Raw genomic sequence first — 141,025 nt, 5'->3', positions numbered from 1 at the left:
TGGCAATGAACAAACTGTAGCCACGTGTAACACTTGGATGAGTCTCATAAACAATACTAAGCAAAAAATACAGGACACAAAAAAATACAAACAATAAGATTACATTCAAACAAGTTAAAAACAATCAAAAGGAAAGTCCTAGCTACAGCAATCAGATAAGAGAAAGAAATAAAGAGCATACAAATTGGATTGGAAAAAGTCAAATTATCCTTGTTTGCAGATGATATGATCTCATATTTGGAAAAACCTAAAGACTCCACCAAAAAACTGTTACAACTGATAAATTCAGTAAAGTTGCAGAATACAAAATCAACATACAAAAATTAGTAATATTTCTATATGCCAACAGTGAACAATCCGCAAAAGAAATCAAAAAATTAATCTCATTTACAATAGCTACAAATAAAATTAAATACCTAGGAATTAACTTCACCAAAGAACTGAAAGATCTCCACAATGAAAACTATAAAACATTGATGAAAAAAATGAAGAGGACATGAAAAAATGGAAAGATATTCCATGTTCATGGATTAGAAGAATCAATATTGTTAAAATGTCCATACTACCCAAAGCTATCTACAGATTCAAGGCAATCTATATCAAAATACCAAGACATTCTTCACAGAAATAGAAAAAAACTATTCTAAAATTTATATGGAAACATAAAAGACCTGGAATAGGCAAAACTATCCTGAGCAAAAAGAATAAAACTGGAGGAATCACATTACCTCTCTTCAAATTATACTACAGAGCTATAGAAACCAAAACAGCATAGTACTGGCATAAACATAGACACATAGGCCAAGGGAACAGAATAGAGAACCCAGAAACAAATCCATGCATCTACAGTGAACTCATTTTCAACAAAGGTGCCAAGAACATACATTGAGGAAAGGACAGTCTCTCCAATAAATGGTGCTGGGGAAACTGGATATCCATATGGAGAAGAATGACACTATTCTCACCATGTACAAAAATGAAATCAAAATGGATTAAAGGCTTAAATCTAGGCCGGGTGCGGTGGCTCATACCTGTAATCCCAGCACTTTGGGAGACCAAGGCAGGCAGATCACCTGAGGTCAGGAGTTCAAGACCATCCTGGCCAACACGGTGAAATCCTGTTTCTACTAAAATTACAAAAATTAGCTGGGCGTGGTGGTGAGTGCCTGTAATCCCAGCTACTCAGGAGGCTGAAGCAAGAGAATCGCTTGAACCCAGGAGGCAGAAGTTACAGTGAGCTGAGATCAGGCCACTGTACTCCAGCCTGGGCAACAGACTGAGACTCCGTCTCAAAAAAAAAGACAGACTTAAATCTAAGACTTCCAACTATGAAACCATTACAAGAAAACATCAGGGAAAATATTCAAGACATTGAAATGGGCAAAAATTTCTTGACCAATACCCCATAAGCATAGGCAACCAAAACAAAAATGGACAAATGGGATCACATCAAGTTAAAACCTTCTGCACAGCAAAGGAAACAATCCACAACGTGAAGAGACAAACCACAGAATGGGAGAAAATATTTGCAAACATCTTACAAAGGATGAATAACCAGACTGTATAAGAGTTCAAGGCCAGGCACGGTAGCTCGTGCCTATAATCTCAGCACTTTGGGAAGCCAAGGCAGGTGGATAACGAGGTCAGGAGTTCAAGTCCAGCCTGGCCAAGATGGTGAAACCCCGTCTCTACTAAAAACTACAAAAAAAATTAGCCAGGCGTGGTGGCAGGTGCCTGTAATCCCAGGTACTCGGGAGGTTGAGGCAGGAGAATCGCTTGAACCCGGGCGGCAGAGGTTGCAGTGAGCCGAGATCACATGGCTGCACTCCACCCTGAGTGACAGAGTGAGACTTCGTTGCAAAAAAAAAGAGTTGAAACAACGATATGGGAAAAAATTTTTTAAAAATGGGCAAAAGAGGTGAATAGACATTCCTCAAAAGAAGACATACAAGTGACAAACAGGTATATGAAAAGATGGTCAAGATCATTGATCATCAGAGAAAAGCAAATCAAAACTACAATAAGAGATCATCTCACCCCAGTTAAAATGGCCGATATCCAAAAGACACACAATAACACATGCTGGTGAGGATGTGGAGAAAAGGGAAGCCTCGTACACTATTGGTGGGAATGTAAATTAGTACAACCACTATGGAGAACAGTTTGGAGGTTCCTCAAGAAATTAAAAATTAAAAATAAAGCTACCATATAATCCAACAGTCCCACTGCTGGGTATATACCCAAAAGAAAGGAACTCAGTACATTGAAGAGATATCTGCACTTCTATGTTTATTATAGCCAAGATTTGGAAGCTACTTAAGTGCCCATCAGCAGATGAATGAATAAAGAAAATGTAGTACATACACACAAGGGAGTACTATTCAGCCATAAAAAAGAAGGAGATCCTGTCATTTGCCACAACACGAATGGAGCTGGAGGCCATTGTTTCATTAAGTGATATAAGCCAGGCACAGAAAGACAAACTTTGTATGTTCTCACCTTTTTTTTTTTGTTTTTGAGACAGGGTCGCACTTTGTCACCCAGGTGGAGTGCGGTGACGCAATCACGGCTCACTGCAGCCTCGGCCTCCTGTATTCAGGTGATCCTCCTGCCTCAGCCCCTGAAGTAGCTGGAACTACAGGTGTTTCCCACCACACCTGGCTTTTTTGTATTTTTTGTAGAGATGGGGTTTCACCATGTTGCCTAGGCTGGTCTCCAACTCCTGGGCTCAAGTGATCCGCTGGCTTCAGCCGCCTGAAGGATTACAACGAGCCACCGCCCCCTGGCCATGTTCTCACTTATTTGTAGGAGCTAACAATTAAAACAAACTCATGGCCAGAGGCTGGAAAGAGTAGTGGGGGATGGAAGGGAAATGGTTAATGGCCACAAAAATATAGTTAGATAGAATGAATAAGATCTAGTATTTGATAGCACAACAGGGTAGCTACAGTCAATAATAATTTATTGTACATTTAATAACAACTAAAATTGGTTTGTAACACAAGGAAAGCATAAATGCTTGAGGTGATGGATACCCATTTACCTTGATGTGATTATTATGCATTGTATGCCTGTATCAAAATATATTCTTTTTTTTTTTTTTGAGACAGAGTCTCGCTGTCGCCCAGGCTGGAGTGCAGTGGCGCGATCTCAGCTCACTGCAGGCTCCGCCTCCCGGGTTCACGCCATTCTCCTGCCTCAGCCTCCCGAGTAGCTGGGACTACAGGTGCCTGCCACCACGCCCGGCTAATTTTTTGTATTTTTAGTAGAGACGGGGTTTCACTGTGTTAGCCAGGATGGTCTCGATCTCCTGACCTAGTGATCCGCCCGCCTCGGCCTCCCAAAGTGTTGCGATTACAGGCGTGAGCCACCGCGCCCAGCCTTGTATCAAAATATATTCTGTACCCCATAAATATATACACTTACTATGTACCCACAAAAAGTAAAAATTAAAATTAAACAATGAAAAGCAAACTATCAAATTTAGAGATGCATATATGTACAATATGCTATAAAGAAAAGTAAAAAATTAGGCCAGGTGCAGGTGGCTGATGCCTGTAATCCCAGCACTTTGGGAGGCCGAGGCAGGTGGATCACCTGAGGCCAGGAGTTCTAGAGCAGCCTGGTCAACATGGTGAAAACCCATCTCTACAAAAAAGAAAAAAAAATTAGCCGGGCATGGTTGTGTGCACACCTGTGGTCCCAGCTACTTGGGAGGCTGAGGTAGGAGAATTGTTTGAACCAGGGAGGCAGAGATTGCAGTGAGCCAAGATTGTGCCACAGGGCTCCAGCCTGGATGACACAGCAAGACTCTGTTGAAAGAAAGAAAAGAAGGAAGGAAGGGAGGAAGGGAAGAAGGAGGGAAGGAGGTAGGGAGGGAAGGAACGAAAAGAAAGAAAGAAAGAGAGAGAGAAAGAGAGACAGAGAAAGAAAGAGAAAGAAAGAAAGCAAGAAAGCAAGAAAGAAAGAAAAGAAGAAGAAAGGAAGGAGAAAGAAAAAGAGAGAGGAAGGAAGGAAAAAGAAGGAGAGAGAAAGGAAGCAAGCAAGGAAAGAAGGAAGGAAGGAAGGAAGGAAATTTTGATTACCTCTGTGGGTGAAGGAGGAGGTGGTGATCAGGAGGGGCACATGGAGGCTCCTGGGGCATTGAGCAATGATTAATTTCCTGACCTTGGTGGTGATGTGCACAACTAATCTTAATTTGTATATTGAGGATTTATGCATTCAACTCTATGCAAGATTGTACTGTTTAGTTTTTGCTATAATAATGCTGTGTAACAAACCACCCAACATCCAGTGGCTTAAAACCACAATTCTTTATTCTCACAGATCAGGGGGGCCAGTGGCTCTGTTCAGTCTGCAGGAGTGGAGGCTGCTCTGTTTCTTTTTTTTTTCCCTTTCTTTCCTTTTTTTTTTTTTTTTTTTTTGTGGTATTTTTTTTTTTTTATTATTATACTTTAGGGTTTTAGGGTACATGTGCACAATGTGCAGGTTTGTTACGTATGTATCCATGTGCCATGTTGATTTCCTGCACCCATTAACTTGTCATTTAGCATTAGGTGTATCTCCTAATGCTGTCCCTCCCCCCTCTCCCCACCCCACAACAGTCCCCGGAGCGTGATGTTCCCCTTCCTGTGTCCATGAGTTCTCATTGTTCAATTCCCACCTATGAGTGAGAACATGCGGTGTTTGGTTTTTTGTCCTTGCGATAGTTTACTGAGAATGATGTCTTTCCTTTTTTTTTTTTCTTGTGAGACAAATTCTCGCTCTGTCACTGCACAGAACATCGTGCAGTAGCACGATCATGGCTCTGCATGGATCTGCAGCTTTGACTCAGCCCAGGCTCAGGCAATCCTCCTACCTCAGTCTCCCAGGTAGCTGGGGCTGCAGGTGTGGACCATCATGCTTGGCAAATATATTTTATTTTTTGTAGCAATGAAGCCTCACTGTGTTGCCCACGCTGATCTCAAACTCCTGGGGTCAAGAAATCCATCCACCTTAGTCCTCTAAAGCGCTGGGATTACAGGCATGTGCCACCACACTGAGCTTGCCCTGCCTCTTGCTTTACGTCTGTGGGTTGGTGAGGGCAGCTTGGCTTGGCTCCATGTGTGCTCATTCTGGGCCCAGATACAGGAGGCAGCAGCTTGCCAGGGGAAGCTCTTCTCACGGCCATGCCAGAGGTTCAGCTGTGGCACACTGCTACTTCCAGCCCCCACCCTCGTTACTGGCCAAAGGAAGTCACATGGCTAAGCCCCAAATCAAGAGGCGAGGTCTATACTCTGCTCACAGTAAAGCACTAGGATGAAGAGTTGGAGTCAATATTTCTCCTCACCAAAGTCTCAGTTAGGGGAGAAATTGAAGTGTTTGGGGCATCCAGCTAGGCAGGCAGCCCAGAAAGATCTGGAGCACAGAAAGATCTAGCATGTAGATCAAGTTCTTCCGCATTTAGGCAGCAACCAAAGCCCCACAAGTGACTGAGTTGTCTGGGGACAGTGTACCAGGATGAAGCAAAGAGTGTCGCCAATGTGAGTTGGGCTCAGGGAGATGCTCCGGTGCAGGAGATTTAGACAGGGACAGCCAGAGGGGCAAGAGGAGAGTGCTAGAGAAGGACAGAATTTGAAAACTGACAAAGCAAACACTGCTGGTGGTGTCAAGTGCTCAGCCATGTGCTAGGCCTTTGCTCTTGGGGGATCGCCTTGGAGGAAGGAATTTGGACAGCTCAGTAGGGACCAAATCCCATTTTCAGTGGGTTGAGGCAATGGCAGGTGAAATGGGGCTCCTTGTTCAAGAAGTGTGGCTGCCAAGCAGTAGTTCTTGATCTTTTCTTTCACCTCATCCTGTGTAGATTGAGACCTCACACTGCCATCAGAAACAGGAGTGACTTTAACAGTTCCTCCAATCCTGTTTTAGGAAACACTGTTATAAAAAGGATAGAGAAGCAGAAGCGCCGGGCGCAGTGGCTCATGCCTGTAATCCCAGCACTTTGGGAGGCCGAGGCAGGCGGATCACGAGGTCAGGAGATCGAGACCATCCTGGCTAAAACGGTGAAACCCCGTCTCTACTAAAAATACAAAAAATTAGCCGGGCGTGATGGCAGATACCTGTAGTCCCAGCTACTCAGGAGGCTGAGGCAGGAGAATGGCATGAACCCGGGAGGTGGAGCTTACAGTGAGCCGAGATCACGCCACTGCACTCCAGCCTGGGTGACAGAGTGAGACTCCGTCTCAAAAAAAAAAAAAAGAGAAGCAGAGGCTCAGGAAGAATGCAGCACACAGAGAGGGTATATTTCCTGTAAACGGAAGTCTGGATTTCTGCCCTACACAAAAGTGAGTTCATGGCCAATGCCCTTGCGGTATTTGTTGTCTGTGGTGGAAATGACTCGTAAACACCTCACAGTAATCCAAGGCAGGGCAACACAAGGGCTGAGAAGGCTTACCTGCTATTTGCTGTGACAGCGTTGAGGAAGAAGAGATTAATTCTGACCAAAAGGATCAGGGTGGGGGCAGGGTTACAAAACAGGAAGCATTTAGGGAGTGACTGGGGCTAAAGAATAGATAGAGAAGACCTAAGTTGCAGTGGCACACAGCGTGTCCAGGAGTGCAAGAGAGTTGGGGAAAGAGGAGGCAGATGAGGCTGGAAAGGAAGTTAGGGGCTCTGGAATGGAGGACATCTCATGCCAAATAGATTCATGTTTGTACTCTGTCGGCAATAGGGAACTACTGTGGGTTTTTGAGAAGGAAAGAGGCATGATCAAACTCACATTTTAGGATATATTTGGTAGCAATGTGAAAAATGATTTGGTTGTCAGACACTGGAGGGATTACTAAAGGAACAAACACCTATCCTATCTTCCTTATGTGACCCACTTTTGCCATGAGGAGTCACTCTGAAGCCTCTCTCAGCCAAGTTTGGTCAATTTCTTTTCTTTTTTTTTTGAGACGGAGTCTCACTCTGTCACCCAGGCTGGATGCAATGGCACAATCTCGGCTCACTGCAACCTCCACCTCCCGGGTTCAAGCAATTCTCCTGCCTCAGCCTCCGGAGTAGCTGGGATTACAGGTGCCCACCACCAGGCCTGGCTAATTTTTTTGTATTTTTAGTAGAGACGGGGGTTTCACCATGTTGGCTAGGCTGTTCTTGAACTCCTGACCTCATGATCAACCTGCCTCGGCTTCTCAAAGTGCTGGGATTACAGGAGTGAGCCACCACGCCCGGCCCAGTTTGGTAAATTTCTAAATGAAGACTCACAGGCCTGCCAGTGGGATAAGCCAAAGTTCTCAAAATTGGTGCTGATTTCAAATGCTCTGTAGTATTACTGAAGCTGTCCTCACAGGATTAACAAGAATCCTGGACAGAAATATGGTTATAATGAAGCATTAATCAGGCTGTACTTTTACTGACTTCCTTGCAACCATAAGTCACTAGATAATGATTACTGGCATCCCCATTGTTCTATCGATAGGATTTCTGATGTTAGAATCATATGGCCTTTTTTTTTTTTTTTTTTTTGAGACAGAGTTTCGCTCTTATTGCCCAGGCAGTCTCAGCTCACTGCAACCTCTGCCTCCTGGGTTCAAGCAATTCTTATGCCTCAGCCTCCCAAGTAGCTGGGATTACAGGTGCCCACCACCACGCCCGGCTGGTTTTTGTATTTTTAGTAGAGACAGTGTTTCACCATGTTGGCCAGGATGGTCTTGAACTCCTGACCTCAGGTGATCTGCCCGCCTTGACCTCCCAAAGTGCTGGGATTACAGACATGCCGGCCAACCACAGAGAAGGAAGGAAGACCCCCACAGAAGAAAGGAATCAGCATGAGAATGCAGTTTGCTTATCTTCCTGTCCCATGACTTCACCCTGCACCCTTCAACCAACCAACAATCTCCATACTTCAGCCCGCTCCAAAGCTCTTAAAACACACTAGCCCGAAATTTCTTGGGAAGATACATTTGAGGTTTCCTCCCATCTCCTGGTTCAGTGGCCTTACAATTAAACCTCTTTCTCTGCTGTAACCTGGTGTCTCTGCATACTGACTCGCCAGGCACACTGGGCAACGGACCTATCAATATAGGAGTTAAGAAGAAATTACTTAGGCAGATAGCAAGGGCATGGGAGACGTCAGTAAGGCTTTTCTTTTTTCCTTTCTTTTTTTCTTTTTTTTTTTTTTGAGACAGAGTCTCACTCTGTCTCCAGGCTGGAGTGCAGTGGCGTAATCTCGGCTCACTGCAACCTCTGCCTCCCGGGTTCAAGTGATTCTCCTGCTTCAGCCTCCCGAGTAGCTGGGACTACGGGTATCTGCCACCACGCCCGGCTAATTTTTTGTATTTTTAGTAGAGACGGGGTTTCGCCATTTTGGACAGGATGGTCTCAATCTCCTGACCTCGTGATCCACCCACCTCAGCCTCCCAAAGTGCTGGGATTACAGGTGTGAGTCAGCATGCCTGGCCAAGGCTTTTCTTTTTAACGAAAAGCAGCCCCAAATCATTTTCTAACAAAGAGCAGCCTGCAAGCTGGAAGCTTGCACAGATGAATGCTAGCAGGAATGAAACCCCCTTTGCAAGATTATGACTGAGACAGTGAAAGAGATCCAACTTAAGTGATTCCATCTTGCTTCTAACCTCCAAGCTGTCTTTGTTCATTCCTGGAGGTAGGCTGAACTAACTTTGGGAGAAACCTAGTTTGTAGTTTATAATTTAAACAAAGATGGTAGCAGCCCTTTCCCGAAGCAGACTTCCTTCTTGCCTGGGAACTAGACTAACATTAGCCACAGGATTAGAAATTATGGTTTAGGAGTCACGCAGCTGGAGGCTACAAGATTCTGACCCTCCCTAAACTGCTCCTAAGATCAGTGCTTGAGATATTTTGCAGACCCGGCATTTGATGGGTCGGCTGGTGCCATCCAAATGGATAAACTGGCTTGTCTGATCTTGTGGCCCCAACCCAGCAACTGACTCAGTGCAAGAAGACTGTTTTCACTCCCTGTGATTTCCTCCGTCACCAATCAGCAGTCCTGGCTCACTGGCTCCCCACAACCCACCAAGTTATCCTTAAAAAGTCTGCTCCCCAGCCGGGCACGGTGGCTCACGCCTGCAATCCCAGCACTTTGGGAGGCCGAGGCGGGCAGATCACCTGAGGTTGGGAGTTCAAGACCAGCCTGACCAACCAGAAGAAACACCCATCTCTACTAAAAATACAAAATTAGCTGGGCATGGTGGTGCATGCCTGTAATCCTAGCTGCTCGGGAAGCTGAGGCAGGAGAATCGCTTGAACCTGGGAGGCGGAGGTTATGGTGAGCCGAGATCATGCCTTTGCACTCCAGCCTGCGCAACAAGAGCAAAACTCCATCTCAAAAAAAAAAAAAAAAGTCTGCTCCCCAAGGCCGCATGTGGTGGTGAACTCCTGACCTCAAGTGATCTGCCCACCTCAGCCTCCCAGAGTGCTGGAATAACAGGCATGACCCACTGCACCCAACAGTTGGCTGTATTGTTTGTTTGTTGAGACAGGGTCTTGCTCTGTCACCCAGTATGGAGTGCAGTGCTGTGATCACTGCTCACTGCAGCCTCAACCTCCTGGGGCTCAAGCTATCCTCCCACCTTGGCCTCCCAAGTAGCTGGGACTACAGGTACACGCCACCATGTCCTGCTAACTTTTTGTATTTTTTCTAGGAACAGGGTTTTACTATGTTGCCCAGGCTGGTCTCGAGCTCCAGAGCTCAAGTGATCCGCCTGCCTCAGCCTCTAAAAATGCTGCTGGGACTACTACATACATGAGCCATCGTGCTGGCCACTTGACTGGTTCTTCTGGTTACCAGTCCCATTCTCCAAGAGTCACCTCATTAGCATGAACTCAAGTATGGTGAAAAGGGGCTCATTATGCATAACAAAAGCTACCCCTCTCCCCTCATCACTCAGGAAATTCTAAAGGTTTTAGAAGCTCTGTGCCAGGAACTGGAAGGAACACCAAATATATATTTCTTGTTATATGACAATAGCACAGTTTGTCTCGGTGACCCCATTATATAACCATTATTAACCTCATTATATAACCATTATGGAACCCCATTATATAACCATCAAGATGATACAGCATCACTGTTACTTGGGGGACCATTCAAACTACATCTCCCAATTTGACTCTTTTTTTTTTTTTATAACCGAAAAGTTTTTTTTGTTTTGTTTTGTTTGTTTGTTTTTGAGACGAAGTTTCACTCTTGTTGCCCAGGCTGGAGTGCAATGGCGCGATCTAGGCTCACCACAACCTCTGCCTCCCGGGTTCAAGTGATTCTCGTGCCTCAGCCTCCCAAGTAGCTGGGACCACAGCATGTACCACCAGGCCTGGCTAATTTTGTATTTTTAGTAGAGATACAGTTTCGCCATGTTGGTCAGTCTGGTCTCCAACTCCTGACCTCAGGTGATCCACCCGCCTTGGCCTCCCAAAGTGCTGGGATTACAGGAGTGAGCCACCACACCCAGCCCCAAGAAGTCTTTTTTTTCTAAATCAAACCATGCATCTTGATTTTGGGGTTCGGATAATATGGTCACCATAGCTGTGGGACAAGTCATGTAACATCTGAAGTCCTCAGTTTCCCTATCTGTAAAATGAACAAATTGGACACATGGTGGCCCTGGTCCCTTCCTGCACTAATAGTCCTGGGCTCTGAGCCCACACACTAGAAAGGTTGGAGTCCTGGCTCTATCTCTTGCTAGCTGGGTACCCAAACAAGCTAAATAACACTTTTGTGCCTCAGTTTTCTCATCTAAAAAATGATAGTGATTACAGAGTGTGGTAGCTCATGCCTGTACTCCCAGCACTTTGGGAGGCCGAGGTGGGCAGATCACCTGAGGTTGGGAGATTGAGATCAGCCTGACCAACATGGAGAAACCCCGTGTCTACTCAAAATACAAAATTACCTGGGCGTGGTGGCACATGCCTGTAATCCTAGCTACTTGGGAGGCTGAGGGGGGAGAATCACTTGAACCCAGGAGGTGGAGGTTGCAGTGAGCCGAGATCACACCATTGCACTCCAGCCTGGGCAACAAGAGCAAAATGCCGTCTCAGAAAAAAAAAAAAAGTTAAATGGTAAACTTTATGTTATGTATATTTTAGCACGACTCGAAAAAAAGTATTATCTATGTGGGCGAGGTGTGGTGGCTCATGCCTGTGTTCCCAGCACTTTGGGAGGCCGTGGTGGGTGGATCACTTGAGGTCAGGAGGTCGAGACCTGCCTGGCCAACATGGTGAAACCCCGTCTCTACTAAAAACACAAAAATTAGCTGGGCGTGGTGGCGGGCGCCTGTAGTCCCAGCTACTCAGGAGGCTGAGGCAAGAGAATCGCTTGAACCCGGGAGGTGGAGGTTGCAGTGAGCCAAGATGGCATCACTGCATTCCAGCCTGGGCAACAGAGCAAGACTCCGTCTCAAAAAAAAAAAAAAAAAAAGTATTAACTATTAGCTGTTGTGATCTCTTGTCTCAGGTATTGTTATCAAGCTGCCAGATGTATACTGTAAACCAAAAATAAAATTCTAAGGCCCCCAGCCATCTGAATGGACTTCCTTCTCAGCCAGGGTGCTCTTAAAATGTAACCTGAGAGACTGGTTCAGGCCATGATGGGAAGTGGGGGTCCGACATGCCTCATATACATCTCCGGCATTAAAATCAACACAGGCCTGATAAGAAGCATTTATAATCTATTCTCTCTGAAACCTGCTACCTGAAGACTTCCTCTGCACAATTAAGAACTTTGGTCTCCACAACCTTTTACTCCACAAACGAAACCCAGACATTTCCTTTCTATTGATCCTAGGTTTTTTTTGTTTGTTTGTTTGTTTTTGTTTTTGTTTTTGAGATGGAGTCTCGCCCTGTCGCCCAGGCTGGAGCAGAGTGGCACGATCTCGGCTCACTGCAAGCTCCGCTTCTTGGGTTCATGCCATTCTCCTGCCTCAGCCTCTCTGAGTAGCTGGGACTACAAGTGCCCGCCACCGCCCCTGGCTATTTTTTTTTTTTTTTTTTTTGTATTTTTAGTGGAGATGGGGTTTCACCATGTTTGCCAGGATGGTCTCGATCTCCTGACCTTGTGATCTGCCCACCTCGGCCTCCCAAAGTGCTGGGGTTACAGGCATGAGCCACCGTGCCCGGCCGATCCTAGGTTGTTTTTTGTTTGTTTGTTTGTTGTTTTTCTTGAGATGGAGTCTAGCTCTGTTGCCCAGGCTAGAGTGCAGTGGGGTTGATCTCAGCTCTGCCTCCCAGGTTCAAGTGGTTCTCCCACCTCAGCCTCCCGAGTAGCTGGGACTACAGGCATGCACCACTACACCTGGCTAATTTTGTATTTTTAGTAGAGATGGGTTTCACCATGTTGGCCAGGATGGTCTCGAACTCCTGACCTTGGGTGACCCACCCTCCTCAGCCTCCCAAAGTGCTGGGATTACAGGTGTGAGCCACCACGCCCTGCCTGGACCCCTTGCTTCTGAAAGTGTTCCTGCCTCATTCAGATTCCAGTCATGTCTGATCTTGTTCTGGTCTTCTTGGTTCAGAGGGGAGGAATGGTTGATTTGGGTATTGGTGTTGTTAGAGGTTAAGTTTTCTATTGTGCATGCCCAGGCTCCATGACTTGCAGTTTTGGGCTGTGTTATACCTAAAAAGTAACTCAACATTTTGCTATCAACAGAGTAGACCCAGTTTGAGCTGCTCCTGTCATTACAATATCTGAAGGGTTTCTCTAGAGAACAAAGCCCAAACAATGCGACAATTGCTACTTACCCTGTAACTGGCATTTGTTTGCAGCTCCAATTGTGCTACCGCTTGCACCTTCTCGGTTACCTGAAAAGCAAGTTATGTTTTCTCCTTTAAATCCAATCCTATCTTTGTCATACGGAACAGTCAGCCTTGATGGTGTTTTGGAGTCAAGGAAAGCTGGAGAACGAGGAATGAGAGCTCCAAGGAAAGGGACTCTCCCGGTTCTGCTGGAATTCCAGCTGCAGCTCCCAGCCCTTGCCATCCTAACCCCGGAGCTACTGCACTGGAAAACAGTGTCCCCAGAAGCTGGACACCTAATGGGGAACTACAGAAGTGGGTTCTCTTGGGGTCCTCTCAGATTAGCACCAGGTGAATGGCAAATCCAGGAGGAGCAATGCCAAGGCCCCATACTGTTGAGTCTGAAGGCCCTTGGGCCCCGATTGTGCCCTCAGCAAAGCCATATTGAGGCAGAAGAACAGGGAGGGTAAACCAAGGGTTAAGATAGAAGCAAAAGAACAGCAGGTGCAGCCAGTTCTAGGCAAGATTAGGCAGCACACAGGCCACACCTTGCCCCTGTGATGGCAAGACAGAAGTTTTTACTTCAGCCTCTGATTGGTCACAGGCCAATCCTTCATAGGGTGTAACAAATTGGAGGCCTCTAAAGGGCATCTAGCGGTGTTTCCAAATTCCTTTAGCCTAATAAAAATCCTTAAATGAGAGAGGTGGGGTGGCTCTTGAGCCACTTGCTCAAGCCCGCTCCTACTCTGTGGAAAGCACTTTTGCTTCGATAAATCTGTGTTTTCATTACTCCGTTCTCCTGTGGCTTTGTCTTTCGTTGTTTCATTCTTTTGTTGCTTTGTGCATTTTGTTCAATTCTTTGTTCAACATGCTGAGAACTTGGACAACTCACAGTCAAGACCTTCCATCCAGTAACAGTTTTGCTTCAGGAACCACACAGGAGGTGAGGGCCAATAGGCCTGTGCCTTGGCAGATGATTCTTACTTATAACTTGGCCCAGTAAAATGCCCAGAACAAGGGCTCTGTCACTGGCCTTCACTGAAGGAATAAGGTTTTGTTTAATAAACCTACTGAATGCACCCTATCAGCAAGACACAAAAGCAAGGCTACTCAACCTTGGCCTGGTCAGGACCACCTTGGGGAGCTTAAAAAATACTGTTGCCTGAGCCCAACCCTCAGAGGTTCTTTTTATAATTATTATTATTATTATTATTATTATTGAGATGGAGTCTGGCTCTGTCTTCCAGGCTGGAGTGCAGTGGTGCTATCTCGGCTCACTGCAACCTCTGCCTCCCGGGCTCAAGAGATTCTCCCGCCTCAGCCTCCTGAGTAGCTGGGATTACAGGCATGCACCACCATACCCGGCTAATTTTTATACTTTTAGTAGAGACAAGTTTTTGCCATGCTGCCCAGGCTGGTCTCGAACTCCTGACCTCAAATGATCCACCTGCCTTGGCCTCCCAAAGTGCTGGGATTACAGGCGTGAGCCATCGTGTCTAGCAATTTTTTTTTTTGTTTCCCCAGAGATTCTAAATTAATCAGTGTGAGTGCAGCCAAGTACTGGGATTTTTTAAAAGCTCTCCAGGTGAGTCTAACATGCTAGCCACTGCTGGCTCTAAAGACTCAAAGAAGAAGACTAAGTCCTCCGTGAGCAAGGTGGGGGCTGTCACAGAGGGAGATCTTTAAAAAGAGGTAAGGAAGTCCCAGGCACCGTGGAAGTGATGATCTCACTGGGGAAGGTCATGGACATTCTGCTGCTTCCTGTAGGCAAGGGCCGTCGTCATTGCTTGATCTGTGCACACACAATGAGGTGGAGACCCTGCCTTACGGATTGAAAACGTGGTTTTGTGTTACATAAAATAGTTCCGCAAACGGCCGCTTTTCTGCCAGGCATGGTGTCTGTGCTTCTTGCTTTGGCTTATCTTGTAGCTATTGACAGGGGTGTGGTCAAAACAAACCTCCCACATCCCGTACGTGTCTGCTGACTGCAGCTTTCCTGATGTAGTAACAAAGCTGTCAGATGTGTTTCTTCACACCATGAAGTCTGCAGTCCCTACTGTTTTGAAATCCATGTGCATTAAGACACTGACTCACTTCCCTTAGCCTACTGAGTTCTGCTGCTTTCTGGACCAACAAACCCTGTGGGCACCTCCCACTCCAGAGCTCACTGAAACTGTCAGGCTTACCTGCAAGGGCCTGGGATTCTAAATTTCACTCTTTCACTCTTGGAGGTGAGGGGAAAGCTGTGTGGGCATTGAGGTGACATTTCTGGGCTTTGATGTCTCCATAGGAAAGGACATATAAATACAAAATGTGGTTAACCCTAACTAACCTCTAATTCAGACCTTTGGGGACAGAACCAAGGTCTATTCATTTTTTCTAAAAAAGGAAAGAAATTAGAAAAGAATATTTCTCTCAATTGTGTAGAAGAGTTGGACGAGGTGAATATTCTGCTGGGTGGCTCTGTCACAAACTAGCTTTTGTTCAATCATTCAAGACAAATCAACTGCCAAACACTGCTCTAAGCTCCTGAAAAAATGATCATGGCAAGACAAGTACAGACCATGCCTCTTCATGGAACTTACCAAGATGTGTGCTTGGGGAAACACACTGACTGTCTTTGGACTATTTGTTTCTTAATTAATTAGTAATAGCTGACACTTAGGGAGCACCTACCATATGCCAGTTTCTGTGCTAAACCCTTGCTTTGCACTCCTTTTAAAAATAGCTATTTTCCTCCCATTCACAATTGCTTCAAAGAGAATAAAATACCTAGGAATCCAACTTACAAGGGATGTGAAGGACCTCTTCAAGGAGAACTACAAACCACTGCTCAATGCAATAAAAGAGGATACAAACAAATGGAAGAACATTCCATGCTCATGGGTTGGAAGAATCAATATTGTGAAAATGGCCAAACTGCCCAAGGTAATTTATAGATTCAATACCATCCCCATCAAGCTACCAATGACTTTCTTCACAGAATTGGAAAAAACTACTTTAAAGTTCATATGGAACCAAAAAAGAGCCCACATCACCAAGTCAATCCTAAGCCAAAAGAACAAAGCTGGAGGCATCACGCTACCTGACTTCAAACTATACTACAAGGCTACAGTAACCAAAACAGCATGGTACTGGTACCACAACAGAGACATAGATCAATGGAACAGAACAGAGCCCTCAGAAATGATGCCGCGTATCTACAACTATCTGATCTTTGACAAACCTGACAAAAACAAGAAATGGGGAAAGGATTCCCTATTTAATAAATGGTGCTGGGAAAACTGGCTAGCCATATGTAGAAAGCTGAAACTGGATCCCTTCCTTACACCTTATACAAAAATTAATTCAAGATGGATTAAAGACTTAAATGTTAGACCTAAAACCATTAAAATCCTACAAGAAAACCTAGGCAATACCATTCAGGACATAGGCATGGGCAAGGACTTCATGTCTAAAACACCAAAAGCAATGGCAACAAAAGCCAAAATTGACAAATGGGATCTAATTAAACTAAAGAGCTTCTGCACAGCAAAAGAAACTACCATCAGAGTGAACAGGCAACCTACAGAATGGGAGAAAATTTTTGCAACCTACTCACCTGACAAAGGGCTAATATCCAGAATCTACAATGAACTCAAACAAATTTACAAGAAAAAACAACCCCATCAAAAAGTGGGCAAAGGACATGAACAGACACTTCTCAAAAGAAGACATTTATGCAGCCAAAAAACACATGAAGAAATGCTCATCATCACTGGCCATCAGAGAAATGCAAATCAAAACCACAGTGAGATACCATCTCACACCAGTTAGAATGGCCATCATTAAAAAATCAGGAAACAACAGGTGCTGGAGAGGATGTGGAGAAATAGGAACACTTTTACACTGTTGGTGGGACTGTAAACTAGTTCAACCATTGTGGAAGTCTGTGTGGCGATTCCTCAGGGATCTAGAACTAGAAATACCATTTGACCCAGCCATCCCATTACTGGGTATATACCCAAAGGACTATAAATCATGCTGCTATAAAGACACATGCACACGTATGTTTATTGCGGCACTATTCACAATAGCAAAGAGTTGGAACCAACCCAAATGTCCAACAACGATAGACTGGATTAAGAAAATGTGGCACATATACACCATGGAATACTAGGCAGCCATAAAAAATGATGAGTTCATGTCCTTTGTAGGGACATGGATGAAACTGGAAAACATCATTCTCAGTAAACTATCGCAAGGACAAAAAACCAAACACCGCATGTTCTCACTCATAGGTGGGAATTGAACAATGAGAACTCATGGACACAGGAAGGGGAACATCACACTCCGGGGACTGTTGTGGGGTTGGGGGAGGGGGGAGGGACAGCATTAGGAGATATACCTAATGCTAAATGACGAGTTAATGGGTGCAGGAAATCAACATGGCACATGGATACATATGTAACAAACCTGCACGTTGTGCACATGTACCCTAAAACCTAAAGTATAATAATAAAATAAAATAAAATAAAATAATAAAATAAAATAAAAATAAAAATAGCTATTTTCTGGCCAGACATGGTGGCTCACGCACTTTGGTGGGTGGATCACCTGAGGTCAGGAGTTCGAGACCAGCCTGGCCAACATGGCAAAACACTGTCTCTACTAAAAATACAAAAACTATGGCCAGGTGCGGTGGCTCATGCCTGTAATCCCAGCACTTTGGGAGGCCAAGGTGGGTGGATCACCTGAGGTCAGGAGTTCAAGACCAGCCTGGCCAATATGGTGATACCCCGTCTCTATTAAAAATACAAAAAATTAGCTGGGTGTGATGGTGGGCGCCTGTAATCCCAGCTACTGGGAAGGCTGAGGCAGGAGAATCGCTCGAACCTGAAAGGCAGTTGTTGCGTGAGCCGAGAGTGCGCCACTGCACTCCAGCCTGGGTGACGAGTGAAACTCCATCTCAAAAAAAAATAAAAATAATAAAAATACAGAAATTAGCCGGGCGTGGTGACACATGCCGATAATCCCAGCTACTCAGGAGGCTGAGACAAGAGAATCACTTGAACCCAGGAGGCAGAGGTTGCAGTGAACCGAGATCACACCACTGCACTCCAGCCTTCGTGACAGAGTGAGACTCTGTCTGAAAAAAAAGCTATTTAAGCTATTTTCTTTTATCACAATTCCTATTCCCTTCTCCCCTACAAACAACCATCCTAATGCTTTTAATGTTCATCTTTGTCTGTTTTCTTGGAATTTCAGGTTATTTTCTTTTTCATATGATTCTAAAAGCCATTTTTATTTGATTTTTTAATATATCATATACATTTTCACCGCAAGAATTAGAGGTTGAGTCAGACATGATTGGAAGATCTCATTCCAGTCTTTTGCACTTACTAAGATCACTTTTTTTTTTCTCAACCTTTAAGTTCCGGGATACATGTGCAGGATGTGCAGGTTTGTTCCATAGGTAAACGTGTGCCATGGTGGTTTGCTGCACAGATGAACCCATCCCCTAGGTATTAAGCCCAGCATCTATTAGCTATTCTTCCTGATGTTCTCCTTCTCCCTCTAACCCTCCCATAGACCCCAGTGTGTGTTGTTCCCCTCATGTGTCCGTGGGTTCTCATCACTCAGCTCCCACTTATAAGTGAGAACAGTCAGTGTTTGGTTTTCTGTTCCTGCATTAGTTTGCTGAGGATAATGGCTTCCAGCTCCATTCATGTCCCTGCAAACGACATGATCTCATTCCTTTCTATGGCTGCATAGTATTCCATGGTGTATATATACCACATTTTCTTTATCTAGTCTATCATGGATGAGCATTTAGGTTGATTCCATGTCTTTGCTATTATGAATAGTGCTGCAATGAACATATGTGAGGATGTACCTTTAGAACAGGATGATCACTATTCCTTTGGGTATATACTCAGTAATGGGATTGCTGGGTCAAATGGTATTTCTGCTTCTAGATCTCTGAGGAATCACCACACTGTCTTCCACAATGGTTGAACTAATTTACATTCCCACCAACAGCGTAAAAGCGTTCCTGTTTCTCTGCATCCTTGCCAGCATCTGTTGTTCGGGTTATTGTGTATACATGTATTCGAATATATATTTATGTCAGGTATGTTTATGCAAATTAGAATAGATAGACTTTCTTCTTCTGCACTAGGTTTGTAAGGTCCACCTGTGTTGCTGTGTGTGCATCTACAACCCCTTCTCACAGCTGTGTGGTGCTCCACACAGTACAGCCACCGCCTTTTACCTGTCCATTTCCCCCAGTGAAGAACTCGCTGGATTGCCCTTAGTTCCCTGCGGTGGAACAGGAAAATCAAAGTGTCTTCTCCTGGTATACTCTCAACACTCATCACACTTCCCCTCACCAAAATCAGTGGGCTTTTCCCACCCAAACAATTTCTGACACCAGCTGCGTAACCTATCGTTCAGTTCAATTCTGACACTAGTTACGTGGAGTTAGCATCAGATTCCACAGGTTAGCTCAGTCTCACAAGACCGCCCCCACTTCAAAGTCCAGTTGCAACTGTGGACCATTCCTACTTCTGACCAACCGCCTATAAATCCAGGCTTCCCACAACCCCCTCCTTCAGTTCGACCATTTGCTAGAATGGCTCACAGAACTCAGGGAAACACTTTCCTGGCTTATTATAAAGTATATTGCAAAGGATACAGATGAACAGCCAGATGAAGAGGTACGCAGGATGACGTATAGAGGAAGGGACATGGAACTTCATGCCCTTTTTGGGCATATCACCCTCCAGCACCTCCACACGTTCAGAAACTCTGAGGGTCTCCAAACCCAGTCCTTTTGGATTTTTACAGAGGCCTCATTGCTTAGGCATGATTGATTAAATCATGGGCCACTGGTGATTATCTCAACTCTCAGCTCCTCTCCCCACCCCAGAGTTTGGTGGGGTGGGGGACAGTGCAGCTGAAAGTTCCAAGCTTCTAACCATGGCTTGGTCTTTCTGGTGACCAGGAAGCCCAGCAAGAGTCACTTCATTAGAACAATAGAAACTTCTATCACCCAGGAAATTTTAAGGGTTTGGGATGTTCTGTTCCAGGAACTGGGGGCAGAGACCAAATTTTTATTATGTCACAATATCACACCTGCCTTCACAAGCTAGTCTCTGTGATAAAGAGCATCTTTATCATGTGTCTTTAGGCCCCTATGTGACGTGTGTGTGTGCGTGTGTGTGTATGCATATGTATATACATATATATATATATATATATGTATATTCCCAGAAGTGGATTCTTGGTTGTGTGGTAGACATATAGACAGTCTGGCAAGTAGGGCAGCTCACTCTGCAGAATGTCCACACCACCTACCCATGACCATCAATACAGTAGGGCACTTATACCCACCACCCCTACCCTACTTGGCATTCTCTAGCTTTATCATTTTTGCCAAATAGGTGGAAAACAATATCTCATTGTTGGTTTAATTTGCAATTACTTTATGACCAGGGAACATCTTTCACATATTTATGTAGCCCTTTAGGTTTCTTTTTTTTTTTTTTTTGAGACAGAGTCTTGCTCTGTCACCCAGACTGGAGTGCGGTGGCACGATCTCAGCTCACTGCAAGCTCCATCTCCTGGGTTCACGCCTATTCTCCTGCCTCAGCCTCCCAAGTAGCTGGGACTACAGGTGCCCACCACCATGCCTGGCTAATTTCTTTATATTTTTAGTAGAGATGGGGTTTCACCATTTTGGCCAGGATGGTCTCGATCTCCTGACCTCGTGATCCGCCCGCCTCAGCCTCCCAAAGTGCTGGGATTACACCTTTAGGTTTCTTAATCTGCAAATTGCCTATTCATACTCATTGCCCATTTTCCCACTGGGTTCTGTCTTTCTCGTGTGTAGGAGTTTCCTTGTATATTCTAGATATTAGTCCCCTTTTGGCTGCAGATATTGCAATAGTTTCTCCCAGTCTCTCATCTGTTTGTTACTTTTGACCATTGTGTGATTTGTTTTACAGAAATCCTTTAGTTAGGGGGGATCAAATTAATCCATTTTATGTCTCATGATTGAACTCGTGATGTTTTCTGAGGAGTCCTTCCTCACCTCTAACCCATAAGGGAATTATCTTACAGAGTCTCATTAACATCATCATTTATATTTCCCAGGTTGGGCTTCAGTTTATTGGAATCCTGCCTGTAAGTTGTGTTTATCCGGGATCCAGTGTTGTTTGTCTTTGCTTGATTTACCCACTGAGCCTTCATAACAGCTCTCTGAGGCACAGGCAGAAACTCACAGCAAAGAGAGTCAAAATGTTAGCAAGTGGCAGACCTCAAATCTGATTTTGTTTCTTCAAATGTGAATAGCTGGGCCGTATTATAGGTCTTCAGGAAGAGAGGGCAGCTGTAAAGCCCAGGGCACACATATAGATTCACCAGAGCAGGCATTATTAATTACTTAGTCAATGGATGAGGCTCTTGAGTCTGTCTCTTGGACTCAGTTCAATGAGAAATGTCAGAGAACCGCAGGAATGACCACGCCCAAAGCCTCAGCTTCTGTGGGAAGTCCCTTCCCATCTCTGACCACGCCACTATGCAGCCTCCTCAAAATAACATCTTCTTCCTCAACTTAGGGCCTCCCTCTACTTCCTGTCCTAATCTCTTGTGCTTAAGAATTTTTTTTTTTTTTGAGATGGTGTTTTGCTCTTGTTGCCCAGGCTGGAGTGCAATGGCATGATCTCAGATCATCAACTTCTGCCTCCCGAGTTCAAGTGATTCTCCTGCCTCGGCCTCCCGAGTAGCTGGGATTACAGGCACCCACCACCATGCCTAGCTAATTATTGTACTTTTTGTAGAAACGGGGTTTCACCATGTTGACCAGGCTGATCTTGAACTCCCAACCTCAGGTAATCCTCCTACCTCGGCCTCCCAAAGTGCTGGGATTACAGGTGTGAGCCACCGCGCCTGGCTGTGCTTATGAATTCTAATAAGTCACAATTACTAACACGGAGAGAGCACTTTCTATGTGCCAGGCACTATTCTAAGCACTTAGCATGTATTTCACTCATTTAATACCCACAACTCTATGAGGTGGGTAGTATTATTGTACTCATTTTGTGGAGTATAATATAGAGGCTAAGGTTCTCACCATTAGTAAGTAACAGAGTAGGGATATAAACCCAGGCTGCCCAAGCACAGAGCCTGCACTTTAACCAGGGTGTCCTACTGTCCCTTGTCATTCTGGCCCAGATAAAATAATATGGCTTTCAGAAACTGTGAAATACAGGTGCAGTGGCTCACGTCTGTAATCCCAGCACTTTGGGAGACCGAGGCAAGTGGATGACTTGAGGTCAGGAGTTCAAGACCAGCCTGGCCAACATGGCAAAACCCTGTCTCTACTAAAAATGCAAAAATTAGCCAGGCGTGGTGGCATGCGCCCATAATCCCAGCTACTTGGGAGGCTGAGGCAGGAGTCTCACTTGAATCCAGGAGGCAGAGGTTGCAGTGAGCTAAGATTGCACCACTGCACTCCAGCCTGGGTGACAGGTTGAGACTCTGTCTCAGAAAGAAGAAAAAAAGAAACAGTGAAATACAGATAACTAAAGTAGGCTCTGACTGTTTTATTTTTAACCAGAACACTCCAAAGTCCAGAACTGCCTTGGTGAACACTTGCAGTGGTCTCAGTGGCCTGGTGACCTCACATCCCTGCTGGAGTCAAAGTCCCTGAACATGTCACTTGGTTAAGAAAGCCCACTAATTCATTAAGTCAAAAGTCTTCATTAAGTGACTATTTGGATAGCCATAGAGCCCTATTTCTTGGCCCAGCCAGACGGCAGGGTGCTTGTCACTGTGATTGGCAGGCGTTCTCAGTCCCCTTTGGGTAACCCAGTCCTGGGGGCTGAAAGCATGACTGCTTCCCGGGAGGCTGTGCTGGCTTTGGGGCCTTTGTTCTTGGCCACCGGCCCCATTATTTTCAGATGCTTTTCTTTCTGCTTGATCATCTTCTTTTGACCTCATCTTGGTTACTGTTCATTACCCTCATGTTTCCCCTCACACTTCCCTTTTGTCTCTAGCTTTCATCTCTTCTCCTCTCTTACCTCTTTCTCAGGTTTGAATAACATTGTGTCACCTGCCCTTTCTTCCCCCTTCTCTTTTCTCTGACCTTGAATCCCAAGGCCATATTGGAGCTGGAGCTAGGTCTATGCAATATCACTTCTCCTTCCTTTCTGGTCCCATGTCCCTCCCCCTCCAGGAAGCTCCTGCTTACCAACACTCCTGACATGGCTAGTACTTTTTTTTTTTTTTGAGACAGAATCTCACTTTGCTGCCCAGGTTGAAGTGCAGTGGCAAGATCTCAGCTCACAACCTCCGCCTCCCAAGTTCAAGCGATTCTCCTGCCTCAGCTTCCTGAGTAGTTGGGATTACAAGCAGGCGCCACCATGCCTGGCTAATTTTTGTATTTTTAGTAGAGACGGGGTTTCATCATGTTGGCCAGGCTGGTCTTGAACTCCTGACCTCAGGTGATCCACCTTCCTCAGCCTCCCAAAGTGCTGGGATTACAGATGTGAGCCACCGCGCCCGGCCGCTAGTACATTTTTTATTCGTGTTTCTGTCTCTCTAGGAAGACTCTTTGCTCCTTAAAGACAAAGGACTACATTTTCAGGGTTTACAATCGACGTGGGCAGATGGGAAATACGTTTGGGGCTGTAAGTGAATGAATCAGTTAGACACGCCTTCTCAGATTCCTCCTGCTACAGTCACTTGCTGCCTGTCCTGTGGCTGGCTGGGTGCACGCTGTAGTTTCTCCTAATAAACGGTAAGCTTCTAAGAAGAGTAGGGCACGGCATCTCCAAAAGGACATAGCCTGTCTCCCCCAGAACCCAGCACTATTGCAGAGCAAGTGCCCAGCCAAGAGCTGTTGAATTGCCTTGGAGGTCAGAAGCCACTGTGACCTCTAGGCAGCAGAACAAGGAACTTGAGGGGATAGGGTGAGGGATTAGAACCCTTGGTTGTCTAGCCGGACGTGGTGGCTCATGCCTGTAATCCCAGCTACTTGGGAGGCTAAGGCAGGAGAACTGCTCGAACCCGGGAGGTGGAGGTTGCGGTTAGCCGAGATCACACAGAGCCGAGATCGCCATTGCACTCCAGCCTGGGCAACAAGAGTAACAAGAGCTTGGTTGTCAACCTTCTGGAAAATCAGCCTTTTAATTGGCAAGTCCCAGAAGAGGAAGCCTAGACAGTTAAACTCCAGGCCCCTTGTACTGTGGCCCCAGGACAGTGGAGGAAATAGGTGTTTGAGGCCATGATAGGGTGCTGATACCATGCAGGGAAGGCCTCTTGGTCCCTCGAGCCTTTTGCATCTTTGCTTCCTGCTGAAGTTAGAGAGAGCTGACTGGACTTAGTACAAGCATAGGAGTGGGGATCCAGGACTCAGGAAGGCCAGCTCTGCCATCCTGGGTCAAAGAGATGTCCTCCCTGGACTTCTGGCTCCCGCTTTAAGAAATCATATCAGCCAGTCATGATATGGCTCACGCCTATAATCCCAGCTATAATCTGAGCACTTTGGGAGGCCGAGGTGGGAGGATCACTTGAGCCCAGGAGTTCGAGACCAGGTGCTGCAACAAAGTGAGACCCCATTTCTTCAAAAAATAAAATAATTAGCTGAGTGTCGTAATGCATGCCTGTAGTCCCAGCCACTTAGGAGGCTGAGGAGGGAGGATCACTTGAGCCCAGGAGATTGAGGCTGCAGTGAACAACAATGATGGCACCACTGCATTCCAGTCTGCATAACAGAGTGAGAGCCTGTCTCAAAAAAAGAAAAAAAGCAAAGGAATAATGGCGGCAGTCCACCATCTTGTCTCGCTGCTGTCCGAGACTCAGACATGGCTTCTAAGTTCCTATTAAACGTTTCTTTTGAAGAAACTAGATTGATCAGCCTCTTTCTTTGGCCTTTCAGCTTCCTTAGACTCCGGGGATAGGTTTGCAAAGGCCTGCCGCCTACAGAGCATGTGGCAAGCCAGCTGGGCCAGGAGCTGAGAGATCAAGAAATGGGTGAAGGGAATGAATCATTCGTCTGGGAAATCTCAGGGTGGTCAATCACTTTCTTTCTTTTTCATTTCTTTTTTTTTTTTTTTTTTTGAGACAGGGTTTCACTCTGTTGCCCAGGCTGGAATGCAATGGCGCCATCATAGCTCACCGCAGCCTTGCTCTCCTGGGCTCAAGTGATCCACCGCTTGCACCACAGGTGCTAATTTTTTAAATTTTTTGTAGAGATGGGATCTCAGTATGTTCCCCAGGCTGGTCTCGAGCTCCCAGGCTCAAGGGATCATCCCACCTTGGCCTCTCAAAGTGCTGGAATTTCAGACGTGAGCCACTGTGCGCGGCTGGTCCATTGCTTTTATGTGGAGTGGTGTGGTTCACCTTTTATGTGCTTGTAGACCACCATGTGACTACGGAGATGCCCTGAAAATGGAAGTGGCTTAGAGTCATTGTTAACTGAGAGCTGTCCATCGCATAGTGATAAGGAAGGGCAGCCAGCAGTCATTTTGAGACTAGTGACCTGAATTCAGGCAGACCCACATCTGAGCATGGTCCAGCCTCAGGGTCCAGCACTTCCTTTCACTTTCATTTTAGCTATCACAGATGGCAATAACCAAGGGATTATATATTTAGTGTGGTTATTAGGGTTTTTGTTTGTTTGTTTGTTTCGAGACGGAGTTTCACTCTTGTAGCCCAGGCTGGAGTGCAATGGCGCCATCTTGGCTCACTGCAACTTCTGCCTCCTGGGTTCAAGCGATTCTCCTGCCTCAGCCACCCCAGTAGCTGGCATTACAGGCATGCGCCACCACGCCTGCCTAATTTTGTATTTTTAGTAGAGACGGGGTTTCTCCATGTTGGTCAGGCTGGTCTTGAACTCCCGACCTCAGGTGATCCACCCTCCTCAGCCTCCCAAAGTGCTGGGATTACAGGTGTGAGCCACCACGCCCAGCCCTGCTTGTTAGATTTATAAACCAAAAATAAAATCTTAAGCCCCCAACCAACTGAATAGACCCTCTTGGCCAAGGTGACCCCAGAGAAACCTGAAAACCTGAATTCCTGACCAAGACAGGAAGGAAGGCCAGACATGCCTCACAGACCTTCTCCCTTTGGAGTTCACTGAAAAATTATGCCAGGGCAACAGATATATCTCTGAGACCTGTGGTTATCAAGAAGGTAGCCAATGTCAGGGAAGGCAAAACCAACTAACTACTAACACCAGACAGCACAGTGTGAAGCTCTGTTCCATTATGTAGATCATCAAATCTACAAACCTGCACTCTCGTAGATTTGTATCATCAGCTCCCTGAGGAACTTCACTAAAATGGATTGTGAGAGTAACTACTGGAAGCAATATCTTTGGTTTTAAATGCTGTAGAGTGGAAAAAACATGCTTGTGTTACTGGAAAGAGGTCCCAATCCAGACCCCTAGAAAGGGTTCTTGGACCGTGCCAGTCCATAGAGTATATTGAAAGCAAGTTTATTAAGAAACTATAGGAATAAAAGAATGGCTACTCTATAGACAGAGCAGCAGCTTGGGCTGCTCGACTGATAATACTTATAGTTACTTGTCTTTTTTTGAGACAGAGTCTCACTCTGTCACCCAGGCTGGGGTGCAATGGCGCGATCTCGGCTCACTATAACCTCCGCTTCCCAGGTTCAAACAATCCTCCTGCCTCAGCCTCCTGAGTAGCTGGGACTACAGACACGTGCCACCACGCCCGGCTCATTTTTGTATTTTTAGTAGAGATGGGGTTTTACCGTGTTAGCCAGGATGGTATTGATCTCCTGACCTCATGATCTGCTTGCCTCGGCCTCCCAAAGTGCTGGGATTACGGCCCTGAGCCACCACACCTGGCCTATTACTTCTTGATTATATGTTAAACAAGGGGTGGATTATTCATGAGTTTTCCGGGAAAGAGGTGGACAATTTCCAGCACTGAGGGTTCTTCCCCTTTTAAGACAGTATAGGGTATACTTTAAGACAGTATAGATATAGTATAACTTCCTGATGTTGCCATGGCATTTGTAAACTGTCATGGCGCTGGTGGGATGTCTTTTAGCATGCTAATGATTATAATTAGCGTATAATGAGCTGCGAGGATGACCAGAGGTCACTTTGTTGCCATCTTGGTTATGTTGGGATTTGGCTGGCTTCTTTACCACAACCTGTTTTATCAGCAAGGTCTGTGTGACCTGTATCTTGTGCCGATGTCCTATCTCATCCTGTGATTTAGAATGGCTAACTTCCTGGGAATGCAGCCCAGTAGGTCTCAGCCTTATTTTACCCAGCCCCTATTCAATATGGAGTTGCTCTGGTTCGAACTCCTCAGCCTCCTGAGTAGCTGGGACCACAAGCGCATGCCAAAACGCCTGGCTAATTTTCTTTGTATTTTTTGTAGAGCCAGGCTAGTCTCAAACTCCTGTGCTCAAGTGATCCGCTTGCCTCAGCCTCCCAAAGTGATGGGATTACAGGCATGGGCCACCACACTGGGCCTTGTTATTGTCATTGAAGGCATCCACCCAGGGAAGAGGCAGGAGCTTTCTTTCTGGTTCATCTCCAGGAGCAGGGAAAAGAGAGAATTTATAGCCCCAGGGCCCTGTGGGCAGATTCTTTCTTGGCTCACTCTACAGAAGGTTCCAGGAAAGCTGGCAGGTGGGGTGCACACTGGGCATTTCCCTGCAGCTCCGCCTCCCAGGGAGCCAGGGAAGAATCCTGAGAAAAGTCTTTCCAGCTTGCAGGACTCCCAGGGCTCCAGAATCTCTCCTGTGGTGCCGAACCTGGCCTCCATGCTGACTGCCCCATCAGCGGAAAGCAGGAAGCAATGGGGTGATGGGGGACTGGGGGGAGTATTTGGCAGGTGGGGAGGAAGGGGTCAGCTGGCAGCAAAGCCACGGTCCTTGGAACTTGGATCATTTCCTTACTCTGCGTTGCTCACAGCAGAATCTTACCCCCCACATCCCCACCTCCACTGGTCCTAGCCCTCAGGAAGCCACATGCCTGGAGGACTCTCCTGTTAGATTGGATGCTTGCAGACTGGGCACTTGCTGACTCCTGGCTGTGACACAAAGCCCTCTGTTGCTCCCCCTGGGTCCCTCACCTGCCAGGATTTACTCATGTTTCTGAGAAGAAGCTCAGAGGCCAGGGGAGCTGGGGCAGGAGGCTCCCTGTGAACACAGAGCACCTATTCACGGATGAGGGCTCAGAGTCCTTGCCCTAAGGGAGCTGACTGGGGCAATGGGACACACAGGCAGTTCGTGGCAGAGCAGGGACTGGAGCCGGGTCTGTGATCTGAGTTACCATCCATGGCTACTGCCGTCTTCTCTCCTGCCCACCAGTGCCCATCAGTGTCAGGGAGAGCTCCCTGGTACTCGGTTCAGGAGAGGCATCTTGTGACTCCTCATGCAGCCAAGGCCTGGGACCTGGGGCCAGGGAAGATCCTCAGGCTCTGTCATGGAAGAGCGAGTATTGGCCTTACCCCAAGACTTCTCTGCCGGAAACTCCACTCCTCATCCCCACCTCAACCCCCAGGCAGAGGGACTTTTCTCCTCCTCCACCTGAATCTCCAGTTCCAAGAAACAAGAACCTGACTCCAAAGGAAGACCTCCCCTTTTTCGAGGCTCTGTTTATCTCTAAAGTGGACATGATTGATGGCACAGGAATGCATTCAGCTGCAAGTAATAGAAAACGTGACCAACAATGTGGGAAAGACATAAATGTTTACTTTGCTCATGTAAGAAGATGACAGAGCTTCTTCTCTGAGAAAACACCAAACGGCACATGACACAGTGCAGTGGGAGGCCCAGAGGCCCTGGGATGAGGAACAGTGGCAGCTTCTGCAGAGGCTTCAGCACTGGCATCTGGGGCTGGGGTCATGGCCAGGGTTGGGGCCAGGGTGTAAGAGCTCCAAGGCTATGGAGCTCTCAGAGGCAAGGCTGAGGATAAGGAGTGGATGCCCGTCACCAAGCTGGGCTGTCTGGTCAAGGACGTGAAGATCAAGTCCCTGGAGCAGGTCTATCTCTTCTCCCTGCCCCTCAAGGAGTCTGATATCATTGACTTTTTCCTGGGGGCTTCTCTCAAGGATGAGGTTTTGAAGATCATGCCAGTGCAGAAGCCGACCTGTGCTGGCCAGTACACCAGGTTCAAGCCATTTGTTGCCACTGGGACTACAATGGCCACCTCATTCTGGGTGTTAAGTGCTTCAAGAGGTGGCCACTACCACCCAAGGGGCCATCATCCTGGCCAAGCTCTCCGTGGTCCCTGGGCACAGAGGTTACTGGGGGAACTATATCGGCAAGCCCCATAGTGTCCCTTGCGAGGTGACAGGCCACCATGGCTCTGTGCTAGTGCACCTTAACCCTGTGCCCAAGGGCACTGGCATCATCTCGGCCATGGTGCCCAGTGCCCAGGAAGGTGCTGATGATAGCTGGTATTGATGACTGCTACACCTCGGCCAGGGGCTGCACTCCCACCCTGGGCAACTTTGCCAAGGCCAGCTTTGATGTCATCTCCAAGACCTACAGCTACTTGACCCAAACTCTAAAAGAATACTGTATTCACCAAGTCTCTCTACCAGGAATTCACTCGCCATCTTGTCAAGACCCAGGCCAGAGTCTCTGTGCAGAGGACCCAGGCTCCAGTTGTGGCTACAACATAGTGTTTTTATACAAGAAAAAGTTAATTAAGCCTGTTTAAAAAAAAAAAAAAAAAATACTGGGCATGGTGGCTCACGCCTATAAACCCAGCACTTTGGGAGGCTGAGGTGGGTGGATCACTTGAAGTCAGCAGTTCAAGACTAGCCTGGCCAACATGGTGAAACCCTGTCTCCACTAAAAATACAAAAATTAGCTGGGTATGACGGCGGGTGCCTGTAATCCCAGCTACTCGGAAGGCTGAGGCAGGAGAATTGCCTGAACCCGGGAGGTGGAGGTTGCAGTGAGCTGAGATGGTACCACTGCACTGCAGCCTAGGTGACAGAGTGAAACTCCATCTCAAAAAAAAAAAAGGAGAAGAAAAGTCAGGGCTCTGGGCTATGGTCATTCTGGTTCTTTTAGGTTTCCCCTCATGGTTTCACGATGGCTGCAGCAGCCCCATACATCACATCCTCATAACATGTTCAGATGCAGGAAGTGGGGAGTGATACCAGGCAAAGAATTTTCACCTCCCAGCTTTGATCTTATCAGCAAAGAAAGACTATTTTCAAGAAGGTCTCAAGAGGTCTCCTGACCTCTCCTCACAGCACTGGCCAAACAGGTGCTATAAAGTATAAAGTCCGCCCTGACAAAGCCAGGACATATCCGGCCATCCCATCCTTTACAGTGAGTGGAGGACAGGAAGAAAGGTTTTGGGACTGATTTTGGGTTAACCAAACAAAACTACTTGCCACAACTGACCAGCTCTAGGAGTCCTGGTTTTGAGCAACTAGACTTGGGAACAAATGTAACACAGGGCTAATGCTCCCTAGCTTCCTGACAGTTTCTCTCCAACAGAAGACAAGTAGATCCTCACTGGTGTTCTCTCCAAGCTAGAGTCCTAACCACTGTGAGAATACATTCCACTACTGCTCCACAAATAAGCCAGGAGTGCAGGGGTTAGATCTGAGGCTCTTTTTTTTTTTTTTTTTTAAATCTGTCTCTTGTTTGTTTTGTTTTTGTTTTTTACTTTTTAAAATTAATTATTATTATTATTTTTATTTTTTTGAGACAGAGGCTTGCTCTTGTCGCCCAGGCTGGAGCGCAATGGTGTGATCTTGGCTCACTGCAACCTCTGCCTCCTGGGTTCAGGTGATTCTCCTGCCTCAGCCTCCCAAGTAGCTGGGATTACAGGTGCCTGCCACCACGCCTGGCTAATTTTTGTATTTTTAGTAGAGACGGGGTTTCACCATGTTGGGCAGGCTGGTCTGGAGCTCCTGACCTCAAGGGATCTGCCTGCCTCAGCCTCCTAAAGGGCTGGGATGGTAGGCGTGAGCCACCGTGCCCGGCCATGTTTTTAATTTTTTTAGAGATGGGGTCTCACTCTGTTGCCCAGGCTGGAGGGCAGTGGCACCATTATAGCTCACTGCAGTCTCAGCCTCCTGAGCTCAAGCAATCCTCCCACCTCAGGTTCCTGAGTAGCTGGGACTTCAGGCATGCACCACCACACCCAGCTAATGTTTTATTATTTATAGAGATGATGTCTAGCTATGTTGCCCAGGCTGGTCTCAAATTCCTGGACTTACGCAGTCCTCTTGCTTTGGCCTCCCAAAGTGCGGAGATTACAAGTGTGAGCCACCACAGCCAACCAACTTTTTCTTTTATATTGAGGCAAAATTCACATCCCATAAAATTTACCATTTTGGCCAGGCACAGTGGCTCACGCCTGTAATCCCAGCACTTTGGGAGGCCGAGGCGGGCGGATCACGAAATCAGGAGATCGAGACCATCCTGGCTAACACAGTGAAACCCCGTCTCTAGTAAAAATACAAAAAAATTAGCCAGGCGTGGTGGCGGGCGCCTGTGGTCCCAGCTACTCGGGAGGCTGAGGCAGGAGAATGGCGTGAACCCGGGAGGTGGAGCTTGCAGTGAGCCAGGATCGCACCACTGCACTCCAGCCTGGGCGACAGCGAGACTCCATCTCAAAAAAAAAAAAAAAAAAAATTTACCATTTTAACCAAAGTGTAGAATTCATTTTGAAGTGTAAAATGTATACATTCAAAATGTTGTAGAACCATCACCACCATCTCATTCCAGAATATTTTTATCTCCCCAAAAGGAAACTCCATACCCATTAAGCAGTGACTGCCATTGTCCTGTCTCTCCAGTTCCCTAGCAACCACCACTCTGCTGTCTCTATGGATTTGTCTATTCTGGATATTTTTTTTTTTTTTTTTTTTTTTTGAGACAAGAGTCTCGCACTGTCACCCCGGCTGGAGTGCAGTGGTGCAATCTCGGCTCACCGCAAGCTCCGCCTCCCAGGTTCATGTCATTCTCCTGCCTCAGCCTCCCAAGTAGCTGGGACTACAGGTGCCCGCCACCACGCCTGGCTAATTTTTTTGTATTTTTACTAGAGACGGGGTTTCACCGTGTTAGCCAGGATGGTCTCGATCTCCTGACCTCCTGATCCGCCTGCTTCGGCCTCCCAAAGCGCTCGGATTACAGGTGTGAGCCACCGTGCCTGGCCTGGACATTTCATATAAATGGAATCATAAGATATGTGGGCTGTTGTATCTGGCATCTTGCATAGTTTCCAAGATTCATCCATGTGGTAGCATCTATTAATACTTCATTATTTTATGGCTGAAGAAAATTCCATGAAATGAATAAATATAGCATATTTTGTTTACCCAATCACCAGTTGATGGGCATTTGAGTTGTTTCAAACCTTTGGCTATTACACATAATGCTACTATGAACATTCAAGTACCAGTTTCTGTTTTCACTTCTTTTGGGTATATACCTAAGAGTGAAATTGCTGGGTCATATGGTAATTCCATGGTTAAGTGTTTGAAGACTGCCAAAAAGTTTTCTACAATAGCTGTACCATTTTAGCAGCAATGTATGAAGTTTCCAATTTCTCCACATCCTCACCAACACTTGTTATTTTCAGTGTTTTTAGTTATAGCCATCCTAGTGGGTGGGGAGTGGTATCTCATTGTGTTGTTTTTTTTTTTAAAGACAAGGTCTTGCTCTGTCGTCAGGCTGGAGTGGCGCGATCTCGGCTCACTGCAATCTCTGCCTCCCGGATTCAAGTGATTCTCCTGCCTCAGCCTCCCGAGTAGCTGGGACTACAGGTGCGTGCCACAATGCTCAGCTAATTTTTGTAGTTTTAGTAGAGATGGGGTTTCACCATGTTGGCCAGAATGGTCTCAATCTTTTGACCTTGTGACCTGCCTGCCTCAGCCTCCCAACGTGCTGGGATTACAGGCGTGAGCTGCCACATCCAGCCCTCATTGTGGTTTTTATTTGCATTTCCTTAATGACTGATGATGTTGAGGACTATGTTTATTGACCATTTGCAGATCTTTTGTGGAGAAATGTACAATTAAGTCCTTTGCTCATTTGTTTGTTTGTTTGTTTGTTTAATTGCTGAGTTCTAACAGTTCTTTATTGTATTCTGGATCCTAGACCCTTATCAGATAATGATTTGCAAATATTTTTCCCATTTTTGGATTATTGCTTCACTTTCATGATAGTGGTCTTTGATGCACAAAAGTTTTAGATACCAATGAAGTCCATTTTTTCTTTTGTTACTTGCTTGTGCTTTTGGTGTCGTATCTAACAATCCATAGGCAAATCCAAGGTCATGAAGACTTAGTCCTATGTTTTCTTCTATGAGTTTGGTAGTTTTTAGCTCTTACATTTAGATATTTGATCCATTTTGAGTAAATTTTGTACATAGTTTGAGGTAAGGGTCCAACTTCTTTCTTTTGAACATGGATATCCAGTTGTTCCAGCCTGTTCCAGCTCCATTTATTGAATGACTGTGGCCCCTCCAACTTTTTTTCTTTCAGATGAAGTCTCACTCTGTTACCCAGGCTGGGGTGCAGTGGCGCAATCTCAGCTCACTGCAGCCTCTACCTCTCGGGTTCAAAGGATTCTCCTGCTCAGCCTCCCAAGTAGCTGGAATTACAGGCACCTGCCACCACACCGAGTGATTTTTGTATTTTTAGTAGAGACGGGCTTTCACCATGTTGGTCAGGCTGGTCTCAAACTCCTGACCTCAGGTGATCCACCTGCCTCAACCTCCCAAAGTGCTGGGATGACAGGCGTGAGTCACCACGCCTGGCCTGTGGCACCCTTTTTGAAAGTTAATTGACCTTACGTGTATAGGTTTATTTCTAGACTCTAAGTTGTACCTCATTGATCTACACCATTAATTTCTAAGGCATTGGAGAAAGAGGCAAATGAACACAGGTCCAACTCTTTCGAGAATCAAATTTAATAAAGCAAAACACTCTTCTCACTAGACTACATTGACCTGGACAGAATTTTGGGGGTTCATGATAGATTTTCAGTCAAAATATCTTATCTAAATTTTTTTTTTTTGAGACTGGGTCTCATTCTGTTTCCCAAGCTGGAGGGCAGTGGCATGATCGCAGCTCACTGTAGACTCAGCCTCCTGGGCTCAAGGGATCCCTTTACCTCAGCCTCCCAAGCAGCTGGGAGTATAGGCATAAGCACCACACTCAGCCTTATCTGAACTTTGAACATTGGTATGATCTTGGTTCCTTTTTCTTTGGAGATGAAGTCTCGCTCGTCGCCCAGGCTGGAGTGCAGTGGCGCGATCTCGGCTCACTGCAACCTCCATCTCCCCGGTTCAAGAAATTCTCCTGCCTCAGCCTCCCAAGTAGCTGGGACTATGGGCGCATGCCACCACACCCTGCTAATGTTTTTTTTTTTTTTTTTTTGAGATGCAGTCTTGCTCTGTCGCCCAGGTTGGAGTGCAGTGGCGAGATCTCGGCTCACTGCAAGCTCTGCCTCCCAGGTTCACGCCATTCTTCTGCCTCAGCCTCCCAAGTAGCTGGGACTATAGGCGCCCGCCACCATGCCCAGCTAATTTTTTGTATTTTTAATAGAGACGGGGCTTCACCGTGTTAGCCAGGATGGTCTCGATCACCTGACCTCGTGAACCACCCGCCTTGGCCTCCCAAAGGGCTGGGATTACAGGCGTGAGCCACTGTGCCTGGCCAATTTTTTGTATTTTTAGTAGAGACGAGGTTTCACCATATTGGCCAGGCTGGTCTTGAACTCCTGACCTCAGGTGATCCACCTGCCTCAGCCTCCCAAAGTGCTGGGATTACAGGCGTGAGCCACTGCACCAAGCCCCTTGGTGCCTATTTTATTGCCAGAAGAGAAACTCTTCTGGGGAGGTGGCCATCCACATGCTGAAAAATGGCTTCTCCTTTTTAATCCTAACCAACTGTCCAAGTCAGATAAACACAAATTCACACTGTAAAGTCTTGGCCTAGAAGTCACTTCCCCTGGGGAAGCTGGTAGCCCCCCTATCTTGTCAATGCCCTTCCTATCAACCCCTCAATAAGCTCTCCTAAAAGAAAAAGGCTGTGAGTCCAATTATATGGTTCGTGGGAGAGAAAAACCCTTGGTCCCCTGGGTGGTAGCAAATGGAGGACACTTAAAGGCTGGCAGTTGGTGTCTGGGGAACAGTCTGGATCTCCTGTGCTCCACGACTTACAGATTGCAGACAGCTGGTCAGGTGAAGTCAGGCAGTCAGTTCTCCCATCCCCCGTCCCAACCCCCGACATCATGGGACAGAAAAAGCTGGCACCCGTGGGTGGGAAGAATTTCAGAGAGAAAGAGGGAGATTGAGCAGGAGAGGGAGGCTGCTTGCAGCCCTGAATAACATCTTTCTTTGCATATTTTCTTCCTCCAGAACAGTTTGGAGGCACAGCCCAGCTGGTGCCTTGGCTTTTGATCAGAATGATTACCCACGGGCCCATCCTTTCTTAGCACTGTTAGAGAACAGAGAGATGGCACTGGCTTCCAAAGTGTCCTGCGGGTGTCTTTTCTGCCTTTTTCTATCCTTCCATCCATTCCTGTGGGTTCTAGGGCAGCTGCTCATTTGAAAGACAGGAGAGAGACATTTTTTTATTCGTTGGTTTGTTTTGAGATGGAGTCTCACTCTGTTGCCAGGCTGGAGTGCAGTGGCACGATCTTGGCTCACTGTAACCTCCACCTCCCGGGTTCAAGCGATTCTCCTGCCTCAACCACCCAAGTAGCTAGGACTACAGGCACATGCTACCACCATACTCGGCTAATTTTTGTATTTTTAGTAGAGATGCGGTTTCACCATGTTGGCCAGGCTGGTCTCGATCTCCTGGCCTTGTGATCTGCCTGCCTTGGCCTCCCAAAGTGCTGGGATTACAGGTGTGAGCCACTGCGCCCGGCCGAGAGACATTTTTTGAGAGCAAAATCCATGCATGGCCAGGCCTCGGAATCTTTCTAAGGCCTCCTAGACTCTCAGGAGACCCACCATGGCAGTGGCACTGACATGCAGGCCAGGGTTGTGGTCCAAGGAGGGTTTATGAGCTGACTCAGAGGAAGTAAGCTTGTTCTTGGCTGCAGGGCAAGACTAGCCATGGGGGTGGGCTCTGGCCAGCTGGTCTGATATTCTTGCTGGTCCTGACTTTCATTTCCTCTGGAAATCCCACACACTTGACTGCAGAGGCTTTTGCAATATGTGTGTGTGTGTGTGTGTGTGTGTGTGTGTGTGTGTGTGTGTGTATCCCAATTCCCCTGGGGTTTTTCTCTTTTTGTTTTCTGAGCAGTGGGTCAACTTCAGTAAGATTGCACACAAAGTTGGAGCTTTCTGTTCCAGGAAGGCAAAGGTTACAATTCTAGCAAGCCTAACTCCCAAAAACACAAAACACTGAAACCAGGAGAATGAGTTAGAAAATATCTACCCTGGCCGGGCACAGCGGCTCACACCTGTAATCCCAGCACTTTGGGAGGCTGAGGAGGGTGGATCATCTGAGGTCAGGAGTTCAAGACCAGCCTGGCCAACATGGTGAAACCCCGTTTCTACTAAAAATACAAAAATTAGCTGGGCGTGGTGGCAGGCACCTGTAATCCCAGCTATTCAGGAGGCTGAGGCAGGAGAATAGTTTGAACCCGGAAGTTGGAGGTTGCAGTGAGCTGAAATCACCCCATTGCACTCCAGCCTGGGCGACAAGAGCAAGACTCCGTCTTAAAAAAAAAAAAAAAGAAGAAGAAGAAGAAGGCCAGGCGCGGTGGCTCATGCCTGTAATCCCAGCACTTTGGGAGGCCGAGGCGGGTGGATCACCTGAGGTCAGGAGTTCGAGACCACCCTGGCCAACATGGTGAAACCCCATCTCTACTAAAAGTACAAAAAAATTAGCTAGGCAGGGTGGCAGGCGCGTGTAATCCCAGCTACTCGGGAGGCTGAGGCAGGAGAATTGCTTGATCCCGGGAGGCAGAGGCTGCAGTGAGCCGAGATCGTGCCACTGCACTCCAGCCTGTATGACAAGAGCAAGACTCCGTCTCAAAAAAAAAAAAGAAGAAGAAAGAAACCTAGCTCCTTCAGCCTGTTCCTACCTGTGTCACTTACTTTTAAAGTTCTGCAAGCCATGTGGGCCCACCCACTTTTTCCAGCCTGGGGTTCCCTGGGTTCTAGCCCCACGCAGACAGAGAACTTCCAATGGATTTGTTCACAGGGGCTGGGAGTCTTCCTGTTTAAGTAAAGGACGGTGGCAGAGGTGCATCTTCTGCCCCAGAAACATCTCAGCTGAAGGAGACTCCATCTGCCTGGCCCAGCGTATGGGAAGAATGTCAGCCCCTTGTTGGTGAAAGTGCTTCCAGGGACAGGGACAGTGGGCTGCCTCTTTCTCCAGCAATCTGCCCCCTCAGGGGCATATGTAAAGAGGAAAGCTGAAGAAAGAAAAGGCCAACTCGTCCTCTTGGCTTAACTTGTCTCTCCAAGCCATCTTCTTCCTCACTCCATCCAAACCCAAGTACCATCCACCCATCCAATAGATAATGACTGAACATCCCCAGGTGCCAGACACCCTTCTAGGCACTGGGATATGGCAGTGCTGATGACAGGAAGGCCCAATGACTCTCAGAAAGTTCACACGGTAGTCAGTGGAGGCTGGAAAGGGTCGGTATATTCCACGGAAATAGTGTTAACTACAAGAAAGCAAAAACAGTAATGTCATAGAGAGGGACTGAGTCTTGGGGAGATGAACCCCTTTGCGGAGGAGTCAGGGAAGGCTGCTAGGAGCTGACTCTCCAGCTGAGCCCTCCATTCTGAGAAGAGGCCAGCCCAGGAGAGATGAAGGGAAGAGCATCCGGGCAGAGAGACAAGCGAATATGGAAGTCCTGAGGGGCATCGAAAATGCTGGAATCCAGAGGTCCAGGGAGCACCCTGGAAAATCTCTTGGATTGTTATCCCTCTCATCTGGTTACTCGCGGGGATGCTCATGGAAGCAGGAAACCTTTCCTGTCTGCATAAAGTGTATACACATTTACATGGAGTGTTGGCCAGGCATGGTGGCTCACGCCTGTAATCTCAACACTTTGGGAGGCCGAGGCAGGTGGAAGCCTTGAGGTCAGGACTTCAAGACCAGCCTGGCCAACATGGTGAAACCCTGTCTCTACCAAAACTACAGAAATTAGCCGGGAGTGGTGGTGCATGCCTATTATCCCAGCTACTTAGGAGGTTGAAGCAGGAGAATTGCTGGAACCCAGGAGGCAGAGGTTGCAGTGAGCTGAGATCGTGCCACTGCACTCCAGCCTGAGTGACAGAGTGAGACCCTGTCTCAAAAAATAAATGAATACATGGAGCGTCATTTTGACTAAGCAGAGCCGTCGATGGCAAGCTACACTGTCAGCAAGGACCCTTAGCTTTCACAAGGAGAGAACACAGCCTTCTGTTTTCTCTTTAGTGCCTCATGGAGTCAGACATTCCCGTCACTCGCTGTACAGACTGCCTGACTCCCATGCGCCAAGGATGAGGGTGATGAAATTTCTTCTCTGGGTGAAAATGCTTCTGCTGACTTCTCTTTGTACACACAAATCTACTGAATGCTTACAAATGCAGTCTTTTTTGGCAAGGTAGGCTTCAAACTCCTCTTACAGCAGAGGGAACAAAGGTTTTGCTCTCTTCTTCCAGCAGATGTGGAGCCAGACAAGGTACAGATTAACCTTGCAGTGGGCTCCCTGCCAAGGCTCCGTGCAGCCCCAAAGCCAGGCCCTTGAACTGAGGACTAAGAGGCCTGCTCCCACACTGCTAGGCCACCCACTGAGCTCAGGACAGCTTCTTTTACTTAATTGACCAGAAAGATGCTGAGGGGTCTCAGGGGTAGGCCAGACGAGCTTAGGAACTTCAAGCCCCCACCCCTCCATTCACCTCTCTCATTGTTTCCTCCAGCTGACGCTCCTGAGTTAACCCCCCACACCAGGACTGGGAGGTCCAATCAACAGGTGTGGTTTTCTCTAGGAAAATAATCATGATAATGACATGCAGTGGGAGGAAAAATCACTCAACCCCCTCCCAGATCCCAGGGTGAGGGTGTCCCTGGTTTCGTCACTTCCTGGGGTTTCTTGACGGTTTCTCCTTAGGGTCTTTCTAAAGGCCCTGGGGCAGCACTTTGCCACCAGCCACCGTGAGCAACACAAAGCGCGCCCAAGTCAACCTCGGGGCCTGAATCTTCTCTGCACCGGGCGCCACTCTGGCAGGCAGGAGAGCAAGGCTGGGGAGGGGACCAGGATGGAGAGGAGGTGGGAAGCATGCCACGTGGCACAAAGGCCCAAGAAGCAGACACTGGATCTGAAGACGATGAGCAGAGTGGGAGCGGGCAGCGTCATAGTGGGGGCACTCAGAGGCTGTGGATGTGACTCCCCACGACAGGGAGCAATGGGTTAAGGAACAGGCAGGAAGAAGGGTCCCATTCTGCTATGGACCAGCAGAGGAAGGGGCCACATCATGGTGAGCCCCCCAACCCCACCTGGACTGAGCCTCTGGTTCTCCCGGCCCAGGTGGGCAGTCCAGGAGAGCCGGTGAACATCGCCAGCCTGGTCCTGCACGTAGAGGAGGCCTGGGCTGGGGGCAGCTTGGACTTGGTCAAACCACCCAGGTAATTCTTCTTTCTGTACACAGCCGAGGGTTAGGACACGCTCCCCTAAAAGGCCCAGCTTCCCATGAAAGTCTCAACAGAGGCAGAGTAGGGGCAGCTCCAGGTGCTGAGAATTCCCAGACACCATGATTTCTAAAGCCACTTTTACTCTTTAACCATGTTTGACTCTGCTCATCGGAGAGATAAGGAGGTACAAGGTCAGAGCTGCTAAGCAATAAACTGTGGTTTAGCGGTGGGGGCAGGGGTTGCAAAATCTAGGCAAACGATCAATGATATTAATGTCGGGACACTCAACAGTTTATAGGGTCTTCATGTCCGTCCATCCTCACGGCAACACCAGGAAGTAAGCAGAGCAGGAATGACCTCAAGCAGATGCACATCCAGAGAGGAGGTGGGCTTCACTGCCTATGGCCCTACCCTACTCTGGGCCTTTATGGCCTGCCTTTATTTTATTTTATTTTTTATTTTTATTATTTTATTTATTTATTTATTTGAGACAGAGTCTCGCACTGTCACCCAGGCTGGAGTGCAGTAGTGCGATCCCAGCTCACTGCAACCTCTGCCTCCCGAGTTCAAGCCATTCTCCTGCCTCAGCCTCCCGAGTAGCTGGGACTACAGGTGCCTGCCACCACGCCTGGCTAATTTTGTTTTTGTTTTTGTTTTTTTTTTTGAGACGGAATCTCGCTCTGTGACTCAGACTGGAGAGCAATGGTGTGATCTCAGCTCACTGCAACCTCTGCCTCCTGGGCTCAAGTGATTCTCCTGCCTCAGCTTCCCAAGTAGCTGGGATTACAGGTGCCTGCCGCCATGCCCAGCTAATTTTCGTATTTTTAATAGACATGGGGTTTCACCATGTTGGCCAGGCTGGTCTTGAACTCTTAACCTTGTGATCTGCCCGCCTCAGCCTCCCAAAGTGCTGGGATTCAGACGTGAGCCACTGCACCCAGCCTATTTTTAAATTTTTTTAGAGACAGTGTCTCACTCTGTCACCCAGGCTGGAGTGCAGTGGTATGATTATGGCAACTTCGAACTCCCTGGCTCCAGCAATCCTCCCACCTCAGCCTCCTGAGTAGCTGACACTACAGGTGCACATCACTGGGCCCAGCTAGTTTCTTTTTTTTTTTTTTTTCAGTAGACAAGACCTCTCATATGTTGCCCACGCTGGTCTCAGAACTCCTGGGCTCAAGCAATCTTCCCACCTTGGCTTCCCAAAATGTTGGGCTTACAGACATGAGTCACTGCATCCAGTTATTTATTTTATTTTTAAAATGACACAAAATAATTGTACATATTAGTGGAGTACATACTGATATTTCAATATATATAATTTCTAGTGATCAGATCAGGGTAATTAGCATATCCATCTTCTCCAACATTTATCCATTGTTAGAAACCAAATGCTTGTTCCTTGGTGCCACAAGGAAAAATCAGCATTCAGACAAAAAGTTTTCACAGTAAGGCAATTTAATTTCTGCAGAAAAGGTGCTGCTTGTCAGCAATCTTGCCGCGAGAGCACACTGAACAAAGAAAGGCAGGAATATTTATCCCCTACGTGCTGGGTCCTTACTGCTATGTCCTATCTCCATTGGTTGGAGCTGGACCTCACAGTCTATAAGTTAAACCCAGTTGGCTAACAATTTAAGACTTTCCTAAATAAGTAAAGGTAATGGAGAACAAAAGGAAAAGAGGAAGTTGCTTGCGAAAGGACTTACAGAAGTAACAACATTTCCAAATAAGGAAGGGGCAAAGGCTGTGAGCTGGGACATGCCTGAGCATGTCCAGAACAAATATCTTGGTTAACGTACAAGGACATAGAATATACTTATTCCCTTATATCTAACAGCTACGTAGGATAGGGCTTAACAAAGAGTTATTAGCAAAAAGCAGGAAGGCTTTGGAGGAAGTTAGTCTTTAAAAGAAACTATTATTTCTAACATTTATTATTTATTCTTTAACAAGAAGGGAAACTTTGAAGAGGAACTTTTTACTTTCCACATCCATTTATCATTTCTTTTTTTTTTTTGGAGACAGGGTCTCACTCTGTCACCCAGGCTGGAGTGCAGTGGTGCCATCTCAGCTCACTGCAACCTCTGCCTCCCGGTTTCAAGCGATTCTCCTGCCTCAGCCTCCTGAATAGCTAGGATTACAGGCATGAGCCACTGCACCTGGCCCACTATGTCTTAAAAGTGCTGGAAGGAAGTGGGAGCTGCGATCCTTCCAAAGGACACCTTTCATACCTTTCATGCCATGCTTCAGGCAGACAATTTATTGAAAAGCAATCTGTCCCAAAACAACCCACCAAAAATCAATTTGACAAATTCACCCTAGAGCCCCTAGGCTGGAAATGACGTCTCTCTGTCTCCACTTCAAGCCTGTCTCCCAGAAAGTATTTTTTTGTTTCTTTATAACATGACAGCTCAGCATGTCATTAAAGATTTTTCCTCGTCATTCTATTCCCCTGGCCCTCTTCTTCTCCTAGAATTTGTATTTCTAGCCAGCGGAGTTGAGACATGGGACCAATGATTTACTTAAGCAGATGTACTGGCTGGGCATGGTGGCTCACACCTGTAATCCCAGCACTTTGGAAGGCCAAGGCAGGTGGATTGCTTGAGCTCCAGAAGTTTGAGACCAACCTGGGCAACATGGTGAAACCCTGTCTCTACAAAACAAACAAACAAACAAAAAACCAAAAAGACAAAAAAACAAATATTAGCTGGGTACGGTGGTACGTGCTTTTAGTCCCAGCTACTTGGGGGGCTGAAACAGGAGGATCACTTGAGCCTGGGAAGCAGAGGTTGCAGTGAGCCAAGATCGTGCCACTGCACTCCAGCCTGGGTGACAAAGTGAGTCCCCGTCTCAAAAGAAAAGAACACGAGTTGAACATTGCTCAGAAAACAAGGCCATGCCTCTTTTTATGATTTTTTTTTTTTTTTTTTTGAGACGAAGTCTCACTCTGTTGCCCAAGCTGGAGTGCAGTGGCGCGATCTTGGCTCACAGCAAGCTCCACCTCCCAGGTTCACACCATTCTCCTGCCTCAGTCTCCTGAGTAGCTGGGACTACAGGTGCCCGCCACCACACCTGGTTGATTTTTTTGTATTTTTAGTAGAGACGGGGTTTCACCGTATTAGCCAGGATGGTCTTGATCTCCTGACCCCGTGATCCACCCGCCTCAGCCTCCCAAAGTGCTGGGATTACAGGTGTGAGCCACTGCTCCCGGCCTTTTTATGATATTTTTATCATGTAGACCCACGGAGCTTCTGCTCTCATCTCCCTAAACAACGGGCAGGAACAGAGTGCTGACTCTCTCCCCCACAGCACAGAGCATTGTGCTTGCTATGGAGTGAATTAAATATTAAGTAAATATTTATAAGATGAGTGGATGGGTAGGTAGCTGCATAGATGATGGTTCTGTCTTGCTTATGAAGAAGTCATCCCTCAAGGGCCATCATTAGCCAGGATTTGATTCCCTGCAGGCCCCAGCACTGGTTCTAAATGTAGAATGTTTGGTCCTATCCATCCTTTCCCCAGGGACAGAATAGGGGTCTCCTCCTGCCAGAGGCCCCTCCAGTGCCCACTCTTCTTCTCTGAAGGTCATTCTCCAAAAATGCCTCTCTATCTGCAAAGTGTGGCTTAGTACGGATTGGCCGATCTCCCTCTCAAGACCATTTGCCTCCAAAGCTTGATCTCTGAGCCTGGAACAAAGGGCTTTGTTGTCAGGTGAAAGCCTTCTGCAGCCCTAGAGCCAGGCCCACAGCGTCTCCCGCTTCAGATGGTCTGCCTGACACCCTATTATCCTGGAGAGGCTGGGAGGACATTGGCAGGGAGGGATGAATAAAATGAAGCAATCCTTCTGAAGAACACAGCATAAAATCCAGAAATTGCTCCTACGGCCTATGGAAAGCTGATGTCTCATACAGGCAGCATCCCAAGTCATGGGAAAGAATGGGTGACTTTGGTAGGGCACGATGGTTCATGACTGTAATCTCAGCACTTTGGGAGGCCGAGGCGGGTGGATCATCTGAGGTCAGGAGTTCGAGACCAGCCTGGCCAACATGGTGAAACCCCGTCACAACTAAAAATACAAAAATTAGCTGGGCCTGATGGCATGTGCCTGTAATCCCAGCTACTCAGGAGGCTGAGGCAGGAGGATCACTTGAACTTGAGAGGCGGAGGTTGCAGTGAGCCGAGATCGCACCATTGCACTCCAGCCTGGGCGACAGAGCAAGACTCTGTCTCAAAAAAATAAATAAATAAATAAAACAGAAAGATGGGCCAGGCGCAGTGGCTCAAGCCTGTAATCCCAGCACTTTGGGAGGCCGAGATGGGTGGATCACGAGGTCAGGAGTTTGAGACCAGCCTGGCCAATATGGTGAAACCCTGTCTCTACTAAAAAAACAAAAATAGCCGGGCGTGGTGGCAGATGCCTGTAATCCCAGCTACTCGGGAGGCTGAGGCAGAAGAATTGCTTGAACCCAGGAGGCGGAGGTTGTATTGAGCCAGAGATCGTGCCATTGCGCTCCAACCTGGGCGACAGAGTGAGACTCCGACTCAAAACAATAAATAAATAAATAAATAAATAAATAAATAAATAAATCAGAAAGAATGGGTGACTTCATAGCTGGTGTCAGGATAGCAGGAGAGCCTCATGGACTTAGAACCAGCTGGAAGCATTCCTCATGCTGTGGACCACAGTGCATTCCAAAGGGGTTGGAGATTTATTGATTGATTGATTGATAGATGAAGTCTCACTCTGTCGCCCAGGCTGGAGTGCTGTGGTGCAATCTGGGCTCACTGCAACCTCTGCCTCCCAGGTTCAAGCAATTCTTCTACCTCAGCCTCCCGAGTAGCTGGGATTACAGGTGCCTGCCATCACACTCGGCTAATTTTTGTATGTTTAGTAGAGACAGGGTTTCACCATGTTGGCCAGGCTGGTCTTGAACTCCTGACCTCAAGTGATCTGCCTGCCTCGGCCTCCCAAAGTGCTGGGATTACAGGCGTGAGCCACTGTGCCCGGCGGGGTTGGAGATTTAAACGTAAAGATGAAACCATACAAGTCACAGAAAACATGGACCAATTGTCCTATAATTTGGGAGTGGGGAAAAATTTCCTAATTCTGACTCAACACCTAGAAACAATAAGGGGAAAAGATGAACAAGTCTCAAGGAATTAAAGTTTTGTATGCAAAAAAATTAAATGAAAATTTTAAACATATGCAAAATTAAAAAGACAAATGATAGACTGGTTTAAAAAAAACAACAACCTTACAACTTGCATCACGGACAAAGGGCCAATATTCTTAGTATATGAAGAGCTTCTAACATAGATTAAAAAGGCCAACAACCTGAAAGAAAAATGCACTAAAAATACAAACAGTTTACAGAAAAAGAAAGACAAATATTTCAAAACTATACAGAAAGACACTCAACCTTGCTTACAGTAAAATAAACACAAATTGCCCCAAATAACTATTTCTTGTGGATCAGATTGGCCAAAATCAAAAAGCTTTATACTGTACACACTCTTTTCCAGGCTGTGAGAAAAGCAACATTCTCACATATTCCTGGTTGGAATGCAAAATGTTACGGTCTCTGCAGAAGAGAATTTGGTAATAGCTAGCAAAATTATGAGCGCATTTGCCCTTTGATCCTGCAATCCCACATCTAGGAATCTATACTAAAGATACACTGCAAACAGTACAAAAAGACACAGAGACATGCTGTTTATTGCAGCTCTGTTTGTAAAAGCCAACGCATGGGAAAAAGCCAAAAATCCATCAATAAGGACTTTGAGAAATAAACAATAGCACATCTACACAATGGGGTACTTTGAAGCCACAAAAAGAACAAGGAAGAGCTCTACAAACTAATACAGTGTGATCCTAAAGGATCTGTTTCTCTAAGAAGGAAAGATACAAATATAAACAAAAATACGTAAACTCAGGGCTGGGCGCGGTGGCTCACACCTGTAATCCCTGCACTTTGGGAGGCTGAGGCAGGGAGATCATGAGGTCAGGAGATCGAGACCAGCTTGGCTAACACGGTGAAACCCCGTCTCTACTAAAAATATAAAAAATTAGCCAGGCATGGTGGCACATGGTCTGTAGTCCCAGCTACTCGGGAGGCTGAGGCAGGAAAATCGCTTGAACCTGGAGGCGGAGGTTGCAGTGAGCTGAGATTGCGCCACTGCACTCCGGCCTGGCGATAGAGCGAGACTCTGTCTTAAAAAAAAAAAAAAGTAAATACTTTCTTATAATTAAATACCAAACATTGATAGTTTAACAGAAAGAAAGAATACAGTGGGGGGAGAATAGACACAAGATTTATTTATTTATTTATTTATTTATTTTTGAGACAGGGTCTTGCTCTGTCACCCATGCAGTAGCATGGTAATAGCTCACTGCAGCCTTGAAATCCTGGGCTTAAGCGGTCCTTCCACCTCAGCCTCCCATGTAGCTAGGACTACAGGCATGCACCACCACACTTAGCTTTTTTTAATACAAAATTTTTAATTATTGTACAGATGGGGTCTTGCTACATTGCCCAGGCTGGTCTTGAACTCCTGAGCTCAAGTGATCCTCCCCACTTCAGCCTCCCAAAGTGCTGGGACTACAGGCATGAGCCACCATTCCAAGCCTAGATCCTTTTAAATATATCTTATTTTACAGATTTGACTTTGACCATGCACATATTTTACATAATTATAAAACTAAATTAAACTTTTAAAAGCAATTCTAAACATTGAAAGCAAAATGAAGTAAATGCTCCTAACTGTGTAATGGGTTGAATGGGTTCGTAGCAAAAACACAGAGAGCAGCTCTTCCAAAGGAGCTTTAAAGTACATTCATTTGACTGTACATTCCTCGTTGGATTTACTATATGAAGAAAACTACAAGATCAAAATATTAAGCTGTTTTCAATAATAATTGTTTGGTGGTAGTATAGGGATTATTACTTTAACACTGCTGTGTATGTTGTGGAAAAAAATATAAATAAATAATTCTGTAATTGTATTTGTGAACAGATATTTGGGGCATTAGAAGAAAGACAATTCGGATGTAAAATCTTTAAGATGAAGCAAAAACCCTAGACTTCTGAATTTGAAATGAAAGTCTCAGAATGAACTCATTTTTCTTCTTAAAAAAAGTTTTTTAAACGGTCCTATCTGTGTCCTCTGAAAAGGTCTAGCATTATTGAACACAGAAACAATGAGTGCTTCTGGTACCCAGAAGGTGACTCGTAAATGCTATTAAGATTGGTGCAAAAGTAATTACTTTGGCAAACTGCAATTACTTTGACACTAACCTAATATTTCCACCAAAGGAACCAGGACTCCTTGGAGAAATGACTGATTGCAAGCCTGGGGAGTAGAAGTAAATGTACAAAGTGAGCTTAAGCCTGGAACAGCTCATCATACCAGAAAGCAAAGAACTAATCAAAGATCTCTATTATAGAGGCCATGTCAAAAGGACTCACGGTCAAGGTGAATAGGCTGCTACTGGACACAAATTAAGATAATTTGAAAATCAATACAGATACTAATTATAGTTAATTGAATTATAGTTAATCAAATACTTTTAAATCCAGGAGTTCATAATTTTTTTAATTTAGTGGATACTAGAAAACTAACTTATTATATGTGGGGGAAGGAGGTGGGGAAATCAAGGATTTCTTCAGCCGTTTTCGTTATTGTTGTTGTTTTTTGTTTTTGTTTTTTTGAGATGGAGTCTTGCTCATTCTCCCAGGCTGGAGTGCAGTGGTGCAATCTCAGCTCACTGCAACCTCCAAGCCATTCTCCTACCTCAGCCTACCAAGTAGCTGAGATTACAGGTGTGCACCACCACACCAGGCTAATTTTTGTATTTTTAGTGGAGATGGGGTTTTGCCATGTTGGCCAGGCTGGTCTCGAACTCCTGACCTCAGATGATCTGCCCGCCTCGGCCTCCCAAAGTGGTGGGATTACAGGCGTGAGCCACCATGCCCAGTCCACAGAACTTTTTAAATCCTGGTTCAAACAAATTAAATTTTTTAAAAGGCATTTTTTGGTTTGTTTTTGTTTTTTTAAGCTATTCTTTAAAATTAAATAATAAATTAAAGAATAAAATTAAAATTAAAATTAATTTAATTTAATTTTAAGTTCCGGGATACATGTGCAGGACTCGCAGGTGTGTTACATAGGTAAATGTGTACCGTGGTGGTTTGATGCACCTATCAACCCATCACCTAGGTATTAAGCCCCACATGCATTAGCTATTTATCCTGATGCTCTCACCCTCCCCTGCACTCCACAGGCCCCAGTGTGTATGTTCCCCTCCATGTGTCCATGTGTTCTCATTGTTCAGCTCCCACTTATAAGTGAGAACATTTTGGTTTTCTGTTCCTGCGTTAGTTTACTCAGGATAATGGCTTCGAGCTTCATCCATGTCCCTAAAAAGGATATGATCTCGTTCCCTTTTATGGCTCCATAGTATTCCTTGGTGTATATGTACCACATTTTATTTATCCAGTCTATCATTGATGGGCATTTGGATTGATTCCATGTCTTTGCTATTGTGAATAGTGCTGCAATGAACATACACATGCATGTATCTTTATAATAGAATGATTTATATTCCTTTGGGTATATAACCAGCAATTGTATTTCTGGTTCTAGGTCTCTGAGGAATCGCCACACTGTCTTCCACAATGGTTGAACTAATTTACACTCCCATCAACAGTGTAAAAGCGTTCCCTCTTTCTCCACAGCCTCAACAGCATCTGTTGTTTCTTGACTTTTTAATAATCGCCATTCTGACTGGTGTGAGATGGAATCTCATTGTGGTTTTGATTTGCATGTCTCTAATGATCAGTGAAGTTGAGCTTTTTTTCATATGTTTGTTGGTCACATAAATGTCTTCTTTGGAGAAGTGTCTTTGCCCACTTTTTAATGTTGTTGTTTTTTTTCTTGTAAATTTGTTTAGATTCTGGATATTAGACCTTTGTCAGATGGATAGATTGCAAAAATTTTCTCCCAATCTGTAGGCTGTCTGTTCACTCTGATGATAGTTTCTTTTTCTGTGCAGAAGCTGTTTAGTTTAATTAGATCCCATTTGTCAATTTTTGCTTTTGTTGCAATTACTTCTGACATTTTCATCATGAAATCTTTGCCCATGCCTATGTCCTGAATGGTATGGCCTAGATTTTCTTCTAGGGTTTTTATAGTTTTGGGCTTTGCATTTAAGTCTTTAATCCATCTTGAGTTAATTTTTGTATAAGGTGTAAGGAAGGGGTGGTGTTTCAATTTTCTGTATATGGCTAGCCAGTTCTCCCAGGACCATTTATTAAAAAGGGAATCCTTTCCCCATTGCTTGTTTTTGTCAGGTTTGTCAAAGATCAGATGGTTTTAAGTGTGCAGTCTTATTTCCGAGATCTCTATTCTGTTCCATTGGTCTGTGTGTCTGTACTTGTACCAGTACCATGCTGTTTGGTTACTGTAGCCTTGCAGTATAGTTTGAAGTCGGGAGCATGATTCCTCCAGTTTTGTCCTTTTTGCTTAGGATAATCTTGGCTATACAGGCTCTTTTTTGGTTCCATATGAATTTCAAAGTAGTTTTTTCTAATTCTGCAAAGAATGTCAATGGTAGTTTGATGAGAATAGCATCGAATCTATAAATTACTTTGGGCAGTATGGCCATTTTCATGATATTGATTCTTCCTATCCATGAGCATAAAATGATTTTCCATTTGTTTGTGTCCTCTCTGATTTCCTTGAGCAGTGGTTTGTAGTTCTCCTTGAAGAAATCCTTCACTTCCCTTGTTAGCTGTATTCCTAGGTATTTTACTCTTTGTAGCAATTGTGAATGGGAGTTCGTTCATGATTTGGCTGTCTGTCTATTGTTGGTGTATAGGAATGCTTGTGATTTTTGCATATTGATTTTGTATCCTGAGACTTTGCAGAAGTTGCTTATCAGCTCAAGACGCTTTTGGGCTGAAGCGATGGGGTTTTCTAGATATAGGATCATGTCATCTGCAAACAGAGACAGTTTGACTTCTTCTTTTCCCCTATTTGAATATCCTTTATATCTTTCTCTTGCCTAATTGCCCTGGCCAGAACTTCCAATACTATGTTGAATAAAAGTGGTGAGAGAGGACATCCTTGTCTTGTGCCGGTTTTCAAGGGGAATGCTTCCAGCTTTTGCCCATTCCGTATGGTATTGGTTGTGGGTTTGTCATAAATGGCTCTTATTATCTTGAGATATGTTCCTTCAATACTTAGTTTTACCACAAAATAATAAGAGCCATTTATGATGTTGAATTTTATCAAAGGCCTTTTCTGCATCTATTGAGATAATCATGTTTTTTGTCTTCAGTTCTGTTGAATTATGTTTATTGATTTGCATATGTTGAACCAGCCTTGCATCCCAGGGATGAAGCCGACTTGATCATGGTGGATAAGCTTTTTGATGTGCTGCTGGATTCGGTTTGCCAGTATTTTATTGAAGATTTTCACATCGATGTTCATCAGGGATATTGGCCTGAAGTTTTCTTTTTTTGTTGTATCTCTGCCAGGTTTTGGTATTAGAATGATGCCGACCTCGTAAAATGGGTTAGGGAGGAGTCCCTCCATTTCAATTGTTTGGAATAGTTTCAGAAGAAATGGTACCAGCTCCTCTTGGTACCTCTGGTAGAATTCAGCTGTAAAGCCATCTGGTCCTGGGCTTTTTCTGTAGACTATTTATTCCTGCCTCAATTTCAGAACTTGTTATTAGTCTATTCAGGGATTCAATTTCTTCCTGGTTCAGTCTTTGAGGGTGTACGTGTCCAGGAATTTATCCATTTCTTCTAGATTTTCTAGTTTATTTGCATAGAGGGGTTTATAGTATTCTCTAATGATTGTATTTCTGTGGGGTCAGTGGTGATATCCCCTTTATAATTTTTTATTGTGTTTATTAGTCTAGCTAGCGATCTATTTTACTAATTTTTTCAAAAAGCCAGCTCCTGTATTCATTGATTTTTTTGAAGGTTTTTTTTTTTTTTTTTTTTGAGACGGAGTCTTGCTCTGTCACCAGGCTGGAGTGCAGAGGCACGATCTCGGCTCACTGCAACCTCCGCCTCCTGGGTTCAAGCGATTCTCCTCCCTCAGCATCCCAAGTAGCTGGGACTTTAGGTGCATGCCACCATGCCCAGCTAATTTTTGTATTTTTAGTAGATACAGGGTTTCACCACGTTGGCCAGGATGGTTTTGATCTCTTGACCTCATGATCTGCCCGCCTCGGCCTCCCACAGTGTTGAGATTACAGGCATGAGCCACTGAGCCTGGCTGAAGTGGCATGAGCCACATCGCCTGGCTGAAGGGTTTTTTGTGTCTCTATCTCCTTCAGTTCCGTTCTGATCTTGGTTATTTCTTTTCTTCTGCTTGCTTTGGGGTTTGTTTGCCTTGGGTCTCTAGTTCTTTCAGTTGTGATGTTAGGGTGTAGATTTGAGATTTTTCTAGCTTTTAGTTGTGGACATTTAGTGCTATAAATTTCCCTCTTAATACTGCTTTAGCTGTGTCCCAGAGATTCTGGTACATTATCTCTTTGTTCTCATTGGTTTCAAAGAACTTCTTGATTTCTTGATTTCTGCCTTAATTTCATTATTTACCTAGGAGTCATTCAGGAGCAGGTTGTTCAGTTTCCCTGTAGTTGTGTGTATTTAAATGAGTTTCCTTTTTTTTTTTGAGACGGAGTCTTAGTCTTGCTCTGTCGCCCAGGCTGGAGTGCAGTGGCGCGATCTCGGCTCACTGCAAGCTCCGCCTCCCGGGTTCATGCCATTCTCCTGCCTCAGTCTCTCCAAGTAGCTGGGACTACGGGTGCCTGCCACCAAGCCTGGCTAATTTTTTGTATTTTTAGTAGAGACGGGGTTTCACCGTGGTCTCCATCTCCTGACCTCGTGATCCGCCCACCTCGGCCTCCCAAAGTGCTGGGATTACAAGCGTGAGCCACCGCGCCCGGCCTTAAATGAGTTTCTTAATCACGAGTTCTAATTTGATTATGCTGTGGTCTGAGAGACTGTTATGATTTCAGTTCTTTTCCATTGCTAGGGAGTGTTTTACTTCAAATTCTGTGATCAATTTTAGAGTAAGAGCCATGTGGTGCTGAGGAGAATGTATATTCTGTTGTTTTTGGGTAGAGAGTTCTGTAGATATCTATCAGATCCACTTGATCCAGAGCTGAGTTCAAATCCTGAATATCCTTGTTAATTTTCTGTCTCAATGATCTGTCTAATATTAACAGTGGAGCATTAAAGTCTCCCACTATTATTGTGTGGGAGTCTAAGTCTCTTCGTAGATTGCTATGAACTTTTTTTTATGAGTCTGGGTGCTCCTGTGTTGGGTGCATATATATATTTAGGATAGTTAGCTATTCTTATTAAATTGAACACTTTACCATTATGTAATGTCCTTGTCTTTTTTTTTTTTTTAATCTTTGTTGGTTTAAACTCTGTTTTGTCAAAAACTAGGATTGCAACCCTTGCTTTTTTTCTGCTTTCCTTTTGCTTGGTAAATTTTCCTCCTTTGCTTTTTTCTGCTTTCTGTTTGCTTGGTAAATTTTCCTCCATCCCTTTATTTTGAGCCTGTGTGTCTTTGCATGTCAGATGGGTATCTTGAATACAGCATACCAATGGGTCTTAACTCTATCCAGCTTGCTGTTCTGTGTCTTTTAATTGGGGCATTTAGCCCATTTACATTTAAGATTGTGTGAATTTGATCCTGTCATCATGATGCTAGCTGGTTATTTTGCAGACTTGCCGATGTAGTTGCCTCATAGTTTCATTGGTCTTTGTATTTCAGTGTGTTTTTGTAGTGGTTGGTAATGGGTTTTTCCTTCATGTTAGTGCTTCCTTCAGGAGCTCTTGCAAGGCAGGCCTGATGGTGATGAATTACCTCAGCATTTGCTTGTCTGAAAAGGATTTTATTTCTCCTCACATATGAAGCTTAATTTGGCAGGATATGAAATTCTGGGTTGGAAATTCTTTTCTTTAAAAATGTTGAATATTGGCCCCCAATCTCTTCTGGCTTGTAGGGTTTCCACTGACAGGACCACTGTTAGTCTGATGGGCTTCCCTTTGAGGTGACCTGGCCTTTCTCTCTGGCTGCCCTTAACATTTTTACCATCATTTTGACCTTGGAGAATCTGATGATTATGTGTCTTGGGGTTGATCTTCTCGTGGAGTATCTTACTGGGGTTATCTGGATTTCCTGAATTTGAACGTTGGCCTGTCTTGCTACGGTGGGGAAGTTTTCCTGGATGATATCCTGAAGTATGTTTTCCAACTTGGTTCCATTCTCCCATCTCTTTCAGGTACCCTAATCATTTGTAAGTTCAGTCTTTTTACATAATCCCATAGTTCTCAGAGGTTTTGTTTGTTCCTTTTCATTCTTTTTTTCTCTCATCTTTTCTGTCTTAGTTTAGCAAGATAGTCTTCAAGCTCTGAAACTCTTTCCTCCGCTTGGTGTATTCAGCTATTGATACTTGTGGTTGCACTGTGAAGTTCTCATGTTGTATTTTTCAGCTCCATCAGGTCATTTATGTTCCTCTCTAAACTGGTTATTCTGGTTAACGGCTCCTGTAATGTTTTATCATGGTTCTTATCTTCTTTGCATTGGGTTAGAACATGCTCCTTCAGCTCAGCGAAGTTTGTTCTTACTCACCTTCTAAAGCCTACTTCTGTCAGTTCATCCGTCTCAGCCTCAGCCTAGTTCTGAGCCCTTGCTGGAGAGGTGTTGCAATCATTTGTAGGAGAAGAAGCACTCTGGCTCTTTGAGCTTTCAGCAATTTTTCATTGATTTTTTTCTCATCTTCATGAATTTATCTAGCTTCGATCTTCAAGGCTGCTGACCTTTGGATGGGGTTTGTGTGGGAACTTTTTTGTTGATGCTATTTTTGTTTTTTCTTTCTGTTTGCTAGTTTTTCATTTAACAGTCAGAACAACAAGCATATGAAAAGATGCTCACCATCTTTTTTTTCAAGCATATGAAAAGATGTTCACTAATCACCAGGGAATTGCAAATCAAAACCACAATGAGCTATCACCTTATGCCCACTGGAATAGCTACTATCAAAAAAACAAAAAGTGGGCCAGGTGCAGTGGCTCACGCCTGTAATCCCAGCACTTTGGGAGGCCGAGGCAGGCAGATTACCAGGTTGGCGGATTATGAAGCCAGCAGTTTGAGACCAGCCTGGCCAACATAGTGAAACCCTGTCTCTACTAAAACTACAAAAAAAAATCAGGTGGGTGTGGTGGTGGGTGGCTGTAATCCCAGCTACTTGGGGGGCTGAGGCAGGAGAATCGCTTGAACCCAGGAGGTGGAGGTTGCAGTGCGCTGAGATCGAGCCATTGCACTCTAGCCCAGGCAACAGTGCGACACTCTGTCTTAAGAAAAAAAAAAAGTATCAAGTGTCAGGAGGATGCAGAAAAACTGGAACTCTTGTAAACTGTTGGTGGGACTGTAAAATGGTGTACTGCTATGAAAAATGATATGGAGGCTCCTCAAAAAATTAAAAATAGAACTACCATATGATACTGCAATCCCACTTCTGAGTATATATCCTAAAGAATGAAAAACAGGATCTCAAAGAGATATCTGCATTCCCATGTTCATTATGACATTATCCACAATAGCCAAGATGTGGAAGCAACCTAAATGTCTGTGGATGGATGAATGGATTAAAAAAACATAGTATATACATACAATGAAATGTCATTCAGTCTTTTTTAAAAACCGGAAATCCTGTCATATACTATACCAATGATAACCCTGAAGACATCATGCTAAATAAAATAAGCCAATCACAAAAAGGGAAATATTGCATGATTCCACTTATACGAGGTACCTAAAGTAATCAAATTCATAGACACACAAAGCAGAATGGTGGTTTCCAGGAGCTGAGGGGAGGGGAAATGGGGAGTTGTTGCTCAATGGGATAGAGTTTCAGTCACGGAAGAGAAAAAAGTTTGGGAGAACTCTTGTACAACAATGTACATACAGTTAGCAATATTGTGATGTACACTTAAAATTTGTTAAGAGAGGGCCGGTACAGTGGCTCACGCCTATAATCCCAACACTTTGGGAGGCCACGGTGGCAGGATTGCTTGAGCCCAGCAGTTCAAGAACAGCCTGGGCAATATGGAAACACCTCTTCTCTACTAAAAATCAAAAAAAGAGGCTGGGCGCGGTGGCTCATGCCTGTAATCCCAGCACTTTGGGAGGCAGAGAGGGGCAGATCACCTGACCAACATGGAGAAACCCCGTCTCTACTAAAAATACAAAATTAGCCAGGCGTGGTGGCACACGCCTGTAATCCCAGCTACTCGGGAGGCTGAGGGAGGAGAATCACTTGAACCCGGGAGGTGGAGGTTGCGGTGAGCCAAGATCGCACCACTGCGCTCCAGCCTGAACAAGAGCAAAACTCCATCTCAAAAATAAAAAAATAAAAATAGTTAGCCAGGTGTGGTGGCACACACCTATAGTCCCAGCTACTCAGGAGGCTGAGGTGGGAGGATTGCCTGAGCCCAGGAGGTCGAGGTTGCAGTGAGCCGTGTATGTGCCACTGGACTCCAGCCTGAGAGACAGAGCTAAACCCTGTCTCAAAAAAGGAAAAAAAAAAACAAAAAAAAAACAGGAGGGAGTCACCATACTGGGTCTAAGAGGCAGCTACAGCCCCTGGCCCTTTCACTCTTGCACTCCAGGCTCCTGCCTGGATCACTGCTGAATTGACTTGGTTTGGGTATTTTACCTTCCTTAGTGAGGAAAGGGCACTTCCACTGGCAGGCTCTTGCATGGCTCTCTCAGGCTCTCAGGCTGCTCATCTGAATCCCACTGTGCCCCTTCCATGTGTCTCTGCTGAGCCTATCTTTCTGGGCTACTGTGAACACAAGCTCTGGCTTAGCCATCTCTACTTCTCCAGAGCTTAGCTGCAAGCTTAGCTTAGAGTGGGCAGCCAACCAGTGTCAAATGGATCCCAAAGAAATTGGGTTTACTCGGCTCAATGGCAAGACTCAGTTAAGCCCCTCCAGTCTCCCCAGCTGGAAGAAATGCCCCTTCAGCAAAGAACACAGGGGAGAAATAGAGGTGACATTATCTCTAATTCACAAGTGACTACACAGAGGCCCAGAGAAGTTGGCAGCTTGTCCAAGGTCACCCAGCTAGTTAATGGCAGAGCTGGGACCAGCTTCCACAGTCCTGGCTCCAGGCCTGGTGTTCCTTCAGGGACACACACACAAATCACCATCACTGGCCTCAAACAGGCAGATTTCTCTATTAGGCATGACAGGCCCAGGCCTAGTGCCTATGAGCTTTACAAGGGCCCAAGAAAATGTACTGGCTCCTAAATTTAAAAAGAAAACAGCAAAATTAATAAAAGTAAATGTTTATGAACTGTAAAGCTGTCATCTGCCATTGAGCTCAGGCCTTCTTTAATTATTTTTCACTTATAACCAAGTGCCCCCATTTTTCTATGAAAAAGGGAATGGAAGCCAGGTGCGGTGGCTCACACCTGTAATCCCAGCACTTTCGGAGGCTGAGGCGGGTGTATCACCTAAGGTCAGCAGTTCGAGACCAGCCTAGCCAACATGGTGAAACCCTGTCTCTACTTAAAATACAAAAATTAGCTGGGTGTGGCAGCAGCCGCCTGTAATCCCAGCTACTTGGGAGGCTGAGGCAGGAGAATCACTTAACCCAGGAGGTGAAGGTTGCAGTGAGCCAAGATCACACCATTGCACTCCAGCCTGGGGAACAAGAGTGAAACTCTGTCAGAAAAAAAAGAAAGAAAAGCCGGGCACGGTGGCTCATGCCTGTAATTCCAGCACCTTGGGAGGCTGAGGCGGGCAGATCATGAGGTCAGGAGATCGAGACCATCCTGGCTAACAAGGTGAAACCCTGTCTCGACTAAAAATACAAAAATTAGCTGGGCGTGGTGGTGGGCGCCTGTGGTTCCAGCTACTCGGGAGGCTGAGGCAGGAGAATGGTGTGAACCCGGGAGGCAGAGCTTGCAGTGAGCCAAGATCGTGCCACTGCACTCCAGCCTGGGCAACAGAGTGAGACTCCATCTCAAAAACAAAACAAAACAAAACAAAAAAAAAAAAACAAAGAAAGAAAGAAGAAAGAGAGAGAGGAAGGAATCAAGAAGGAGTTATTTTTAATTATTTTTTCTCTTCTCTTTCCTCTATTTCCCTATTATCTACATTCCACTTGTCCCTTTAGAAATGCAGTTATAACCTTTCACTTCCCGTTCACCAGACACTCCCTAGAGGGCAAGTTCATCTAATTATGTGCTTAGAAGCTCCCGGGTGGAACTCTGTCCCACCAGGGGACTGCCTTGAGAGACAACAGTCCATTTACAACCCACAGTATGCCTGCTAGGAAACTCTCTCCCACCTGGAGAGTTTTGGCCACCTTCACAACCCAGTTCTGTCCTCAAAGACGCCAACTCTCGGCCACCTGGTAGATAAGGCACCAAAGCAAGTACACAGTCCCCCACCTGCCTGCTTCCTCCCCTGTGTGCCATTCATGTCTGTGTGCCAGGCACCCTTTAGAAGCACCCATCTTCCACTCCAAAAGTGAAGTGGTACTCTTTTTTTTTTTTTTTAGAAGGAGTCTTGCTGTGTCGCCCAGACTGAGTGCAGTGGCATGATCTCAGCTCACAGCAACCTCTGCCTCCTGGGTTCAAGTGATTCTCCTGCCTTAGCCTCCCAAGTAGCTGGGATTGCAGGCGGCTGCTGCCACACCCAGCTAATTTTTGTATTTTAAGTAGAGACAGGGTTTCCCCATGTTGGCCAGGCTGTCTCGAACTCCTGACCTCAGGTGATCTGCCTGCCTGTGCCTCCCAAAGTGCTGGGATTACAGGCATGAGCCACTGCGCCCAGCCCAAAGTGGTAGTCTTTTTTGTTTTTGCTTTGTTTTGTTTTGATTGTTTTTGAAACAGAGTTTTTCTCTTGTGGCCCAGGCTGGAGTGCAATGGCGTGATCTCAGCTCACCACAACCTCCGCCTCCTGGGTTCATGTGACTCTCCTGTCTCAGCCTCCCGAGTAGCTGAGACTACAGGCATGCGCCACTACGCCTGGCTAATTTTGTATTTTCAGTAGAGAAGGGGTTTCTCCATGTTGGTCAGGCTGGTCTTGAACTCCCGACCTCAGGTGATCCACCCGCCTTGGCCTCCCAAAGTGCTGGGATTACAGGCTTGAGCCACTGAGCCCAGCCCCAAGGTGGTACTCTTAAGACAAGAAGCCTGTACCTCTTCCCCTAAACTAGTTTTGAAATAAAAAGTCACTTTACTTATACCAGACCTCACTCTTGTTATTTGGACTCTGCAAGTGGCAGGCAACTGAACCTGTGTTTCCGTTACAATGCTGCATGTGGAATGTAGGCATGTTTTAACGTGTTTACCCTGATGTGCAGTGGGGCCTCCCAAATCTGAGTGCTGGGCTCCTACAGGTCTTCACGCAGATCCGCATACAGCTCTGAACTCTGAACGGTGCAGGCCTGAGTGTCCCAGCTGAGGTCATTGTACTCTGGTAAAATCAGACACCGGCAAGCGAGAGCAGAGAGCAATTGGTAAAAACTCTTCCGGTCTCCAGTGAGCCTTGGGGCCCAGTGACATTCAGAACTCATCAACTCCATTTCCTTAATTTGCTTAAACAACCATTAAGATTCAGACACTCCAAGAGGCAGTACTGGCTCAAGCAAGACCCAGTCAGACAAAGCTCAAGACCTTTTCACAATGCTTGTGAGATGGGGCAGGGCAGGGGGTCCTAACTTTACCCCTGGAAGAAGGAAGCCTGCAGCTCTGGAGGCTGCTGGAAGACAGCCAGAGGATGAAGCCCGGTGGATGGGAGCGGATCTGAGAGAATCACAGAGAAACAGAGCCCGAGCCCTGATGGAACCACATCTAAATTCCACCTCGTCTGGGCTTTTCAACTCCACGAGTCAATAAATCCTGCTTGTTGCTTAATCTATTGTGGGTTGGGTTTTGTTGCTTGAAACCAAAATCATCCCGACTGATGTGAGACCTCCCAGCTCTCTCCTCCATCCACCCAGGGCACCATCTCAGAAGCCACGTCTCTCCAGAGTGATTTTCCCTGGAGTATTTTTCACAGGGGTTGGTCTGGAGGCAACTGCACTCAGCCCTTCCATCCTAGCACTAACAGTGATGACAGCCCATCTGAAATTCAGGACCTTTTCAGAAATATCCTCCTTCCCTGGGAACGGCAGAGAGTAAGGGCAGGCAAGAAGCCTGGCTCGGGTGGGATGTCTGTGCCAAGGACTGATCCCACAGCAAGACAGAGCTGCAGCATCCAGCATTTTTATTTATTTATTTTTTTGAGACGGAGTTTCACTCTTTTTGCCCAGGGTGGAGTGCAATGGTGTGATCTCAACTCACTGCAACCTCCACCTCGTGGGTTCAAGCGATTCTCCTGCCTCAGCCTCCTGTGTAGCTGGGATTACAGGCGCATGCCGACACGTCTAATTTTGTATTTTTAGTAGAAACGGGGTTTCACCATGTTGGCCAGGCTGGTCTCGAACTCCTGACCTCAGGTGATCCGCCCGCCTCAGCCTCTCAAAGTGCTGGGATTACAGGCACGAGCCACCGCGCCCGGCCCAGCATCCAGCATTTTTGTTGTTCCCTCTTATTCCCTCCATGCCTTGCTAGGGATAACCTGGTAAACAAACAGAAATCTCAAATTCAATAAGCACCCCCATTTGATAAGCATTTACTAAATCCCCATATGGGAGGCACCATGCTGGGTCCTGGGAAAACAGTGGAATGACAAGTGGATAACAGGATGGAGCCGAATGATCTGGGCAGTGGGTGGGGACGAGGAGCGGTTCAGAGTGTGGGCTCTGGATTGGAACAGCAGGTGCGTGTCCTTGGGCAAGTTACTTTGTAGTTCTGTGCTTCAGTTTCCTCATCTGTCAAATGACATGTTCGGCCTATGTAGTAAGGGGTCAAGAAGTATCTGCTTTTATTAATAAGTATTAGTTTTTATTCTTGATTCATTTTAAGAAAAGAGTCTGAGTCTAACCCACCCAGCTGGGTGGAGCTTGGGTCTGAGGACCCCTGCTCTTGGAATACAGGAGTTTTGGGCTAAAGAGCTGACCAAGCTGGTTGGGCTTAAGGCAAACTCCAGAGACCAGTTCCAACTCCCAAGGCTCCCACTCCAGGCTCTTAAGGGGAAACTGCAGGACGGGCCCTCCCTTACCTGGAGTTAAGTGCAAAGAACCATCTGTCACGGGGCAGTACTGGCTCAAGCGAGACCCATTCAGACAAAGCTCAAGACCTTTTCACAATGCTTCTGAGATGGGGCGGGGCAGGGGGTCCTAACTTTACCCCCTGTTTCACCCCCTAGCAGGGCAAGGATTCCCCTTTCTCACAATGATTCAATCACATCCAACCAGAGTCTTAGCTGAGGCCCTGCCAGATGCCGGGGCCTGGTCCCATTCCTGGGAGCAGAGATGAAGACCAGCTTCCTACGAGCCTCCTATGATGCCTTAAGCCGCCCCTATGATGATGCAATGGCACAGGGCCTCCTGTCACTCAGTAAAGGCCAAAGGAATAAACATTAGCAGGAATACGAGACAAGCTCTGAATCCAGGAAGACCTCTCGGCAGAGGCAGGATCTGGACTACAGCTTGGAGAAAGGGTAGGTCTTTGATAGATAACAGTGAACAGCTAGGGGAGGAAAGACTTCAGCAAAGGACAGAGGCGGGGGACTAGGGGTGCTGTGGGGCACCCCAGGGGCTGGTGTGGATGAAGCAGAGGACTGATGGGGCCTAGAGGAGGGACACCAGAGGACAAGCCCTCAGGCAGCCCCACGAGCCTGTTTTGCCCCCCGCCAGAGAGCTGAGGCTGGCACACTGGGGTGGGTGAAATTCCTTTGTCCTTCTCCTCTTTCTCTGCAACCCTGCCCAGGAAACCAATGATAGCTGCTTGGCACAGAGTTCCCTGTCTTTTTTCATAATCACATAACCGTATGAGAGCACTGCCAGAAGAATTTAATCTCAGGAAGCAGAGAAGCATGAGGAAAGAAGGCTGGTGTGGGAGTCAGAAGGTCTAGGTTTTGGTCCTTGGCTCAGCCAGTGACTTTCCCTGTAACCCTCACCTGGTCACCCCAATCCCCAGCCCTGGATATCATTTTCTTCATCTAACCCAAGGACTGGCATAGAGCTGGTATTTTAAAATGTTTGAAGCCAGGGGCAGTGGCTCAGGCCTGTAATCCCAAGCTTTGGGGAGGCTGAGGCAGGAGGATCTTTGGAGGTCAGGAGTTCAGGACCAGCCTGGGCAATATAGTGAGACTCCATCAAAAATTGCTTTAATTAGCCAGGTGTGGTGGCATGCACCTGTAATCCCAGCTACTCAAGAGGCTGAGGTGGGAGGACTACTTGAGCCCAGAAGTTAGTGGCTGCAGTGAGCTACGATCGTGCTACTGCACTCCAGCCTGGGTGACAGAGTTGAGACCCTGTCTCTATTTTTAAAAAAATAACAAAATAAAAACATTAGTTGAGTGATTGAAAGTATTAGATAGTCTCAAAGGTTCCTTCCTGTCTTGAAAATTCTGTGACCCACGCAGGAATCAGTCACCATTTAGATGATGTAAAACAGTGGTCCCCAACCTTTTTGACACCAGGGACCAGTTTTGTGGAAGACAATTTTTTCCATGGACAAGGGGTGGGGGAGGGAGATGGCTTCAGGATGAAACTGTTCCACCTCAGATCATCAGGCATTAGTTAGGTTCTCATAAGGAGCGCACAACCTAGATCCCTGTCATGTGCAGTTCACCATAAGGTTCACACTCCTATGAGAAGCTAATGCCACTGCTGATCTGACAGGAGGCAGAGCTGGGGTAGGCAGCAGGCAGAGCTTGGAGGTAATGTTCATCACCCACTGCTTACCTCGTGCTGTGCAGCCTGGTTCCTAACAGGCCACGAACCGGTACCAGTCTATGGACCAGGGGTTGGGGAGCCCGATGTAAAAGGTAAGTTGACTGAAAAATTTGTTGCAAGTAAAACAAAACATGTCTATCCCTGAATCTAGGGATGGAGGCAGTTCCAATTATAGCACATCACAGAGGCTGGAGGGAAGGAAATAGTTCCCCAGAGGGAATCTGGATCTAGTGTCCAGAAGGGAGGTGGATATTGGGGAGTAGGTATGGATCTGGAGAAATCAATTCCAGAAAAAAGCAAAAAGCAAAACATCCGGATTCCTGCCACTACACATACACACCCCTGTCCACCCACATACACACCCACGATATTGAAAGGGCAGCTGGATAGGTGAGTAAATAGTGGGGAAAAACGAGAGCCACTTGGTTCCAACTAATGCTTTCAAAGAATTACAAAAGGCAGGGATGTTTGACAGGGGGTTAGAATATCATCCGTGCAGCTGGAAACAGATGAGAAAGGTAATAGCACGTAAAGTCCCTTCCCATGGGAAGGCTCTCCTGGCTCTGACTCGGACCGACTGGCTTCTGAGCATCAGAAGCTTTGTCAGAAAGGTGGGTGAGCCCTCCGCACAGAAAACCAAGGGTGGGCTAAGGCCCCAGGGGAGGAGCTGGTGTTGCCCCAGTTTGGAGGTGGGTCATCCTATGCTTCCCGGCATGTGAACAGCTTCAGCTCCAGAGGCCCCGAGACTCTTTCAGGCAAGTTTATACGGTTCTCAGATCCTACGTAAGAATGAGGCACCATGAGACCCTCAGGGAAGCATCTCCCACCGCTCCCTAATATGGTGTGTCTTGTGGCTGAGCAGAGGCCCCCAGCCCCCGGGAGGACCAGCTAAGCACAGTGGGAGTACTGGGGGTCTGAGGAGCCAGCCATGGTCCCTGGGAATTACATGCTCCAGAAATACCCTTAGCTCTCCCATGTGGGCCTAGACCCACTGCCCTGCTCAGAATGCCACTGGACAGCCACCAGTCTCCAGGCTGCCCAGGCATCTCCTGGGCCTGCCAGCCATTAGCACCAAGTCCAGATAACTCAAGACCAAGTCCAATTCTCTAAGCCCTGCCACGAGATCCCCAAGAGTGCCTTCCAAAGAAACACAAAACTCCCACCAAGCAAACAGACTTCAGTTACTAATCAAATCAGCCCATTAATTTCAAAGATCACCTGTGACAGCTTTGCTGCTGGCAGAATCACAGCAACTACTTTGAAAGCACCCTCGACTTGAAGCCCACCGAAGTTGGGTGCTGGCTTGCCTTCAGGATTCAGGGCCGTAGGGAGTGCTCTCCACCTGCAGGGATATTTCAGAAGCCTCAGCAAGTGGAATCTTGGAGCTCTTCTTCCTGCATGCTTCGAGATTACGGGTAATGTATGTGCTGAGTTTCAGAATTGCTGTCATGGTCGTGTCAGGGCACCAGATTTAGAAAATTGCACCACAATCAGAGTCCAGATTCCGGTCAGAGCCCTGTCTCTTACCAGCTGTGCAATCTTAGGCAAGGCCGTCCCTTAACCTCTCTGACTTCCAGTTTCCTCATTGGATAAAGGCAACCACTGCTGCTAGCACAGGCTACCTGCCCTACCTACTCAGAGGTGCTGTCAGTGTAGCCCCAAAGGTGTCAACTTACTTTATGTAAAAATCTCTGTTATGTTTATGGAATGACAACTCCAACAATGCACTGGCCCACCGCCAGGAAGGATAGGACATTGTTTTGTAGTAGCAAGCTGGTTTTATACCAACCCTTCTTGCTTTCCTCCCACATTGATCCTTAGTGACAGTCCCCACATTCCTCCAGTTGAGGAAACACTCTGTGGCCACAAAAGCAAGCCACAGGAATTGGTCCTCAGAGCCACGGAGCCTGTGACTGTGACATCTCCAACCCCGTGGCTGTGCCAGTCCCAGCCCCGACTGCCTCACAGTGTCTTCAGGTCTCTGCCTAGGAATAATCCTGAAACCCCAGAAAGACTCACTAATTCCCAGCATCTTCCATACGGGAGGTAGAAACAGCTGGTAGTCTTAATAAAGTAAAGATGGAAAAACCAAACCTGGCCGGGCCCAGTGGCTCACGCCAGCATTTTGGGAGGCTGAGGTGGGCAGATTGCTTGAGGCCCGGAGTTCAAGACCGGCATGAGCAAAATGGCAAAACTCTGTTCTACTAAAAATACAACAATTAGCTGGGCATGGTGGTGCATGACTGTAGCCCCAGTTACTCAGGAGGCTGAGTTGGGCAGATTGCTTGAGGCCCGGAGTTTGAGACCGGCATGAGCAAAATGGCAAAACTCTGTTCTACTAAAAATACAACAATTAGCTGGGCATGGTGGTGCATGACTGTAGTCCCAGTTACTCAGGAGGCCGAGGTAACAGAATCACTTGAACCTGGGAGGCGGAGGTTGTAGTGAGCTACGATGGCCCCACTGCACTCCAGCCTAGGTAACAGAGCAAGACTCTGTCAAAAAAACAAAAAACCTATGAGGCACAGGGTAGTGGTGGGGCAGCCTAACGCTCAGTAACAGAAAAGATGAGTAAGAATTGGGCTAAGAGCTAAGTCCAAGTTAAATCCAGCCCATATTTGTCGGTAGTCTGGGAGCCTGTGAAACTGAGTGCTTTGCCAGGTGCTGAGGTGGGAAAGGCAAAGCCATGGCCAAGATAAACAGGGCAGAAGTTCCCTTGCTGTGGGGGAGGTGGGTATGGAGCAGGTCACTGCAGTACTGCGTGGCAGTGGAGACCACGTGCTCAGAGTGCTAGAGGGCACAAAGAATGGAAATTCTCAGCTCTGCGGGGCAGTACGGGGAGCTTTGGGAGGATATTTGAGCTGGGTGTTGAAGGCTGAGTACTTTTTCATGCAGAAGAGTGAGGGGCAGGCCGTCTGGGCAGATCAACCAGCTGTGCCAAGTCCCAAGGTGTGAGGGGAACCCTGGAGGGCTAGAGAGAAGCCTGGGGGTGAGTGGCCGGGCCACACCCAGGAATTACAATTATATCCCAAGGGCAGTGGGGAGCACTTAAGGAGTTTTATTTTATTTTTTATTTTTATTTTTTTTAGAGACAAGGTTTGGCTCTGTTGCCCAGGCTGGAGTGCAGTGGCACAATCATTGCTGACTGCAGCTTCGAACTCCTGGGCTCAAGCAATCCTCCTGTCTCAGCCTCCTGAATAGCTGGGACTACAGGCCTGTGCCATCATACCCAGCTAATTTTTGTGGTTTTTTTTGGAGAGAGGGGGACTCGCTATGTCACCCAGGCTGGTCTCAAACTCCTGGGCTCAAGCAATCTACTCGCCTCGGCCTCCAAAGTACTGGGATTACAGGTGTGAGCCACTGTACCGGCCTCCTTTAAGGAGTTGTAATCACAAAGTGCTTATCTTTGTATTTCGTAATGCTGGGACAGACAGAAAAGAGACAAGTTAGAGAGAGTGTGACTGCAGGAGGTGGTAGAGGCAGGAAACAAGGAGCCTGGGACAGTGGGAACAGCCACAGGCTGGAGGGAGGCCTCATCCATGCTGAGGGTGAGATCTTTAGGGTCCTGACCCTGTCATAGGACACTCAGGATTTCCATCTGCTGGCCCAGCAAGACTCACTAGCTCTCCTGGATTGTGCCCCTTCTCTGGGGGCAGGAAAGCCCTAGCTGCTCCTTCCGGCTGCCTCATTCTGCTGCCTCCCAGCTGGGTTAGTCCCTGGCTGCTGATCTCTCAGATCCTCTTGACCCCTACTCCCTCCGCTCCGGTGCTCAAGGGACTGTGCTGTGCAGCCATCGTTCCCCTCCACCACAGTGAGTGTCTACACGGTGAAAACTCCCGAGGCACAGTTCCCATTTCCATGAGGAGGCACTCCCAGCCCCTGGCTGCCAAGGCCTCTGGCTGCTGAGGTCCCTGCCCAGACTTGCAAGACATTTTTCTGTTTTTTCACCCTCCTCCCAAGGCTGCTACCCATGGCTCCCACCTGTCACCTGCGCTGAGCTGGGCCTCCCCTGATTTGGCCAGGGTAAGCACAGCTGAGCCTGGATGGGGTGATGTGGGGATACCACGTGGCTGGGTCCCAGCTGACGGGGTGCAACGGGAACTGTGGTGAAGAGGGTGCCCAGAACAGGTGCTCAAGGTAGCATGGGAGAGAGCTGGCTTCAGATACCTTAAATAATACAGGAATCAAAGTTCAGAGAGGCCAGGTGGCCTCTTCACTGTGTGTAGATCCCAGGGGCTCACTGGGAAGGATACAGCTGGGGACTGTTAAAGGCAAGACCCTTGATCTCCAGGAGCCGCTAGTCCAAAGGTAGAGAGCAGATGTTCTGCTGGGCATGACCATTCCAGAGAAGAGGTACAGAGCTGCAAACTGCTAGAACTGGAAGGACCCCCGGGCTGTGCCAGGGTTGGGGACACAGCTTGAAGTTCAAAGTCCAGCCAGGAGGTAAACATATAGCTGGGGCCCCATGTGATAAGGTCTCTGGAAGAAGTCTGGAGTGCAGTGAGGCCTGAGTTAGCGTTCAAAAATGGGCCTTGCCTTCCATTCACAGTTGTCCTCAAACATCGCAGGCTGTGGCTCTCGTTAACCTTCTGGAAGGGGGGGTTCCGAGTACCTAGACTCTGAGTTTACATGGCCTCAAGGGTTTTCAAGAAATGATTTAAGGATAAGCTCTGTGAGTATGATTGCATCATCCAGAAATGTACCCAAATACTGATTTAGTATTGTTTTTCCTTTGGTCTGAATTTCAAAACTCGAATTTCCTGCTTTACTTCACTTCAGGGGAAATCTCAGACATTTAAAACATCAGCTCTTCAGTTAAAATACCACGTAACCCATTCTCTCCCAATCCTCATCTATGTCTCCAGCCCTGGGGTTTTTCTTTGTTGCAATCAGCCTGTGGAACGGTTTGGGGTCTGGTCTTTTCACATAGCATTCCTGCATACACACATTCCAGCAACACACTTATTAAACACACTTACTGTATTTAATGGCCATGCGGGGTTCCATCATGTGCCCTGTCCTAGTTTTCAGCTTGTGTTTCAGCCAGTGACTCTATGGCTTTGGGCAAGCCTAACCTTTTTTGGGTCTCACCTTATCTGTAAAACACGATGATTTGGAAGCTCTAACGTCCTTTCCAAAGCCTTAAAATTTGTGGGGGGTCTATGATTTCCTAGCTGTGGATCCTAAATTGTGACCACACAATAATAATCCCTAGAAGAGAAAGAGACCCAACATCTATTGAGAATTCCCCATGCGGCGGGAAGGCACTGAGCAAGGGATAGGTAGGAAAAGTGACACCTCGGCTTGCCAGCAAAAACACCATCAGAGGCCCCCCTGGGTGATCTCAGACCCCTTTGTTCCCAGTCCGGCCTCTGGAGTTTGTCCCATTAGGAAATAAGGGGAGGGGGACACTCTCCCTCCCTCCCTCCCTCCACAGTGAAGCCACAGCCCTCCAGGTCTTATGACTGCTCCTCTCCTCATGACAAAGCACTTTTTGAGCCCAAGCCCAGCCTAGCAGAGTGCTGAGTCACGGTGGGACAGCAACTCTCCACCGCAACCCCCACCACTGCCCCCTCCTGCTCCAGGATGTGCTGAACCTCCAGAAACCACCCGCTTGTCTCTTCTCTCATCTGAGGTCCCTCCCGCCACTCCTGGCCCTGGGAGGCAGCTGCCCTGGGAGACCAGCCAAACTCTCTGCTGCCTCCAAGTCACGAGGAGCTGAGCTGGAGGGTGGGGGAGGTAGAACCCTGGTCAACAAAGGTCCCAAGACCAGGCCACAGCTTCGGAAGAATCTAAAGTCTTGGAGATTGCAGTTCTGACACCTCAAGTTACCAGAAAGTAGGGAACAGACACAAGCAATCATATAAACAATCATAAACACACACACACACACTCACACTCCCCCACCAATAGATTTCCCTTCCGTTGTTCCCAGCCAGCCTCCTCCCAGTGACCTTCTACAGCACAAGCTGTCTCTCAGTCTTGCTGCGATGTTCACTGCAGCTACATGCATGTTTAGCCAAGCATGGAGCCAACACTGATTCAGGAAACCTACTCCGTGCAGCAGACCGACTTCCCTCCGGTGGGTCCAACAGCTTCATGCTGGCTTTGTCCCCCTGGACATCCCGGAAGCCTGGAAACTCAGCACATCTAGTCCAAAACCAAGCGGGCCTTCCCCAAGGGCTTTCCCCAAAACCTTCATTTCCTCCTGTGCTCCTTGGCTCAGGGAATGGCAGCAGCAGCGAGGCCTACCAAATCAGAAAGCTGGGAGATCTCTTACACACTGCCCACCCCTGGCCCCTGACTTTCGCCAATCTGTCTGTTCATTTGATCTTCTCCAGATCTGTCAAATCTGTGTTCTATCTTCTCTGCTCACTAATAACTAAGGCTGCTGCCTCCCGACTGGTGCCCAGCCCTCTAGCCTCACTCTCATCCATCCTCCACATTCAATCATGAATCCATCTGTTCATGCAACAGATACTGGGCACCAAGTGACAAGCACCTTGCAAAAAGCTGGGAGTGCAGAGACAAGACAGAAACGATGCCTGCCTTCCAGGAGCTTACCATCTACAGCACCAGCGCAGGCAAACAAAAGGGTCTCATAAGGCCAGGCGCAGTGGGTCATGCCTGTAATCCCAGCACTTTGGGAGGCCGAGGCAGGTGGATCACTTGAGGTCAGGAGTTCGAGACCAGCCTGGCCAACATGGTGAAACCCCGTCTCTATTAAAAACACAAAAATCAGCCAGGCGTGGTGGTAGGCACCTGTAGTCCCAGCTACTTGGGAGGCTGTGGCAGGAGGATCTCTTGAACCCGGGAGGTGGAGGTTGCAGTGAGCCGAGATCAAGCCACTGCACTCCAGCCCGGGCGACAAGAGCAAAACTCCATCTCAAAAAAAAAAGGTGTGACACATATATAGTATTTCATGAAACATACAAATATATATTATAGTTCCTAATCTTCATCACTTATATGAGCTACAAGTATCAACCCAATTTGTCATCTCTGTTTTAACCTTGTTTACAACATCTTTTGTCTTACAGCTTTTCATTTTTAAGTAGGCAAACCTGCCAACTGTACTTTCATGGCTTCTGACAGCCTCAGAAGAACATTCCCTACCCCAAAATTGTAAAAATAATCTTCTATATATTCTTCTCAAAACTTTATACTTTTTTTAAGGCTTGGATTTTTAATCTATCTGGAATGTATTTTTAAATACTGAGTGAGTCATTTTTCTCCACATGACTGTCAATTGTTTCAACATAATTTGTTAAACCCATTCTTTCTTCCCTAATTTGACACGACAGTTTAGCATATCCCAAGTTCTCATATATAGGGGGGCAGGACTATTTTGTCACATTAATCTAGTCATCTCTTCCTGTGCCAGTACCATACTGCTTATAGCACTTTACTGTACCTTTATTATAGCACCAGATGCAAATCTATCAACACACTGACTCCTCCAAATGAACTTTAGAATCATTTTGCGAAGTTTCAAAAAAAAAAAAAAAACTGTCCCAGAGACAGTAATGGCTGAGGAAAAACAAAAACAAAAAACTGCCTCTTATGGAAATTGCAGTGAATTTATGCTTATTTGGGGAAACTGACATCTTTACAAAATGAAGATTGACCGACCATTTGGGAATATGGTACCTCTTCATTTATGCTAGGCTTTTTGGATTTTTTTTTTTTGTCCAGCAGTAAGCATTTATAGTTTTTTCTATATATTTCTTGTTAACTTTATTCCAAGGTGCTTTAAGATTTTGTTGTCAATGTAAGTGAAAAACATTGTTTTTTTCCATTCTTTTATCCCCCTATTTTCTAACTGGTGGTTACTGTTATAAAGGAAAGCTCTGGATCCTACATATTGTGACTTTGCTATACTGTTATCCTAAGCGATTCCCAGTGTAAGGTTTCTAAAAACAAAGCTAATGTGGTGTCTCTATGTTGTCTCTAGGATCAAGTTTAACCTCTTTTTACACAACACGACCCTGCCCGATCTTGCCCCTATTCTCCGCCCTAACCAGCATCCCCCAACATAAACTGTACTTTCCAGCATCCCCCAATATAAACTGTACTTGCCAGGCCAACCAACCTACCTACCTACCTACCTTCCTTCCTTCCCTCCCTCCTTCCTTCCCTCCCTCCCTCCCTCCTTCCTTTTTTTTTGAGACGGAGTTTTGTTTTGTCTTCCAGGCTGGAGTGCAAAGGCGCGATCTTGGCTCACTGCAACCTCTGCCTCCCAGGTTCAAGCGATTCTTCCGCCTCAGCCTCCAGAGTAGCTAGGATTACAGGCACATGCCACCACACCTGGCTAATTTTTGTATTTTCAGTAGAGAAGGGCTTCGCCATGTTAGTTAGCCAGGCTGATCTCCAACTCCGACCTCAAGTGATCCGCGCGCCTCGGCCTCCCAAAATGCTAGGATTACAGGCGTGAGCCACCGCGCCCAGCCCCAGGCAACATATTTTCTTAAGGCAGCTTGAACAGGCCATGCATTTCCACATTGCCACACCTTTGCATATGCTGTTCACTCTGCTCCAAATTCCCTTCCCTGTTTCTCTCCCGCACTTCACCTTCCTTTTAACTTTTTCTTCAAACTTGGCTCACGTGTCTTGCTTAAGGAGGGCTTCCCCAACCTCCTCCTAACCCAGACTGGGTAAGATACTTCTGGTCTAGCAGCATCCTTCTGTTTACCTTATTCTCGTAGCTCTAGCACCACTAAAACGTTTTTCCTGTAAGTAACATAGGTGCATTTTTAAATGAAACCGTGAAAAAGAAATCACCCTAATTCCGCCGGCAATTTGTTTTAATATTTCAGTAGAGTTGCTTTTTTAAAGTATGGTTTGGAAGTCTAGCTTCTAGCTGCAGGTTTGTGAGTATCCTGAAATTGACAGTTCTTCCACCGATGCGTCAAAAGACGCGACAGAACAGTGGACCTCGAAGCCAGGACCTAGGTAAGGGCAGGGCCTAGCTCTAGTTCTGCCACCCATAAATTCACATCCATCCTGTGCCTGGGACTCAGCTGCAAGCCACACACACTGGCCCCGCCCCTCCGGGGGTCTCTTTCACCTGTCACTCACCATTAACCCCGGCAGCTTCTCTCCAATGACACCCCAGGGTTGTCCTACAGGGCCACCGAAGCCTGAAGCTCCTGAGTGGGGCCGGTAAGAGGCCATTTTGAAAAGGCCTCAGCACGGGCTTCGCCTTTAGATCCATGTCGCTTCTCCTTTCTAACCCGAGATGTGTCCCTTGGGTGCGAAGCGACACCAGCGATTCTCTCGGAGGCCCCAGTGGCTCACCCCCACGACTCCCGGGGGAGGCGGTCCCCATCCCTAGGGAAACCCGGCCCGCCCAGCCTTTGTTGCAGAAACTGCACACGGAGCCATATTTGCTTTCAGCCAAAGGCAGACGTGGTCGGAGTCGGAAGGGCAGGGGCGGACCCGAAACCCGCCGTGCGCCCCACTTCTCCATCGCGCTCCTTCCTGGACTCTGAGGAAGAGAAAGTGCGCTCGACCACCTAAGGACCGCGTCTCCACCTTCCACCTTCCCAATCTGCAGCTTCCCAATCTGCAGCAAGGTGTCACAAGGGCTTCTCCGCAGCTATGATTTTTAACACCATGCCCGGGCCAGGAGCCTCAGGGTGTCCGTTCGTTAAAATGGGAGCCGAATCAGGATCACCCCATGCGTCCCCGCACTCCGCCCCGCCGGTTCCAAGGCAGGGGCGCCCCTAGAGCGGGGGGGCTCTGAGGTGGACTTCCCGCGCCACCTCGCAGCTTCCCTCCAACTCCACTAAACGTCCCCCAGGCAGTCGGCTACCGGTCCCCGCTCCCCAGCTCCGCCAGAGCGCGCGAGGGCCTCCAGCGGCCGCCCCTCCCCCACCGCAGGGGCGGGGTCCCGCGCCCACCGGAAGGAGCGGGCGCGGGGCGGGCGGCGCTGATTGGCCGGGGCGGGCCTGACGCCGGCGCCGCTATAAGAGACCACAAGCGACCCGCAGCGCCAGACGTTCTTCGCCGAGAGTCGTCGGGGTTTCCTGCTTCAACAGTGCTTGGACGGAACCCGGCGCTCGTCCCCCATCCCGGCCGGCCGCCCATAGCCAGCCCTCCGTCACCTCTTCACCGCGCCCTCGGACTGCCCCAAGGCCTCCGCCGCCGCTCCAGCGCCGCGCAGCCACCGCCGCCGCCGCCGCCTCTCCTTAGTCGCCGCCATGACGACCGCGTCCACCTCGCAGGTGCGCCAGAACTACCACCAGGACTCAGAGGCCGCCATCAACCGCCAGATCAACCTGGAGCTCTACGCGTCCTACGTTTACCTGTCCATGGTGAGCGCGGGCGGGCTGGAGCGGTGGCGGGGGCCGGGCGCGGTTCCCGGGGCGCGCGCTGGGGCGGGCCGGGGGTGTGGCCACCCGCGGGCTCCCCCGCCTCCCTGCGCCCTTCTGGAAAATGGAAGCTGCTCGAGGTTTCCGAGGACTTCTCTGGCGCAGAAAGTCGGGGCAGCTGGTTCTTCTCAGTTGTACCCTGAGAATGCTCCCTCCTAGGCCAGGGCCGCCTCTGCACACCCTTCTTTTTTTAAGGAGAGCTTGGTGTCCTGAAATCCTGGGGTTGCAAGACTGCCAGCCTGTGTGATCAGTCCTGCGGTTAGGAAGGTGGAGTTTTGCTTTCCCATCTTTTCCTCTGCCTCAGGCATTTGGCCCTGAAGCCCAGCGTTTTTTGCTTAGGTATCCAGCTCCCGTCCGCCTAGGTGTGGCGGGGCTGCTGGGTAACGGTGTCGAATAGCAAACCTTGGGGGCTGGCGGGAGGTAGCTTATCTTGTGGGCAGATCCCTCTCGAGCAGCCATATCCACCCCTCGGCTCTGCTTATCTCTTAAGTCCCACTTGCTTTGAAGCATATCTCTAGAAATCGCCCCTTCTGCAGTCACGGAAGTGTCACCTGACCTTGCGCCTAGGGAACTTAATTTATCTTTAATGTATCTTACCGTAAGAGGTGTGGAGTTGTGGCCTACTAATTGAACCCCCAGTTCTTGGATAAAGTCCACCGACAGTTACTGGGCAAGAAATCTTTCAGTGATCAGTGGAATCAATTTTCCCAAATTTTGGTCTTAGGCAGTGTCGTGGGAGTCTTCCTTAGAATTGCCTTGTGATTGTCCAAAGTATCCCAAGAATAATGTGTTCCAAATGGATTTGAAAACAGACCTGTATTTCTGTGACTGTCACTGCCTTTCGCAAACACTTGACTACATCAAGTGTCTAAAACTGAAAATCAAATTTTTGTGATATAGTTATTATAAAAGTATATTTACATCAACATACTGCCCACATTTGCCACCTTGCATGGGAGTTTTTAATTTGTGTGTGTGAGACAGAGTCTCGCTCTGTCTCCCAGGCTGGAGTGCAGTGGCGCGATCTCGGCTCACTGCAACCCCCGCCTCCTGGGTTCAAGTGATTCTCTTACCTCAGCCTCCTGAGTAGCTGGAATTACAGGCGCACACCACCACGCCCAGCTAATTTTTTTTTATTTTTAGTAGAGACGGGGCTTCATCATGTTGACAAGGATGGTCTCGATCTCCTGACCTCGTGATCCACCTGCCTCGGCCTTGCAAAGTGGTGGGATTACAGGCTGAGCCACCGCACCCAGCAGGGGTTTTTAATTTTATAAATAAATCTGCGGTACAGCTGGCAGGCTCCTGAGCTTAGTTTTAACCATGCTTTAACATGGTTAATACAGGAGCAGGGAGGAGAAGAGGACTAAGTGCAGGGTCGGTACTCCAGCACCCTCTCATCAGACAATGAATTTTGACACTGGCTGTAAGTTTTCTGTGCGCTAATACAGATCCTTAAGACATTGCTCCAGGCAATGCCCATAATATCCTAAAGGTTCCTTGGAGTTCCTTGAAGTAAACTTCCAAGGATCAAGTTTGTTTTCTATTTTAGAATAGAAACATTACTCTTGGGTTAAATCCAGTAGCTCATCTGCCACCAGTCTCCTTAGGCACTGACCCCTTCATGCTGTGCTTTGAGGAAGGAAGCCTAGGCTGACGAGACCATCTTGCCTCCCTGTAGACCGTCACAGCTACCTGTCTTTGGGGATCCCTAGTATAACACATTCAGTGTTCCCCTTTCAGTCTTACTACTTTGACCGCGATGATGTGGCTTTGAAGAACTTTGCCAAATACTTTCTTCACCAATCTCATGAGGAGAGGGAACATGCTGAGAGACTGATGAAGCTGCAGAACCAACGAGGTGGCCGAATCTTCCTTCAGGATATCAAGGTGAACAAAAGATCCTAGGGGTGTCATACTTCATCATCTAGCAGTGTTCGGGTATCAGAAATGACTTAAACTAGCAATTGCCCTTTTAAAGCGATGATACCCTGGGCTTTTGCCTTTTGTGCTTTTTTAGGCTTACCATCTAAACTAAATTAGGCAAATAGTAATGTCTCTTTTGCCAAAGCGTGGTGGTTAGAGATGACGGGCTTGCTGACTTGTAGGTTAGTTGGTAGAGATGCATTAACCTATTCTCCTCATTCAGAAACCAGACTGTGATGACTGGGAGAGTGGGTTGAATGCGATGGAGTGTGCATTACATTTGGAAAAAAATGTGAATCAGTCACTACTGGAACTGCACAAACTGGCCACTGACAAAAATGACCCCCATGTGAGTATTGGAACCCCAGGAAATAAATGGAGGAAATCGTTTGCCTTAGGGATTGGGAAAGCTGCCCACTAACTGTCTTCCCCATTGTTTTGTAGTTGTGTGACTTCATTGAGACACATTACCTGAATGAGCAGGTGAAAGCCATCAAAGAATTGGGTGACCACGTGACCAACTTGCGCAAGATGGGAGCACCCGAATCTGGCTTGGCAGAATATCTCTTTGACAAGCACACCCTGGGAGACAGTGATAATGAAAGCTAAGCCTCAGGCTAATTTCCCCATAGCCGTGGGGTGACTTCCCTGGTCACCTAGGCAGTGCATGCATGTTGGGGTTTCCTTTACCTTTTCTATAAGTTGTACCAAAACATCCACTTAAGTTCTTTGATTTGTACCATTCCTTCAAATAAAGAAATTTGGTACCCAGGTGTTGTCTTTGAGGTCTTGGGATGAATCAGAAATCTATCCAGGCTATCTTCCAGTTTCCTTAAGTGCTGTTGTTCAGTTCTAATCACACTAATCAAAAAGAAACGAGTATTTGTATTAAACTCAGTTTGGGCAGTATACTAAGGTGTGGCTCTCTTGGATTCAGACAGGACTAAGGGTTCCTGACTCTGAATCCAGTGTCTGAGTTAAATGTTTCCGATGGTTTAGTCTAGCTTTCACAGTTTTTATAAATAAAAGGCATTAAAGGCTGAAGTAGTCCTGGGCTACTGATTTTTATCTATTAAGCTAACCATTTGATTCAGGCTGTTGTAGGACATGTTCTTCAGTGTGGACAGCTGTATGGCTGTGACTGGATCAGTGTCCTGCTGGTGTACACAGGCGAGGACCTGGCTGGCGAAGCATCCCCGTTAGGAAGCAGGTTAGGAATGTGCTTCATCCCTAGTGAGAATGTGAGAGAATTAACAGCATAAGTATAGAAGGTACCTTCATTTCAAATAGTAAAATGTTGCAATAGGAGGGCAAAGGTTGAGATGATCCTTTTTTTTTTTTTTTTTTTTTGAGGCAGGGTCTCATTCTGTTGCCCAGGCTGGAGTGCAGTGGCTCAATCTCACTGCAACCTCCACCTCCTGGTTTCAAGCAATTCTCCCCTCAACCTGCGTTGGGACTACAGGCACACACCACAACGCCCAGCTGATTTTTGTATTTTTTTGGTAGAGATGGGGTTTCATCATGTTGGCCAGGTTGGTCTCAAACTCCTGACCTCCCGTGATCCACTTGCCTCCACACCCAGCCCAAGACAAGATTCTTAAATATTAACATCCTTTGCTAAAGAAGCCACAGATGTTTGCCAGGTTCCTGTCTAGCCCTAGAAGCAAGACTGAAACTGTTGCCCTTTTAAGTTTTCAATCATAATAGCTGGGTGTTGTGAGCGTGAAAGTAACTGCTTGAGAATCCAGAAAAAGAAAGTTACACTTCCTCCCACATGATTGGGGTTGAAGTGGGGTGTTTCTAATTGGGTGAAAGTGCCCAGGAAATCTGGAATGAAGGGAAACATCTGATTTTGTGACAGCTTTGGGCTGACCCCAAGGAAGCATGAAGTATTTTGGTGAGGTCCCCAGGCAGTGAGAAAATTACCTAAGGGCCCTGGACACCCTCAACCTCACTGTCTACTAGTTCCTAGGAGTGAGGCAGTTCCTGCCACCTTTTCCTGTAGTGCTTGGGTACTACCCTAAATAGTTATGGAGGAAGTGTTCATCTGTCATCCAGCTGACTGCCACCCCATGGTTTTGGGTCAGCCACCCTTGCTCAAAGTAAGTTGGGGCCAGTGATAACATCTGCTCAGCTAAGCCTGGCCTGTCAGCCCTGGTACAGTTCTCCAGCAGCATTCTGGTCAGCACAATCTCATCTTCCTTCACCTGGTCCCAAGAAGTCTTCCTGGTGATACCAGGGTGAAGTGAGAAAAGGCCCCGAACACTTCCCTAGGATCCCTGTGAAGGTGGCCAAGTATATACCCCAAGCCAGTGCTGGGCGTAGGTCCAGCATGCTCTGGCAGTGATGGAACCCTAGGAAATTGTGGAGGAAGGGCAGGCTCAGAGCAAGGGAAGCTGGAGTGGGGCACAGGGCAATGCAGTGCCCCTGGTTCAGATGGAGGACAGACCTGTTTTCCAAGGCCCAATAAGGATCCACGTGATCTTTGAGTGTAGTGTGTATGTTGGTTGGTGATTGTTCCAAAGGTTCTTTGAGATGATTTTCGGGGCTCTCTGGCATATCCGTCAGGTTAAACTCCACGGTTTTCCTCCTCACGTGAGATACTTCTGGGTGCTCCATCAAGGCCCCATCGCTCTCTGAGAGCAATTCAAAACTTTTCTTGGCCCCAGAACTCACAGTCTTTAAGCTTTTGTCTTTGTCTATGCCTGTGACACTGTGAAGCTTTGACGGCGCTGATGGTTCTAGGGGGAAGAACATGGGAGTGGGGCTGAGGGGCGTCTGTGGGGCACTGTAGTAGCCTGGCCTCTGATACAGTGGGGCAGACTTGAAGGCGTCCACAGCCTTAAGCTTCCAGGCCTTGTCTTCCTGGGCCCTAACGTTCTGTTTGGCTGCCTTGTGGTTTTTGGGCAGGCTCTCGTGAAGAAGGGATTCCCTCTTGGGCCACAGTAGTTTGGTCCTTGAGTTTGACCTGGGAGGATGGTGATCATAGAACTGCAGCCCTAGGAAGCGGCCAATGATGCCAGCGTGAGCGTCCTCCTCGTCCTCTTGATTGGGCTGGAACTCCATCTCCTCTTTGTTCAGGCTGGAAAGAAGCAGGAGATGCAGGGCTGAGCCAGTGGACAAAGGACCAACACCTGGCCTTCTCCCTCACACTCGCTCCCCTCTCTTGGTTGGCCCAAGCCAAGGCCACACCGTCTTCTTCACCATGCCCCAGCTCTCACCTCTCTCCTGATCCATCCTGTACCTCCCGGTGATCCCCCCAGGCCCAGCTCACCTCACTGTTTGTTGATTGCCTCTTGACCTGAGTTAACATCCAACCCCCCCGCCAACCACCCCGCCTGGCGTGTGAAGGCCTCCTCATCATTCACTTCCCCTGTAAAACCCCTCACTCCAGGCAGTCAGAAACACTGGTGCCGTGGCATGAGTGGTTCAGATGAGGCCCATGAGTGACTCTGGGCAATGCCAGGGATTTGTGGTTCCAACTGCGAGTGACATCCACCAAGAGAAATTTGGCTTCCTAGCAATAGGCATCCCGGGATCCCAAGACCTTTACCCTGCAAGGGAAAGCTTATCTACCACAGAGTATGGCCTGCCCTTGCCCAAGTTCAGATTCTTCCCATGTTCCATGGCCCAGCTCCAGACCCAGCTGGAAGCCGCCTCCCAGGCAGACAAAGATGACTGTGTTCCATGTTCTGTCCCTTTCCTGGACATCCAGTACTTTGTACCTTGTATCCAGAGTTTGAGGCTTGGGTTTGAGCTCCCTCTGTAAATTGCGCATTCCTTGGAGACAAGGTCTATGCTTTATTGTTCTGTTTTCAGCCTTCCCCCCCCTCACCCACCCACAACAACCTTCGGCTGCTGGGGTACAGACCATGCAGGGCTCAAAGACATCCTCCAGAAATGTTTCTGACCTAAGCAAGCCTCCAGCCTTCATTTGATCACCTTCCCAACCCTTCTTCACATTATCTATAGACTCTAGTTAAACTCGATTGCAGTCCAGTAGGATATTTGGTTCTTAAAAGAACAAGCAGCCAGGCACAGTGGCTCACACCTGTAATCCCAGCACTTTGGGAGGCTGAGGAGGGTGGATCACCTGGGGTCAGGAGTTCGAGACCAGCCTGGCCAACATGGTGAAACTGTCTCTACTAAAAATACAAAAATTAGCCAGGCTTGGTGGCTGGCACCTATGATCCCAGCTACTCAGGAGGCTGAGGCAGGAGAATTGCTTGAATCTGGGAGGCGGAGGTTGCAGTGAGCCGAGATTGTGCCACTGCATTCCAGCCTGGGCAACAAGAGCGAAACTCCGTTTAAAAAAAAAAAAAGAGAGAAAAGAACAAGCGAGAACAGCACTAGATACCGTGGAAGAAACCCTTGAGTATGAACCCTGACATGTGCCCAACACTCTCCAAGGCCCTTTCAACTCTGTTGTCCTGGGGAGAAAGGACCAGCTGGGATAGCCCTTCAGCCCACTGCAGCTCAAGAGGGATTCAGATGGAATCAGGGAAGTGGGACCATGTGGGGATAAGTCTGGCTGCTGTGGGTGGCCTGAGCCCTTTACTCGGTAGGACAAAGTCAATTCAGGAGGTACCTGTGATGGCCTGGCTGCCTGCTGGGACATTTGCTGCCCCTCCCCCATCCCAGGGACCCCCACTTCCACTTCCCATCCAAGCACCGTAGCTTATCAGAAAACACAGTTTTGACACCTATAATTCCAGCACTTTGGGAGGCCAAAGCGGGCAGATTACTGGTCAGGAGTTTGAGACCAGCCTGGCCAACATGGTGAAACCTCGTCTCTACTAAAAGTAAAAAAATTAGCCAGTTGTGGTTGTGGGCACCTGTAATCCCAGCTACTGGGGAGGCTGAAGCAGGAGAATCACTTGAACCCAGGAGGCGGAGGTTGCAGTAAGCCAAGATCACGCCACTGCGCTCCAACCTGGGTGACAGAGTGAGACTCTGTCTCAGAAAAGAAAACATAGTTCTGGATGACAAGAGCCAGGTCCTAACGTTCCACTGCATCACTGATCACAGGCTGTCCTTCGAGTAGCAAATGCACCAATTGGTAGCTGTGTGGCCTTGGACAACATACTCTCTCTGAACCTGTACTTTAATTATCTGAAAACCTGGGATAACAAACCAGAATTATTGGGAGGAAAAAAATAGTTAATGTTTATAAAGAGCATAGTACAGTGCCTGACACTTACTGAGGCACCCAGTATGTATTAACTAGTGCTATTCTAAGTTCCTAGGCAGACCCCTGCACTAGGAGGGGCTTCCCACCCAGCCCCCTGGCACTGGCCACACCTGATGTTGAAGGTGGAGCCCATAAAGGAGGCTCGACGGAACTGGGCAGAAGCAGCTGTGTAGGGGGGCTGTGGCTCGGGCTCATTCCAGTACATGTCCGGCTCCATCCGAGGCAGGTCCTGGTGCATCTCATCCACAGCCAACAGGGACACCTGGTCACCAGGGACAGAAGAAGTCCCACAGAAAGATCATCCCAGGCAGGACCTTGTACGTGCCTGATGACTTGGAGGAATCTCTCCCTCTCTCTGGACCTGTTTCCCTGCCTGTGAAATGGGGAGATGGGTGCCTGCCTGCAGCCTCAAAGATTGAGGTGAGAATCCTGTGAGTGAATGACTGGCTGCAGGAGGGAGGAGGGGGAGGGGTGATCATTCATTGTGAGGCCTCCCTACAGAACAGTGGGGTCCTCTCTTTGGGTCCACTTTGGGGAAGGTCCATGGTATGGTCTCTCTCCCTCTCCCCATACCTGCAAATTCCTGTCGACAATCCAGTTGGTCTCAAAATCATCATCATCCTCTCCAAAGGGGTTGATGAGCTGCTCTGCCACCTTGGGGACAGGTGAGGCTCTGTAAACCCTCAGGCAGAACTCCTCAAAGCCAGCTTCCCCCTTTAAACCTCAGCTGCTGCCATTTCCACGCCCCATGACACCCTTCCTGCCTGACCACTGTCTTCAAAGGCAGAGTTTAGGGCTCCAGCCCCCAACACGTGTGGGCGCCCACACACTTCTGGACACAGCCCCTCTAACTCTTCTGAGCCAGTCCTTCCCTGAACACCCACAGCTGTCCCTGAGTGTATCACTCAGCTGAGTCACCACCTTTATCTCACCTCATGTATCTTACCTGGAGTTGCATAATTTTATTCATTCATGCAACAGAGATATACACTGAAGCTGGGCTGAACTAAAGGGCAGCCTAGGTGGGCAGATTCCTGGATAGCAATCTCTAAAATGCCCTAACAAAGCCCCGAAGAGGTGACACGCCTCTGCCTTAGGGGTCCAGGAGACATCTTGCAGGCCACTGGGGCACCCTGGAGAATTTCAAGCATAAAAGTGTGATTTGATCTGTAGAAACCAAAGATAACTGGGGGGCAGGGGGAATTTAGAGGAATAAGAATGTGTGTGTGTGTGTGTGTGTCACAGCGACAGGAAGGGCAGAGACAGAGACTTACACCCCCACTACCAAAAAATAAAGGAAGGTAGGAAGGGAGAGAGAGTGGGTGGGCAACAGAAGGAAGGAAAGATAAAGAGGCGGAGAGAAAACTGTGTGATTCAGAACACCTGTTCAGAGTACTGGCTATGGTGGGAGGGAATACCTGGACAAGCCACTCGAGGTGAGGAACAAGACAGCCCAACAGGCATCTTGAATAAGGAGAGGTGGTGCCAATCTGCCTTCTAAAGGGTGGGGGCTAGTGAACCTTAGGGCTTTGTTTTGTTGTTGTTGTTTTTGAGACAGAGTTTCATTCTTTTGCCCAGGCTGGAGTGCAGTGGCACGATCTCAACTCACCACAACCTCCGCCTCCCGGGTTCAAGCAATTCTCCTGCCTCAGCCTCCCGAGTAGCTGGGATTACAGGCGTGCGCCACCACGCCTGGCTAATTTTTGTATTTTTAGTAGAGATGGAGTTTCACCATGTTGGTCAGGCTGGTCTCGAACTCCTGACCTCAGGTGATCCACCCGCCTCAGCCTCCCAAAGTGTTGGAATTACAGGCGTGAACCACTGCACCCAGCCTCAGGGCTTTGTTTTAAGCAGAGATGAGACATGGCCTCACCAGCAGGACCTGCCATTGCCACTCTTATTTCATGAATTCCCCTATTCTCCAGACAAACGTTTGAAGAATAGTCTCTTGAGGGGGCAGCAAATGGTTAGACTGACTGAGCTCTCCCTGTCCCTCAGGCTGCTAAGTCTGGGCCTTGGGTGCAGCCTTGGAAGCAGACCCAGGCCTCAAGAAGGCCCCGCTGGAGTCTCAGTTTCCTCATATGTGACAACATGGGAATGTGCAGACCAGACAGGGCTGTGGTCGCGGCCCTGCTCGCTGCTTTCTACCAGTGAAAACTTCCTTTCCTGACACTGCGTCCTCGTCTCAGGCTGCTGCTGGCCGTGACCCCTCTGGCCATGCCTCCCGCCCAGTGGGGCCCTTGAGAGGCTCACCTTCAGCCAGCCAACGTAGAAGAAGAACTGCAGGAACGTGAAGACGGGCACAACGAGGTCCAGCTCATGGCCAGGGTAGGCCTTGGTCGGGTTCAGAAACTGCCGCCCAACTAGACAAGTCAGGAAGAAGCTGTACACCGCCACAGTCACCACCTGGGAGGAGGAGGAGGAGGGTGTGGTAGCAAAGGGCTAGGTGGGAACCCTGCAATCAGGATGCTCCTGGGGCTGGGAGTCCGAGACAGGAGACCAAGGCCTTGTTCTGACTTGCACACTTATGTGACATAGGGTCTCTGTTAACCCCTTTTTTGTTTGTTTGTTTGAGACAGAGTCTTGCTCTGTCGCCCAGGATGAAGTGCAGTGGCGCGATCTCAGCTCACTGCAACCTCCACCTCCTGGGTTCAAGCGATTCTCCTGCCTCAGCCTCCCAAGTAGCTGGGATTACAGGCATGCGCCACCATGCCCAGCTAATTTTATATATTCAGTAGAGATAGGGTTTCACCATGTTGGCCAGGTTGGTCTCGAACTCCTGACCTCAGGTGATCCACCTGCCTCAGCTTCCCAAAGTGCTGGGATTACAGGCGTGAGCCACTACGCCCGGCCAACCTCTCTTTAAAATGGGGATAATCACATCGCCTCTACTGGACTGGGCCAGGCAGAAGCCTGGACTCTTAGAATTCGGCACTTCAAAGTCCAGACCCAACTTCAAAGCATGGACCCAACTCCCGGGGGAGCCACTTACTCAGCCTCTAGGTGAGCCCTTCCCACCCCAGCTGCTTCCTTGGTCCTTCTTTCCTCAGTTTCCCAAAAGGGCAGCCTCACCAGCCTAGTCCTCACCTGTGTATACACCAGTGGGATACTAATCCAGTCGTAGGCATACAGGTGTCCACACTGAGTACGCAAGGTGTTCATCTCCTGGGGGGCAGCAGAGAGGGATGGGACTCTGAACACCACCTGCCCCCACCCTGGGCTGGCCCCCACCTCTTCTCCAGGTACCAGGGCCTGGTACCCATGGTCCATTCCTGGCTGTGTGGTCGTGGGCAGCTCACTAAACCTCTTTGTGTCTCAGCTTCCTCATCTATCAAAAAGGAACCAGGACCTCACAGACTCGGAGAGGAGAGAGGGGCATCTGAGGAGGGACCACCTCGGGCTGTGGATTGCTATTGGAAAAGATTCTGCAACCCCACCTCAGGCTCTCGGAAGACCCTCAGGGGCTCGAGGCTTCTCTTTGTAGGAAACCTTGTTTCCTGTGGACCACAACCCTTCCCACTCTGCGGCAGCCCTGTGCACAGGGGGCTCACGTTCAGCAGGCTCTGGAGCAGGATAGGGTCCCGGATCCGACCTCCAAGCCACGCCTTCATTGACAGGTTGGCAAACCACACCCAGGGCACCCAGAACATGTTGTGTGGTAAGCTCAGTTTCTCCAACTGCTTGTGTTCTGCCGGAGTCATAAAGCCTGCAGAGTGGGGTGAAGAAAGGCGGTGGATGGGAGAAGGGTGCAGAAGGGATGGCCAGCACCTGCTGACCTATAGGAACCTCAGCACTCCTTTGCCATCCTCTTTCTTTCAACAACAAAAAAATTTCTGAGCACCTACTGTGTGCTATTCTGGGCTGAGCATGTGGGCAGGGTATTTATTTATTTCCAGAGACAGGGTCTGGCTCTGTCACCGAGGTTGGAGTGCAGTGGTGCGATCCTAGTGCACTGCAGCCTGGAACTGCTGGGCTCAAGTGATCCTCCTGTCTCAGCCTCCCGATACTCAGCCTCAGACTACAGGCACACGCCACCATGCCCTGCTAATTTTTAATGTTTTTGTAGAGATGGGGGTCTCGCTATGTTGCTCAGGGGCGTCTCAAACAGCTGGGCTCAAGCGATCTTCCCACCTTTGCCTCCTAAAGCGCTGGGATTACAGGCGAGAGCCAACATGCCTAGCCTGGGTCTGTCTTATTAACCAGGACCAGGTCAGGCCAGGCTGACGGGGTGTCAGAGATCAATGTCCCATACCTCCAGAGTGGAAACCAGAGATCAAGAGGGGCAAGGGCAGAGGGAAGTAGACCCTAGTACCTCACCAGGTCCCAAGCCGTCACCCTTCTTTCCATTATCCCTCAAGGATCCTTAGCTCTGCCTCAGACTCCTACTCTCGGAGGGTGGGCTCCTGGCCTCGCCCCACCTTCAGACACCCGACTCGGTCCCGCCCAATTGGACCCCCAAATCTTGACCACACCCCACTCCTGGCTTCACCCAATCCCCCGAGTCCGGGGGACTTTGGCTCCACCCATCTTCCATTCCTGCCGCGCCCATCTCGGGCCCCTGGCTCTGCCCGGTGCCTCCCCGTTGCTCCCAGTCTGCCCACCTGCTTGCACCAGGTGCTGGGCGCTGGGGAAGCGCTTGTAGACGGCGGTGCTGACGCTGCGCAGGATGAGCACGTTGCCCAGGTTGGCGTAACGGATGAGCGTGCGCCGCAGCAGCCGGCCTTGCTCGTCCTTGCCTTCGACGAAGCCCGACACCAGACTCATGAGGCGGTCGGGCCACGGCAGGTTCTCGTACTGGTTCCACCAGCGGGTCACGACCAGCGTCACGTAGAAGCCTGGGCAGGAGGGGCGGGGGGCGAGGGGCGAGGGCCCAGGCTGCGGCCAGAGCCCAGGGCCCAGGGCCCGGCGATGCCTCGGCTCCTCCAGCTTTCTGCTGCGAGCAGGCCTAGCCCCCAGCCCTCCTGGAAGGCGCTCGGGAGCGGGAGGCAGGCAGAGAGAGCCTCGCATGGAGGCGCGAGAGCCCCAAGAGTTCTGTCACCCGGGGGTCCCCCTGCTGGTCCCAGAAATCCGCTAGACCCCCTCCCCTCCCGCGCAGGGGCTCCAGGGCCCATGATGTCAGCGCTTCCCTCAGAAAATGGGGTTTTCATTGCTAACAGCAGCACGTCTTACTTAACGTCTAACTTCAGTTTCTCTGGCTGTAGTCCGCACCTTTCCCTGAACTACAGAGAGGCGCCAACCTGCCGCTGGCGTTCCCCCGTCCCCCACCCCAGCCGCTTGCCACAGCTCCTCGTGATCCTCCCCTGGCCTGTTTGGAGCCTGGGCGGCCACAGGGACCCGGAACAGTCAGAAGGGGGAACTCACCCAGCACGAAGGAAATGGGGATGAGCTGGATGTAGCTGTCGCAATAGAGAGTCAGTTTCTCAAACATCAGCTGTTGCTCTTCCGTGAGGGCCAGCCTGGGGGTGGGGGTGGGGGTGGACATGTGTGGACGCAGCGAGGAGATGGCTGAGACTGTCCCCAGGTCTAGCCCGGTCTAGCCCGGCCCTGGGTAGGAGTGGGACTGCCTCGATGCTGTCCCACATTTTCCCCAGCCCAGGACCCCTCCTGAGGCCTGAGCCAGGTCCACGATGCTCCTTGTGCAGCCCCAAACCCGGACAGGAGGAGGCCCCCTCCAGTGGTTTCTTGCGGGGAGAATCCTCACACTGGCCACTGGGAGATGTGTGTGTAGGAAGGAAGGTCCTGCTGCAGAGGCCAGTTTCAGACACCCTGATCCTTTGAAAGCAGCCAAGGGTTAGTTGTTTAAAAGCAGGTCGGAACAGAGTGTTTGGGCCGGGCACGGTGGTTCACACCTGTAATCCCAGAGCTCTGGGAGGCTAAGGCAGGACCAGGAGTTCAAGACCAGCCTGGGCAACATAGCAAGACCCCATCTCTACAAAAAAATTAGCTGGGTGTGGTGGCCGTATGCCTGCAGTTCTAGCCACTGGAGGCTGAGGTAGGAGGATCACTTCAGCCCAGGAGTTGGAGGCTGCAATGGGCTGTGATTGCCACTGCACTTCAGCCTGGGTGATAGAGTGAGAACCTGTCTCTAAAAAGAAAAAAGAAACAGAGTGTTTGGCTTTAACGAGAAGGGTGAATAGGCAGACAGAGGATTTTGTTAGAGCAGTGAAACTACTCTGCCTGATGCTGCGATGGTGGAGGCATCATTACACATTTACCCAAACCCATGGAATGTATAGCCCAAGAGTGAACCCTGCTGTACGCTATGAACTTTGGGTGATAGTGATGTGTCACTGTGGGTTCAGGGATTGTAATAAATCTACCACTGTAGTGTGGGGGTGTTGATAGTGGGGAGGCTGGGGGCAGGGGGAGGAGCAAAGAGACACATGAGAACTCTACCTTCTGCTCAATTTTGCTGTGAACGTAAAACTGCTCTAAAAAATGAAGTCTGACTTTTTTTCAGCATACATTGGTGCCCAAGTAAAAACCAAAGACCAATGTGCTTTGTTTTTGGTATTAGGAGGAACTCAAGAATTTTATGTATTTGATGTTTTATAATCCATTGTAGTCATTAGTGCTTTTCAATTTAAAATGCTATCATATATTTGGTGATTATATCTGTCCTTTATTTTATTGTTTAGATAAATGTTTTTGGTTTATTGGTTTTTGTTTGTTTGTTTGTTTTGAGATAGGATCTTGCTCTGTTACCCAGGCTTGAGTGCAGTGGCACAGTCATGACTCGCTGCAGCCTCAACCTCCTGGGCTCAAGCAATCCTCCCGCTTCAGCCTCCTGAGGAGCTGGGTGGGACTACAGGCATAAGCCACCATGCCCAGATCATTTTTTGATTTTTTTTTTTTTTAGACAGAGGCTCAGTCTGTCACCTACGCTGGAGTGCAATGGCATGCTCTCGGCTCACTGCAACCTCTGCCTCCTGGATTCAAGCAATTCTCCTGCCTCATCCTCCCAAATAGCTGGGACTACAGGCGCCCGCCACCACACTCGGCTAATTTTTGTATTTTTAGTAGAGATGGGGTTCACTGTGTTGGCCAGGCTGGTCTTGAACTCCTGACCTCATGATCCACCCGCCTCGGCCTCCCAAAGTGCTGGGATTACAGGCGTGAGCCAAAGGGCCCAGCCAATTTTTTAATTTTTTTATAGAGACAGGATCTCCCCATGTTGCTCAGGTCCTAAACTCCTGGGCTCAAGTGATCTTCCTGCCTTGACCTCCCAAAGTGCTGGGATTACAGGTGTGAGCCACTGTGGCTGGCCCTTTTTTTTAAAGTACCTTGGTGCCCTAGTAAAAACCAAATGTGCTTTTTTGCTAGCATTATTAGGAACACAAGAATTTCATGTATTTCATATTTTACAGTCTAGGTAATCATTAATGCTTTTTCCATTTAAAATGCTATCATATATTCTGTGATTATATTTTATTGTTTAGATAAACATTATTTTGTTTGCTTTTGAGACAGCCTGTCACTCACTCAGGCTGAAGTGCAGTGGTGTGATCATAGCTCACTGCAGCCTCGACCTCACAGGCTTCAGCCATCCCCACACCTCAGCCTCCCAAGTAGCTGGGACCACGGGCAAATGCCACCACTCCCAGTTAATTTTTTAAATTTTTGGTAGAGATGGCATCTCACTATGTTGCCCACGCTGAACTCCCAGGCTCAAGTGATCCCCGTACCTTGGCCTCTCAAAGTGCTGGGATTACAGACGTAAGTCACTGCTACTGGCCTTAGATAAACATTTTAATTAAAAAATAATTTTTAAAAATGTACCATGTGGGCCAGGCACGGTGGCTGACACCTGTAATCCCAGCACTTTGGGAGGCCAAGGTGGGTGGATCACTTGAGGTCAGGGGTTCAAGACCAGCCTGGCCAACATGACAAAACCCTGTCTCTACTAAAAATACAGAAAAAAAAAAAAATTAGCCAGGCGTGGTGGTGTGTGCCTATAATTCCAGCTACTCAGGAGGCTAAGGCAGGAGAATCGCTTGCACCTGGGAGGCAGAGGTTACAGTGAGCCAAGATTGCCCCCACTGCACTCCAGCCTGGGTGATGGAGTGAAACCCTGTCTCAAAAAAAAAAAAAAAAATGTACCATGTGGTTGGCCAAGCGCAGTAGCTCACACCTGTAATCCCAGCACCTTGGGAGGCTAAGGCAGGGGGATTGCTTGAGCTTAGGAGTTCGAGACCAGCCTGGATAACACAGTGAGACTCCATCTCTCTCTCTGTCTCTCTTTTTTAATGTACCATGTGGGCCTATGAGTCTGTGTGGGATTCAGTAAAACAGGCCAGTTGAGTGGGGCCAGACAAAGCCTGGGCTCCAGGGGTCCTCCTGGGGTTGGAGGAAGGGTGGCTAAAACCCTGCTGGTCTGGATTGAGCAGCCTCTCAGTCTGACTTCTTTTCTCGCCCCAGCCCCCAGCCCCAGCCTCAGCTCCAGTGCCCAGGACCTGGTCAGGAGCTCAGCTTAGTCTTGTAGTGAACTGGTGCATTGGCCCCTGAGCTGGCTGGGAGGCCCCCAGGAGCTGCCAGCCCCAGCCACATCCCTCCCAGGTCCCCCACCCCAGCCCTGCCAGCTTTACCTGTAAATAAAGCGGATGATGTAGTAGCAGAGCAGGAAGATGAAGAACTCGCCATATAGCAGCTTGTAGATGCTGCCTCGCCAGCACAGCAGCAGGCGGGAGAAGGAGCCTAAGCGGGCATTAGCCACTTGGCTTGTGTAGGTGATGGTCATGGCCAGGCAGTGGGCCGCAGCAGGTGGGCTTGGGTCCTGGTACAGAGGGACACTGATGGGGGGTTGGTAGGGATCAGAGGCCCTGGTCAGAGCCTGTCAGGACCCTTCCCTGCTCTGGGCCTCAACTCTCCCATAGGGACCCTGGGAGGTGGTTGAAGTGGTCTCTAAGGCCCTGCCAGCTCTGACTGCCTGTTGGAGTTGGAAACCCAAGAAAGTGAGCCCAGAGGCTGCCCACTGCTTTGGCAGGGGAAGACGCAGATAGGCGTGTGCATTGCCACGTGCCTTTAACTTTCTACAATCACTGGGCGCGGTGACTCATGCCTATAATCCTAGCACTTTGGGAAGCTGAGGCAGGTGGATCACCTGATGTCAGGAGTTCGAGACCAGCCTGGCCAACATGATGAAACCCTGTCTCTTCTAAAAATACAAAAAAATTATCCAGGCATGGTGCGGGTGCCTGTAATCCCAGCTACTCAGGAGGCTGAGGCAGGAGAATCGCTTGAACCTGGGAGGTGGAGGTTGCAGTGAGCTGAGATCACGCCATTACACTCCAGCCTGGGCAACAAGAGCAAAACTCTGTCTATAAATAAATAAATAAATAGATAAATAAATAATTTGTACAATGACAAAGGCAGTAATAGCAGCAATGTCTACACACTAAGCTCAGGTCCTCTGGGCTAGGCAGTGTTCTCAGCCCATCTTTTCGTTAGCTCCCAAGCTCTCTCAACCACCCTAGTGTGAGAAGTATGGAAGGGACCAGGCAGCCCTGTCCACCACCATATTCCCATTCCCATAACGGAACCTAGCTGGTAGAGATGCTCAAACGATGTTTACTGAAGGGTGGCTCCAGGGCCTTTCCACCTGCTGATCTTCCTGCCTGGAGGAAGCTCTTCCGGAGATACCTGCGTGGCTCCTTCCCACTCCAGGTTCCCCTTAGAAAGGATGTTCCCAACCATCCTACATGGAAATAGAGCCCCACTGCCACCGGTGCTCTCTGTCTCCTCACCTTGCTTGATATTTCTAGAGAGCACTTATCACTACTTGAAATTATACAGGATATCTGCCTGTTTCCTCTTCAGAAGGGAAGCTCCTCTTGTGTTCTCGTAGAAGGCGCTCAATAAAAATTTACTGAAGCAGTGATTGATGCCCCCTCCATTCTTTCCCTGTGTGTTTTGCTGCAGCCACACTGGCTGGCTGTGCCTGATGCACACCAGGCTCATTCCCACCTCAGGGCCTTTGCACAGACACACAGGTGCCCACACACCTGCGCATGTGCTGCCTGTGTGTGCACATCCCACACACATACGCAGAACAGCCATCCAACCCTGAAGGCCTCAAAGCCCCAGCCCAGTCCACCTGGGGCACCTTGTACTCACAGGTGGGGTTCCAGGCAGGTCTGGTGATCCCACAGAAGGTCTGGCCACTAGGCTGGTGGGACTCCCTGGGACTCTGTGGCCAGTGCCCCTGCCCACTCTTAGAGGCTGGCACTGCCCACGTGAGTGCTGAGCCATCACTTGATTCCCTAAGCCAGGACCTCCACAAAGGAGTCCTTGTCTTGGCCCCTCCTTGTAATCTGCTCAGAAGCAACGGCCAGCACAGCCTGGCCACGGCCCCTCTAATTTCTTCTCGGAGGGCATTGGGCTGAGACCAGGGCTGGAATTTAGGGCAACACCCTCTCTACCATGGCCCTAAAATCCAGAGGCTGAAGGATCTGCTCCACCAGTGTTCTGACCCCTGAGGCCTTGCAGAGAGAGTTGGGGGTTAGGGGGCTGTGCTGAGCCTCAACTCCTGTGCCAGGAACTCTCCAGGAAGGAGGAGCCTCTGTCCAGGCCCTGGGGTCTTTGACAGCCCTGTGGGCTGTGGAAAGAATGAATACTGGGCTGCAGTCACCAGTCCTGGTTTCTGGTCCCAGCTTTGCCACCTGCGTGTGGTGACCCCGGGTGGGTTTCAGCTCCTCTCTCAGCCTCAGTGCCCTTATCTGAAAAGGATGGTGTTGCTTGGGAATTTCATCACCCTAGTAAAATGACAGAATTCTGCATACTGATGAGGAGCTCTGATTGGCTGCTGGTGACATCATATGTTACTCTGGCTGTGATTGGCTGGCAGGGCCCATCAGTGGGTTGGTTGCTTCAGAGAGATGGAAGGAAAAGCCTGCCGGGGCTGGTGTAGGGGGGTGAGTCTGGTGGGGGTTGACAGAACAGCCCTGGAGTTTATGCTGCTGGCTTCCAGCCAGCCAGTGCAATATGGGAATAAGTGCCCAGATCCCCACGGGCAGCTGGTGAAAATCTCAGCATGTGATTCAATAAATTTTAATACATCAATCCATACTCAAGGGCTCTCCTAAGCTGTTGGAAGTGTTGGGTGTCTACCTACACACTCCTCTTGTATTGTTCAGTGAAGAGAGCAGAGCTCTAGGCAGCAGTGGTTCTTGGTCTTTAGAGGACGTAAGAATCGCCCAAATGTTTATTAAACGGGCAGTTTTCCGGATCTTTCTCCGGAGTCTGAGTCTGTGGCCTTAGAGATGTTGCATTTTAATCAAGCACTGCAGGGGATTATGATGTGTGTGGTTTTGGGACTACACTTCCAGAAGCCCTGATTTTATAATATGACCTTGTGCCCTAAAATAAACCCACTTACATCCTCCCTTTCCTGTCTGAAATGTACTGAGCGTTAACTATGCTGAGATTGCAGGTGATTTTTCTACACACCACTTTTTTTTTTCACTTTAAGTTCTGGGATACATGTGCAGAATGTGCAAGTTTGTTACATAGGTATACATGATGTGCAGGTTTGTTACATAGGTATACATGTGCCATGGTGGTTTGCTGCACCTGTCAACCCATCATCTAGGTTTTAAGCCTTGCATGCATTAGGTATTTGTCCTAATGCTCTCCCTCCCCTTGTCCCCCACCCCCACACACCATTTTTGCCTTTATATAATTATCTGCCTAGAAAAAAAAAACCCTATTTCACAATGACCTTGAATACTTTTCTAATCGTGGCAAACAATAAAGCTGTTGTTATTATAAGAATCTCTTTAGAGGCAGCCTTGTAGGAGTATTTACTGCCTCCTCGCTGCCCCGTCGCTGTCCTCAACTGAAATGGGGAAAGAAGCAGGTTCACTTCAGCCTCGGTCTGCTCATAGGCAAAATGGGACAACGATGCCTACCTTGGCAGCCAAATGAGAATGATGAATGGGACATATGTCAGTCAACTCTCCAAACCACTGGTGCCTGTGCCTGACCCCTACAAATTCTGATTTGATTGGTCTGGATGGACCCCAGGTGTTAGGATTGCTCAAGTTCTCCAGGTGATTCTGATTTTACGGCCTGTGCTGAGTCACTGCTTAAGGGATTATTTCACTATCCTGTATTCCCTTCCCCACCAACACATCCTGAAACTCAAGAGAAAGTTTTCCATTTAGAAGATGATAAATAAATATATATTATATATATTTATATATTAACATATGTAAATAAGTATTAATATGTCTATAATATTACAAATATATTTATTTATATGTATACATATATTTATACATATAAATATATAAGTATATTTTTGAGACAAGGTCACCCAGGCTGGAGTGCAATGGGTGTGATTTTGGCTCATTGCAACCTCCACTTCCCAGGCTCAAGCAATCCTCCCATCTCAGCCTCCCAAGTCGCTGAGACTACAGGCACACGCCACCACACCCAGCTAATTTTTTTTTTATAGAGATAGGGTCTCACCACATTACCCAGGCTGGTCTCGAGCTCTAAGTTCAAGCAGTCCTCCCACCTAGGCCTCCCAAAGTGGTGGGAGTACAGGAGTGAGCCGCCACACTCGGCCAATAAGTATGTTTTAACTAAAGTTAACACACATGCCTGGCACCATGCCTGGAACATTGATGCTCATTCTGTACTCTCTGAAGGAATAAATGAAATTCCTCCTTTGTGGAGACAAGTTCTTGCCTTCCCTGTGGTGGCCACTAGAGAGCGTGCTTGACTAGGTGGCTCTGGCTGGGGGAGCCTGGTTCACTGGTCAGGATCAGTGTAGACCACGGAGCTGGCACTCCTTCATCTATCTCCCTGACCCCGATCAGCAGCCATAGAGCCATGAGAGGGAGTTGGAGACACTAGAGTCCTTCCTCCCTGTTCCCTGAATCGCAGACTCCTTGGCAATATCCCAGGAGTACCACCAGGACCATCGACAGTGCATGCCCAGTCTCCCTTCCCCTCCCAGAGGCCCCAGCACGTCCCCAGGGACATCCCATGAGCAGCTGCTCCTGGCCGTGCCCCAGAGCTGAGACAGGCACACCCTGGCACAAGTCATGGTCTCTCCTACTGGATCTCAGCTCTGAAAATGTCCCCAGCTAGCCAGGCACGGCTCAGGCACACAGCAAAGTCATGAGTGCTGATTGACCCAAGCCGTGCCTGGAACAAGAGTCCCAGGTTTGACCCCTGCAGAGACGGCACCCAACCCAGTCAAGGTCGCCCTCTTCTGCTTTCCGCTCCGCAAAGGAAATATTCGCCAAACCATTTCTTCTTCCAGAACTGAGCCTAATCTGATTCCTGCCTGTACGTATTCATAGTCAAAAAATATGGAAACACTTAAATAACTCTAACACAGAATGGCAAGGCCTAAGATCTGTGCCAAGTGCACAGAGGTCAGGGAAATTTTTACAGACAATAGGGCATTTCGGTTGGGTCTTGAAGCATGAGTAGGAGTTCACGGAGCTGAGAAGAATGGAAGAGCATTACACATCAGGGGAACAACCTACGGAAAGTCACAGAGGTATTACTGAAGGATGGTTCAATATGGCATGTTTATCCACATTTTACAGAGGAGGACACTGAAGCTCAAGGCCTGCCTTATCCAAGGTCACACAGCTATAAATGAGAATCAAAACCACAATGAGATACTACTGCACACCTACTAGGATGGCTTTAGCATCAATAGGCTTTAGACTAGGATCTAGGTCTTTTGATTTTGGATCCTGAGCCCTTTCCCACTATCAGCTCTACAGTAAAGGTCAGTTTCTGAGAGGTAGAGTCTTACCTGCTAGGGTAGTGGTCTCTCTTGGGGTTGAAGGGAGGTCCAAAGGAGGGGGCCTGCATGGAAGAGAATTTTTTTTTTTTTTTGAGACGGAGTCTCACTCCATTATCCAGGCTGGAGTGCAGTGGCACAATCTCGGCTCACTGCAACATCTGCCTCCTGGGTTCAAGTGATTTCCGGCTAAGTTTTGTATTTTTAATAGAGACAGGGTTTCACCATGTTGGCCAGGTTGGTCTTGAACTCCTGACCTCAAGTGATCCACCCGCCTTGGCCTCTCAAACTGCTAGGATTGCAGGCATGAGCCACTGTGCCTGGCTGCATGGAAGAGACTTTGACTGCAGCAGATTCCAAGCTCTCGAGCTCCCCAGCAGAGAGCCATTTCTTGGGGCAGCACAGCAGAGCTGGGGAGATGGGCGGGGGTGCCAGACACAGAATGCTATGGCCTTCTCACCTAGGATTACCATGGCAACAGAAGCATCACAGAGGGCCTGCCACGGTGCCCTTCTAGGCCCTGCCTCAGCTGGGCAGGAAGAAGGAGACCCAGCTTGGCTGGGGGCAGTGGGCAGGGGGCCCCGGGGTAAGTCAGCCAGGCCTGGATGCTGCCTCCAGGCTTTATGTGGGACACCTGCCAGCCCACACCCCTCTCTTGGGCCAGTCACAGAACAAATAGGGCAGAGGCCAAGAAAGAAAAGGAGGGGGCTTGGCATAGCTGGACAGGGGTGCTGGGGGACACTGCCAGTCCAGGGCCCGGAAGCCAGACAGACAACAGCACCTCCACCCTGAGCTCAGGCAGCCCTGATCCCTGAAGGGCGGAGTAGACTCAACATTTAAAGAGATGGAAACATAAGCCCTGGGCACCACAGAAAGACGACAGAAACCAGGAAAGGCAGGAGAGGCTGGGATACACCTAGGTCCAGCTTCATCAAACCCAGTCCTGCCCATGACAACAGAACAGCATGGAATAGACAAGAGCTGGACCAACTAGAGACACGAGGCAAGAGGATCCACTGTGCTGCGAGGTCCCCCATGGACTCTGCCAGGCTGCAGCCAGCCAGGTGAGGCACTGACCACTATCCACCTTCCACCAACCCCACCCCTCCAGCTCAGAACTGGGGCTCATGGCAGGGTGAGTAGCGGAAAGGACATCATGGGTCAGGCTTCTCCTAGACAACTGTGCAGGGCCTGGATGCTGTCAAAGGTTCACACTCAGTGAGTAGCCTCAGTGTCTTCAGCTCAAATGCGCATGTTGAGTTTGACGTGCTGTGAAAGAATGGTAAGTTTCTTGTCCAGCTGCTCATTTTACAGACAAAGAAACTGAGGCATACAGAAGGAAAATGACTTGCCTGAAGTCACAGTAGGCCACCTGTCTAGGTGAGTGCAGCATCTCCCCGCTGCTCCAGGATGCTCCTGTGGTTCGCTTCCACGGCGAGCACTGAATGCCGACCGACCGTGCTTAGCGTTGCAGTGGCCACTGTGAGAGGGAAAGAATAGTAGAAACAATCATTTCTCCCAATCTTGACCACTTACCAGGTGTCAGGCAGTGCACTAAGCGCTCTTTAGAAATGTCATCTAATCATCAAAACAACCCCTGGGGAAGAGGAAGAGTCATCCATCTGTCACGGTGGATGGATGTGGGGGAGGACAGCACAAGGGTAGGCTGGATGAGGAGTAAGCCACATTGGCCACTATCTGTCAGGTCAGTGGGCAGACGGCAGCCTGCCTTAGCTGCCTTTCCCTGCCTCAGATGCAGGCTGGCTGGGCTTCCACAGCTACAGCCTTCTCCACCCATGCTAGGGCTACCAGACTAGCAAATAAAACTACAGGCCAGGCTGGGCGTGGTGGCTTATGCCTGTAATCCCAGCACTTTGGGAGGCTGAGGCAGGTGAATCACCTGAGGTCAGGAATTCAAGACCAGCCTGGGCAACATGGCGAAATCCCGTCTCTACTAAAAATACAAAAATAATTAGCCAGGCATGGTGGCGCATGCTTGTAATCCTAGCTACTCGGGGAGGCTGAGGCAGGAGAATCACTTGAACCCGGGAGAGAGAGGTTGCAGTAAGCCAAGATCGCACCATTGTACTCCAGCCTGATTGACAAGAGCGAAACTCCGTGTCAAAAACAAAAACAAACATTAGATGACATCCTGACAAAACAACTACAGGACAGTTGGGCAAATAAGAACTTCAGATAGAAAAGTGAATAATTTTTAGTGTAAATATGTCCTACGTTATATAGGCTCCCGGGAGAGGGTCCCGGGAGCATCGTCCTTTTTTCTGTGGTCCCTCTGCTTTGCTGATTTGCTTAATCGGTCCATTCCTTCCTGCTGCTGACTTCTAGAACCTGGCTTCTCAAACTGAGGTCTGGGGCCCAGTTACATCATTTGGAAGCTTGTTACTAATGCAGAATCTGCCATGGTGCAGTGGCTCGCACATATAATCCCTACATTTTGGGAGGCTGAGGTCGGAAGATTGCTTGAGCCCAGGAGTTTGAGGCTGCAGTGAGCTATGATCACACCAGCTCAGAACTGCAGTCCAGACTGGGTGACACAGCAAGACCCTGTCTCAACAAAGGAAGGAAGGAAGGAGGGAAGGAAGGGAAGGAAAGGAAGGAAGGGAAGGAAAGGAAGGAAGGGAAGGAAAGGAAGGAAGGGAAGGAAGGGAAGAAAGGGAAAGAGGGAGGGAGGACCCCATTCTGTAGGTCGTCTTTTTTACTTTGTTGAGGAGGTTCCTTGATGCACAAAAGTTTTTAATTCATTTTGAAGGAGGGAGGGAGGGAGGGGAGGGGAGGAAGATTCATGTATGCCTGCTTTATACAGTTATAAGAGAGATTTAAGATTATTGCTTACACTTCAAAAGGACTAAATGCTTGTTATAAACAATTAGGAAACTACAGAGCAGTTTAAAACAAAACAAAACAAACTCCCAAACAAGGTTATCATTTTGATGTATTTCCTTCCAGTCTTTTTTTTATAATTTTAATATTGAGGTGCAATCCGTGTCCCGTAAAATTCACCTCTTCCACTTATGTATGTAGTGTTTACATATTTATTGATGCTAAAGCCATCCTAGTAGGTGTGCAGTAGTATCTCATTGTGGTTTTGATTCTCATTTCCCAGATGGCAAACGATGTTAAGCATCTTCTCATGTGCTTATTGGCTATTTGTTTATCCTCATTGGAGAAATGTCTATCCAAGTCTTTTGCCCATTTTTTCAGTTGGATTGTTTGCCTTCTTTTTGTTGAGTTGTCAGAATGATTTATATATTCTGGACACTAGACCATTATCAAGTATGTGATTTACAAATATTTTCTCCCATTCTGTAGATCATCTTTTTTACTTTCTTGAGGAGGTTCCTTGATGCATAAAAGTTTTTAATTCATTTTGAATTTTAAACATTAAAATTTTAATTTAGAGAAATTTTGACCCTGTGAAATCCAAGGTCATGAAGATTTACCCATTTTCTTCTAAAATTTTATCGCTTTAGTTCTTACATTTAGCAATTTGACCTGTTTTGAGTTAATTTTTATATATAATTTGAGGTAAAGGCCCAACTTTCTTCTTTTGCATGTAGCTATCCAGGTGTCCATGTATATTTGTTGAAAAGCATATTCTTTCCTATTGACTTGTCTTGGCATACATGTTGAAAATCAATTGATAATACATATATGGGTTTATTTCTGGACTATCAATTCTATTCTATTGAGCTATATGTCACTTCAATATTGCATTGTTTTAATTATATAGTTACATAGAAATTTTGAAACCAGGAAGTGTAAGTTCTCCAACTTTGTTCTTTTTCAAGATGGTTTTAGCTATTTGGGGTCCACTGCAATTCCATATGAATTTTAGGATCGCCTTGCCCATTTCTGCAAAAAACGCAGTTGGAATTTTGATGGGGATTACACTGAGTCTGTAGATCACTTAGTCATCTTTACAACATCAAGTCTTCCAATCCATGAACATAGGATGTCTTTTCATTTATTTAGGTCTTCTTTAGTTTCATTCACCACTGTCGTAGGGTTTTCAGTGTACAAGTCTTGCATCTTCTTGGTTAAAAATATTCCTAAGTCTCTTATTCTTTTTAATAAGAATGAAGTTCCATTTTGTAAATGGCATTATTTTCTTAATTTTATTTTCAGATTGTTTATTGCTAATGTATAGAAATACAGCTGATTTTTGTATATTAATCTTGTATCCTGTAACTTTGCTGAATTTATTTACTAGCTGTAATAGTTTTTGTGTGGATTCTTTAGGATTTACTACATATAAGATCATATCATAATTTGCCAGGTGCAGTGGTTCATGCATGTCATCCCAGCATTTGGGGATGCCAAAGAGGGAGAATTGTTTGAGCTCAGGTGTTTTTTGTTTGTTTGTTTGTTTGTTTTGAGACGGAGTTTTGCTCTTGTTGCCTAGGCTGGAGTGCCGTGGTGCGATCATGGCTTGCTGCAACCTCCACCTTCTGGTTTCAAGCGATTCTCCTGCCTCAGCCTCCCAAGTAGTTGGGATTACAGGCGCACGCCACCATGCCTGGCTAATTTTTGTATTTTTAGTAGAGGCGGGGTTTCACCATGCTGGCCAGGCTGGTCTCGAACTTCTGACCTCAAATGATCTGCCCGCCTAGGCCTCACAAAGTGCTAAGATTACAGGCATGAGCCACCATGCCCGGCCTTTACACTGATTTTCATATGTTCAACTACCTTGCTTGCATTCCCATGATAAATCCCACATGGACACGATGTATAATCTTTTTAACATGTTGCTGGATTGGATTTGCTAGTATTTGGTTGAGGATATTTGCATCTATATTCATAAGGGATATTGGTCCATATATTCCTTCTTCTTTTGTTTTTTTTTTTTTTTTTTTTTTTGAGGCAGAATCTCACTCTGCTGCGCAGGCTGGAGTGCAGTAGTGTGATCTTGGCTCACTGCAAGCTCCGCCTCCCAGGTTCACACCATTTTCCTGCCTCAGCTTCCCGAGTAGCTGGGACTACAGGTGCCCGCCACCACACCTGGCTAATTTTTTGTATTTTTAGTAGAGACGGGGTTTCACCGTGTTAGCCTGGATGGTCTCGATCTCCTGACCTCATGATACGCCCACCTCAGCCTCCCAAAGTGCTGGGATTACAGGCGTGAGCCACCGTGCCGGGCCTGGTCTGTATATTTCTTTCCTTGTGAGATATTGTCTGGTTTTAGTTTTAGGATAATACTGGCACGAGAGAATGGGTTATGAGGTATATTATTCTCTATTTTTTGGAAGAGTTGGAGGATTGGTGTTTATTCTTTATTTGCTCCTAATCATTTCTCTGTTGGAAGTTTTTTGATTACTGATTCAATATTTTGTTTGAGGTCTATTCAGGTTTTCTGTTTCTTCTTGGGGAAGTTTTGGTTTCTAGGCATTTGTTCATTTAATCTAGGTTATCTAAATTGTTGTCATACAATTTTTCATAGTGTTCTTCTGTAATTCTTTCTGTATCTGTAAGGTTGGTAGTAGTTTTTCTTTTTAAAATGTTTTATTTATTTTATTATTTATTTATTTATTTATAGAAACAATCTCACTTTATCACCCAGGCTGGAGTGCAACTGTGTGATCATAGCTCACTGCTACCTTGAATTCCTAGGCTCAAGGGAGCCTCCTGCCTCAGCCTCCCAAGTAGCTGGGATTACAGGCACATGCCACAGTGCCTGGCTAATTTTTACTTTTTTTTTGAGATGGAGTCTTGCTGTGTTGCCCAGGCTGGAGTGCAGTGGTGCATTCTTGGCTCACTGCAACCTCCACCTCCCAGGTTCAAGCCATTCTCCCGCCTCACCCTCCTGAGTAGCTGGGACTACAGGCAAGTGCCACCGTGCCCGACCTAACAGTTTCTATTAATTTCTTTTTTCCCCACACATAAACTATGCTCTCTTGTTTCTTTGAATGTCTCATAATTTTTGTTTGAAACTGGACATTTTTAATATTTAAATGTAGCAACTCTGGAAATCGAATCTGAAATCTCCCAGCACCCCAGAGTTTGTTATTGTGGCTTGTAGTACTTGTTGGTTTGTGTGTGTGTGTGTGTGTGTGATTTTTCTGAACTAATTTTGTAAAGTCTGTATTTTTTCTTGTGTATATCTACTAAAGTCTTTGTTTCATTAGCTTAGTGATCAGCTAACGACTTGACAGAGATTTTCTTAAATACCTAGAACAATGATAAAAATCTTCCAGTCTTTGCAGATGGGCTCTGTATGTGTGTTGGCACATACCTTCAACTCTAAGTCAGGCAATTTACAACTGTGCCTTAACCTTTGTCTTCTGCTCACAGAGAGCCTGAAGATCAGGTAGAGGTGGGAATTTAGGACCCCTTCAGGTCTTTCCTGAGCATGCACCCAGCCCTAGTCACGCATGTGCACCTCTATTCCCTGGACTATGTAGGAGCTTTTCAAAGCCCTTAGGGACTTTCGAAGTTTTCTACTATACGATTTGCACTGAAATCTGATCCTTTTCTTTAGGCATAGAATATCTATATATATATCTATATATACACACATACACACACATACACATATATATGTATATATACACATATGTATATATATACACACAATATATATGCACACAATATATATTGTGTGCATGTGTGTGTGTGTGTGTGTGTGTGTATGTATATGTATATTTACTCAGGCCAGGCACAGTGGCTCACACTTGTAATTCCAGCATTTTGGGAGGCTGAGGTAGGAGGATCACTTGAGCCCAGGAGTTTGAGGATGCAGTGAGCTAGGATTGTGCCACTGCACTCCAACCTGGATGACAAAAGAAGATCCCATCTCTTTTGCTTGGAAATCATCTCCACTAAATATTCAAGTGCATCACTCACAAATTCTGCTTTCCATGCAACTGTAGGACAAAGTATAGCTAGACTTTCTACCTCTATAGAACAGGGATCTCATCTCCTTCAATTTCTAGTAACATTTTCTTCGTTTTGTTCTGAGTCCTCACTGGTAGAGCCTTAATATCCATCTTTCTTTTTCCTTTCTTTTTTCTTTTCCTTTTTTTTTTTTTTTTTTTTTTTGAGACAAGGTCTTGCTCTGTTACCCAGGCTGGGGTGCAGTGGCGCGATCTTAGCTCACTGCCGCCTGCACCTCTTGGGTTCAAGTGATTCTCCTGCCTCAGCCTCCCTAGTAGCTAGGACTACAGGCACGCACCACTACGCCCAGCTAATTTTTGTATTTTTAGTAGAGATGGGGTTTCACTATGTTGGCATGAGCCACCACACCCAGCCAATATCCATATTTCTACTAACAATCTGTTCAAGGAAACGTAGGCTTTTTCTGCATGCTCCCCAAAATTCTTCGTCTCTACTCATTAGCCAATTCCAAAGCTACCTCCACATTTTTAGGTTTTGGTTACAGCAGCCCTCCACTCTTGGTTCCAAAATCTGCATTACTTTTTTTAATGATAATTGTAACAAATTATCACAAACTACATAACTCTAAACAACAGAAACTTATTTTCTCACCATTCTGGAGGCCAGGATGTCCAAAATCAGTATTACTAGGCCTAAAGCAAGATGTCAGTAGATCTATGCTCCCTCTGGAGGCTTCAGGTGAGAATCCATTTCTTGTCTCTTTCAGCTCCTGGTAGCTGCCAGCACTCCTTGGCTTTTGGCCACCTCACTCCTCCATCTTGTGCTTTTTCCTCTTTTGTCTGTGTCAGATCTCTTTCTGCCTCCCTCTTATAAGGATACATGTGATTGCATTTAGGGTCTACTCCAATAATTTGGAATAATCTCCCCATCTCACAGTCCTTAATTACATCGTTACAGACTCTGTTTTCATATAAGGTAACATTTACAGTTTTCAAAGATTAGGATTCAATATCTTTGAGAGGCCATTTTTATCCTACCAGTTATGGTCCTATCATGGAATATTATACAGCAATAAAAATGAATGAACTGGCTGGGCATGGTGGCTCACACCTGTAATTCCAGCACTTTGGGAGGCTGAGGCAGGCAGATCACAAGGTCAGGAGTTTGAGACCAGCCTGGCCAACATGGTGAAACCCTGTCTCAACTAAAAATACAAAAATTAGCTGGGCATGGTAGCGCAAGCCTGTAATCCTAGCTACTCAGGAGGCTGAGGCAGGAGAATTGCTTGAACCCGGAGGCAAAGGTTGCAGTGAGCTGAGACGGCGCCACTGCACTCCAGCCTGGGCAATAGAGTGAGACTCTGTCTCAAAAAAAAAAAAAAAAAAAATGAATGAACTATAGTTACATAAAATAAGGTAAGTCTTGGATATAATGTTGAGTTAAAAAATGTTCTAGAAGACTTTATCACTATTTTCTATTTATGTCTTTAATTTCTCTTTTATTTATGTCTTTTATTTCTTTTTAATGTCTTTTATTACATTGTAAGCCCTATAAAGCTTAGAATGTAAACCTCATAGGGCAGGGCCTTGTTTTGCTCATTGCTATACACCCAGTGCCTGGAAGAGTGACTGTCAGGCAAAGAAATACCAAACAAATAACTGCTGAATGAATGAACTATTAAAATGGATATTTTTGAAGACTGATATAAGCACATAAAAAAATCTTACAATATAACACTAATTTTTTTAAAAACCAGAATCCCAAAGTGTTGGGATTACAGGTGTCAGCCACCACGTCCAGCTAAGGTGGCCTTTTTCAATTTGAAAACTCACATATTTCAGTTTTGGGAAACAATCTTGAATTATTTATTTGATGCTTTACCCCCTTCATTTTCTTCTGTTCTTCCTTTATTCAGACATTGAACCTCCTAAATTGATTCTCTACTTTTCTAATCTTTTCACTATTTTCCATTTCTTTCTTTTTGGGGGATACTCCCTCAACTGTGTCTTCCAACCTTACTCATTATTTTCATTTCTACCATCATGCTTTTAAAAAATATATTATTTTCTAGTAGTTTTTGTTGTTCTGTGAATGTTTACTTTCATAGAATCAGGTTATTATTTCATGAATGCAATACCTTCTTTTCTCATCCTGAGGTTATTAATGCCTCTCCTTCTTCCTCCTCCTTGCCTTCCTTCTCCTCCTCCTCCTCTTCACCTCCTCTTCTTCTTTTTTCTACAGAGTCTCTGTTTCCTGCAAGTTGCTTTTTTTCTGCTTACTGGGTTTGGTCTCTCTTAAGGTAGAGGTTCTCCTTAGTTGTCTAATAATCCTTGATTGCTCATTATTAAGAACAAGATCTTAAAAACTGATGACAAGCATGTTGACTTTGAGCTGGATGGATATTTTGTTGGGTAACATTCGTCTTAGATCTCTCTTCTTGGGTTGGCCAGAGTCCCATAGAGGGGCTGTGTGGAGGGTAAAGGTCTGTCTTTACCCTCCTGGTGACTGAGTGAGTTGCCACTTTGGCTGACAAGTGAGAGAAGGGGGTTGGAGGTCTCAGATTTCAGTGTGTATACAATCACTTAACCCCCTTTTTCAGCTACTGGCCCAAAGACCTTCTGTTTTGCCTTCTCCAGAGAATAAATCTCCAGTGTTAACACTAGACTAAGAAAGGGGCAGTTGGCCAGTGGCATGGAGTAGAGGAGGGACCTAGGGATCAAATTGCTTATCGGTTTGCTTTGATCTAGTGTTCTATACTTCAGTTACCACCAAGGCCAGTGATCTCTGCTGCCGCCAGCTCCTGATGTTTTGCTGCCTTGATGTAGCCATATTTCAGAGAGATTTGTTGACATCTCACACCATAATGATAGATGTGTCTATTTTCCCCTGTAGCTTTAATTATTTTTGCTTTAAATATTTTAGGCTATTTTATTAGGCACATATTAATTTAGATGGTTACATCTATCTGGTGAATTTTTTTAAAACATTGTCATCATTTTATTATTACTGCATAGTGACAACCTCTACACTAATAATGTTTTTCGTCTTAAAGTTTGCTATTAGTCTGGTCTTCTTGAGACAGGGTCTTGCTGTGTTGCCCAGACTGAGTGCAGTGGCATGATCACAGCTCACTGCAGCCTTGACCTCCCAGGCTAAAGTGATCCTCCTGCCTCAGCCTCCCAAGTAGCTGGGACTACAGGCCTGCACCACCACGCCTGGCTAAGTTTTGATTTTTTGTAGAGATGGGGTCTCCCCATGTTGCCCAGGCTGGTCTCGAACTCCTGAGCTCAAGTGATCCTCCCTTCTCAACCTCCCAAAGTGCTGGGATTACATGCATGATTCGCCATGATTCGTCTTAAAGTTTGGTTATTAATGCAGAAATAACACCTTGCTTTTGGTGTAACTTTTTCAAGCTCACCCTTTCCATATCCTTATGCTTAGGTGGTCGAATATGCCTTTTTTAAAAATATTTTGAACATTTTTAAGTATATAGTTTAGTGACATTAATTACATTCCCATTGTTGTGCAACCATCATCCATCTCTAGAACATTTTTTATCTTCCCAAATGAAACTCCATATCCATTAAACAAATATCACCTCCCCTCCATTCTCTATTTTCTATTCTTGATTTCATAGACCTTATAAGTCTCTGCTTGGCTGGGAGCAGTGGCTCATGCCTGTAATCCCAGCACTTCAGAAGGCCGAGGCAGGTGTATCGCTTGAACCCAGGAGTTTAAGACCAGCCTGGGCAACGTGGCAAAACCCTGTCTCTACTAAAACCACGAAGATTAGCCGGACATGGTGGTGGTGTGCGCCTGTAGTCCCAGCTACTTAGGAGGCCGAGGCAGGGGAATCACTTGAACCTGGGAGGCAGAGGTTACAGTGAGCCGAGACTGCACCACTGCACACCAGCCTGGGCAACAGCAGAGTGAGACCCTGTCAAAAAAAAAAAAAGCTGGGTGCGGTGGCTCATGCCTATAATCCCAGCACTTTGGGAGGCTGAGGCAGACAGACCACTTGAGGTCAGGAGATCCAGACCATCCTGGCCAACGTGGTGATACCCTGTCTCTACTAAAATACAAAAAATTAGCCAGGTGTGGTGGCGCACACCTGTAGTCCCAGCTACTCAGGAGGCCGAGGCAGGGGAATCGCTTGAACCCAGGAGGCAGAGGTTGCAGTGAGCTAAGATCACGCCACTGCACTCCAGGCTGGCGACAGAGCAAGACTCTGTCTCAAAAAAAAAAAAATCTGCTTGGTTCTCCTTCATAATCTCTTGTTGTTTATTCATCTTCAGTTAATACATATTTTTTAAAATTTTGTTAAAATTTTTTGAGACCAAGTCTCACTCTGTCACCCAGGCTGGAGTGTAGTGGTGCGATAAACTGCACCTCTGCCTCCCGGGTTCAATCGATTCTCGTGCCTCAGCCTTCCGAGTAGCTGGGACAATAGGCATGTGCCACCAAGCCTGGCTAATTTTTGTGTTTTTAGCAGAGACAGGGTTTCACCATTTTGCCCGGGCTGGTCTCGAACTCCTGGGCTCAAGCGATCCACCTTCTTCAGCCTCCCAAAGTGCTGGGAGCCACCATGCCCACCCATACGTACATATTAACAATAACTTATCATACATGTCAAAATAGCTACAAGAGTTGATTTGTAATGTTCTCAACACAAAGAAACGATAAATGTTTGAGATGATGAATATCCCAGCTACCCAGATTTGATCATTATACATTGTATGCTTATGTCAAAAGGTCACATATACCCCACAAATATGTACAACTATAATGTAGCCATAATTAAAAATAATTATTTTTTGTTTTTTGTAAATTTTGTGTGTTCTTTTTCTTTAAAAATAGATTCTAAAAACTCATGTGCTAACCTTTCAATATCATATATAGGAGACCATTACCTGGAGTCCTGTAGCATCTAAACCTGTTGTGTGTTGCTTCTGTTGATTCTTACTCATAGTGGCTAGCATCTTTATGTGCCGGTGATCTCTGATTGTGAGCTCACTGCTTGATATTGAGCAATAGGAATCCTTCATATCTAAATTTGGACACATTCCTCCAGAGAGGAGTTGAATCTGCTTCTACCTGGAGCCAGGGGTGTCACCAACATGAAACACTTCAGCCCTCTTTGAGGGTCCTAGCTCCATGTATTTGGAGGGTCCTCGCTTCACGTAGTTGGAGGGTCCTAGCTCCATGTATTTGGAGGGTCCTAGCTCCATGTATTTTGAGGGTCCTAGCTCCATGTATTTTGAGGGTCCTAGCTTCATGTATTTTGAGGGTCCTAGCTTCATGTATTTTGAGGGTCCTAGCTTCATGTATTTTGAGGGTCCTAGCTTCATGTATTTTGAGAGTCCTAACGCCGTGTATTTTGAGGGTCCTAGCGCCGTGTATTTTGAGTGTCCTAGCTCCATGTATTCTGAGGGTCCTAGCTCCGTGTATTCTGAGGGTCCTAGCTCCATGTATTCTGAGGGTCCTAGCGCCGTGTATTTTGAGGGTCCTAGCGCCGAGTATTCTGAGGGTCCTAGTGCTGTGTATTCTGAGGGTCCTAGCTCCGTGTATTCTGAGGATCCTAGCGCCGTGTATTCTGAGGGTCCTAGCTCTGTGTATTTTGAGGGTCCTAGCGCCATGTAGATGCCCAACATTCATGTCCCCAACCTCCCTCCTGGCCAAGCTCCCAGCTTTGGCTGCATTTTCCTTTGTGGGTAAGGAAGTGGCTTTGGCAGACAAGGCCTAGAGCTTGATAGACAACATGTCCTCAAAGAATTATAGCCTCTTTTTCTAGAATTTTTTTCTTTTCCTGTAGCAGGAAGGTTCCTCTCTGCTCCAAGTCCACCACATCACGAAGGAGCAGAAATTCTCCAAGCCATTCCACACTTATCCATAGGAGCCATCTTTTTGATATGTAAATCCGTTCACATCACACTCCTGCTTAAATCCTTCAATGACTCCTCTTAGTCTTTAAGTATAAAGTTTGAACTCCTTACCCAGCATACTGTATTAGTTCATTCTCACACTGCTATAAGAACTACTCGAGGCTGGGTAATTTATAAAGAAAAGAGGTTTAATTGGCTCACTGTTCTGCAGGCTGTACAGGAGGCATGGCTGGGGAGGCCTCAGGAAACTTACGATCATAGCTGAAGGTGAAGGGGAAGCAGGCACATCTTACATGGCCAGAGCAGGTGGAAGAGAGCAAAGGGAGATGTGCTGCAGACTTTTAAACAACCAGATCTTGTGAGAACTGACTCACTATCACAAGAACAGCAGGGGGGAAATATATTACCATGACCCAGTCAACTCCCACCAGGCCCCTCCTTCAACACCGGAAATTACAATTCGACATGAGATTTGGGCAGGGTTGCAGAGCCAAACCATACCACATACAAAGCCCCACATGATCTAGCCCCTGACTGTCTTGCCAGCCCCAACTCCTTCAATGGTCTCCCTTTCCACTCCCAAACTCCTGCCTCAGGAAATTTTTCCAGACTCCTAACCTTAAGTCTAGGTTAGGAGTTCCTGGATGTGCTCCCAGACGACTTTGCACTTTCCCTATCCTTGTACCTGACCTGTGGTCCTGTGTGTTAGTCTGTTTTGCATTGCTATAGGGAATACCTGAGTCTGGGCAATCTGTATAGAAAAGAGGTTTCTCTGGCTCGCAGTTCTGCCAACTGTACGGGAAGCATGGCACCAGCGTCTGCTTCTGATGAGGGCCTCAGAAAGCTTCCAATTATGGCAGAACGTTAAGGGGGGGACATGCATGTCACATGGTGAGAGAGAGAAAAAGAGAAAGATGGAGGGAGGTCCCAGACTCTTTTTAAGAATCAGATGTGGATCACGAGGTCAGGAGATCGAGACCACAGTGAAACCCCGTCTCTACTAAAAATACAAAAAAAATTAGCCGGGCGTGGTGGCGAGCGCCTGTAGTCCCAGCTACTCGGAGAGGCTGAGGCAGGAGAATGGCGTGAACCCGGGAGGCGGAGCTTGCAGTGAGCCGAGATCGGGCCACTGCACTCCAGCCTGGGTGATAGAGCAAGACTCCGTCTCAAAAAAAAAAAAAAAAAAAAAGAATCAGATGTGGCTGGGTGCGGTGGCTCATGCCTATAGTCCTAGCACTTTGGGAGGCCAAGGCTGGTGGATCATCTGAGGCCAGGAGTTCGAGAGCAGCCTCGCCAACATGCTGAAACCCCATCTCTACTAAAAATACAAAAATTAGCTTCGCACAGTGCCTGTAATCCCAGCTACTCAGGAGGCTGAGGCAGGAGAATCACTTGAACCTGGGAGGTGGAGGTTGCAGTGAGCCAAGATCGTGGCATTGCATGGGCCTGGCACCAGGCAAGAAAGAGGATGAAATAAAAGTTTTCTGTATCTTGGCCAGGTGTGGCTCACATCTACAATCCCAGCACTTTGGGAGGCCAAGGTGGGCAGATCACAGGGTCAGGAGTTTGAAACCAGCCTAGCCAACATGGTGAAACCCCCATCTCTACTAAAAATACAAAATTTAGCCAGGCATGGTGGCATGCACCTTTAATCCCAGCTACTCTGGAGGCTGAGGCAGGAGAATCACTTGAACCTGGGAGGCAGAGGTTGCAGTGAGCTGAGATGGCGGCACTACACTCTAGCCTGGGTGACAGAGTGAGACTCCATCTCAAAAAAAGAATCAGATCCTGCAGCAACTCATTACCACAGGGAGGGCACCAAGCCATTCATGAGGGAACCAAGCCCCTATGACCCAAACACCTCCCACAAGGCCCACCTCCAACACTGGGTATCATATTTCAATGTGAAATTTGGAGAGACAAATACCCAAACCATATCATGCTGTAATTAGATGTCTGAATCCCCCCCTACACATTATCCCCTCCTAAACTGTATACCTCATGAGTGCAGAAACATTGTCTGGTTCACTAATATGCCATCAGCACTTGGCATGTGTGTTCTTAAAAATCTGATGAAGGCCGGGCGCGGTGGCTCACGCTTGTAATCCCAGCACTTTGGGAGGCCGAGGCGGGCGGATCACGAGGTCAGGAGATCGAGGCCGTCCTGGCTAACATGGTGAAACCCTGTCTCTACTAAAAAATACAAAAAATTAGCCGGGTGTGGTGGCGGGCGCCTGTAGTCCCAGCTACTTGGGCGGCTGAGGCAGGAGAATGGCGTGAACCCGGGAGGCGGAGCTTGCAGTGAGCCAAGACTGCGCCACTGCACTCTAGCCTGGGTGACAGAGCGAGACTCCGTCTCAAAAAAAAAAAAAAAAATCTGATGAATGAGCGAACACCTCTACTGAGCTCCCAGTATTTTTTCTTATTGATTTTTGCAAATTCTTTATATGTTAAAGATATTAATGCATTGCCATTGCCTGGGAATATTTTCGCCAAGTTGTTTGCCTTTTAATTTTGGCTTTTTTTTTTTTTTTTGGCAGGAAGGAGCATAAAGCAGCTTTACATTTGAATGCGGACAGATCTATTGATCTTTTTCTGTTAAGATCTCTTCAAAATGTTTCCAAGTTTAGAAAGTCTTTCCCTTGCTAGATGTGTAATAAGTGTTCACTTCTATTTTTTATGCACACAGCTGTCCATTTAATCTTCCCGAAGCAGGGCTCTGATCATTTCTCTCCTCTGCTCAAAAATGTTTAACCATCTCCTCGGAGCCTTTAGAATAAAGTCCAAATTCTTTAACTCGCCTCCAAGGCTTTTCAGGATTAACCTGAGGCTGCCTTTCCAGACTTTTTTTTCCTGTCCCCCGAATGAACCTGAGCTCCTGGCAAAGTGAAGGGTTTGCCTCTCTCTGTCTGTGTTCTGCCCTTCCCACCTCCAGGCCTTGTACCTGTTGGTCCCTCTGCAAGGGAATGTCCATCCTTCATTTCTATATGGATTTTTTTTTTTTTTTGAGACACAGTCTTGCTCTGTTGCCTAGGCTGGAGGGCAGTGGCGTGATCTTGGCTCACTGCAGCCTCCACCTCCTGGGTTCAAGCAATTTTCCTGCCTCAGCCTCCCAAGTAGCTGGGATTACAGGTGTGTGCCACCATGCCTAGCTAATTTGTGTATTTTTAGTAGAGACAGGGTTTTTACCATGTTGGCCAGGCTGGTCTTGAACTCCTGACCTCAAGTGATCCGCCCACCTCAGCCTCCCAAAGTGCTGGGAATTACAGATGTGAACCACTGCACCCGGCTCTATATGGATATTTAAATCCTATTGATTCTTCAATCCCTACTTTCTTTAAAAAGCCTCACTTTACCCTTCCTCCTGAGAGAGTGAGTGGTGGAGGGATAGGAAAACAAGCTTTGGAGTCAGATAAACCTGGGTTAAAATCCGAGTTCCTTTACTTGTTAGCCATTGGCCAAATCCTTTAACCTTTCCAAATCTGTTTCCTCATCTTTAAAATGGGAACAGAAAGCAATGAAGGACCACCAAGGATGTCGGGCCGCTGCAAGGATGAACAGAGTCTGAGATTGCACGTAAAGATCCTAGCACAGTCTCCAGTTCACCCCACATTCTGCCACCTTGGAAGTGAGTCATCAGCTCTCTGGGGGTCACACCCTCCTCCACTAGTCATGTTTTTCCCCCCAGAAGGTTTCTGATGGATCCTCTGTTCTCTAATAATTCCACAAGGTGGCTGAGCTTTCCTTCTGAGGAGTTGAGAGCGGGCAAACAGGTTTCATCTCTAGGAATTCAGCTCAGGCCCCAGGCACCTTGATCGGACTCCCACACCTATCTGGGTCCAAAGGAGTCCCCTCCTTCCTTCCTTCCTTCCTTCCTTCCTTCGTCATCTGAGGTCAGTTTCGTTACCGGGAAATGTTGACATTTCCAAAGGGGTTCATCAGCACCTCCCGCCTCTCACCATCAGCACCCCACAATATGATGATAAGTCAAGTGGAACAAAGATAATCCTCCCAGGTTTAAGGTGGGTAAACTGAGGCTCAAACTAGCTTCCATATATTTGTGTCTAGAACTTATGGGTCTTCGCAGCCAGAAAAGGGATTTGTTTCAGGGGGGCACTGAGGGGCCTGGGCAGCTGTGGTGGAGAACTGGGGGAGCTCTGGCCCCAGAGCAGGAGATGGGCCAGGAATCCTGTCTCTCAGGGCCTCTGCCTTGTCCTCAAGTAGGTTAATGCCAAACTCTCAGAGGCTGGCCTGGAGCTCAGTATCTGTGCTTGCTTCGTGAACTGACTTTGTGAGTAGATTCTTTTGCCTGCATCATTTGGGGAAGAAGCAAAGATGACGACTCACTGGCAGGGGCTGTATCTCTGGGGCTGAGAGTGAGGATTGGAACTTCCTGGACAGTGAAAAGAGCAAGTTTAGCTTCCGGAGGCCTGGCTGCTAGCCCAGCTCTGTACCCAGCATGCTGTACCACCTGGGACAAGTGCCTGCCCTCTCCGGACCCCAGTTGCCCTCTCTGTGAAATGGAGATGGTGGTCGAAGGAGGTCTGTTGTGAATCTTAGTGTTCTGAAAGTGCTGTCCTGGGCTGAGCCCCTCCCTGAGCCCAGACTGTCCCCGGGGCCTGGCTTCACCAGGTTGGCCTGACCAAAGCTGTGACCCCATTTGGCCGCCTCTACACCCTCTGTCCTGCCCTTCCCTGAGGGGCCTGGGCCTGGTCTTGGTCAGGCCTGGGGAGAGAGCAGGGAGCCTCCAGGCCTAAGTTTGACCTCCTGAGTCGCTTCCCCTCTCCCTGGAGCCAGAGCCAGCATCCTCTTTCCCTCCTGCTTGAAATCTGAGCTCAGAGATCCAGGGAGGACTTTGGCTGCAAAACATTCCATCCCCACTGTCCAAACACCCTGCACAGCTGGCGGAGGGAGGGGCAGCCAGAACCGGCTTTCAGGAGCCCTGGGGCTGTTGTTTTCATGGAAATGGGGGAGCCCTCACTCTGAGGACCAGCACTGGCTGACCTGAGGAGGTTCACAGGGTCAAGGGGACCAAGGAAGGGCCCACATGCACACATGTTCCTGGGGCTTACCCAGGGCCCCTCTGCTGAGCGCCCAGCCCTGCAGGGGAAAATCCAGTTGCTTCAAAGTCTGCCCAGCCAGGTGTGCGTGGCTGCCTCGAGCCTGCCAGCTGGGAGGTGTCTGCGCCACAGGCAGGCGGATGGTGGCCTTGTGAGCCTCCCCTCGTGACTGAGCTCTATGCAGAGGCAGGGGAAGGGCAGGCAGGAATGACGCTGAGATAGCAAGCAGGGTAGGTGACTTCAGGCAGCAGCTTTTTTTTTTTTTTTTTTTGAGATGGAGTCTCACTCTGTCGCCCAGGCCCAGGCTGGAGCGCAGTGGCGCAATCTCCGCTCACTGCAAGCTCCACCTCCCGGGTTCACGCCATTCTCCTGCCTCAGCCTCTCCGAGTAGCTGGGACTACAGGCGCCCGCCACCATGCCCGGCTAATTTTTTTTTTTGTATTTTTAGTAGAGGCGGGGTTTCACAATGGTCTCGATCTCCTGACCTCGTGATCCGCCCGCCTCGGCCTCCCAAAGTGCTGGGATTACAAGCGTGAGCCACTGCGCCCGGCCCAGGCAGCAGCTTTTACTGACAAGATGTCCCAGACGTGGCTGCTTCTTGCTGTGACTCACCAGTGACCCTGGATGAGTCTCTCAGCCTCAGTTTCCTCATCTGCAAGAAGAGAGGATCCGGCCTTCTCTGGCTCTGCCTTTTTTCTAAGAAGTTACAGCCAAAGACAAGATCCTCAAAGCTTCCCATCCAGTCCAAGCTGTGTCTAAATGTCCAGAAACATAACAGGTTTTTCCATACAGTCTCCAACAACTCTGACTCAGTTTCCCCTCTGCCCCCACCCCCCACCCAAGAGGCTGGTGGGGCCTTGGCAGGGAGGGACCAACTCCCACATACGTTGCCACCCGCCAGGCCAAGCCCCTTCCCCTCCTGCCATGTCGGGGTGATGGGGAGACCCCCACCCTTCACATATCCTGTTTTCCATTAATTGTTTCCAGGTGGACCCAGAGGTTGCCCAGCAGAGGAAGGTGGGGGCACAGGAGAATTGAGCAGGGGGATCAGAGAGGAGCAAAAACAGGAAGGGGGTGGGAGCAGGCCATGGAAAATTCATTGCCAGGAAAGGGAGGCCAGCATCTGGTTTGCATTAGGCTGAGAGAGCTTCGCAGCCCAAAGCCCAAGTGGGAGATATTGTTATCCGCTGGGCGGGTCGGGGCGGAGTGTGAGGAACTGGCAGCTTCTCCCCAGCAGGGACTCAGAGGCTACCCAGAAAGCGGGAAGTCCAGGGAGAAGGGAATAGGAAACACTTCTTTCAGTCTACACTGTGGCAGACACTTCACAAATGTTATCTTCTTCTTTTTTTTTTTTTTTTTTTGAAACAGAGTTTGGCTCTTGTTGCCCAGGCTGGAGTGCAATGGCAGGATCTCAGCTCACTGCAACCTCTGCCTCCTGGGTTCAAGCAATTCTCCTGCCTCATTCTCCCAAGTAGCTGGGATTACAGGCATGCGCCACCACGCCCAGCTAATTTTGTATTTTTAGTAGAGATGGGGTTTCTCCATGTTGGTCAGGCTGGTCTCAAACTCCCAACCTCAGAGATGACCCACCCTCCTCGGTCTCCTAAAGTGCTGGGATTACAGGCATGAGCCAATGCCCCCAGCTGTCTTCTTTTTTTAAACTTTTTTTTGTTGAGATGGAGTCTCACTCTGCCACCCAGGCTGGAGTGCAGTGGCGCGATCTGGGCTCACTGCAAGCTCCGCCTCCCAGATTCACGCCATTCTCCTGCCTCAGCCTCCCAAGTAGCTGGGACTACAGGCGCCCACCACCACACCCGGCTAATTTTTTGTATTTTTAGTAGAGGCAGGTTTTTTTTTTAAATAATAGAGATGAGGTCTCGGTTTGTTGCCTAGGCTGGTCTCCTGGGCTCAAGCGATCCTCCCACCTCGGCCTCCCAAAGTGCTGGGATTACAGGCGTGAGCCACCGCACCTGGCCACAAATGTTACCTGCTTTAATACTCACTACTTCACAGGTGAGAACTGTTCCCATTTTATATAGATGAGGAAACTGAGTCCCAGAGAGGTTAAGTGACTTGCCTAAGGCCACACAGTCAGCGAGTGGTGGAACTAGGATGAGAATTTGGGCCAAATGAAGACAGGGTGGCACGTTCACACCATCCCACAGGTGGATGGAGTCTGTGTACCAGGCAAGGCAACACTGAGAAGGGTGACAAGGATGGCCCAGCCTCTGCCCAGAGGGCCACTCAGTTCTTGTGGGAATGTCCAACAGTTCCAGGGGGTGTTTGTCATGACGCAGGGCTAACCATGTGTCTGAGGGCTCTGGTGCCTGCAGAGGAAAAAAGTAACCCACAGGGGAGGGCTTCCTAGAGGAGGGGGTATGAATGAAAGAGAAACTTTCCAGCAGAGGCAGGATGCAGTGGAGATTGCAGACAGAGGGGATAGTATGTGGAAAGAAGAGGAATGGGTACATCTGGGCAATGGCAACTGGCCTGGTGTGCTTTGGAGGGTGAGAATCCATTTCATAGTTGGAGAAACTGAGGCACAGAGAGGCTAACGTGCTCAAAGGCACACCGTCTGAAAGTGGGGTTGAATCCAGCCTGTCTGACCCCAGGCCTGTGTTCCCAGCTGCTACCACTGAGTTGTTCCTGGGTGATGGTGGTGAAAAGTTTCAAGGGTAGTGAGACCCTGTCTCTCCAAAAAAAAAAAAAAAATTAAAAAATTAGCCAAGCATGGTGACACATGCCTAGAGTCCCAGCTGCTCAGGAGGCTGAGGTGGAAGGATGGCTTGAGCTGGGTGACGGAGCGAGACCCTGCCTTGAAAAATTAAAAACAAACAAACAAACAAAAAACAAAACTGGGAATCTCAAATCTAAGAAAAGGAATTTAAAAATAAAGAAAAAAATAACAGTTTTTTGTTTGTTTTGTTTTTTGAGATGGAGTTTCACTCTTGTTGCCCAGGCTGGAGTGCAATGGCCCAATCTCAGCTCACTGCAACCTCTACCTCCCGGGTTCAAGCAATTCTCCTGTCTCAGGCTTCCGAGTAGCTGGGATTACAGGCATGTGCCACCATGCCCGGCTAATTTTGTATTTTTAGTAGAGACAGGGTTTCACCATGTTGGTCAGGCTGGTCTTGAACTGCTGACTTCAGGTGATCTGCCCGCCTCAGCCTCCCAAAGTGCTGGGATTACAGGCGTGAGCCTCCACGCCTGGCCGATAGCAAACTTTTAAGGGGATATTCAGGCTTGTGGTCACAGGTGGGAGGTCCTGTCTAGGGCTACACAGCCAGCTATGACAGCTATGACAGGATCAAGGCTGGACGTGCTCTTTCCAACACCCCAGCCTGCGTGGCGAGGGGACAAGCAGACCATCTGCGAGCCTGGCTGAAACACAGGGCCTCCCCTAGAGGTGTCTCACCTCCCCTGGCCCAGAGCCCAGGAAGGAGAGCCCAGTGTCTTCTGCTGCCTGAGGAGCCACAGGAGTTAATAATTACAGGGTTAAAGGAGATAGCGGCTGTCCTGGGAGGTGGTGCCTCCCTCCCAGGCTGCTGCTCTGGGGAGATAGCAAAGGTTAGTGTGAGGCTCAGCCTGGTGGGGGGAAGAAGGCTCCTGCTACCTCCCTTCCCGGCACCCTCCAGAGGGACCCTCAGTCTGGCCTTCCAAGCATGGACTCTTCTGAAGAGCGCGCTGGGTGCCCCGCCCGAGGGACATGTCCCGTGTTCCTGGCCATGAGTGCAGGGACTGTCCGCTACGCCCCATCAGGCCTGTGCCCTGCACTTGAGGGGAACTTGAGAGAAGAGCCCTGGGGCACAGACAGGTGAGCTCGGGACCTGGGGCATGGAGGGGAGGGGGAATCTTGGCAAGCTTCAGGGCAGCCGGTGTGAGAAGCTGGGTTCAGAGAGTCCTAGGGAATGGCTCTGATTGTCTTGTCCAATTTGGTGGCTGTACAGAGGTGGAGACTGAAGCTCAGAGAGGGCAAGACACTCATCCTGGGTCACACAGTGAGCTGAGGACAGACCTGTAAGTCCAGAATCAGGGCCTGGGTCGTCCAGGCTGACTGTCTCCTGCTCCTCAGCTGCCTTCAGCCAAGGGTCTGTGGTCAAGGCTGCCAGGCTTGGGATGGAGCAGGCAGAGGGGGATAGAGGGAGCGAGGCTGAGGAAGGCAGTGGCTTGTGGGCAGAGGACACAACTTTTATTTCTCCCTTCCCTGCCGCTGGCCAGACACCTAGCATGTGCTCAGGACCCTCTTGCTGCCTGGCTGCACACAGCTGCAGCTGCCAGTGAGCCTCTAGTTTCTGGGTGGTCTTTTTGGAAAACGGGTGTAAGAGGACTCAGCCCTACTGCCCCTGGCTGTGTGATATCAGGCAGGTTCCTTAACTTCTCTGAGCCCATCCTTTTCAGCTGAGGAGCAAGTTTAGCTGAGCAGTAGGGTCCCCCCTACTGGGGGAGGCAGTGAGGCCTAGGAGTCCATGGTAGCAGGAAGCATGGATGACAGGCTATTTTTGGTTAGAAATTGAGTGTGGATGCTTCCAGAGTGGTGACCACAGACTTGTCCTTCGAGACCTCGCTCAAGGGCCTCCCCGGTCCACCAGACCTCCCAGGCTGAGGACTCTTCCTCCAGGGACATAGCCCTGAGCTGATGCCTCCTCCACCCTTTATCTCCCACTGGTCTGGGTTGCCATGACTTATCTCCTGCCGGGGCTTGTGAAGACTTGGAGGGCAAGAGCCCTGTGCTGCGTTCCTTTTGTGTCATTTTCTCCTCCTTCTCTAAATAGTGAACAAAACAAGGGCCAGGAAGACAACAGTTGCTCAAGACCAACTGATGAGGGATTCAAGCCAGCAAACACATGTGGACATCTGCTTTGGGTGGGCCAGACCCTGAGCTGGGCTGGGGGTGGGGTGGGGAACGCAGCTCCAAGAAAGAGAGAATCCCTGCCCTCTGGAAGCCATGGCCATGGAAACAGCCGCCCTGCTGAGTGATGGCTATGGGACGCCTGGGCTGAATGATTCTAGAAAGTTGGAAGGGATGCTATGGAGAACTGCCTAGGTTGTTCACTGCACAAAGTGCTGGCCAAGGGAGCAAGAAAGGCATAGAATCCAGCCTCGCCTCCACTCTCCAGATTCCGTAACTTGGTGTGCACTATGCCCAGTGGGGAAAGAGCATTGTTGTCTATTTGTGCCCTGGACGTGGAGGTCTTAAGAATACATCCCCCATCCTCCATCCTCCACCAACATGGAGCCCCAGGAGGGCAGAGCCTATGTCTGTACGGTTTCCTTCTAGGTCCCCAGCCCTTGCATGGCCCATAGTCTATGCTCAGATGGAGTGGCTGAATGTACGAATGAGTAGAATGAATGAATAAAATGTGTCCTCAAATGAAGATCTGACTAACTTGAGCCTGTGGCCTGAGTCAGTGGGCCTGGAGGGGTAGCACTGGGACCTCTGGTAGCACCTAGAAGGGGAAGTACCTCCCACCATGCTCCCAGTCCTCCCCTAGACAGGCAAGGTGGGAGCCATGGTTCTGGTTCCACCAGGAACCATGGTTCCACCAGGAACCATGGTTCCGGGTTCTGCCCTTACTGGTCCAGTCCCAGGCTAAAGTTGAGACCAATGATCAGGACTCAGAATGGGTGGGACAGAGGAACTGAGGGACAGGTAGACCAGTGGTGTGGGATTCAGGGAAGGTTTCACGGAGGATATGGGACCAGACAGGTGTGCGTATGTGTGTGTGTCGGTGGAGGTGGGGTGGGGAATACTATCCAGAGGGCAGATGGTGGGTAAAGGCAGGGATGGGCAGAGTGTGTTAAGAGGCAGGAGACTGAGTGAGGAGAGTTGGACCAGAAGTGGAAACTCCTTCGGGATAAAACTCAGAGAGTAGGACTCAGAAAACTTGTTTCGGGTTTGTCCCCTTCCCTTCCCAGCAGGCAGGATGTTGCACAGGGACAGGCACTAAGCAGACAGCCTAGGGAAGGAGTGCCGGGTGAGGAGTGGGGAGGGTGTCTCCTGGCCTTAAGTGACAATCTGTGAGAATCGAAGAGCTGAGAGCCCGGGAGCCATTGTAGGTTCTTGAGTAGGGGTGGCCCAAAGTGGGTGGTGCCGAGGGCGACTGGAGAGGAGGAGTCAGCTGGCGAGTCTGAGCGCGGCGCGAGCCGCGGGATGTTGGGGGCCGGGTTCCCTTCCAGCGCCGCGGTCTCCCTGTCCCCGCGCGGCGGGCCGGGTGGGGCCGGGCCTTGGGAGCGCGCGCCGGATCCCAGCGCCGGGCCGGCGGAGGGGCGGGGCCGGGCACGTGTCCTCCGGCCGCCCCCACTCCGCCACGTGACCCGCCCAGGGCAGGGTCGGGGCTGGGCTGGGGGCCGCGAGCCCAGGCGGCTGAGACCTACTGACCCGCCGCGGGCAGGGCTGACAGGCGGTGGAGCGGCTCGGCCCCGGGCGGAGTCGGCGGCGGGCGGGGACGCGGCGCTGGGAGGACGCGGCGGCGGCGCTGGGAACGGACGCCTGGGCGCCCCGAGGCGCCGGGATGTGGAGCGGGTAGGTCCGCGCGCGCTCGCGGTCCCGCGCTGGGTCTGGGCCGCGGCCGCCTCCCGGGACGGGAGGATTGGGGGGTCCCCGCCGGGTCTGCGCCGCCACCCGGAGGTGCTGTGCGCCCCCGCCCTGCCTGCAGGCGAGCCGCCTCGCAGCCAGGAGACTCCGGGGGAGGGGTCGGCGGTCTCTCTCCTGGTGCAGGGTGCGAAGGGTGGGCACCCGACCGTCCCGGGATGACAGCGTCAACTCCTCTTAGTTCATCAGGAGCGCAAGTGAGAAGAGTCGGGGTGTGGGGAAGAGTGTGCACGACTCTGGGGCATGCACCTAGAGGAAGGACCCCCAGCCCACCCTCCTAACCTGTCCCTCAACCCCCTCGGCTGGATGAACTCTTGGAAAGCAGTGTAGCTGGGAAAGAGGAGCTGGGTCTTTGACAGCGTGGCTCCCAAGTTGAGGGCAGAACCTCCTTGTGGAGGTACGGAGGCTCTCCCAGGTGTGGAGTGGGAACCCTCCCCCGCCCCCCGCAGCCTGGACTGGGGTAGCACAGACTCTGGGTCCTGGATTAGTGGCCCCCGTGGTTGTGTCTGTTCAGGCCATTGGTTCTCAGGGGCAGTTGCAGTTTCTGGCCCATCTGATGTGGGACCCCTGCCCTGTATGTGCAGAAAGGTTGTGGTGTTTTTGTGGAGCTGGGCAAACACTTCCTCTTCCCCATGGCCTGGAAAGACCAGGTCCTGGAGGAAATGTGGCCAGAATGGGGGACAGGTTGTACTCCTGTGCTCCCTGGGCCAAATGAGTGGTCCCAGGAGAGGACTACTGCCCAGCTACAGCTGGGGAGTGAAGGAAGCCTCCCTGGAAAGGCAGGCAGGATCCACTTCACTCCATGGCACCTAGCAAAGGTTGAGCTGCGATGCTAGGGGAGGGATGGCCTTTCATTCCCCAGCAGGGGGTGCGGAGAGAGTGGGCTCCTGGTAGGGGTGAGGTGTGGAGAGGCTTGGGAATTTTTTTTTTTTTTTTTGAGACGGAGCCTTTCTCTGTCACCCAGGCTGGAGTGCAGTGGCGAGATCTCAGCTCACTGCAACCTCCGCCGCCTGAGTACAAGCAATTCACCTGTCTCAGCCTCCCGAGTAGCTGGGACTGCAGGCACACGCCACCACACCCGGCTAATTTTTGTATTTTTAGTAGAGACGGGGTTTCACAATATTGATCCGGCTGCTCTCGAACTCCTGACCTCAGGTGATCCACCAGCCTCAGCCTCCCAAAGTGCTAGGATTACAGGCTTTCACCACCACGCCCTGCCCTAAGACTTGAGACTCTTTTTTTTTTTTTTTTTTTTTTTGAGACAGAGTCTTGCTCTCACCCAGGCTAGAGTGCAGTGGTGCGGCTCAGTGCAAGCTCCACCTCCCAGGTTCACACCATTCTCCTGCCTTAGCCTCCTGAGTAGCTGGGACTACAGGTGCCCGCCACCACGCCCAGCTAATTTTTTTTTGTATTTTTAGTAGAGACAGGGTTTCACCGTGTTAGCCAGGATGGTCTCGATTTCCTGACCTTATGATCCGCCCGCCTCAGCCTCCCAAAGTGCTGGGATTACAGGTGTGAGCCACCGCACCCGGCCTGGGCTTGAGACTCTTAAAGGGAGAGAGTTGAAGGCCACCAGTGTATTTGTTGGCACTGTGCTTGGAGGACGGAGGCTGGCTTAGGAGAAAGTGCTTGAGGTGGGTCTGTGGTACCTGGAGAGGTTAGGGCAGTTCTGCCCGGGGTGAATTGTGTTTGGGGAGCAGCCTCATCTGCAGGAAGCCTGTGTCTTGTGCCGGGTGGACTCAGGCAACACAGCCACTGAGTTAGTTGCTGTGTGACCTTGAGAGTGTAGACTTCCTTCTCTGGGCCTCTAAGTAAAATAAGTGGTTTCTAGGGTGGGAGTGATCTCAGGTCAGAGAATGTCCTTCCCTGGAGGCATCCAGGCCAAGGCCAGACACAGCTGAGAGCCACCAGTAGATGGATAGTTGCTTCAAGGAGAGTCAGAGAGCCTTAAATCCTGGGCAGGGATCCCTCCCCACCATCCAGCCCCCCTGCCATATTCCCAGCAACACTCTGGATGTGCCAGCTGCCAGGCTGACCCCCACAGAATCCTCAATATGGCTCACTTCCTGCATGCACCCCTGCACCCCCGGGGGCCTAGCTGGGTGCTGAGCTCATATCATAATAGGTGCTTCATAAATGCAGATGGAAAGGATGAGGGGCAGTGAGAAGCTGGCAGAAGGGGTGAGGCAGAGCTTGGGGGTTACCTTGAGCTCTGTATTTTTATGGCCTCCCATTTGGGTGAGGAAACGGATTTAGAGTCAGGGGCCAAGCTGCCAGCCCCCACTGGGTGCCTGGTGTCCTAGGAGCTCACCCAGACCCCAGCAGCAGTGGGAGGGGTCCGGTTCAGAGTCATACTTGCCAGGTGACTCTGACCAAGTCTGATGACAGCTCTGGCAGGTGTATATTTGGGACTGTTGATCCTCGAATAGGAGGAGCTGGGATTAGGAGTCGGTGACCCCGGCGGGGCCGGTGATGTTTCTGGGCTTCGTTTCCTCACCTGTGAAATGAACTGAGATCTTTCTCTTGGTGGCTGTGCTTTGTTAATGGCCAGGTCCTGGTCATGGCCCCGGCCCTGGGCTGCTCTTCTGGGGTAGGCGGAGTGGCTGGACTCTGCCGCAGCCTGGGTGGGTCCTCTTCCTTGGGACTCCTGAGCATGGGCCCTGAACTCCAAACCCAGAGGCAGCTCCGGTCTGACTTTAGGTGCCCCCCCCCCCCCCAAACCGGGCTGCTCCCCTTCCGATTCCCCACAGTTTCACACATTCGTAGTTTTGGGTGCCAAGCCTGCTCCAAGGTGACGAGGCGAGGACAGCGTCTTGAGTACTTCTGTATCTAACACAGTGCTGGACACTTGGGACTTGGTCGGCAGAAGGGAGCGTTCGAGTTCCTGCATGACACTGTTCCAGCCCCCCGGTCTCAGTTTCCCCAGAGACAGGGCTCATCATACCTACGGCTAGAGAGGGCCAGGCATTGATGGGCAGCCCAGGAATAAGATGAGACCACTCCAACCTCCCAGGGGTTGGGGAGCATGTTTTTGCAGCAGGCAGGGCTGTAGGGGCCATCCTGAGCAAGTCACTTCACTGCCCTGGGCCTTGGCTATTCTAAGGGCATGGATCTGTGGGCTTCTGCCTGTAAGGCCCAAGTCACAGGGGACTAGAGGCCATGAGACAAGAGTCTGAAGTATGGCCCGAGGGCTCCAGGGTCAGGTACGCAGGCCTCTTCATTGGGAAGGGGTTGTGTAACCCTCGCTGTTGCTGCTCCCTGGAAGCCCTCCATGATCTAACTGCCTACCCTACCCCTCAACAGGTGCAGATCTTCCCTGCTGTTCCTTAATCAGGACATGGGTGTCGGGGGCAGACATCCTCATTAGAATCCTGCTTGTCCTAGACCCTCCAAGCTCTGCACATGATTTATGCCCAATAGGTCTTAGGAAATGAGGTAGCGGGAGAGAGATGCAAATCAAAATAGGATGTGGTAAGAAGGGGGCTGCCTGGTCATGCAAATTGGATGGATCGCAGCTGGTGGGGTGCCTGGCACATAATGGGTGCTCAGTATACACACTAGCTGTTGGAGGTCTTCGGCGTCAATTCTTGGACTGAATGGGCAGGGTCGCCACAGGCAGATTTGAGGATGTACTGCGTGCCCAGCCCTGTAGAAGAGGAGTGAGATGCGCCCCCTCCTAGGCCCTGCGCTGACTCCCACTGAGAGACAGGGCTGGATTCCCCCTGCTAGGGCTGGGCTGGGCTGGCCTGGTGGCCTGGGGCTATGGCTGGCGGAGGCATGGCCTGACTCACCTGCTTCAGGTCTTCTGATCTGCTTCCCATCCCTAGCTGTTCCTGACCTTCTCCTCCCTCCTCCTCCATGGTTGCTACTAGGACGTGCTGTTGTGCCCTTCTCCCTACTCTGGCTCCCCCTTCCCCTGTGGCCCAGACCCACCTTGGTTCCCACCTGTCCCTTTGTCCCCTCCTTGCCTTGAGCTCATTGGATCCTGGCCCAACTCAGTGAGACTCATGACAATCTCTTCATCCCCGGGTCCCGGACACTCTTTGGCTCTAGTGTCCAACACTCTCGTCCTTTCTGGCTCTCAAGCCCCTGTCCCGTCTGACGGCCCCTCATCCATGCTCAGGCTGCAGCTGCTCTCCCAAACCAGTGCCACTCGACAGCGCCACCCCATCCTGCCTATTCCCCCTCAGCTGCCTACGGGACATGCCACTTCCCAGATGCCTCAGCCACCCCCTTTCCTGTCCCTGAAAGACCCCCTCCCAGTTCCTCACTCCCAGCATGGGTACCGCTGTTCTCAGCTTTCACCTTTTCCTTAGTTTTGAATTATCTTAATTAATTACTGTTTATTGCTTTTTCCTGCCCCCCTATCCAGCCCCTGGTCCTCCCACAATTCCGCCTTCCCATCTTTTGTTTCTGTGTGTCCCCTCTGCTGTCCCCTCTTAGCCCAGGTCCTGCCTGGCTGTACAGCAGTCTTGGGTGGCACCCCCAGTACTTGGGCGCTGTCTCAGACTTCCTCAAACCCCATCTGCCTCTTGCCTCACTTCTGCGAAACCGCCATTCATCGCCTTTCCTCTGGGTGACAGGCCACGTGATGCGCTATGCCTGTACTCTGCGTTCAGTTCCCATCCTGCCGCTTCCTTGCTGTGTATTCTGGCCACGTCACCATCCCTCTCTGAACCTCGGGCCTCATCTGGAAACCAGGTGGAGGAGTGCATCTCCCTGCAATTGTCCCAAGCTTCCAGGCCTTGACACCTGTGGAGTGGTGGGCTGGTGTGGATGTGGCCAAGCACTTGGGAACCTGACATGCTTGTGGGTTTGGGGCTGAAGACTTGGCCGCTCTCTAGGGGAGCCAAGCTTTGCTGGGCTTGCAGGCTGGCCTGAGAGCTAGCCCATCAACCTTTTCCTGGGACTCCCTTGGTCCCTGGATGTGAATCACATGGCTGTCAGCCTCCGTCCCCTCAGCATCACTGCACAGGCTGAGCGTGAGTCTGAACAGGCCTCTGTGCCAAGGCACCGCCCCGGGGAGCCAGGCCCTGGGTCGGGGTTTCTGCAGCCTCCCTAGAGGCCTGGGCCCTGGCAGCCCACTGAGTGGTCCCAGTGTGCCCTCCCAGCCCTCTCCTTCGCCCAGTTTCAGAGTCACCCTTGCTGTCCCCTCCCCTGCTTATTTAATGAATCCATTGTGCCCATGACCAACAGGGGTCTTTAGTTCCAGGAGGTAACTGGACAGGGTCATCTTGGGCACTGATTGAGGGATAGGCTGGTCTGGCCACTGGCCAGGCCCTGCTGGCTTGGGGATACTAAGAGACTGAGGGCCATGGAGTCTAGGTCTCCTTCTTATTTTGTGGGTCGGGGCAAGAGCCCTGCTGGCCCTCCTAGGGCGGGCCTGGTGGGGTGAGGATTGTGGTTACTGCATTTTCTCTTGGTTGTGTGTTTCCTGGGGAAGTGACCCGTGGGGCCTTTCCTGTATGAACTGCCCAGGCCTCTCGGCGGTAGGAGCTGGCTTTGGGATGGGGGATGTTGGCTGGCTGCCCCATCTACCTCTGACATTGACTCCTACCCTCTGAACAGGCTCCTTTCCGGAGGCATCTGTGGCTCTTCTCAGATGCTGGGCTCTGTTTCTGCAGGGAGTGGGGACTGAGGAGGTTTGTACAGAGAGCGGTGGACCTGGACTGAGGAGGGTAGGGCCGTTGGGCAGCAGAACATTAAGTGGTCCCTGCTTGCCCCACGACTGAGTTCGCCGCTGACTTGGGTGTTCACAGCCAGGTTTTCAGGCCTCTGGTCTGGGAGGCTGAAGTGTGTGTGAGATCGGAGATTCTGGCTTGGGCTGGACCCGAGGAGCCTAGGGTCCCTTCTTTGAAATTTCTGAGTCTCAGGAGTGGGCCTTGCACCCCAGAAATGAGGGGGAAGAGGGTCTGCAGATTCCGGCTGCCCTCCAAGGGCAGGTCAGGCCCTTCTTCCTCTCCTGCTCCTGCCACCTTTGGCATTGGGGAGTTGGTGGCTACCGGGTGGTCCCACTGTTCCCATGTTCCCACACTTCCTGCCATTAGGATTTGGCTTTGGGCTTCTACTGGGGGGGATGGGAAGGGTGTCACAGACTCTGTCTCAGGCCTCTTGGACCACTGTTTCCTCTGGCTACAAAATTGGGCCCTGTCCCTACTCTGTCCCACAAGGCAAAAGTGAGAGCCTGTTGGGAAAATGGTGAGGTCAGCCAGCCACACCTCCAGCCCATGTGCTTGGGACCAGCAGGAGAGAGAGTTAGTCTTTCACTGTGGCCAGAGGCCCAGACCACACTGGTGGATGAAGCTCGGCCCCCATGGGAGGGCCAGCAGCCTGGTTCTCCTCGGTCAGGGCATAGGCAATGGCAAGAGTCCTCTGTCCTGTCCTGTGCTGTCACCTCTTGCCCTTGGCCCTCAGTGAGCAGCCCCCAGCCCAGCCTGAGTGACTATGGCCGTCCTGTCCTACCTCAGGACTTGGGTTGTGATGATTAAGGTGGGGACACATATCCATCACTCCATCAACAGTGTCTATGCCAGACAGGGCTCTCTCTTAATACCCTTGTTCGGGGAAGTCTTCTTGGCAAGGGTCCACAGGCCTCCAGTTTAAGCTGTGGGACCCAGAGCCCAGGCAGGCTTCGTGGGTGTCTCAGCCAAACATGGCTGTGGATTGAACATGTTTCACCCAGCACCAGGTCAGGACTGCTCTTAGAGCTCTTGATTCTTAGAGCACCTCCTGCAGGATTTCAGCTCCTATCCCTTAGGTGCGGAAGCAGGTTCAGAGAATTTCAGTAGCATTCCCAGGGGCTCATGTGTACCCCAGGTCAGAGGCCGACATGGACCCCAGGCTTGCCCCACCTGGCCTGTTCTCTCTGCCACAGCTCCCCCTGCCCAGGCCCTGCCTTCTGGAAAGGGGGTTTCTGGGCCTGCGCAGTCTGAGAAGCCAGTTCGGGCCAGAATTGGGTCAGATTTCCCTACTGCAGCCAAAGAGGAGCCTCCGAGTCCCCCTGGGCCCAGGAGCCCTTTATCTTGAAGCAGATGCGCCGATTCCAACACTCACACTCCCCACCTACCTGCCGTTCCCCTGCAGCAGGGAAGCTTTGGGCCTGGGCTGCAGACCTGGCCACCTGTCCCAGCACTGTCACTGACCAGCTGCGTGACCCCTGGCAAGTCCCTTCACTCTGTGAGCCTCCGTCCCCTCATCTGTAGAATGGGACAATACCATGAGTGCTGTTGAGAGAGTTTTTTGTTTGTTTTGAGACAGAGTTTCGCTCTGTCGCCCAGGCTGGAGTGCAGTGGCACAATCTTGGCCTGGCTAATTTTTATATTTTTAGCAGAGATGGGGTTTCACCATGTTGGCCAGGCTGGTCTCGAACTCTTGATGTCAGGTGATCTACCTGCCTCAGCCTCCCAAAGTGCTGGGATTACAGGTGTGAGCCACTGCGCCCAGCCACTGTTGAGAGAATTTTAAAGGAGATAGCATGGTCAGAGACCTGTGTAGAGTCTGGCAGTGTGAGTCCCCAGGGCACAGACCCCAGGCCAGGGCGCCGCCATAGCTCTCAGGATGCGGGGTACCCTTGCCAACAAGACTTCCCCAAACAGGAGTATTAGGAGAGAGCCCTGTCTGGCATAGACACTGTTGATGGAGTGATGGATATGTGTCCCCGCCTTAATCCTCAAGACCCACATCCCTGCCAGGCAGGACCCAGCCTGAGGAGCCTTGAGGCCACATTCTGGGCCGGTTCCAGAGCAGAGGGCAGGTGGGGCTGGGCAGCTGGACAGGGCTGTGTGAAGGGACTCATGGCTGGAAGTGGGCTCCTTGCTGGAATCTCTGGGGGCCCATTTTCATTAACCAAGGGAGAAACTGAGGCTCAGGGGCTGCTTGGTGACCTTCCCAAGGTCCTGAGGACAGGGAGGGGAGACTGGTCCACTCCTCCCTCTGCCTCAGCTGTCCTGAGTCCCACATTCTCCTTGGCCTTGCCTTCCCCCTCTGGTGCAGCCTCCCTGAGCCCCTCCCCCCAACTTCCCTCACTGATATCAGCGGCCCGCCCAGCCCCCCATCCCCAGCCCTGGCTGCTGCAGCTCAGAAGCTGCTGGCTCAGGAGCCTACAGCTTTTGCTGAGTGAGCGAGTCCAGAGGTGCTGTCTTGGCACAAAACACCGCTGGCCGGGCCCTCGCCCTCCCTTCCCTCTCCAGGGTCCACTTTGGAGTGGGGAGTGTGGATGGAGGGGGGGAATGAGGCCTCACACCACCTCCAGGGTCTTCAGCTTCAGGGAAGGGAGGGTCCTGAGGCCCAGAGAAGGGGGTGTTTGCCTGAGGTCACAAGGCAGGCCAGGGGAGATCTGGGACTGCTCCCCACCAAGTCCAGGGGGACAGGAAGTGGGTCTGTTGCCCAAGCTGTTTGCAGAATCTTCCTGCCTCAGCCCTGCCTGCCCTGGCCTCATCCTTCCTCTCTGGTCCACCCTGAAAGGGGCAGAACTCACATTAACTGTATCAGTGAAGGCAGCTCCTGCCTGAGTGCATCCGAGGTGCCAAGGTTTTACCCACACCTCCTCTGATCATTCAGTGACCTTTGAGGTAGGGCCATTGGAATAGGCTTCACGTTATACAAGTGGGACTCAACCCTGATGCATTTATAGTCACCTGTTAGACAAAGACGCCGACCACCTACTGTGTGCTAGACACCTACTGTTTGCTGAGCACCTACTGCATGTGCCAAACACAGCCCTCAGCCCTGTGCTGGAGGGGGTGGTTGACAAAGAGGAATAAGCCTCTTGCCCCAAGAGACTTTGTGCTTGGACATTTGGCCTGGTAACAACCCTGATGATAGCTGGTAGGGCCCCAGTTTTCAGATGGAAAGGCTGAGGCTCAAGTGGCAGGCACATTGCCCCGGGGCAGTTTCTGGGCTCAGCTCTCCAGGCCTCAGGACCCCACCCTGAACCTGCTGATACCCTTGTTTGTCTCCAGCCCACCCCAGCCAGACCAGGGCCTCCCACCGCCGCTTGCAGCTGTCCCGGTCCCCTGGAAGAGCACGGACCCCTGCCAAGGCCACAGGGAGTCCCCAGGAGCCCTGGTGGAGACCTCTGCAGGGGAGGAGGCCCAGGGCCAGGAGGGCCCCGCAGCCGCCCAGCTGGACGTGTTGCGCCTGCGCAGCTCTTCCATGGAGATCCGAGAGAAGGGCTCCGAGTTCCTGAAGGAGGAGCTGCACAGAGCGCAGAAGGTGGGTGCCTGCAGCAGGCTGGGGGGGGCTTCGGTGGGGAGAAGTCAGCTTGGGAGAGCTGTGGGCTCTCATCAGGTGCCCAGAGATGTGCCCAAGGGAGAAGGATGTGCCTCCACCGAGGCCAGCTGCAGGTCAGGCCTGTGCTGGGCACACTGATGGTCACCCGTCTTGACTGCAAACCTACCCTGAGCGCTGATGAACTGGCAGGCAGGGGCTTCAGCTTCATGCTGTGGCTAAAAGGAAAAAGCATCACAAACTGTCAGGCACCAGAGGAAATAAGCTCTGAGCCCCACATAAAATGACGAGGGGATGGAGCCTGGTCCGGTGGTCCTGGTCCCTCCCGTAGTTATGGGGATGCTGAGGTGCTCAAGTGCCTGCCTCTTTTCCTCCAGGAGCTGAAGCTAAAGGACGAGGAATGTGAGCGGCTGTCCAAGGTGCGGGAGCAGCTAGAACAGGAGCTGGAAGAGCTGACGGCCAGCCTGTTCGAGGTACACCGGCTGGGCGCGGGAACAACTTAGGGAATGGGTCATCTGGGCATCCATTGGTTCCTCACCACTCATTCAGGGACTGCCTTCTTCCTAGGAAGCTCACAAGATGGTTCGAGAAGCCAACATGAAGCAGGCAGCATCAGAAAAGCAGCTGAGGGAGGCTCGGGGCAAGGTGAGGCCCATCCCCGCCTGCCCAGGCCAGCCCAGACACCCGCCCTGCCTCCCGGCTCAGCGAGCACTGAGTTTTGCTGCCTGAGTGGACACTCACCTGGCCCGGTGGGGCCAGCAGGAATGGGTGAACCCAGGCCCAGGGAGGGAGGGGAAGGGTGGGGGTCTGAGATCACAGGGCCCAGTGCCCCCGGGGCTCCATCAGTGATTCTGCTGCACGGCAGAGCCTTTTCTGGGATCGTGCTGGGGCTGGGAGGACCCTGTGATTATTGTACCTTCTTCACTCTCCTCCCAGCCCCACTTTACAAAGCAGAAACCTCACTCAGTATGGCTGTTTGAGCCTGGGCAAGTCGCTTCCTCTCTCCAAGCCTGGTTGCCCGTCTGCAAAATGTGAGGCCTGGGCCTTTCCTGGCTCCTGGGGGCGGTCCCAGAACTCTCACGGGAGGCCCAGCCAGCTCCCAGACACTTGTTCCTAACAGAATCCTGCTCACAGCATGACCTTGGGCAGGCCATGTCGCCTCTGTGAGCTTCAGTTTCCCTGTGTGTAAAATGAGTGTCTGGGTCTCTGCCTCGAAGGCTGTTCTGAGGGCGTCAGGTGGGACTAGGTGCCCGTCACTGTGGGGGTGCATTGTCCTGAGTTAGGCTGATAGGTGGTGGCAGCCAGGATGGCATCCAGTCTGGGTGAGGGTTGACAGCCATCCCATCCCATGCAGATCGACATGCTGCAGGCAGAGGTGACAGCCTTGAAGACGCTGGTCATCACGTCCACACCAGCCTCTCCCAACCGCGAGCTTCACCCCCAGCTGCTGAGCCCCACCAAGGCCGGGCCCCGAAAGGGCCACTCTCGCCACAAGAGCACCAGCAGCACCCTCTGCCCCGCCGTATGTCCTGCTGCGGGACACACCCTCACCCCAGACAGGGAGGGCAAGGAGGTGAGGGCGGGAGGCGGGCTCTGGGCACGGGGAAGGGTGGCAGTGCCTGCAGTAGGCAGGGTCCGAGCCCAGTGAGGACCAGCCTGCCCCAGCTGTGTGACCTGGAGCCTGTCCTGCGCCTCTCTGGGATGTGAGGACTGGGCAGGTCCTTTCTCTCCAACCTCCTGTGATCTGAGGCACTTGGCCTGCAGCCTCCAGGGTGTACCATCTGGGGACCTGAGGCCCCCTCCCTGCGCCGCTGACTCCAAGCAGTAGGTAGTGGTCTCTGCACCTGAGGCTGGCTTTGGCCCTGAGGATCTGGGGCCTCCACTGAGACACACACTTCCTTGGCCTTAAGAGGCCAAGCAGCAGCCACTGGGCCTTGGGGGAGAGGCTGCCTGGACCCCGTGTGGCCACAGCCTTGAGCCCCAGGACCACTTGGTGACAGCCCTGTGCTCAAGGGGTTTCTGGCGCCCTCTGACTGTGGGGCTGAGACAAGCGTGGCCTTTGGAGGGGTGTCTCCATTCCACCTCAGCTGGCCACACCGGTTGCTGGGCCCAGGCTGGGCTGACACTCATGTTCATGGGTCTGTAGGCAAATGAGGCCACCTGTCAGCACCTCAGCTTTCTCACCTGATAAATGGGGCCTCCCGGGGCTGCCGGAGGAACCAGAGACAGGGACATCAAGAGCTGAGTTCAGGGCTGCACCCAGGTAGTGCCTCAGAGGGCTGTGGTGCCTTCAGCTTCCTGGGTCCCTGGCACCAGCCCACTCAACTCCATCCTGGCTTCCACCTCTGTCTCCAGGGCCTCCAGGGAAGACGAGCAGGCCCTCAGCCACCTCCTGAGCTCTGAGCTTCTGAATGTACATTAACTTCTCCCCTCCCTCCTGTTCTGTCTCTGTGCACCTGTCTACCTGTCTGTCTGTCTGTTCGTCTGTCTGTCTGTCTGTCCATCCGGCCCAGCCCGGGCTGGCCCCGCTGCTCTCCCTGCTCCTCTGCGTGGTCCCCAGCAAGGCAGTTCACCTCACCTACGAGCCGGCTTGGCCGCTCCCACCTGGGGAGCCCCCAGCCCCCGCCTCCACTCCCTCTCCCTCCTTTTCCCGGCAGGTAAATGGCTCCAAAGAGGGGCCTCCCACTTTGCCCCCTCCCAGCCTCCCTCACTGTGCATGTGGCCTGGAGCAGGCCAGCAGTCGCCTTCGAGGCGTGGGCCCAGGGCAGCCTGTGTGTGTCCCCTCCTGTGTGCATGTGCCTGTGTGTGCTTGTGTACCTGCTGGTACCTGTGGCCTCCTGCCAGTTGCTCACTGACATTTCCTCCTGAAGGAGGCAGTGAGGGTCTTCAGGACAAAGCCCTGCACCCCACTCTAAAATCCAGTAGCACCAAGAAACTTAACACTGGCCTGGAAACAAAACTTTTAGTTCTGAATTCTTTGGGGCAAAGGGCAGAAGGGAGCTCTGCTGCTGCTGGACTTGGCTTCCCTGCACGGCTGCTGGGGATCGACCTGCTGGCTTGCTGGGCCTGCCCCACGTCCTCCCTCGCTCCCCTTCAGCTCAGCCTGCATCTTCTGTGCTGGCCGTAGTACCCTGACTGCCCCCACCCCCGCTTGCCCTCCCCCACAGGTGGACACAATCCTGTTTGCAGAGTTCCAGGCCTGGAGGGAATCCCCCACCCTGGACAAGACCTGCCCCTTCTTGGAAAGGGTGTACCGGGAGGATGTGGGCCCCTGCCTAGACTTCACTATGCAGGAGGTGAGGCATGGCAGAGGCGGGGCCAGCTGGGGGACCCGCCCCTCCGCCAGGGCCCAGCCCCTTACCACCCTGCCTGCCGCCCTGGTCTGCCTCAGCTCTCGGCGCTGGTACGGGCCGCCGTGGAGGACAACACGCTCACCATTGAGCCGGTGGCTTCGCAGACGCTGCCCGCAGTGAAGGTGGCCGAGGTTGACCGCAGCACCAAGTAAGCTGAGGGTCTTAGCTCCTTCCCGCCCGTGCGGGAAAGCCCCGCCAAGCCTCGTGCTCACTGTGCCGAGGGGTGATCAGGATGCAGCAGCGCCGACAGGACAGGGACAGTTGCTGCCCCCACAGGGCAAGGAGGCAGTTTGGCAGGTTTCCTGTAGACCTCCAGGCTTTCCAGAGAGGCTGGGAGCTGGGGTCTGCCTCTTCCTGACTGGCCTGCCCTGTGCCCTCCCCTTCTCTTCTTGAACCATGATTATCAGTTGCTGGCTCTGTCCCTGCCAATAAATAATGCAGTAGCCCTTGCATTTGTCCTCCAGCTACTCACCTGGCATTTGAGCAGGGGAGCAGCAGAACAAAATAGCCAGGTGGAGCAAGGGGCAGAAATTGGGGAGGATTTCACCTTGGCAGCCAAGAGCTGGCTGGGGATGGCTGGTACCCTGGTGGGAGGCTCATCACGGAGAGGGAGCATTTAAGCCAGGTTTTGAAGGATGAATAGAAGTTTGCCAAGCAGGGAAGGGCATTTCAGGCAGAGGGAACAGAATGTGCAAAGGTTTGAGAAGCTGGAGTATTAACGGAAGCACCACTGGGGCATCTGGCTAAGCAGTGGGGGGACAGGGAATTGGGGTGGAGGCTGCAGAGGCTGTTGGGGCCAGAGTATAAAGAGCCTTCACAGGTTTGGGCTTTAACCCACCAGCCAGCGCGGCAAAAGTCATCAATAGGCCGGGTGCAGTGACTCACACTTGTAATCCCAGCACTCTGGGAGGTTGAGGCAGGTGGATCACTTGAGGTCAGGAGTTTGAGACCAGCCTGGCCAACATGGAGAAAACCCCATCTCTACTAAAGATACAAGAGTTAGCCGGGTGTGGTGGCACACGCCTGTAATCTCAGCTGCTCGGGAGCCTGAGTCAGGAGAATTGCTTGAGCCTGGGAGACAGAGGTTGCGGTCAGCTGAGATCGCACCACTGAACTCCAGTCTGGGTGACAGAGTGAGACCCTGTCTCAAAAAAAAAAAAAAGTCATCAATAGCTGCCACCTGAAAAGACGCTCTCCAGTCCATCAGAGAGTCTCAGTGAACCAGCAGGCAACAAATGCTCTGATAAGTCCTGCAGCCAATGAGCTTTTAAAACCTTCTTTTATTTGGGATTCTCCCTATTTCTTGGGAATTAGGAAAGCAAAAGGGAAAGATGATGGGTTAGATGTGGGTTTTTGGAGGAGCCCTGGCTCTGATGTGGAGAAGAGAGTGATGAGGCAGAGAGCTGGCCAGAAGGAGCCAAGGGGATGCAGGCCAAAAGCCCTGCTGCTGTGCCCTGGCCTGGGGACTTGGTGACCAAGCGGAGGGTGAGGAGGAGAGAGCTGAGCAGATGATGGCCAGTGAAGAGCAGGTTTGGGGAGTGGGGCCCAGATGGGGGTTGCTCAGGGCCTGCGGAGACCCTGCATGTGGGTGGCTGAAGATGCTGAGTGACGTCACACGGGACTGGGGGGAGGAGAGAAGAGGGCATGGGAGAAGGCTCTTAGACAGGGTTGGTTGAGAACCATGGGGGTTAGTGGGGTCAGAAGGCCTGGATGGATAAAGGAGGGGAGCCGCTGGGTGTTGGGAAGTGGAAGACAGCCAGACCTCAACTCTGGCCTAGTTGGGGGAGGAGTGCCTGGTCTGAGTCCCCAGAAGTGGAGGGAGAGGCATTTGCAGAGCCTGCAGAGGGTGGGACTCTGTACACCTGGCATGAGATTAACCAAGCTCTCTTGCCCAGTAGGGGCAAAACAAGGGTTCTAGGGGTAGAGCTCAGCTTAGTTCCAGGTCTGTCCCCCGGATGGCTGGGGCCAGCTCCCTTCTCTGCCTGGCTCTGGGTTCCTTTGGAAGCCGGGTGGGGGAAGGGAGGCCTGCCCCTCCCCATGCATCCTCTCAGCTGCTGCATCTTCCCTGCATGCAGGAGTGGGGGAGGGGGCGAGCCCCAGCCAGCCCCCATGACCCATTTTGCTTTCCCCCAGCACATGTGCCCTGAGCGGGCTGACCCGCACCTGCCGCCACCGAATCCGGCTCGGGGACTCTAAAAGCCACTACTACATCTCGCCATCTTCCCGGGCCAGGGTGAGTCAGCCTTTGCAAGTGTTACTTAACTCCTTTGGGGCCACCTGGGTGCTGGGACACTGGGCCCTGGGCCTGGGAATATGAATAGCACTACACTTTGATTTACTTATTTTTATTTATTTATTTTTTTGAGATGGAGTCTTTGTCACGCAGGCTGGAGTGCAGTGGCACAATCTTGGTTCACTGCAATGTCTGCCTCCCAGGTTTAGCAATTCTCCTGCCTCAGCCTCCCAAGTAGCTGGGATTACAGGCATGTGCCACCACGCCTGGCTAATTTTGTGTTTTTAGTAGAGATGGGGTTACAGCATGTTGGCCAGGCTGATCTCGAACTCCTGGCCTCAAGTGATCCGCCTGCCTTGGCCTCCCAAAGTGCTGGGATTATAGGTATGAGCCATCACACCCAGCCTTACATCTTGATTTACAGAGCAGGGTACAGGCTCAGAGAGGCACAGAGACTGACTCAGGCCACACGGCCAAGCCAAGGGCAGTGGTTTGCTATTACGGTGTAACAAATTACTATCAACCTGGTAGCTTAAAATAGCGCAGTTCCCCATGTTGGAGTCTAAGTGCTACTTACTGGATTCTCTGCTCAGGGACTTGCAAGGTGGCAGTAAGCTGTCAGCGGACTGTGTGCCTTTCTGGCAGTCAGGGTTCTCCTCAAAACTCACACTGTTGGCAGCATTCAGTTCCTTGTATTTGAAGGACTGAGGTCCCTGTTTTCTTGCTGGCTGCTGGCAGGGGACACCCTCAGCTTCTGGAGGACACCCGCAGTCCCTTGCCACAGGGCCTTGTCGCACAGGGCAGCTGACTTCAGAGCCATCGGGAGGGCCACTCTCCAGTCGGCTGAGATGCAGCCTTATGTATGAAATGTCATGGGATGACATCGCCTCCCCCTGTCATTCAATATCACCTAACCCAGGAGTGATGCTAGAGTTCCGGTTAGAGTGCGGGGCTCCTGACGCCCAGACTCAGGTGCTGGCCGAGGCTTTGGAGAAGGTTCAGAGGTGCCTCTGGTGCACCAGCCTTAAGTCGGCCGTGAGTGCCAAGGGGTCTCAAGGAATCCCAGCTCCCACCCTCCCCTGCCAAGTGGCCCAGACCAGGACAGGGGCTCTCACCGAGCTGCGGATTGAAGACAGGGATTCCTCTTCCTCTGTCCCTCTGTTGACTCTTAAGAGGATTGAGGGGAACAAGAGAACATGTTTGGAAACACGTTTCCAGTGACACAGCTTGAGGAACCATCTCAGGCCTGCCAGAGGCTCCTCCTGGGGGAGCAGGTCTGAAGGGGACACATGGTCCCTTTGCTGGCAGCAGACTGTACTGTCCTTGACAGACTCCACAAGGCATCTGAGAGTGAGTCCTCCCAGCGGTGTGCTGAGCACTCACTTACCAAAAGGGAGGCTAAGCCTTGGCGAAGGAAAGGGGTGTGTTCAGGGCCACACAGCCGAGACCTGGGATCCTGGCTCTGAGTCCACCACAGCCCCTACCCTGTGGATTTGTGCCCACTGAGCCTTGTTCAGTGGCCACATATCTCCATCACCCCTTTCCAGGCCCAACCATGGCTCAACAGCAGGCCCCACAAAAGATGTTCCCATGCTCAACAAAATCACCTCTAGCACTTTAAGTCCCTGGCCTGGGTGTCCTGCCGCACTGGATGAAGGTGGGGGTGGGAGATGAGGTGAGGAGGGTCTGAAGTTTTAGGATCTGGTCCCTGCCCTGAAAGACCAAGACATGTGGGGTCGACAGGGAGAAGTGTTTTCTCCCTAGCACACTCCCTGGAGAGAGAGAGCCCGCTCCCTGCTACTCCCTGCTCACGAGCCTCTCTGGGCATCCACTGTCCCTGCTCCTGTCCTGAGCTCTGCCCTGCCCCACCCTCCTGCTGCAGCCTCTCCTCAACCCTCCCTGTGCAGCGGTGTCCCTGCCATGACGGGCTGGTCCCCCGACCTTGCCCCGCTCTCTCGCACCTCCCTATCTTTGCCAGGCCACCACCGTCCCGCCCCTCCCCGATGCTTCTCCACTCCCCAGCCTGTGGGTACCCCTCTCATTCGACGTCCCTCCCCAGGAGTGTTGGACATTCAGTAGGGGCTGTTGCAGGCGGGCACAGCTGCCGGCTACCTTCCACCCTGTCTTAGGCTGGGTTCTGTAGAGGCAGAGCCTCACCTGGAGATTGTGTGCAGCTCTCAGGAGAATGAGGAAAGGGACGGGGGAGTCCAGCCAGGATGTGGCCTCAGCTGCAGCCCAGCTTCAGCCCCATCCACCGGGCTCTTAGCAGAGTTGGTTCCACCCTGAGGCAAGGGGACTGTCCCCACTCTCAGCAGCTGGGAGATGGGGCCCGGGCCTGGGAAGGGGCCCTGGGCCAGGCACCAACAGTGCCCTCTCCGTGGTGTGAGTCCTCATAGCAGTGTCTGAGCCAACGGGTCCCTGGGGCCTGGCATGGAGCAGGCCTGAGGCCCCAGGGGCCCCGGGCAGCCCAAGTGAGCGGCTTCTGACCCCCTTTCCTTTTCCAGTGATATGAGTAGCACTGGACTGAGGCCTGGCTGGCCCAAAACTCCAGCATCTGGAGCAAGCCGGCCTGTGAGAGAGCGAGCGTAGACTCCGGGACAGCCTGCCCGATTCATCTCGCAGCTCTGCTGCACACTGCTTCATTAGCTCCGCCATCTCCGTGATGGATGTCAGCGGCTTCCCCCGGGTGGCTCCGCATTCCCCCATGTAAGACGGAATAATAAGCGTGTCTGCTCCGTTCGCTGCAGGCGCTTGATGGAATGGCTGCTGCTGCTGTTATTACAGCAGGGCTAGTCATGCTGTTGTTGATTACTACTTGAAAGCCTAGTCCCAGCTGAGTCAGGGAGCACTGCCTGGCTCTGCAGGGACCTAGGGCCTCCTGCTCTGGACTCAGATCCGCTTGTCAGGGGACCCCCAGCGTGGGGCTGGCAGGTCACACCGTCCCCACCTCTGCCCACAGATCACCGCAGTGTGCAACTTCTTCACCTACATCCGCTACATCCAGCAAGGCCTGGTGCGGCAGGACGGTGAGCGCCCCCTGGTGGCCGGTGCAGGGATGGCACACGGGAGCGGGGCTGGACGGGGAAGCGCCCTCTGGGCCCACCTGCCCCTAGCGGAGGCAAGACTCAGCTAGGAGGCTGGGGAGCGGGGAGGGTTATGGGTTAGTAAAGGGTTCACAAACTTCCTGGGTGCTGAGCTCTGTACCTGAGTCTGTCCGGCTGGTCTTTCTCCTGTCCCCAAACCTCTCCCGGCCCTGCACAAGGGGGCCACCCCTGTGAATCTCTCCCTGGCCCTGGTGTGGCCACCTCCTCCTGGTCAACTGAACACAGGGTCGCCCGCCTCTAGCCTTTGCTCCCACTCCACTCCATGCTGGAGAGGGCCTCCCTCCACCCCCTCCCCCCACAGCCCATTCTGCAAGGCCTGGCTCCCCGCTCCTCCACCAACCTTTGCTCCCTGCTGAGTCTTCTCCTGAACCAGTCTGGCCCGACCCTCTGAGTAAGGAGCTGTCTCCTCTCCATCCTGGGAGTCAAGTCCTCTTGGAGGCCAAGGCCAAGGCATGCTGGGTGTTGACACCTGCTAGGTCCCCAGATGGCCGCTGTGGTCCCCGCCCCACTGTGCAGGGTCCTTGTGAGACCCCAGGGAGGCATCTGTGCCTTGTCTAATGTAGTTCCCAGGTCTGGACCACCGCTATTACGTGTGACAGCGTGTGCCTGCGTGTCTGAGTCGGGCTGTGGGGGTGGCCGTCAATGTGGTGCAAACAGATCCCTCGTGTGTGGTCGGCACTTAGCAGTTTCCAAGGCTCAAGAGTGGAGCCTCAGAGAGGTCCAGCCACTCTCTGAGGTCATCTGTTTTGGGGGCCGGGGACCCTAGGGTGCTGTGCCAGCTGCTCTGTCCAAAGCCACAGGAGGGGACCTGGCCATCTGCCTGAGGTGACCCTGAGCTATTCCCGACCTGTTCACCCTCTCTCTGCCTGCAGCAGAGCCCATGTTCTGGGAGATCATGAGGCTGCGGAAGGAGATGTCACTCGCCAAGCTCGGCTTCTTCCCTCAGGAGGCTTAGGGCGCAGCCCAGGCCTGAAGGGGAGCTCTGAGACAGAGCAAACACCCACCCCAGAACAAGCCGCCACACAGGGAGACGGGGGCCTGGATCCAGCCCTGAGCCAGAGGCAGAATGGATGGACAGACAGGCCATGGAGGCGGCACTGAGCCAGCACCACACGTCCATCCTGGGACAGACAGAGGGACAGACGGGCCTGGACTTCACGGCAAGACCCCCCTCTCTTTCCCACTGGGTTCTGCCACCACCAGGAGGATTTCAAGAAAGCATCAAAGACCAGGGAGCTCGGATCCATACTCGGGGGCCCTCAGCCCTTGGGAAGGGACACCTGAGGCAGCCAGCGCCACCTCCCCAGTCCCCAGAACCGCCTGCAGGTGCCTTGTTGCCAGCATGTCTTCAGAAAGGGACTGTTCCGGGTGGCTGGATCTCCAGGGTACCCTCCACCCCAGCTGCCAAGCCCTGGGCCAGCGGCACCCCCTTGTGGCCATCCCGTGCCTTGTTCCCGGTGGCCTCCCTATTGGACTACTAGGAGGGGCTGGCAGGGCCTCCATAGCACAGAGCTGCCCCAAAGCCTTGTTAAGATGAGTCAAGGCCCCTCCCCCACTTCCTCCCTTCCTTTCCCCCTTCCTCCCTCCCCCTTCATAAAGGCCTCCCTTGTCACCTTCCCTCCCACCCCATCTCAGCCCTGTGCTCCTGGAGGCCCTGCTCCCAAAACCGCTGGAAGGACTGGGGCACTTTCTCCCACAGTAGAACACAGACAGGGTTTCAGATCGCCCACGCCTGTTTTCAGCTGTGGGTGGCCATGCAGATGCGCCCTGGCATGTGGGGCCTGGGTGGGCAGGCAGGACCTGGGCCCTCCCACCCATCAGAGCCCACTCGGGACCAGGGTTTGGAGCTCCCACCTGGACACATCCCTCACCACGTCCGGATTTCCTTCTTTGGATGGAATGTAATACGATCTCTATTTAATAAAGGAAGGCTTTGTTGGTACAGGCTGGGTGGCCACGCGCCCTCACTCCTGCACCCTGGGGCTCTGGCCAAGGCTTGGGCATCTGAAGGAATGAAACCAAATCCTTTCCCTGCCCGCCCTCGTGCTTGGGATTAAACCCAAATCCTGAAGCCACCCCACCTCCGCCATCACCACTTACTTGCTGTGGGGAGGACTATTTGAGTCCTCCCTTAGTATCAGAAGGCTGTGGGTTACTGGGGGATGAGCCAGGCCTCCCTCTCCCCGTGGCTGGTGGCCTGCTGTCGGGAAGAACGGCACCAAGGCTGGCTCTCCCACTGCCTCACTGTGGCACCTTGGGCAGGTCCTCCCCTGGGTCTCCTTGCCTCCAGCGATGGCTACCTCCAGTCTCATAGAAGCCTGCAGCTCAGAGGCAAAGCATTGAGGCCGCCTGGTGCTCAGCGGGACAGTGGCAGGATTGATTGGTGATGTCTGCTGGAAGCACAGGCAGGGACCATGGAGGCTCTGGGTTTCCCAGCCCAGGTCTTAGACGAGCTCTCAGCAAGGGGCAGCAGTCACAGTTGGAAGAGGTGGGGGTGGCCAGGATCTCTGAGGACCCAAAGTGGGGCTGGGAAGGTGTCTGTGGTGGCTGAGCCCCTCCCCACCTGTAGGGATGTGGGCCCAGGCCAATAGATGCCTTCCTGGGGTGGTGGAGAGCATAGCAGCTTCTGAGTCGGGTCAGTATCTACTGGGCTGGTGACACCTTGTGGGGACTTCCCTATTGGCCTGAGGGCTTGGTGCCACTCCGCTGGTAGGTCAGGCTAGCTGTGGACTGGCCAGGACCATAGGAAGCCCTCCACCCATGCTGGGGATACCTGTGCTTGAGCTGAAAATGTCCAGGGGGAAGACTGGCAATCAAAAAACATACCAGGAACACGCACAGGGCATCAGATGGAAGAGAGGAAAGCAGGCAGGTAAAGGAGGATGTCAGAAAAGGGCGCGAGAGGCTGTGTTTGCTGCTGTGGTCCCCACAGCCTCTCTTGCGTGGCAGTTGCTTTCTCTCCTCTCTGTCAGTCCTGGGTCAGCTGGGGGCCAGAGGAAGTTGGAGGTCTGGGCCCTGGAGCTGTCCACCCTACCCCCAGCGTCTGTGCTCCTGGCCCAGCAACACCCAAGACCTAGGAGACACCAGACCACACTCCAGGGGACAGGCAGAGGGTCCCACACCCCAGACCTGCACTGCCTGCCCCTGCAATGGCATAGCCTGCTGTCAGACCCCAAGTGGGGTCATAAGCAGAGAATTGAAATGCCTGAAGGATGGACATACACTCTCAGTACCTCCCAATGAGAGCTAATAGCTGAGCACTGACTGTGCCAGGCATGATTCTAAACCCTTTAAATGATCGAATTCATTTCATCCTCACAGCAACCTTATAAAGTACTCTTCTCCCATTTTGCAGATGAGTAGAATGAGGCACACAGAAGTGACACAGAGGAAATGATGGCCCCAGGATAGGAATCATGAGGCCAGCCCTGGAGCCCACAGTATGAGCCAGCATCCTGGATGCCCTTTCCTAGACACCTGCAATGTGCTTAAAGGTGGCTGGGGAGGGTTAGCCAACGTCAGCCACGAGGGAGTTGTTCCTGTTAAATGGATTTTCTAGATAACCCACTTGGGCCTCTCTGAGTACCCCTGGCACATGTGAACATTTTAACCCTCTTTGGCCCCCTCTTCAGACCTAGCAACGACTCTGGCCTCTGAGGGTGGAGGCGCTGAGCTGAGACCAGCTGCGCACTGGTGTGCTTCGCTCCTGCAGGATGCTTGCCAGTCCGCCAAGACTGTCCTGATGGAACTCCTGCCGGGACTGTGCACCTGGGCAAAGTCACTCTTCTCTGGGCTTCAGTTTCCTCATCTGTGAGTTGGAAATATAGGACTAAATGGCTTTCGCAGCCTCCTTGCTTTTTTCATTTTATTATGGTAAAAAATCCATAACTTATACTACCTTAACTCTTTTTTTTTTTATTGTTGTTTTTGTTTTGTTTTGTTTTGAGATGGAGTCTCACTCTGTCACCCAGGCTGGAGTGCAGTGGCGCGATCTAGGCTTACTGCAATCTTCGCCTCCCAGGTTCAAGCGATTTTCCTACCCCAGCCTCTCAAGTAGCTGGGTCTACAGGCATGTGCCACTATGCCCAGCTGATTTTTTGTGTGTGAATTTTTTTTTTTTTTTTTTTTTTTTAGTAGAGACGGTGTTTCACCATGTTGGTCAGGCTGGTCTTGAACTCCTGACCTCAAGTGATCCACCTGCCTCAGCCTACCACAGTGCTGGGATTACAGGTGTGAGCCACTGTGCCTGGCCCTCCCTTAACCATTTTTAAGTGTATAGTTCAGTAGTGCTAAGTCCATTTACAGTGTTCTGAAACATCTCCAGAACATTTTCATTTCACAAAACTGAGACTCTGTACCCATTAATCAACCCTCTATTTCCACCTCCTCCCAGCCCCAGGCAATCCCCATTCTACTTTCTATGAATTTCACTGCACGAGGGCCCTCATTTAAGTGGATGATGCAGTATTTGTCCTCTCATGACTGGCGTCTTTCGCTTCATGTCCTCAGTGTCCATCTGTTGTAGCATGTGACAGGATTTCCTTCCTTTTTAAGACTGAATAATATTCCATTGTACGCATAGACCAAGTTTTATTTTTTATTTTTTATTTAATTTATTTTTTATTTTTGAGACGGAGTTTTGCTCTTGTTGCCCAGGCTAGAGTGCAATGGCGCGATCTCGGCTCACTGCAACCTCCAACCCCTGGGTTCAAGCGATTCTCTTGCTTCAGCCTCCTGAGTAGCTGGGATTACATGCATGCGCCACCATGCCCAGCTAATTTTTGTATTTTTAGTAGAGGCGGGGTTTCTCCATGTTGGCCATGCTGGTCTCAAACTCCTGACCTCAGGTGATCCACCCACTTCAGCCTCCCAAAGTGCTGGGATTACAGGCGTGAGCCACTGCACCTGGCCTGACCATGTTTTATTTATCCAGCATCTGTGGATGGACAGTTGTGCTGCCTCACAATGACCTCTTGGCCATTGTGAATAATGCTGCTAAGAACACGGATGTACAAATATCTCCTCAAGACTCTGCTTTCGGTTCTTTTGGGTATATGCCCAGAAGTGGAATTGCTGAATCATAGGCACTTTAAAGGCATTTTCATACTCTTTTCTATAGTTGGCTATAGCACTTCACATTCTTACCAACAATGTACAAGGGTTCTGCATCATTGCCAACACGTGTGATTTGATTTTTTGAGACCAGGTCTCCCTCTGTAGCCCAGGCTGGAGTACAGTGGCATGATCTCGGCGCACTACAGCCTCTGCTTCCCAGGCTCAAGCGATCCTCCTACCTCAGCCTCCTAAGTAGCTGGGACTACAGGCGCACGTACCACCATGCCCTGCTAGTTTTTGTAACTTTTTTTGTAGAAATAGGGTTTTGTCATGTTGCCCAGGCTGGTCTTGAACCCCTAGGCTCAAGAGATCCTCCTAAAGTGCTGGGATTACAGGCGTGAACCACCATGCCTGGCAGGATTTTTTCATTTACGTATTTATTTATTAAAGACGGAGTTCCTGCTATGTTGCCGAGGCTGGTCTTGAACTCCAGGGCTCAAGCAATCCTCCTGCCTTGGCCTCCCAAAGTGGTGGGATTCCAGGCCTTTTTCTTTTTTATAGGAGCCCTCCTAACAAGTGTGAGGCAGTATTTCACTGTGGTTTCATTTGCAGCTCTCTGATGATTAGCAATGCTGAGCGCCTTTTCCTGTGTGTTGGCCATTTGTGTGCAGCCCCTCTTTCCTGAGGAGCATTCTGAGGAGCTCCGCCTGGCCTCCACGGTGATCCCTTCAAGGAGGACTTGGCCAATAGGGCTGTGGTCCCTGCCCTCACTCACAGCTCTTGCATGATTCTGTGGTCCCCCCTTCATCTTCCCCATCTCTTCCGGGGGCAGCTGGGGAAGGTGGAGGTTCTAACCTATCACATCCCCCAACCCCCTCACACACAGGGGCTGAGACCAGGCCAGGGCTGGCCCCAAGGAAGGAGCCCCTAGGATGGCCACATCTGACCACTCAGGGCTGCTGAAGGTGGGGCCAGGGCCATGCCCCCAGTGGATGGGCTGGATTTTGGTGCAGCGGATGCATTCCTTCAAGAGTCTGCCTTCTCCATTCCTGTGCTGTGTGAACATGGTGGGGGGCAGGGGTGCCTGCAGCTCCCTTGGGCCAGGGCCACCAGCCATGCCCTTGCACCCCCACACACATGTGCCAGGTTGGGGTTCCAGGATATGGTCAGTGGGTG

General features: G+C 49.6%; 3 protein-coding genes and 1 pseudogene across 14 annotated transcripts; 3 read left to right on the top strand and 1 right to left on the bottom strand.

The window, feature by feature from the left end:
- The first annotated feature begins 24,604 nt into the window (after positions 1–24,604).
- Positions 24,605–29,459, top strand: LOC129490384 (small ribosomal subunit protein uS5-like; annotated as a pseudogene).
- Positions 29,460–68,930: 39,471 nt separating this feature from the next.
- Positions 68,931–74,305, top strand: FTH1 (ferritin heavy chain 1). Its single transcript, XM_055285504.2, has 4 exons — positions 68,931–71,551; positions 73,352–73,498; positions 73,758–73,883; positions 73,979–74,305. Exons 1-4 carry the CDS (start codon positions 71,438–71,440, stop codon positions 74,141–74,143), a joined length of 552 nt encoding a protein of 183 aa, XP_055141479.1. The 5' UTR covers positions 68,931–71,437; the 3' UTR covers positions 74,144–74,305.
- Positions 74,209–89,464, bottom strand: BEST1 (bestrophin 1). Of its 5 annotated transcripts, XM_055285306.2 has the most exons (11): positions 88,839–89,464; positions 87,311–87,498; positions 84,087–84,181; positions 83,327–83,560; positions 82,277–82,431; positions 81,813–81,890; positions 80,979–81,131; positions 79,299–79,379; positions 78,836–78,987; positions 75,984–76,616; positions 74,209–74,764 (listed from the first exon to the last, which is right to left on the bottom strand). In XM_055285306.2, exons 1-11 carry the CDS (start codon positions 88,971–88,973, stop codon positions 74,746–74,748), a joined length of 1,923 nt encoding a protein of 640 aa, XP_055141281.2. In that variant the 5' UTR covers positions 88,974–89,464; the 3' UTR covers positions 74,209–74,745. The 5 variants fall into 5 exon arrangements, with proteins under 5 accessions (XP_055141281.2, XP_055141359.2, XP_055141110.2 ...); XM_055285384.2 differs by lacking the exon at positions 79,299–79,379; XM_055285135.2 differs by lacking the exon at positions 74,209–74,764 and having other exon boundaries at positions 74,956–76,616.
- Positions 89,465–92,996: 3,532 nt separating this feature from the next.
- Positions 92,997–136,736, top strand: RAB3IL1 (RAB3A interacting protein like 1). Of its 8 annotated transcripts, XM_063634081.1 has the most exons (12): positions 92,997–93,554; positions 108,736–108,852; positions 125,837–126,089; positions 126,482–126,577; positions 126,672–126,749; positions 127,459–127,677; positions 128,618–128,761; positions 129,272–129,400; positions 129,496–129,605; positions 131,591–131,690; positions 134,650–134,716; positions 135,667–136,736. In XM_063634081.1, the coding sequence occupies exons 3-12, from the start codon at positions 126,030–126,032 to the stop codon at positions 135,747–135,749; spliced, it is 1,086 nt and encodes a 361-aa protein (XP_063490151.1). In that variant the 5' UTR covers positions 92,997–93,554; positions 108,736–108,852; positions 125,837–126,029; the 3' UTR covers positions 135,750–136,736. The 8 variants fall into 8 exon arrangements, with proteins under 8 accessions (XP_063490151.1, XP_063490029.1, XP_063489988.1 ...); XM_063633959.1 differs by lacking the exon at positions 108,736–108,852 and having other exon boundaries at positions 135,670–136,736; XM_063633918.1 differs by lacking the exon at positions 108,736–108,852.
- Positions 136,737–141,025: the final 4,289 nt, after the last annotated feature.

This window comes from Symphalangus syndactylus, chromosome 1, assembly GCF_028878055.3.
Source record: "Symphalangus syndactylus isolate Jambi chromosome 1, NHGRI_mSymSyn1-v2.1_pri, whole genome shotgun sequence".
In the NCBI taxonomy this organism is placed as follows: Eukaryota; Metazoa; Chordata; class Mammalia; order Primates; family Hylobatidae; genus Symphalangus; species Symphalangus syndactylus.
Note: the sequence above shows the minus strand (reverse complement) of the source record. Positions and strands in the feature narration are given on the sequence as shown.

What these genes read in the sequence shown, in the direction of transcription:
- FTH1 (XM_055285504.2), top strand. Translation starts at nt 71,438, where the DNA reads ATGACGACCGCGTCCACCTCGCAGGTGCGCCAGAACTACCACCAGGAC. An exon ending in CCTACGTTTACCTGTCCATG is followed by an intron (nt 71,552 to 73,351) that starts GTGAGCGCGGGC and finishes TTCCCCTTTCAG; the next exon opens with TCTTACTACTTTGACCGCGA. An exon ending in TCTTCCTTCAGGATATCAAG is followed by an intron (nt 73,499 to 73,757) that starts GTGAACAAAAGA and finishes CTCCTCATTCAG; the next exon opens with AAACCAGACTGTGATGACTG.
- BEST1 (XM_055285135.2), bottom strand. Translation starts at nt 88,973, where the DNA reads ATGGCTCAGCACTCACGTGGGCAGTGCCAGCCTCTAAGAGTGGGCAGG. An exon ending in ATCATCCGCTTTATTTACAG is followed by an intron (nt 84,182 to 87,310) that starts GTAAAGCTGGCA and finishes CCCCACCCCCAG; the next exon opens with GCTGGCCCTCACGGAAGAGC. An exon ending in CCAGCACCTGGTGCAAGCAG is followed by an intron (nt 82,432 to 83,326) that starts GTGGGCAGACTG and finishes CCCACTCTGCAG; the next exon opens with GCTTTATGACTCCGGCAGAA.
- RAB3IL1 (XM_063633918.1), top strand. Translation starts at nt 93,526, where the DNA reads ATGGACTCTGCCAGGCTGCAGCCAGCCAG. An exon ending in TGACGGCCAGCCTGTTCGAG is followed by an intron (nt 126,578 to 126,671) that starts GTACACCGGCTG and finishes CCTTCTTCCTAG; the next exon opens with GAAGCTCACAAGATGGTTCG. An exon ending in CTCCCTCCTTTTCCCGGCAG is followed by an intron (nt 128,762 to 129,271) that starts GTAAATGGCTCC and finishes CCTCCCCCACAG; the next exon opens with GTGGACACAATCCTGTTTGC.